The sequence below is a fragment of the Podarcis raffonei genome, chromosome 8 (genome assembly GCF_027172205.1).
Source record: "Podarcis raffonei isolate rPodRaf1 chromosome 8, rPodRaf1.pri, whole genome shotgun sequence".
Classification (NCBI taxonomy): domain Eukaryota; kingdom Metazoa; phylum Chordata; class Lepidosauria; order Squamata; family Lacertidae; genus Podarcis; species Podarcis raffonei.
This window is the reverse complement of record NC_070609.1, coordinates 81,681,996-81,814,383: the sequence shown is the minus strand read 5'-3', so window position 1 is coordinate 81,814,383 and position 132,388 is coordinate 81,681,996. Positions and strand designations below refer to the sequence as shown.

At 48.6% G+C, this 132,388-nt stretch overlaps 6 protein-coding genes across 13 annotated transcripts; all 6 read left to right on the top strand.

Annotated features, from left to right (window-relative positions):
- Positions 1–2,048: 2,048 nt before the first annotated feature.
- DDOST (dolichyl-diphosphooligosaccharide--protein glycosyltransferase non-catalytic subunit) lies at positions 2,049–12,038 on the top strand. Its single transcript, XM_053401145.1, has 11 exons — positions 2,049–2,282; positions 3,902–4,012; positions 4,572–4,658; positions 5,453–5,556; positions 6,382–6,476; positions 6,964–7,057; positions 7,294–7,442; positions 8,890–9,037; positions 9,145–9,265; positions 10,649–10,755; positions 11,527–12,038. The coding sequence occupies exons 1-11, from the start codon at positions 2,090–2,092 to the stop codon at positions 11,674–11,676; spliced, it is 1,359 nt and encodes a 452-aa protein (XP_053257120.1). The 5' UTR covers positions 2,049–2,089; the 3' UTR covers positions 11,677–12,038.
- A 2,386-nt stretch (positions 12,039–14,424) lies between these two features.
- On the top strand, positions 14,425–33,278 carry DDI2 (DNA damage inducible 1 homolog 2). 5 transcript variants are annotated; one of them, XM_053401143.1, is made up of 10 exons: positions 14,425–14,651; positions 19,019–19,148; positions 20,858–21,115; positions 21,875–22,001; positions 22,700–22,827; positions 23,201–23,329; positions 24,048–24,151; positions 25,506–25,695; positions 29,612–29,675; positions 31,282–31,384. In XM_053401143.1, exons 1-9 carry the CDS (start codon positions 14,514–14,516, stop codon positions 29,626–29,628), a joined length of 1,221 nt encoding a protein of 406 aa, XP_053257118.1. In that variant the 5' UTR covers positions 14,425–14,513; the 3' UTR covers positions 29,629–29,675; positions 31,282–31,384. The 5 variants fall into 5 exon arrangements, with proteins under 5 accessions (XP_053257118.1, XP_053257114.1, XP_053257117.1 ...); XM_053401139.1 differs by lacking the exon at positions 29,612–29,675 and having other exon boundaries at positions 31,282–33,278; XM_053401142.1 differs by lacking the exons at positions 29,612–29,675; positions 31,282–31,384 and adding an exon at positions 27,040–27,257.
- Positions 33,279–41,058: 7,780 nt separating this feature from the next.
- PLEKHM2 (pleckstrin homology and RUN domain containing M2) lies at positions 41,059–73,382 on the top strand. Of its 2 annotated transcripts, XM_053401137.1 has the most exons (20): positions 41,059–41,436; positions 49,188–49,294; positions 50,529–50,638; positions 51,892–51,991; positions 52,743–52,830; positions 53,789–53,975; positions 55,127–55,186; positions 56,932–57,169; positions 59,515–60,276; positions 61,653–61,722; positions 62,112–62,202; positions 62,560–62,624; positions 64,071–64,159; positions 65,398–65,530; positions 66,889–67,079; positions 67,372–67,437; positions 67,536–67,695; positions 68,469–68,648; positions 70,281–70,397; positions 72,185–73,382. In XM_053401137.1, exons 1-20 carry the CDS (start codon positions 41,374–41,376, stop codon positions 72,320–72,322), a joined length of 3,015 nt encoding a protein of 1,004 aa, XP_053257112.1. In that variant the 5' UTR covers positions 41,059–41,373; the 3' UTR covers positions 72,323–73,382. The 2 variants fall into 2 exon arrangements, with proteins under 2 accessions (XP_053257112.1, XP_053257113.1); XM_053401138.1 differs by lacking the exon at positions 55,127–55,186.
- A 3,579-nt stretch (positions 73,383–76,961) lies between these two features.
- On the top strand, positions 76,962–86,672 carry SLC25A34 (solute carrier family 25 member 34). Its single transcript, XM_053401136.1, has 5 exons — positions 76,962–77,448; positions 79,499–79,564; positions 83,995–84,147; positions 84,738–84,872; positions 85,149–86,672. Exons 1-5 carry the CDS (start codon positions 76,990–76,992, stop codon positions 85,323–85,325), a joined length of 990 nt encoding a protein of 329 aa, XP_053257111.1. The 5' UTR covers positions 76,962–76,989; the 3' UTR covers positions 85,326–86,672.
- An 8,170-nt stretch (positions 86,673–94,842) lies between these two features.
- On the top strand, positions 94,843–104,866 carry TMEM82 (transmembrane protein 82). The gene is given in 7 exon segments (XM_053401135.1): positions 94,843–95,038; positions 95,041–95,145; positions 95,223–95,295; positions 96,613–96,787; positions 98,419–98,827; positions 101,838–102,025; positions 103,482–104,866. Coding segments are annotated over 7 exon segments (1,233 nt in total). The 5' UTR covers positions 94,843–94,857; the 3' UTR covers positions 103,584–104,866.
- A 3,132-nt stretch (positions 104,867–107,998) lies between these two features.
- Positions 107,999–118,319, top strand: FBLIM1 (filamin binding LIM protein 1). 3 transcript variants are annotated; one of them, XM_053401134.1, is made up of 8 exons: positions 107,999–108,087; positions 112,319–112,565; positions 113,391–113,551; positions 114,176–114,287; positions 114,790–114,959; positions 115,645–115,823; positions 116,274–116,391; positions 117,511–118,319. In XM_053401134.1, the coding sequence occupies exons 2-8, from the start codon at positions 112,325–112,327 to the stop codon at positions 117,622–117,624; spliced, it is 1,095 nt and encodes a 364-aa protein (XP_053257109.1). In that variant the 5' UTR covers positions 107,999–108,087; positions 112,319–112,324; the 3' UTR covers positions 117,625–118,319. The 3 variants fall into 3 exon arrangements, with proteins under 3 accessions (XP_053257109.1, XP_053257108.1, XP_053257107.1); XM_053401133.1 differs by lacking the exon at positions 107,999–108,087 and adding an exon at positions 108,153–108,383; XM_053401132.1 differs by lacking the exon at positions 107,999–108,087 and adding an exon at positions 111,232–111,681.
- The last annotated feature ends 14,069 nt before the right edge of the window (positions 118,320–132,388 follow it).

Here is a 132,388-nt window from a genome sequence, read left to right as displayed (position 1 = left end):
AATTTCATCCCGGTGGTCCACAACTTTTCCCAATCAGCAAACAAAATGTTATGACCAATGTCCTGAGCCCATTTAATCATACTTGATTTAACCGTTTCATCTTGTGTATTCCATTTCAGCAGCAAGTTATACATTTTTGACAAATTCTTAGTGCTGGAATCTAGCAGTTCAGTCTCTAATTTTGATTTTTCCACCTGGAAGCCAATTTTACTGTCCAGTTTAAACACTTCATTTATTTGATGATAGTGTAACCAATCTCTCACCTTCCCTTTTAATTTTTCAAAACTCTGCAATCTCAATTTGTCCCCTTCCTTTTCCAGAATTTCCCAATATCTTGGCCATTTCGACTCCATATTTAACTTTTTAACTGCCTTAGCTTCCATTGGCGACAGCCACCTTGGAGTTTTATTTTCCAGCAAATCTTTATATCTAACCCAGACATTTAATAGTGCTTTTCTGACAATGTGGTTTTTAAAACTTTTGTGCGCTTTAACCTTGTCATACCACAGATATGCATGCCACCCAAAAATATTGTTAAATCCTTCCAAATCCAAAATGTCTGTGTTTTCAAGAAGCAGCCATTCTTTTAGCCAGCAGAAAGCTGCCGCTTCATAGTACAATTTAAAGTCTGGCAGGGCAAACCCCCCTCTTTCCTTGACACCTGCAAAGTTGTTGAGCTTTTTAAGGAAACCACCACCAATTTGGGAACAAACCCAAATTGTTTAGCTTTTTTGGGAAAACCAATAGTTATTTTAAACTTTTTGAGCTTTTTCTATCACGTTGCCATACATCCATGTTCTCCCAGACATTTTGGCTGTTTGGCAGAATTCCCCCCGACTACATTTTTACACCAAAAACCAGGACATGGCAGGAATTTTCCTGACATGTGGCAAGTCTACTTTCCAAGCACAAAAGCCCCATTGGTCTTGGAGTTACTACTGACTAGAAGTACCCTAGAGTTGCACTTTTTGTCTCAATACTGCATCACAGAATCGTAGAGTTGGAAGGGACCCCAAGGCTCATCTAGTCTAACCCAATGCAATGCTGGAATATCAACTGTGAATTCATTTAAAGTAGCTAGGTGTTCCCTCACCACCTATTTTCCTATCTTGGGCTGCAGCTCAGACAATAAATGCTCCTTCAATTAGAACATTGGTTTTCCAGATTCTTGCCACTTATCTTAAAAACAAAACAAATTAACTGAGCATTTGAGAGGTCAGAGATAACACCAGGTTTAATCTAAACAAAATTCTGCAAGTGGTTTTTAGCTCTTGCAGGTCAGTTAAGTCAACACCCTCTTTCCCACTTAATGCTGCTTGTTTATGTTCCTTGGGTTGTGTCCAATGTTGGTCCTACTCAAAGTTAATGTACATAATTTAAATGGGTCTACTCTCAGTAGAATTTAGTTGGTTACAATCCCTTGTTTTCCTTATGGGGGTTTATGTACCTGCTCCTGCCAGAATATTTTGAAAGAAATATTTTTTTTGGGGGGAAATATTTGTGAGCATGCCAATATATGAATACATAACCTATATTTTAAATATGTTTATATATAAATGTTATGAAAAATATATTTGCAATCCAAAATGATTAAATTTTAGCTGTCGTTTGTGTGTGTGAGTGTGTTGGGAAATGGCAATAAAACGTGACTGGGAGGAGAAGACCTTTAAAACGTTAGTTTTCAAAATCAATGGCGGCCATTAAGGCCTAGATGCCTCAGTTGCCTAGCAACAATCACTCAGCTCCGCGCTGTATTAGCCATGGCTGCGCTCATGCTTGATTGGATACCAGCAGCAAAAGAGAAGATGTGATTGGCTTCCGCCAAGGGCCGAACTCAGACTGGCAGATCCGACCGCGGGGAGCAACGGCAGAAAGGCTCGGCCGTGTCGAGAGTTGTCTGTCTCCGATTGGCTCAAGGGGGAAGGCAGGGCGGGCACTCGCCCCCGCGCGCACCACGTTGCCCCGTCGCCTGCTGCTGGTTGGCTGGGAGACGCTTGGGCGCCCGCCTTCCCTGAGAGGGCGGCGTCCGCTGATTGGCGGCTGCGGCGGAGTTCGCTTCCGCGTCGCTCGGAGAGTTGGAGAAGGCAAGATGGCGGCTACAGTGCGTGGAGCTCCCGGGCTGCACCGGCGGAGGTCGATGGCAGCTTCTCTAGCGGCGGCGCTGGTGCTCCTATGCCTGGCGCGGGAGGCGGCGGCCGGGGGAGGCGGGACCCGCACGCTGGTGCTGCTGGAGAACATGAACCTGAAGGACACGCACTCGCTCTTCATGCGCAGCCTGGCAGGTCTGGCCCGGGAGCGGGGAGCGCTTTAGAGCAGACGGGGTCGGGGGTTGGGGTGGGAGCCTTTTCCAGCGCCAGGGCAGCATTCCCTTCAAGGCAGCCTCCCAGAAGGGACATGCCAGCGAGGTGTGTGTGTGTCGACACGTGGAATTCCTAGCTTTGGACGGTGACTAATTACTATTATTATTTATACCCCGCCCATCTTGCTGGGTTCCAACAGAAACACTAAAATACAATAACCTATTAAACATTAAAAGCTTCCCTAAACAGGGCTGCCTTCAGGTGTCTTCTAAAAGTTTGGTAGTTATTTTTCTTTTTGACATCTGGTGGGAGGGCCTTCCACAGGGCGGGTGCCACTACCGAGAAGGCCTTCTGCCTAGTTCCCTGTAACTTCACTTCTTGTAGTGAGGGAACTGCCAGGAGGTCCTTAGTGTCAGTTCCCTGTAACTTACATTAAATATTTATTACATTTATCAAGGATGGCGCACATGGTTCTCTTATTCCTCATTTCATCCCCACAACAACCCTGTGAGACTGTGACTGCCCACCTGCAAGTGAGTTTCATGGCTGAGCCAGGGATTCGGAGTGTCGCCTTTCCGAAGGTCCTGCACTCTGAATCATTACACCACTAGGCTGTATGTATATGCACAGATTCTCACACACGCACCTCTCTATCCTCCATTCAGGGGAGTGGGAGCTGTTATCAGAGTCCCACCACACGTTCCAGTGTGGCACAGTGGTTAGAGTGTTAGACCGGGACAAGCACTCAAATCCCCACCGCCACTCAGCCATGAAACTCACTGGCTGATGTCGGGCCAGTTGGTCATCCTTAGCCGAACCTACCTTGCAGGGGAGTTGAGGGGATGAAAGGATGAGACGTAGAGCCGCGTATCCCAGTCTGAGCTCCTTGGTGAGTTATAAAAGCAAAAAAGAAATTAATAGAAAACATTCAAAGGAGGGTGCAGAGCTAATGTGGGATGTGGCCTTGAGGGAAGCCTGGTGGGCTACATCTGACTCTTCGCCTCAGTTTTAGAGCAGGCATAGGCAAACTCCAGCCCTCGAGGTGTTTGGGACTACAATTCCCATCATCCCTGACCACTGGTCTTGTTAGCTAGGGATGATGGGAATTGTAGTCCCAAACATCTGGAGGGCTGGAGTTTGCCTAAGCCTGCTTTAGAGGGTTAGGAGTGGAAGGCAGTGTTGGTTGGTTGAAGCGTGAGTAGGACATGATTTGTTCTTATTCCCAGGCTTTTCCAAGTAATAACTTGGTTATTTAATAACATAACCCTCAAGCTCATTTTAGGCAGCTCAAGAGATTTTATGTTTTATGGTTTATAAATGCTTTTAGGATAAATGAACAATTGGCGTGAATAATTCTGTGGGGCAGGTATTGGGCTTCTATTCCGCTTGCAAACAAGGGGAATAGAAGAGGCACCGTGAGGGTTGTTTCAGGCCAGCTAATATTACCCAGCAGAGGCAAAATGGGAATTTGGAACTCCCTGATTTGCCCATCAGTCTTTTAGCAATGTCTAGTGGACCTAGAACTTTACTGGTTCCTGAATTTCTCTTTGTGCTTGGGAATATTACAAGTCCCTTATTTTCTCCCGCACTTCTAAATCTAGATAGGGGCTTTGATCTCACCTTCAGGACTGCAGATGACCCTGGGTTGTCTCTCATTAAATATGGAGAGTTCCTGTATGACAACCTGATTATCTTCTCCCCATCTGTAGAAGGTAAGACAGAAATGAAGCAATGTAGAGAAGTTTGCAGTGCAACCCTATGCTGTGTTTATTCAGAAGTGAAGACCACAAAGTTTGTTCGAGCTTTATTTCCTTGAACTGTTCAGTGCTTATTGTATAAATAATACTTGTGTGTCATTATTCTGTTTTGCTTTCTGCACCTGTTTTGCTTTTTTCTTATATTTCACCTGTTGAGTAGGTAATGGTCTTCATTTGAGGGTTTTTTGGTTGGAGGTGGAAGGCATTTCTTTCTGTCACCCTTTCAATAGGCATGACACTTTGCATATTGTAAGCAGGTGAGGATGAGTTGTTACTGGTTGAATACATGGATAAATACAACTGCATGTTGCTTTTTGCTAGAAAAACATTTATGTTTTTAAAAATGAGTTTTGGGGGTGGATGTTGGCAGCTGGAAGTCAGTCATTTGTGGTGTGCAGCCCTGAAGTCCAGCTGCTTCACCTACCTCTGCAGATATTATCCCTCCTGCAAACTGCTCCTTGCAAATATAGCTTTTGCTTTGACATGTTTAAACATCATTGGCCCTTCGTTTCAGATTTTGGAGGCAACATCAATGTGGAGACGATTGCTGCTTTCATCGATGGAGGGGGGAGCGTCCTTGTGGCCGCCAGTTCAGATATTGGTCAGTAAAATGAACTTTATCCAAGCCTTTGACTTGAAAGAGAGCTTCTCCCTACCCCCACCATGAACGAGGAACTTCTCGTTGATCAGCCATTTTTTGTAGTTCGGTTGAGCCGCCTGTGCCTAGAATTCCTTTGGCTACAGCAGTCCTGGAATTCTGGGTACCACTGTAAATTAAATAGGAAATACAGGACAAAAGTACTCTTTCTAACCACCTTAAAGTGTGAATGCTAACTGTAAATGTGTTGAACCTTTTGCTATTTAGCTGGATAATTGACCTCCTAAGCCAAACTTTGCCAACCCAATACCCTCTAGGTGTTTTGGACTGGTATTGTCAGCTGTGCTGACTGGAGCTGATGGGAGTTGCAAAGGGAGGGCACCAGGTTGGCAGAAGCTGACTTACTACTTTTACCTGAGTGATGAATGGGTATAGATTTAAGAAACAACAAACCCAGGGTGCCTCAACTTCTTTATGGCTCTTCCATTAGCACCTTTTCTCTCTATATAGCCATTTTCTCAAAGGAAAGCAAAAGGGTCTGTTTCTGTCTGCTGTCATCTTTGAAGGTGGCATGATTTTCCCCCCTTCCTTTGCATCTGTTTGGAAGCTGGTATCTTGAACAGAGTTAAGTAAACATTTGTGAGCACTTCCACCCTCTTTTTCTATGCATAGAATATTTTTTCGTACTTGGAGAGTGATTTGTGTGTGTATCACCTAAGTAGATGCCAGGCTACTTGTGGCTTTAATTATAAACAGCTCCCCTTTTTCTAAACAAGTACAATGTTGACAATTCTTAGGCGATCCCCTTCGAGAGCTGGGAAGTGAATGTGGCATAGAATTTGATGAGGAGAAGACAGCTGTCATTGACCATCACAACTACGATGTCTCTGATCTGGGTCAGGTAAACAGCAGGATGCAAAGTGCTGGGTAGACCGGCTTTCTTCTAGGCAGTAAATATTTAGTTGTTTTGAAACAATTGCTTGTGTTAACCATTAAGCTCTTACAAAGGCTGCAGGTGGCCGCCAGCATCTTAGAAAAGGCAACAGCCTCTTCACTTCCACAGAGGAGGGAAAGCTGCTTCCAAGATGGTGCTTGCTACAACATCTACATGTATATTTGAAAAACAAATAACATATGCCAATTTACCAGTTAATTGATCAGACGAATCTACTTTCGGCCCCAACATGGAAATGGAATGCCAGCAGCCACTGGCTACGTTCTCAACTTTTGCAGCCTCTTCTCTTTCCTCCATTTGCAGTGAAATGAATGAAATGAGGAGAACTGTGGTTAACCATTTTTTCCTGTTTTATGGGGAACCTGGAAACTCCGGCTACCAGCATCAGAACAAGCCAGTATCCAAAATATGGTTCAAACTATGGTTAAATATTCTGGCTAGTAACTGTAAATGTCCGACTCATGAAATGCAGCTATATGGAGACTACTTAGTTGAATTGTGCTGTGTGTGAAGGGGCTGCCCTTGTAATGCAGATGCTTTTGCATATCTTGGTTGATGGTGCTGAGCTATAGCCATCCAAATGCAGCTTTCTGTGTGTTGCAGAGAAAGTTGGAGAGGGCAGAAAGGCAGAGTTGGGGCTAGCGGGCAAAGGATTGTGGCTTCTTCTTCTAAGGCAAAATGTTAGCCACATTGTCATTTGATGAAGCATTGGCTGAACCTGCCTGTAGAGTTGGCAGTCCCCAAAAGGTTTTAACTGCGGTCTCTTTGCAGCACACCCTCATCGTGGCAGATTCTGAGAACCTCCTGAAGGCTCCGACTATTGTGGGGAAGAAGCCTCTGAACCCCATCCTCTTTCGGGGAGTTGGGTGAGTCTTCTGCAACACGAGGGTTGTGTTTGGCCACAGCTATAGGAGCTGGTGCTCTTGGCCAGTTTACTGAGTGAAGAGACTATGTCTTCATCTAGACAACAAGAAAATTTGGCAACTACTTTGCTACACTCCCAGCTCATGGGGCTTTCTGCAGCCAAGTCATTCTCAGTAGACCCACTCAAATGAATTGGCCCAAGTTAGTCCTGTTGTCCATAAATTTCAATGGGGTTGCTCCAAGTAGGACTAGCAGTGGATACCTCCCATGGTTTTTCTTTATCTTCACTGCATTTTAAATCCTAAGCATAGAGAGAAGAGCCTTCTTTCAAGACAGCGTTGGGTCTTGCACCAAGTGCTTTCCATAAATACATTATTAATATTTGGGGGCTCTCACCTGGAGGGGCGCATGGGCATTTTGAACTGAGTCTTGGAAGGAAACTTCTCCCCCGCTGTCGGCAATCTTCACAACTTTTTTTTCCCCCTCCAGGATGGTGGCTGATCCTGACAACCCTTTGGTTCTAGATATCCTGACTGGCTCCTCAACCTCTTACTCCTTCTTTCCTGACAAACCCATCACACAGGTATGACATGAAGGGGGGGCTTGCCTTTTTTAAAAACCTGCTGACAAAAAGTACCTTGGTGCCAGGCTCCAATTGCTTTCCTTTTGGTTGGGGACTGCAGGGGGCGCCAAAACAATGCTGTAGGACGGAGCACAGGACACCTGAAATTTGAGAGCCCAAAGTCTGCCACTGTTGGCAATTGGCATCATCTCAGAAAAATGGTTCACCTGCACTGACCAGACATTTTGCTCCCTTAGTACCCTCATGCTGTTGGGAAGAACACGCTCCTGATTGCGGGTCTCCAGGCCCGGAATAATGCCCGTGTTGTCTTCAGTGGTTCCCTGGATTTCTTCAGCGATGCCTTCTTCAACTCTGCTGTGCAGAAAGCTACCCCTGGCTCCCAAAGGTACAGTCGGGTTTCCACTCCATTCTTGTGTTCCAAACGATGCCCACCTTCTGTATGCCTGAGCAGGGACAGAGCCCATGTCCTTTGACAGAGACAATTCTATTTTATTTATTACTTCACTCCCCCCCCCCCAGTTGCTTAAAGTGGTATACATAGTTCTCCCCCTCCTCATTTAATCCTCACAACATCCCTGGGAGGTAGGTTAGGCTGAGAGGCAATGTCTGGCCCCAGGTCACCCGGTGAGCTTCGTGGTCAAGTGGGGGGATTTGAACCCTGGTCTCCCGTGTTAGGAAATTTACATCCTCAAAAGAGACATTGAGGGCGGTTTACATCGGTACATGAGAACGAGCCCTCAAGTAACCATTGGAACGCTATTGGAAATAGCTAACATTTTCCTGCCAGTTAATCCAGAGTAGAGGATAAAGTCCGTACAGCATGAAAGCATAAAAGCACCGGCAACCAAAAGATTAAACAGCTGCTGGAATAAGAAAGGTATTTTGTGAGGTGGCTAAAAGCCATCAGGTGTGGGGGGTGGGGGTGGGATGTGACGTAATCGGCATGCTACCACTGAAAATGTCTCTCCCGTGCCCCAGGCAGATGGGTCTATTACTGGGACGCAGAGCATAGTCTCTATAGCTCATGCAGGAAGCTTCTCCACTGCATAACTGATGCAGATCAGCCTTCTCCAACCTAGAGACCCCAGGTGTTTAGGTCTGCAGTTTTTTTGTCGCTGAAATTCTACTCAGTATTGTTCCAGAGTAGATTCCAATGTATAGTTAGCAGAGTAAAAACTTAAATACACTGCAGGATTCCCAAAAAATAGACCAGAGGCATTTCATCCAGCAGAGCTTTACTGCTACTGAAGGCAAATGAGCATAATGGTCACAAATCCAATACATTCAGGATTGGGACTGTCCATAAGAAATCCAGTTGCAGCAGACTTAACTTAAACCTTACAATAGCTTATAGTAAGACCTAAACCGTAACACTATGTACGGAACACCACACCAGATCAAAAAAAGAGAGGGTGAAACTCATATAGGCAGCATGACCTTGACAGAAAGAGATAACAGAAGCAGTTTAAACCAGCTGTACTCGGCTTCCCGGAAGGAATAACCCAAACATCAGTAACCTCCTGCTTGCTTCTTTCACACAGGGAAGCTTCCAGAACCCTCTTGAATTAATTAGAATAGGAAAGATCTCTACACATCAGATCAATATTTTCTGTACTGTACTAAGAAATGCCAACTGGCACCCACCACCCCAGCTAGGTTTGTAGTCCGAAACACCTGGAAGTCTCTAGGTTGGCAAAAGTCGATGCAGACCGTGCTTGATCTGCCATGCAAATAACGCTGATTAATCTTCCTGTACTGGAGTTGAATTTCTGTGGATATGCAACATCCCTTGAGCAAATGTTAACTCTCGTTCCTTGGCTTCCTCTTCTCAGGTACTCCCAGACGGGGAACTACGAGCTGGCCATGGCTTTGTCGCGCTGGGTGTTCAAGGAGGAAGGCGTCCTTCGCGTGGGAGAGGTGTCCCACCACCGGGTGGGGGAGATTGCGCCCCCTAGTGCCTACACCGTCACAGACCTGGTGGTGAGATTTTTAAACCATCCTTTGCAGCCACAGCTTAAGAGTTCCCTTCACAGTCTGCACATGCCTTTTTAGCCGGCCGATGACACTCGCTCCCGCCTCTCTCTCAGGAATACAGTATCGTAATTGAGAAGCTCTCTGATGGGAAGTGGGTCCCCTTTGATGGCGATGATATCCAGCTCGAATTTGTCCGCATCGACCCGTTTGTGAGAACTTTCCTCAAGAGGAATGGTAAGCTGGTTCTGTTTTCTCAGTCGTGCATTATCAGCCCCTTGAAAATTTCAGAATTTCTGCTGTCCCCATTTGCCTGTATTCCTTCACGCCCCCTCCACTGTGACCTAGGAGTGGGGGAGAGGTGAAACCACCTCTGTTACTTTCTAGAAAAGATTCATTTCTGGCCTGAGGTGAGTAGTTTGTATGCAGGTTTGCAGTCTGTTATGACCCAGGCTTGCAGTATCCCAACACCTCCACGTTAACAAAAAGAAATTGTCATAGTGATGTTGGATGGTGATGAGAAATTCCGATACGCATTGAGAGACCTGCCACCTATACTGTCTGAACCTACCCAGCTGCTAAGATCCTCAGGTTGAGCACCTTAACTCAGTCCCAAAAACATGTGAGGCACACCTGGTGGTGACACAAGAGAGAGAAAGAAAAAGAGGGAGAGCCTTTTCAGTGGCTGCTCCCTGATTGTGGAATTCCACCCCCCTCCAAGAGAGGTTAGACTGGCTCCCTCCTATTCTTCTGTCAGCATGCTGACACCTTATTGTTCAGACAGGCCTTTGAAAGCTAAAGTGCAGATGGTGTTGATTGATGGGCTGCTGTCAGGGCGAACTGGATCTTAATTGCTGGTTCTAAATGTGGTTTGTTTATACAGCGGACACTCGGGTTACAAACGTGATCCGTGCAGGATGCACATTCGCAACCCGCAGCGGTGCATCTGCGCATGCGCAGGTTGCGATTTGGCGCATATGCACAAAGCGCAATTTAGTGCTTCTGTGCATGCACGGCCGCCGAAACCCGGAAGTAACCTGTTCCAGTACTTCTGGGTTTCGGCGGTCCACAACCCGAAAAAACGCAAACTGAAGCGTCTGTAAGTCGAGGTATGACTGTATTTGAATTACTGTCTTACAACTAGTTTGCTTTTCTTACTTTGCATTTCATAACATTGTAAGCTGCCTTGAATCCCAACTTAGGAGAAAGGTGGGATATAAAGAAATAGAATAAAAATAACAGCAACTAGTTGCAACAGCCAGTGAGAGGGATATGTGCAGAGAATTTTCGCTGGGGCTGAGAGTTGCAGCCAGTGCTAGTCCTACTCGAGGCATGACCCACTTAGGTCCATGAATTTCAGCAGGTGTGCTCTGAGCAGAGCTTGAATTTCCTATTTGGGAGGCAACCTCCAGTTCCCAACTGTATAAAGGACACAAATTCTACTGGATTAAAGGTAGTGTGACCACCGGAGCCACAGAAACTATTACGCTTCCAGGTCAGAATGACAGGAGTTAGGATAGGTTGTTGAAATGCACAGGGGAAGGAGGGGGACTCCTTCACTTTCTTTGCATGTTGACCACAAGTTGGCCTGAGCCCCCCTGAAATGTGTTTGGCTCCTAGGAGGCAAGTACAGTGTCCAGTTCAAGCTGCCCGACGTCTATGGAGTCTTCCAGTTCAAAGTGGACTACAACCGGCTGGGCTACACCCACCTATACTCCTCCACCCAGGTAAGAAGAGCCTTGGCCTGGGCAAGGAAGGAGCTTCTGGCCCAAGAGCCGGGTAGAAAGATACCATGGATGGTGTCTCCTGTAAATTTTGGGGTCCCTGATCTCTCAAGCTAGCTAACAGTAAAAAGACAAGCCCATTAGAAGATAATGGCTGGAAACCACAGAAGGGGAGAGTTGTTCTTGTGCTCAAATTGTGCTTGCTGGTTTCCCACCGGCATCTGGTCGGCCACTTGTAAGAACAGAATGCTGGACTAGATGGGCCACTGGCCTGATCCAGCAGGTGGTGGTTCTTATGTTAAATAGGCAACCCCAGCTGGCATGGCCAGTGCTTGCAGATTCCCCATCTCTGGCCCACAGTGCCTGGGCCACCAAAGAGCTATCCTGACCCCTTTCCCTTCGGTAATGTTAGATGAGGGGCTCCCAGACAGGGCTCTCGTTGGAGGAACTCAGTGAGCTGAGAATGATTCAGGGCAGTTTTGGCTTTTCATTGCAATTGCCCTTTAAGAGGGGCAGAATCACTCCCCAGTCCTCCTAACACCACAGGCCTTTAATGATTATTGTGCAGTCCGCTCTGTTTGCTTTTAATAGAGGAGCTGGATACATTTATTAATGATAGTGATTAAATATTTGACTCGATAGTTGTTTTTCTCTGCTTTGTAAGAAGGCTGCTTGTTGCCCACAAGGTGGGAGGCAGAACTCCCCACCCGTGCGTCTGGGTGGCTCCTGAGAAGCCGCCTCACACCTTGCCCTGCTATCTCCCGCCTTTGCCAGGTATCGGTGCGTCCCCTCCAGCACACGCAGTACGAGCGATTCATCCCCTCTGCGTACCCCTACTACGCCAGCGCCTTCTCCATGATGGTGGGCCTCTTCCTGTTCAGCATCGTGTTCCTCCACATGAAGGAGAAGGAGAAATCGGATTGAGGGTCTCCCAGCGGAAGGACTAGGGAGCCCACCCCTCTTCCAAGGCGGTGGCCCCAAGCAGTGCAGGCGCTGAGTACACACAACATTTGGAGACCTGAAGTCCTCAGGATCGAGGGACCAGGGCCTGGTGGGTGGGGATCAGGATTTTGGGGGTGGGCAAGGGGAAGCAGATGCCTCTTGGAGGAAGAGAAGGAAGAGTGAGCAGCCCCTGAATGAACTCTTACAGAATCCACGTGTCAGTTCCTTTCTGGACGTCTCTCAAACATGCTTACTGCCACTGTGACTTGTTTCTGGTCTCCCAACGAAAGATTGCTGTACTTGAATTTTGTTTTCTGAAATAAAGCAGCCTCACCTTCCAGTGATAGTTGTTTTCTTGAAAATAATTTGGGAGCGGCCTTGAATCCCAACTTGGGGGGAAAGGTGGGAAATAAATAAGAACAACGACAATTAGCTGCAACAGGCAATGAGAGGGATGTGTACAGAGAATGTGAAGACACATATGAGCAAAGAGGGGCAAGTTGCATCTTCTGGAATGTCTTTGTCATGGAGTACCTGAATAACCTAAAGAAACTTGCTCAGTGATGAGATAGGGCACACATTTTTTTTGAAGGGGGGAGAACCAGAAGTAGCTTCTGAATCCTGAAAATGCATGACTCTGCAATTTACTTTTGTTTTCAGTCTGGGTGTTTTATAGAATCATAGAGTTGGAAGAGACCACAAGGGCCATCGAGTCCAACCCCCTGCCAAGCAGGAAACACCATCAGAGCACTCCTGACATATGGTTGTCAAGCCTCTGCTTAAAGACCTCCAAAGAAGGAGACTCCACCACACTCCTTGGCAGCAAATTCCACTGTCGAACAGCTCTTACGGTCAGGAAGTTCTTCCTAATGTTTAGGTGGAATCTTCTTTCTTGTAGTTTGGATCCATTGCTCCGTGTCCGCTTCTCTGGAGCAGCAGAAAACAACCTTTCTCCCTCCTCTATGTGACATCCTTTTATATATTTGAACATGGCTATCATATCACCCGTTAGCCTCCTCTTCTCCAATTTTTTGATTTAAATATAAAGCAGAGTTTTGAACAAATGCAATCTAACTGCATTTGGAGCAACTGTGCTTCCCAACAGTAAGAAAAGGCCACCCTCGCTAACAGCCAGCCAGCCTGGGACAAACTGACCAGCACCGGTTCTCTGCTGCCCAGTTTGCAGCAGAGACTGAAGGCTCCAGGGAGGAGGGTGGCGGCAGCAGCACCTGCAGCAGGAAGAAGCCTTGAGCTACACCTGGATAGTACTGGGAGAGGGAGCGGGTGGCGCTGTGGTCTAAACGACAGAGCCTCTTGGGCTTGTTGATCACAAGGTCAGCGGTTCAAATCTGCGTGATGGGGTGAGTTCCCGTTGCTCTATCCCAGCTTCTGTCAGCCTAGCAGTTCGAAAGCACATCAGTGCAAGTAGATAAATAGGTACTGCAGCGGTGGGAAGGTAAACGGTGTTTCTGTGTGCTCTGGCTTCCGTCACGGTGTCCCGTGTTGCACCAGAAGCGGTTTAGTCCTGTTGGCCACATGACCCAGAAAGCTGTCTGCGGACAAACACCGGCTCCCTCAGCCTGAAAGCGAGATGAGCGCTGCAACCCCGTAGTTGCTTTCGACGGGACTTAACCTGGCTCCCAGTACGTTTCCGAGCACAATGTGTTGGTGCTGACCATTAAAGCCCTAAACGGCCTCGGTCCAGTATACCTGAAGGAGCGTCTCCACCTCCACTGTTCTGCCTGGACACTGGTCCAGCACCGAGGGCCTTCTCGCAGTTCCCTCACTGCGAGAAGCCAAGTTACAGGGAACCAGGCAGAGGGCCTTCTCGGTAGTGGCCCCCGCCCTGTGGAACGCCCTCCCATCAGATGTCAAAGAGAAAAACAACTACCAAACTTTTAGAAGACATCTGAAGGCAGCCCTGTTTAGGGAAGCTTTTAATGTTTAATAGGTTATTGTATTTTAATATTCTGTTGGAAGCCACCCAGAGTGGCTGGGGAAACCCAGCCAGATGGGTGGGGTAGAAATAATAAATTATTATTATTAACTGTCCAGCGATCCTTTACCTTCCTGCCACTCAGCCTCTATTAAAATTGTGTGTCCCCCCCCCAATTTTTTTTTGGTTTTCACAACATCATCAACAAACAAACACATAAGACAAAACAAACATAAATCATAGCCTTATTGAAAATTACACTTGTTTACATTGTTAAGTGACTTCCTCGCTTCCCCTTGGTTGAATTTTGTTGCATGTCCTTTTAACGGTTTTCCAAATCGCAGTTCTTATAAATTTTAACTTCAACATCCTTAGAACTTCACATTATGAAATTAAACATATTAATCCGACACTTAAAATCCTGAGCCAATTAAGTATCTGCAAGCTGTTTTCAGTTAATTTAACTTAACATATTTAACTAAGTAATCATTAAATTTAATCCACAGCCTCCATTAAAATTTTAATCGCGACCTGGAAAAATAAAATAACAGCAGAGACGCTGCAACTCTACAAACGACACCACCTTCGCCCCCCTCTGGTCCTGCCCCGCACCCGGCGACGGAGCCGGACGTCGTGGCCGCCTCCTCCCGCCCCTTACCCCTAAGGTTTCCGCCCCGGGGGCGGGGCGACGCCGCGCTGGCGCAGCGCTGTCCCCGCCCACCTGCCCGTCCTTTTGCGACGTTCAAGAGGCGCTGCCGTAAACGCGGCGTCGCTTTGCGGCGTCTCTGAGGCGAGCGAGCTGGGGCTCAGCCAGGCGGGTTCCGGATCCGCGCTGCCGTCCTTCGCGCGTTCGCTTCCCACCCGGCAACCCCTCGGCCGAGCGATGCTCCTGACGGTCTTCTGCCTGCGGCGCGACCGCTCCGAGCTCACCTTCTCGCTCCAGGTGGACGCCGACTTCGAGCTCCAGAACTTCCGCGCCCTCTGCGAGCTCGAGTCCGGCATCCCCGCCGCCGAGAGCCAGGTCAGCGCGCGCCCGGGAGGGGGAGGGGTGCGCGTGCCCGGGGCTGGGACATGAAGAGGGGGGAGGGGGGAATAAGGCCAGGCCAAAGGGGCACGTGTGTCTCTCTCTGTGTGCTCTCCCCCTCTTACTCCGAGTAGACCCTCTTTTAAAACGAGGGCGGCTTAATCCGGCCTTCCTTGCTTTTTAATCAACTTCGGGTTTAGCTGTGGTTCCTGCATTGCAAGGGCGGGGCGGGGATGCGACCAGATGACCCAGCTGGGTGAATGGGGTCTTGACCCAGCAGTGTGTGTATTTCTCCCTCCCCCCCCCAATATATCTGCTTTCTTAAGGTTTTTAGTCATGTATTATTTATTTTTAAATAATTATCCTGTGTGTAAGTCACATGCAAATCGCCTCTTTACATGTTGCGCCATTTGCCTTTTAAACTGTAATTTGCTTTGGGTACCTTTGGCAAAAAAGTGGTATGTGACTGTGGTAAAGATAGTGTGATTAGTAAAGCAGTGGTGGGGATAGTTGTCCCCCTCCGAAAAGCTTCAGGGTGCCCAACCCCGTGGGTCATATCCATGTAAGTTCTACCAAGAGTAGACCCATTGAAGGGAATGGAGCAAAGTTACCCATGCCCATTTATTAAAATTATGTCCACTCTGTGTAGGGTTAGCGTTGCCAAAGAAATCAACAAATTTCAGTGCCAAGCACAGTCCAAATAAGACACTAGCTCTTCTCAGACTTCTTTAAATGAATAAAGACCAACTCAGTCCAATTATTGTTAGTGGGCCTCTGCTGAGTAGGACCCACATTGCCTATACAACCAAATGGACAGTATCTGTCCAGTGTTAGCCACCTGTGCTCAAGAGTAGACCCATTTGCATCTAATGGGGTGGGGTTGCTTCATAAGTCCATTATTGGCTTCAGTGTGGGCTATTCTCGAGTATGCCTAGCTAACATTGGATGGGTGTCTTCCAGGTGGATCAAAGCACCCTTTCCCAACCTGGAACTTTCTAGAGCAGTGGTGGCCAAACTTGGCCCTCCAGCTGTTTTGGGACTACAATTCCCACCATCCCTGGACACTGGTCCTATTAGTTAGGGAGGATGGGAGTTGTAATCCAAAAACAGCTGGAGGGCCAAGTTTGGCCACCACTGCTCTAGACAATGCTGGACTCCCATCAGTGATCCTGCATGACCAGGGAGCTGAAGGCCAGCAGCATCCAGGGGGGCTGCGGTTTCTCGGTCCCTGCGTTAAAAGAAGGAAAAATAGCATTGGAGGTAGCTAGGGCCAGTAAGTGGGACGCGGGTGGCGCTGTGGGTAAAAGCCTCAGCGCCTAGGGCTTGCCGATCGAAAGGTCGGCGGTTCGAATCCCCGCGGCGGGGTGCGCTCCCGTCGTTCGGTCCCAGCGCCTGCCAACCTAGCAGTTCGAAAGCCCCCCCAGGTGCAAGTAGATAAATAGGGACCGCTTACTGGCGGGAAGGTAAACGGCGTTTTCGTGTGCTGCGCTGGCTCGCCAGATGCAGCTTTGTCACGCTGGCCAGGTGACCCGGAAGTGTCTCCGGACAGCGCTGGCCCCAGGCCTTTTAAGTGAGATGGGCGCACAACCCCAGAGTCTGTCAAGACTGGCCCGTACGGGCAGGGGTACCTTTACCTTTAGGGCCAGTAAAAGCAAGTGGCACTGGTGGCTCTCCAGGTATTGTCAGACTCCCAATTCCCAGTGTGGCCAGTGATGGGGTGGTAGCCCAGCAACAACTTGTGCTCTGGTTGTGTAGGAGGCATCCTTGGTGGGGTGTTTGTTGGGTGCTGTGCTGCAGTTTGTATCGCAGCTGGCTCTCTTGGTGGCTCCTCATGATAAGTGATAAAACTCTGCCTGGCTTTTCGAGAGAGGCTGATAAAGGAGGCGGTGTTGGCGGTCTCTGCGTGCCACAGTGTGCAGCTTGTTAAAAGCAGAGTAGAGAGGAAAGCCCCTGCCGAGCTCTCCTAGGAGCATCTTGCATCAGGGATTGGGGTGGGGCCCACTTCCTCCAGCTGTGGGTCTGTAAAAATGAAAGCAGCTTAAGCTGCTTGGGGCCAAGTCAACCGGTTTGCCCCAGTGTGGCTGACACAGACTAGCAGCTGCTCTCATGCCTTGGTCTTTCGTAGCCCTACCTGGAGATCCTGGTGGAAAGTGAACATGGGACCTTCTGCATGCCAAGCAGGGGCTTTGCCACTAAGGTAGAGAGGCTAGGTTTTTAGGATTGTCTGTGTTTACCCTGGCACCTCTTTACCCTGGGCTTTGACCCTGTTCTTGTGATTGTAAGTTGTTTAAAACAGTTTTTAATGTTGTGTTTTAAATAGTTGCAAATTGCCCTGGGTTCTTAGGGTGAAAGGCGAGTAGTAAATTTAAATAAATAATAATTCAGCTTAGAAGATAGTTATGCTGATGTGGCCCCTGTAACCACCCAGAGGAGTCTCCGTGGTGTGGTTCATGTTTCTCAGGAGTGCATCAGGAGTGCAACACACCTGAAAAGAATGAAGACCAACCAATGCCAGTGGGTCTTATCTGGAGTAGAGCTTAGTTGGAATCAACCTTGTCCCATGGGAAGGTAGGGAGTCAAAAGGAGGACCTCATAGCTTGGAAGTCTCTTGCAGTCAACAGGACTTTGCAGGATGAGGCAACCGCCTGGCACAGAGGAGTGAGTGTCCGGCTCATCTTGGGTTGGCAACGTGAGGTCCTTCCCCGGACTCTTGCGCCAGAGTATCATGACCGTCTATTTTAAGATTGTGGGAAGCTGTGAATTCTCTCTCGCCTCCATAGCTGAACTGCTCCCTTCATGCAGGCAGTAAACATCATGGAGCAGTAAACACCGTGGACCTCCCAGATGGGCCCCCGGATCCTTGTCTCAGAGCAGGGAGCCCCCCTTGACTCACTGGGCTTCCTTTTACGCCCCTTCTGTCCTGCCTCCTCAATCTCTCTCCCTGCCTCCTTCTCATATTGCACATTATGGACTGGTGATAGAAGGAAGCTGGAGGGGAACGGGGCTGGTGGGTTGCGGGAGGGGGGGAGATGTTCCCCGAGTGAAACATTGAGGGATCCAGCCCAGTCCATGCCCACCTCTCAGAGAGCTGGCCAGGTGTCTCCTGGTACTGGAACCCCTTGCACTTGCCCTTGCTGCGTTTCCTGGCGCCCCTCCCTTGACGGAGGTGGCTCCTGCCTCTGATAGAACTGGCTCACCCACAATCCTTTGTGCCAGTTGGGCAAGATTGCTCAGGCTTGTGGGCGGCTCTGGAGGAGCTGCTTTTGAATTCCCATCTTGCACTGTGAATGACGCATCCCACAGTAGAGGTGTGCACGACTTTTGCCAATTCCTAATGGTGTCTTGGGACTGGGAGGAGAAGCGACTTCCTGGAGGCCAAAGAGCTCCCTTCTCCGTGCCAGGCTGGGTGGTGTAAGTTGTGTGTGTTTCATAACCTGGATCAGTTCAGAGAAGAGCCCCTGACTTGGCTGCTTTTGTGAACTGTTTGAGTCAAGTGTGGCTCTTTTGCTCCTGGGCTGTCTTTGTCTAGGGCTGTGCCATGGGATGTCAAAACTATAAGTTGGAAAGCGAAAGTGATACTTACCTGCCTGAGGCTTTGTGTGGGGAATTCAGCAAGGCCCTCTCTCCCTCCTCCATCAAGCCTGCTCTTTCGCTGACATGGCGTTTTCTTGCCACCTCTTGTCTGCCTTGAAAGTGTTTAGATGCAAAGCTGTCATAAGGCACTCACCTGATAGCCAGCAGTCCTGTGTTTGAGTGTTATTTCTCAGGCCATTGACTTCCAGGGCAGGTTTCATGAAGCAAAGCAAGATAACGATAGCATTATCTGTGGCTTTGAGTGTGGTTGCGCAGGGAAATGTGGAAGGAGCTCCCCCCGCAAATGCCAGGTTTCTTATAATAATTAATTTTTTAAAATATTTATACCCCGTCTATCCAGCTGGGTTGCAGATTCCAACACATATAAAAACATAATAAAACGTCAAACATTAAAAACTTCCTGATACAGGACTGCCTTCGGATGTCTTCTAAAAGTTGTGTGGTTCTTTATCTCCTTGACATCTGATTGGAGGGTATTCCACAGGGGCAAACATTGCGTTACATGTCCTGAATCAGTCCAAAGCACAGCACAAGCCCCCAGTCCTCATTCTTCTGGCACCCTGTTGGCTAGCAAAAGTGAGGCAAGCTGAGTCTGTCCTGCTTAAGGCCTGGTCCTCACAGATCCCTCTGGGGATCTTCCATCCTGTGTGTGTCCGGGCAGCAGTGGAGTGCGGACATTTATTCTCTCGTGTCTGAGCTTTCTTGGCAGTCCTTTCCTCCTAGTCAGATGTGGTGAGTTGTTTATTAACCAGCCTTCCCTTGTCTCCCAGATTGTTTATGCAGAGCAGCCCCTGACTGACAACCACCGGTCGCTGGCTTCTTACGGCTTGAAAGACGGCGACGTGGTGATCCTGCAGCAAGTGGAGAATGCGGGGGTGCGGCCCCCAGCCCCATTTCCCGGTGAGGAAGGCTCCCGCGTCACCCTACCCTGTCCCTGTCAGACTTCTCCGTGGTCTGGGCTGTCCACAGGACTCAGGTCACATTGAGCCTAGGAGTCTGTTGATTCTCTAACCATTTAATTTTGCTGTTGTTGTAAACAAAATCTTCCCCTTTCCCCTTATGGGGTATCCAAGAGCCCCGTATAGACTCCTTACGTGGGTTCCCTATTGGTAGGAGAAAATAACAGAAGCCAACCAGAGAATATTGAGAAGCAAAGCAGCTAGTAAGCCTGATGTTTATTAAAGCTGTTGTAACAGGGTGTTCCTGTTCCTGCAGGAGGATGGAGGAGGATCCAGAACAAAGGTGTGCCTGCCCTTATATAGACATTTTAAATTCCCTGCCCTAGAGCTCAAGACCACCCCTCCATACATCATACCTACATCACAGAAAAGGTGGTCTACAACAGAAATTTGAATGTTGTTGTTTTTCCTGTCTGCCAGTTTATCTGATAATGCCTTATCTGATTGCCTTTCCTGGTAGTCTGGCCATTCCTTTGAAATGGTGATTACCCAATTCCTGCCCTCTCTCCCTTGCAGAGAAAACATTTGGTCAGTTTGGGAGTCAAAATGGTTTCAGGGCGGTCTTCCTGTGCTGCTCCAGACATGTGGTCCACATATCTATGTTTGTGCTTGGTTGATACATTTATGAACATTCATTATATATATATATATAAGATCTTAATTTTTTTATTGCACTGTCTTAAATAACGGTTTCATTAAAAGGTTTCTGAGCCAGTGTGTCTTACTGTTAACCAGAAGTTTGGTGGTTTGAGCCCACCCAGGGGCAGCTGTGGGTGGGATTCCTGCATTCTATAACTCTATGAAACTGTGGGCTGAGCCGGCCTCTTCCTCTTGTCCTGCTTTGGGAAACTGCCTTCTGCTCACCGCTGTTCCTACTGCTCCACTCTTGAGCATTGCTTTCTTGTCATGCTCTGCACATGCTGAGACCGTAAGGACACTTGTGAGCTTCCTCTTCCCTGGAGCCGGCCATTGCTTGCCCAGGAGGAAAAAGCAGGAAATTCCTCGTGGCAGAGGCTGCTGTGATCCCGGAGCTACCATTGCTGCGTCTCTTGACTGGATCTTCATATATCTAAAGGGCTGTCACATGGAAGATGGAGCAAGCTTGTTTTCTGCTGTTCCAGGGGGCAGGACCTGAACCGATGGGTTCAAGTTACGAGAAAGGAGAGTCTGGCTAAACGTCAGGAAAACATTCTGGCAGGGAGAGCTGTTTGACAGTGGACCAAACACTCTCAGAAGGGTGTGGACTCTCCTACTTGGCAGGACTTTAGGCACAGGTTGGATGGCCATCCTGTCCAGGACTATGTCACTGTGGTTCCTGCATTTCCGGGGGTTGGACTAGATGACCATTGGGGGTCCCTTCTAGCTTTACAATTCTGTGATTCTATTATTTTGTCGACCTGCTGAACTACATTGTGGAGGCTGGATACTTGGCATGGCTGAGTGTGCGTGTATATGTGCATAGGTGTCAAAGTTTTCCTTTTTTAAAAAGGGAATTTCCCTTATTCCGAATAGGATTCCTCGCAAGAAAAGGGAAAAGTTGACAGCTATGGTATATGTGTGTATCAGAGGGGATTGGGCCTTGGGGTCCCCCCCTACGGTAAAAATCACCAGGGCTAGTATTAATTGTTCTGTTAATTCCCCTCTGCCTAGGTTTGCCCAGGATAGACTTCAGCAGCATCACAGTTCCTGGGACTTCAGGCCAACCTACCCAGCTGCCCTCACTGGCACCCCCTGTGCAGCAGCCCTCCTCGCAGCCCGGCCCGTCTCCTCCCGAGTTCCCCTCCCCACCGCAGGGCTTGGACAACCCGGCGCTGTTGAGAGACATGTTGCTGGCCAATCCCCACGAGCTTTCCCTGCTGAAGGAGCGCAACCCACCCCTAGCAGAGGCTCTGCTCAGCGGGGACCTAGGTGAGTATCTCCCCCGGCGTGGGGCGTTTGTGCCGGAGGAGAAGAAACCCCCTGGATTCTTTGGGGTAACTTGCTGGAAGGCTGCAGGACGGGCAGAAGAATGGGTGCTTTAGCCTCATGGCTGTGCTCAGATGGGTGGGTGGGTGCATGGTTTGACTTCCTGGCTCTTGCACTATCCCAGACTGACGAGGATTTGGGGAGAGGAGGGAAGTGAGGAGTGTTTGGAAAGAAACTGGAGCTGGGTGGTGCATGTGGAGCGCTTCGTGAGCTGTTGAGGCGTGCCACAGAAACGCTAGCTGTGGCTGCCAGTCGCTATTGTATCCCCCCCCCCCAATTTTTTTTTATTAGTTTTCCAAGTTTATAATAAACAGGGGGGGAAAACAAGAAACAAACAAACATTTATCATGGCTATAATAATTCCACTTTTGTTAACATTGTTAAGTGTCTTCCTCGAATCCCTCTAGCTGAGTTTCCATATAAATCATTGTAGCAGTTTTCCAAAACTATTTTCACATAAAATTTACTTAGTCAATTAACATCTTTTTTTCTGAGATCCAGCGCCGAGGGCCTTCTGGCGGTTCCCTCATTGTGAACATCTGAAGGCAGCACTGTTTAGGGAAGTTTTTAATATTTAATGCTGTACTGTTTTTAACATTTGATTGGGAGCCGCCCAGAGTGGCTGGGGAAATTCAGACAGATGGGCGGGGTATAAATAATACATAATTTAGTCACTATTGTAAATGTCTTTCCTTACTCTAGAGAAGTTCACCCGGGTGCTTGTGGAGCAGCAGCAAGATCGAGCCCGCCGGGAGCAGGAGAGGATCCGCCTGTTCTCCGCTGACCCTTTTGATCTTGAGGCTCAGGCCAAGATCGAAGAGGACATTAGGTAGGCAAAGGTCTGGGAGCCACCCCTGGAGGTGCAAGTGGCTTGTTGGTTTCAAGCCTGGAGCAAACGTAGTGCAGATTTGTCGCCTCCTGGCTGAGCCTTCTCTGAACTCCTGCGCCTCCCTGACCTCTAAGGGGGTGGGGGACAACAGGTATCCTCAAACCCACATCTGTTGGGTTTATGAGGAAGAGCTGTAGCTCAATGGCAGAGTGTCTGCCTTGACAACCGAAGGTCCCAGGTTCAGCTCCTAATGGCATTTCCAGGTAGGTTTGGGAAGAGACTCCCTGCCTGCAACCCTGGACAGCTGCTGCCTGTCAGTGCAGACAGTAGTGAGCTAGATGGACCCAAGGGTCTGACTCTGTACAGAGCAGGTGGGAAAGAATCTCAGGCAGCATCTCTACACATGCATGCACACAGAGAGCTAACCTGTGAAGTACCTCGGGGGCCCTGCACGAGGCCAGGCCTGCTGTGTTGCTGTGGGTCAGCCCTGTTGTCAGCTTCACCCTCTGACCCAGGGGGGTCGCTCTGCCTCTAGCATGGAGCACGTGGCAGGCAGCCCAGTCAGGGAAGGCCAATCCATGGTGAATCATAGAATCATAGAGTTGGAAGAGACCACAAGGGCCATCGAGTCCAACCCCCTGGTAGTGGTGCTGGCGGTTAATGCTTGCCCTTCACCCGTGTTTTGATGTTGGATCCAGGCAGCAGAACATCGAGGAGAACATGACGATCGCCATGGAGGAGGCCCCAGAGAGCTTTGGCCAGGTGGTGATGCTCTACATCAACTGCAAAGTCAACGGCCACCCTGTGAAAGCCTTTGTGGACTCAGGTGAATTAGGCTAAGAGGCAGCAACTGGCCCAAGGTCACCCACTGAGTGAGGATTGAACCTTGGCTTCCCGGATCCAAGTCCCACATGCTAACCGCTATGCCAAACTTGCTCTTGTCACCCAACAAGACATTGGGCTGCTTCCAGTGCTGGGTCTACTCTTGAGTAAACCTCTGTTGGTTACAACCCCTTGCCTTGGTCCTGTGCACTTAATGCTAAATTTCTGCTGTGCTTCTGAGAGAGCCTTGCCCCCAGAGGCAAATGTTTTCCCAAGCATTGCCCCCATAATGGGGAGGGTATGGGGCAGCTGCCCCTTTTGCTCCCTGGGAAGAGGCTGGGTGTGCCTTTTAACACCGGCTGCTGTATTTCTGGCAGGGGCACAGATGACCATCATGAGCCAAGCGTGCGCAGAGAGGTGCAACATCATGCGGCTGGTGGACCGGAGGTGGGCAGGCATTGCCAAAGGCGTGGGGACCCAGAAGATCATTGGCAGGGTCCACCTGGGTAAGGGCGGCAGATTGCTTGCAGGGCAGGGAGGGTGGGGAGCTCCCTGCTTCCAGAGCCAGAGTCGAGGCTGCTGCAGGCAGCACAAAGTGGAACTCTTATCCCACAGGGGGCAGTGATGACCGCCAACTTGCAGAGATCATTAGCTAGATTCACAGAGGAGGGTAGGGGCTCTGTTTTCCCTCTGCTGTCAGAGGCAGGAAATTTATTTTATTACTATTATTTATTGAATTTATATACCACCCTATACCCGGAGGTCTCAGGGCGGTTCACAGAACTGCCAAATGCATAATCAAAATAAAAACAACAACCCAATAACCTCCCATCCCCCCCAAAAAGCACATTTTAAAATGGCATAGGATCCTCACAACATTTAACAAACCCGGACAGGAGCCACTTGTTGGAAATACCATGATCTCAGACATGACTGCAGTGATATTTATGAAATATTGCTCTGAATGTTTATGAGTGCCAGTGGCTGGAAATCACAATTAGGGAAGAGTTGCTCTTGTGCTGGAATCCTGCTTGTGGGTGGCCACTGGGAGAACAGGGTGCTGGACTTGGGTGGGAATTCTAGCCTGATCCTGCTTCAGGCAGCTGCTTACGTTAATACGACTTGTCATGGCCAATGGCTAGAACAATGAAGTTATTTGAATTGGATTGGTTTGGTTAATATGCCAGTCTCTCTTCTCTCCTCCCCACCCCAAATCTGCTTTAGCTCAGGTCCAGATTGAAGGAGATTTCCTGCCTTGTTCGTTCTCCATCCTGGAGGAGCAGCCCATGGATATGCTCCTGGGACTAGACATGCTGAAGAGGCACCAGGTGAGGCTGGCAAAGGCGGCAGCAGCATCCTCTGAAATGTGTATGTGTGGGTGTCTCTGTGTGTGGTGTTCGCCCAGCAGCTTCTATCCTTTTTAAAAAAACCAAATACAGTGGTACCTCGGGTTAAGTACTTAATTCATTCCGGAGGTCCGTATTTAACCTGAAACTGTTCTTAACCTGAAGCACTACTTTAGCTAATGGGGCTTCCTGCTGCTGCTGCGCCACTGGATCACGATTTCTGTTCTCATCCTGAAGCAAAGTTCTTAACCTGAAGCACGATTTCTGGGTTAGCGGAGTCTGTAACCTGAAGCGTATGTAACCTGAAGCATATGTAACCCGAGGTACCACTGTACAGTGATACCTCAGGTTACAGGCTCTTTGGGTTACAAACTCCGCTAAGCAGGAAGTGGTTGCTCCAGGTTAAGAACTTTGCGCCAGGATAAGAATGGAAATTGTGCGGCAGCAGGAGGCCCCATTAGCAAAAGCACACCTCAGGTTAAGAACTATTTCAGGTTAAGAACGGACCTCTGAAACGAATTAAGTTCTTAACCCGAGGTACCACTGTATATTCAATAGGTTTTTTTTAAGCGTCATACAGAAATCCTGCAAATTAACTGCTATCAGGATTTGATAGCAGTATACATAGTCCATAAACAATTGAGGACCGCTTGGAAGGAAGAAGTTCCCACCAAAGAAGAACGGATAAGTAAGGTGATGGACTATGCAGAATTGGCAAAGTTAACAGCCAGAATAAGAGAATCTAACAATGATTGTTTTGTGGAAGTATGGAAGCCCTTTTAGGACTACTTAAGGAGATATTATACTTCAGTGACCTCGCATGCAGGATTTGAATTATGAGCCACAGAAAGAATTGGAGAATACAGTTTTGATGTCTTGGCATAAGAAAAAGAATGCAGTGAGCAGCAGAGGGGGGAGAAATTAAAACACCATGGAAAATGGGGTGGGAAGTAGAGAAAAGACAAAATAATTATATTAATATTTTTTTGAAAATTCAATAGGAATTTATTATAAGAAAAATAAAATTATTTTTATTGAACAAAAACAAATGTAAAATAAAACCAAAGCAAATAAGCCACAGGTATGTGACTGCGAGGAAGGTAGCAGCTGGAACCACTTGTGGCATAGACATAATGGTTAAACAAGATGGTTAAAAACCATGGTCTCTATATTATACTGAGGGAAGGTAACTGAATGGATTCAGGGCATTTGAATGCTTTACCTGTCACATTCATTTGAAGCTGTCTGGCATTAGGGCATTGCCTGCAGTTGAGAGCAATGAAGCTCCCCTGGTGTCCCCTAACCAGGATCTCTGCTCCTTCCCACCCACCACCAGTGTTCCATAGACCTCAAGAAGAACGTGCTGGTGATTGGCACTACCGGCTCCCAGACGACCTTCCTGCCGGAGGGGGAGCTCCCCGAGTGTGCGAGGTTGGCCTACGGGGCGGGGCGAGAGGACGTGCGGCCCGAGGAGATCGCAGACCAGGAGCTGGCAGAAGCCATACAGAAGTCTGTTGACGAAGCAGGTACGGCAAGGATACGCAAGGTGGAGTGGCAAGACACCTGCTTGGCATGCCAAAGGGCCCCAGGCCCAGTCCCTGGAATCTCTAGCTGTAGGGCTGGGAGAGCCCCTCCCTGCTTGCTGTCCTGGAGAGCTGCTGCCAGCCAGTGTAGGTCAGTGCTGAGCTAGATGGGCCCAAGGTTCTGGCTCTGTGTTTCTGTCGACAGAAGGCTCCCTCGTTTCCCCTTTGCCAACCTGGCTGGCCGTTTTTGTGCAAGCCACTGCAAAGGCCGAGATCAAGAGGAGTTGTAGTCTGAAGCTCTTGGAGAGCGCCAAGCTGGTTTAAGAGCATGCCAAGCGTAGAGGCTTCTTCCTTACGCCTCCTTAGAGATGGTGCCTGTGACTTTTTAATTTGTTAATCTATTAAACCCTTATTAACCTAACCAGTTAATCAGCTGAAAGTTGCAGAACCCCGTTTGCTTAGAAATTTTATAAAAGGAATCGCAGTTACCTTTGTAACACACTTGCCAAGGAGCGTGGTGGTGGCTTAGCCTTACAGCAACCCAGTGAGGTAGGCTCGGCTGCAAGACACTGGCTTTCCCAAGGCTCCCCAGTCAATGATGAACCCAGGCCCAAGGCTGCCTTCCTGGCCACTGAGCTTTGTTGGCTGCTCAACCAATAAGACTCGGAAGGCACCAGAGGCCCCTTCCTGCTCTCTGCGGGCCCTGCTTCCACCTTGGTCCCAAAGCAGGATTGTCCCCTCCTCACAAGCCAGGCTAGGTGTCCTCCATTGCAGCAGAACAGCACACACAGAATCATAGGATAGAACTGGAGAGTTGGAAAGGACCCAAGGGGTCTTTGTGGCCCAGCCTCTCTTGCAAAGCTAAGTATATTGAAGTAAGGTAAAAGTAAAGGGACCCCTGACCATTAGGTCCAGTCATGGCCGACTCTGGGGTTGCGGCGCTCATCTCGCTTTACTGGCTGAGGGAGCCGGCGTACAGCTTCTGGGTCATGTGGCCAGCATGACTAAGCTGCTTCTGGCAAACCAGAGCAGCGCATGGAAGCACCATTTACTTTCTCGCTGGAGTGGTACCTATTTATCTACTTGCACTTTGACGTGCTTTCGAACTGCTAGGTTGGCAGGAGCAGGGACCGAGCAACGGGAGCTCACCCCATCGCGGGGATTTGAACCGCCGACCTTCTGATCGGCAAGTCCTAGGCTCTGTGGTTTAACCCACAGCGCCACCCGCGTCCCATATTGAAGTAAAGCTAGGACCAAATATCTTGGCCCGGTAAAATGCGAGGACCTTGACTGACGCTTTCACCCACCTCCCCACACCACCTCTGGATGCGTTAGTTGCAGTTGCAGTTGCCCAAGACATCCGAGTCAGAAGAGAGGAGGAGAGGAGACTGCGGAGGGAGCGTCGCCTGTCTTCGGGAGCCTCTGCCCGCCACAGGACCTCCCAGTGCGTCATCTTCTAACGCCTGGCACTCCCCTCACCCAGGCCTTACATCTTGGATAAAACAGCGTGCCAGGGGAAGTGCTTTGTACTCCAGTCCTGACATTAAAAGCCTCCCGTTCCAACACGTCTAGCTCAGTCTCGAGTTTTGTTCGGAGACCCCTGGCCCACCTCGAGGAGAGACAGGAGTGCTTAGGAGGGCGGGGGGTGGGGCAGGCGGCCTTCATGCCTGTCTCGATGAAGCAACAGCTTTGCCGTTCCTCAACCTTCTCTCCCTTTTCTCTGCCAGGCTATTTCTCCCCATCCCCCAGTGCTTCTGCCTGGGCATTTGAGTGGGCAGACCCCTCTGCTCCTTACTAGTGGCTGCTGTGATTTTGTGGCATTATAATTCTTTACCTGAAACGCACCAGAATTTTTGGTGTTTCAGGAAAAGGAGGGTGCCCCTTCGTTTAGGAGCTAGGGGCTTGGAGTAGTGGTGGGTTCTAACATTCACCACTACTCCACAGCACATTCAGTCTTGTAAAGCTGAACCAGGCCTGTCTGGTTGCCATGTGGGGTGATGTGGAAAGCCTTTGACCACGTTCTCGCCCACAGCAGTGAAACACAGCTTAGATGCTCTTTCCAGAAGCTAATGTTTGTTTACCTACAAGATCACCTGATAGGCTTTTGCTCATGTGCCACATAAACCCTGGAACGTGCCCAGGAGCCTGGGCTGAGGCTTCTGTGGGGCCCAAGGGCTTGTGGCAAAGGGGCAGAGAAAGAAGGCTTCAGCAGCTGGTAGGCTGATGCAGATCATCCTCAGCCACTGGCCCTGCAAGCAGGGACTAGGCATCCCAAGAACATCTGGAGGGAATTTAGGGCAGGGCAAGCAGTTGCGCTGCACAGAGCACCCAGCTGAGGGGGCGCAAAGTAGTAGTAATAATAATAATAATAATAATAATAATAATACCCATATTTATATGGTAACCTACTGAGAGGGGGCAGGTGGGGCTTGTCTACCTGGGAAGGTAGCCCAATTAGGAGAAGGAAACCTTGGATCCAAAACCTCCACTGGATATTTTTGGGAGAAGGAAAGGCTAAGGAGCAAACAGAAATCCGGAGTGGAGTCCCTAAGGCAGTTGGATGGCGCCTTGTCAGCCTCCTTCCAGCAACTCCTGCAAGCCAAGCAGGTGCCAGACGTATTGCTCTGCTTTCCTTTGGACCACCATCAGCGAGGCCAAGAGCAGCGGGGTCTTGTCACCTGGGGAGCCCAGGAACCCCAGACACACAGTCTAGGCTTGCGTCCCGAGGAGGTCTCTTTGGTGCTGCTAACACCGCGGCCTGACTTCACTCCCAGAGGCGCACTGTATTGTCTCTCGACAGACAGGTGCCAACAAGATTGTCTTACCCCATATATGCCCACAACAACTTTGATTGGCTGAACTGGCATTACTACAGATGCCATTTCTACATTTGTAAGAAATCGATCTGTTAGTGTGTTATCTTAGCTCTCTCAAACTCTTTATTTTTGTTAATTTTTCTTAGTGTGATACCGTTACTGTTTTATTTTTTGTAAACCACTTTGAGGTTTTTGTTTTACAATCAAGCTGTATAGAAATTATGAAATAAAAAATAAAAACAGCACTTGACAACCCTGGGAAGACGTGGAGTCACTCCTTGTGATGCCCACTGTCACTTTTCTGCCTTGAAAATCTTTAGCAAAGGAAAGCTTGCATTCCATTCTTGAGCTACACATTTGAAAACTGTTCCTCCATGTTCCCTATCCAGTGTTGCTGCTGTCCTGCACCACCTCCCTGACCCCTGCAAGTCTGGCCATCCTGAATTACTTTTAAAATCTCCCCCCACCCCACAGAGGCAACACTGGAGGCCTCCTCCCTGTCTAGTTCTTGAGCCCTCCTTGGTTTTGTTGGTTTGCGGCAGAGGATGGAAATGTGGCCCCCCTCCCTAGCGACCAGCTGGGGCAGTGCCTGCACAGGGTTAGCAAGCCCATTGAGTCAACTAGAGCCAGGAAAAGATTCTGAAGAGGTAGCGCAGTGGAGATCTTCAGGCAGCTGGAGAGTCCCTTCCTCGCAGAGCATCGAGATCTAGATGGCAGGGAGGCAGAGAGGAACCCAGAGCTCAGGCTCAGAAAGTGGCCCAGAAGCATGCAGTGCCAAAAATCCATGCTAGTTGAGAATAGAAGACAGGAGCCCTGCCAGCGCCCATCCACACTGGACGTCGACTGGAGAGCAAGCGGACGGTTCTTGACCCATTCTAAAAAGCAATTCAGTGTGCATTGTGAGGCTAAGATAGCTGAGGATCGTTCCTGGAAGAAGTCCCAGCCGCGAGGAGCTGCTAAGTTGCATGCAGGAATGGGAGGGGACAGGAAAGCAGACCATGACATGAGGACCTACGCGAGGGCTGCAAGCCACCTCCCGAGTCGTGGTGCATGTGCGTGTGTGCTAACCCGAGTTTGGTGTGTTTGTCTCCTAATCCAAACAGAACGCCAGAAGCCTTGATGCATGTTGTGTGGGGTTTGCTGCCGCTGGAGTGGGCCACAGACCAGGTATTCCACCAAGCTCTTCCATCTCCTTGACGGGGGTTGCAGGGGTGGGGACTTTAAAGGAGCTCCTGCCTACTCTGGCATCCTCCCTGGTCGGCGTGGAGCAGGCTCTTGGATCTTCCCAGCGTCTGCTGCAGAGAGAAGAGAACTGCAGAGGGGGCATATTTGTGTGGATGTGCTCGATTCAGACAACTTGAGTGCAGTAGTTTTTGGTGGTGCCTGGAGCTGAACACTCAACACCACTCCCTGAGGGATTAACTCACCACTGGCCAGACTTGGCCTCTTTTTTGGATGTTCACCCCAGAACCGATAAGTGGGGGGAAGTGCTGGAGTTTTGTTTCGTTCGGTCTCCGGGGAGTTTCTCAGGTGAGTAGATGCAAAGCGGACCTCAGAACCGTCTGCTTGTTTAAGACTGTTTGCCAAATAACTCAAGTCGAAAATGCAGTGTCATTTCTTTTTATTTTAGCTAGCAAAACTTTTAACGCCTTTTGCTGTGCGATTATCTCACAAGACTGACTAACCAGCGAGCAGGAGGCTCATATCCAGATCTGTACTTTCAGGAGCTTAGATGACCCCGAGCTCAAACCTAACAGGTTGCCTAGTGCTGAGCTAATCAGTCTGGAGGGAGGACTGCTTCGAATACACCTTTCTTTCAAGATGATTTCAAGCTGCTTGAAATAAAATATATTTTAAAACATGGCCAGGCTACTTTACCACTGAACCCCCTCTCCTTTTTTCACCCTGGGAAAGAGGGAAAATACCCAGTTTTGGATATTTATAGCCTACTCTTAAAACGTGAGCAAGAATGTTGGTTTCACTAATTGCATCTTGTTGAAGCATGGGGGGAAACAGTGAAACCTGTAGCTTTGTGGCCACTCTTGATTCTCAGCCTTATTTATATGCTGTATCTCTGCCAAAGCAGTATGGGCAGCTTCCTGCCAAAAGGGCAAGAAGGGGGCGGAGGACGAAGATATCTGGTGCCTGTTTGGGTGCCAGCTGTTGGTTTCATGCTGCATAATAATAATATAATGACAAGTGAGGTGACTGCTTGATGGAGGCAGCTCTGACAGAAGCCAAGTGGCCCTTTGTCCCAAACCAACCCAGTGGAATCTCAGACCCATAGAATTGTAGTGTGGGAAAGGGCCAGAATGGTCATCTAGTCCAACCCCCTGCGAGGCAAGGGCAAAGGCCCTCTCTTCCCCCAGTGTTACTATACTTGGGGTGCGGGTGGAAAAACAAGAGCCTTGCCTAGTGGTCACTAACCTTGGTGGTTCTTTTCTACTTTCACAGTCGGAGGCAGTTCGGATATGAATATTAGTGGCTGGAAATCACACGTAAAAAGAGAGTGTTCTTGCACTCAGGTCCTTCTTTTGGGCTTCCCATTGGGGCATCTGGTTGAGCACTGTGAGGATTAGATGGGCCTGATCCAGCCCCCAGACATTTCTTAACAGCACCCTGAGTGCATATCCCAAAGCAAGTCCCGGTGACGCAAGCAAATAGGCTGTACCCCCTGAAGGTTTTATATGCACTCCTAGAATGTATCAAAGGGAGAATCTCATTCCATTTCTCTCTCACTCCCACCCCCCTTTCTCCTCTCCCCTTTGTACAGAGAATAGTGACAAAGAAACTACCTCACTAGAAATGCCATCGCTACCAACTTCTGATGGGACAAAACGTCCAGTCCGTTTTCCAGAGATGGGACCGAAGGCCGGTTACCTGGCAAGCCAATTGCTTGACCGTTCAGTCTCTGCGCCTTCTGGTTTCTCCCACGAGGGCAGCCAGGATGAGACTCTTAGCCCCAAGGCGGCCAAGTCCATGGACTCTCTTCTTGAATGCCCAACCAATTTGGAAGGCAAAGAGCCGCTTCTGTCTCCACCAAGCCATACTGCTTCTGCCAATTCTGATGATTCCCCGGCTGAAAAAACTGGAACGGGGTCCCGTCCTCATTCACAGGACCGAGAGCCAGTTGCTCATGGCAGCCTGCAGAAGCCCAGTGCTGAAGACGATCCCCTTGGTCTGGCGCCTGCTGTTGAAGGAGAGGGAGGAAGCCACTTGCTGGGCATTTGTGGGTGGCCAAAGGATCTGGACAGACCCTTCCCTTCAGAGCAGCAGGAAGGGAAACAAACATATAAGCTTCAATTAGACCTCCAGGCACGTGAAACCCTTGGAAATGAGCAGCCTCTGGGTGTGCAGAAGGTACCAGATTACCAGGAGCCTCTCTGCGAGATGGCTGTTTCCCCATCCCCTGCTGATGGAAAGCAGAACCCTGACAACGTCCCCATGGAAAGGGAGGTGGGGTTTTCTGCAGGGGAGGGAAGGAGCTCAGAGAGTCTGCCACCAGAGCACCCTGCAGTGGGAGCCACCCAGGACCCTTCAGATCCAAAGAGCTCCCTTGGACTGGCTGCTGTGAGCTCAGAATGTGCCATGATGGAGGTGGAATGGGCCAAGCGAGTTGACTCCACTCCGGCCACTGATTTGATGCAGCCAGGAAATGCATTTTTTGAATCGGATACACCCGCCACCCCTCCCAGTGGCCAACTGACCGATCAGGCGGAAGACCAGCACGTCTCCCTCTCCTCTGCCTTAAAGGAGCTTCACCAACTTCTTGCTGTCAGTTGCAAAGGGGAGTTAAGCGTTCCTTGGCATGAAGACACCAGCCTGTCCGCGTCTGCCCCTGAAGAGCAAACGGCAGGTGGGGAGATCTTTAAAGAGGAACACGGATGTGCACGCCATGAGAGCCAGGATGTGGAACTCCCCATCCCTGAAAGTGCAGGGATACAAGTGTCCATTGACCTCCAGGAGGCCCACAGGTTGGCTGTGACGTCCGAACGGGAGGCTCTGGTCATCCAAGGATCTTCTACTTTGAGCACCTCCCTCTCCCTGAGCCCATCGGCAGCTTCTGCTCAGCTTCCGCACTGTGAATGTTCTGAAAGCCAGCCTCCTCGTTTAGTTCTGGGTGGTGAAACTTTGGAGCAGGGCCAGCGTGTCTGCATGGGTCAAGATGCATCTCTGAGCTCTCAGAGTTCTTTCCCGGAAGAAACTGGACCACCAGACACCTTAAATGCAGGTGCTTTGGGGCCACTCGATGAGCCAATTGGCCCCTTGCTGCCTCTGGGCTTCCCAGATCTTGTGCCCCCCTGGCCCTCTGTTTTCCCTGCTGCAGACATTGATCAGATTGTGGGGGCCGGCTTTACACCCCAGGAAGCTGGTGAGGCTTTGGAGCATGCTGGCGGAAATGCAGACCTTGCCCTCCTCATTTTGCTAGCCAAGAATATAGTCGTTCCTACGTAACCGTGGCAGGAAGGCAGCCTGGCTTGCTGGCCTGTACTCCCCACTCCCCCCCCCCAAAAAAAAAGAGTCTGTATCTTGACTACATAGAATATTCTGCTTCGATGATTGAGCCACACTTTTTTTTCTTAAAAGGAGAAAAGAGAGAGAATACCATTTATTTTCAGCCAAAGTATCTTCTGTCTTGTTTTCCCTTGTTGAATTTAGGCATTTTAAAAGGAGCAACGCATTGGTAATGTATCAGCACAGTAGCTTTTTATGATGATTATGGTGATGATTAAGGCAATGTATAATGGAATAAAGTCTTTATTTAAATAACCTGTTTTTAAAAGGCCAAATTTAAGAGATGAGAAAGCTGTAGAACGTAGTCCCTCTTCTTCAGCAAATCCTTCAGAAACAGGTGTGGCAGGAGAATCTCTGCTCTCTGGGCTGTCCTTTGCCTCCATGGGGTTGATGCTCACAGGGGCTGCAGAACCTTGGGTGCTTAGCAAGCAGCCGAGTGTCACAATGGGGTGCTTTATGCAGCTTTGCAAGGTGGGGTGGGCAAGCCAGGGCCAGCTCCAGAAGCTGAGGAGGTGAGCTCATGAGTTTGCCAAGACCCTGGCAGAAGCGTCTCCATTTCCCCCAAGAATGCCACCATCCACGCTCTGCATGGAGCGGGTGTGGTGATCAGAAAGGTCCCTGAGAGAATACTCCATTTGCATGCTCTTAGGCTGGTTAAGGAGAGCCCCCCTAAATCTGTCACAGCCAGTAGAATGGTAGGGGCCACCCCTGCAAGCTTGACGGTTGGGTTGGATTCCTGCTGCCGTATCTTGCCTTGCTGATGAGCAGTCAGGCTGGCAACGTAGAAGCAGGAACAGTGCTTTATTCCCCCTAAAAAAAATGTTTAGGGGTACTCTCATTTTGACTCAAGAAAATCACCATTTTATAGTTCAGATCTGGGGAAAATAAATGCAGTAAATGGACAAAAGTACAAAGATTCACAAAATGTTTAGGGGGGTGTACCCCTGTGGCCCCCCCAGAAAAAAAACACTGAGCAGGAATAACCACTGAGGCCCAGGGGCTGAACCCAAATCTTGGCAGTAGAGTTGTCCATTTTGAAACACTCTTTCCCTGTTTTTAAATTTATTTATTTTTTGTTTGGGCCTCTCCTGGTGTGTGTTTGGCTTCAAGGGGGAGGGCTAGAATGTGGTGCTGTTGGGTTGTCAACCAGTTCTGAAGGTGTCCCGAAGTTAATACAGTGGGAGATGATGATATTTGGGCCCCAATGGGTGTGTATGTATAAACCTCTCACATTCCGAGGTGGAGGAACCCAGAAGCCTTTTTCTCCAGCAGGCATCCCTTCTTGAAATGGCTTTTAGGTACATCAGGTATCATGTTTGCCATGGGAATGCCATACATGGAGACCTTGGTCCCCTGGACCCAAGCCAGGGGCTCAGCTTTATATTTGCAGGCCCTGCAAAATCCTGAAACTGTCTTTGTTGTGTATAAAAAGAGACTCAGGTTTAAACTAGTGAATTCTCTGTCGTTCTGGCTACTCTGCAGCTTGAGTGTTTCCTTGCGTAACTATCTTGCTGCACTGTCCAGTACTCTGTTTACATTGTAATGGCGATTATCTAGTTCCCAGTGGACCAAAATGGTGCACGGCTACATTGGGGTTTGAAAAGCAATGAGCAATTGGGAGTGTTTTTTTTTTTGCACTGAGCGAACCAAGCTCTCATTGGAACCACACAGCTAAGAGAATATTTTGCAAAGAAAATAAATGGTGGAGACAGGGAAGAAAACGTTCCTGGAGGATCATGAAAATGTCCGAGTCCACCGCTGAAAAGATGGGTGAGATGTGTCAGACTTAATCAGGCTGGACTGTCCTGGGTGCAAAGCAATATTGAGACGGCACTAGGAGAGAGAAGGAAAAGAACGGACACCCTCTTTTCAACAATACCCCAATCTAACTACCCCATTATTCTGTTCCTTCTATCATTCAGACATTACAGATCCGCTTTATGGCAGAGAGCAGACCCAAAGCAAAACATGCCCCCACCACAAATCCATCTAGCTTTGCTAGTTAATACAAGAGCTGTCTTGCTTTCCTTTTGTTCTGCTCCCTGCCTCACCAGGAACCTGTGTGTGTGGAGTGTCACTAGAACTGATAGGACTGACAATTGGCTTTTATATTTCTCAAAGGGGGCAGGGCAGCTGTGTTGCTTTGTCCTGTGGTTCTTGACACAACCCGAGATCTCTTCATTAGGGCTTAAACCTAATTAAAGCTCCAATTGTAGGTGTGAGCTGGGACCTGAAAGCAAGAATTGGGCTGCAAGTCTGCATAATATTTCTGTTCCATCTTCGTAATGGCATAGGGGGATTCTTTTGTCATACCCAGGGACATCTTTGCCTCCTCTTCATCTCTCCCTCCTCTAAAGAGGGAAATCCTTACAAAGAAGGCTCTTAGAGTGGAAACCTAGTCCAGGGTGGTCGAAAAGAGAATTCCACTCTAGGGATTATTTGGAAAGAGGTTGAAAATAAAACTGCCAAAGTTGTGATTCTGTGGAAATGCTGGGCACAGTTCTGTTTTCCTCGGCTCCGATGGGATATTGTGAAGCTGCAAAAAGGGCAACCTAAAATGTGTGGTGTTGGTAGTTCTATCTCAGAACAGTAGAACCCCACAGGGTCGTCTGTTGAATGGTGAGAGGGCAGACAAAAGCAGGTATTTATTCACACAGCACATGGTGGAACTGTGGAATTCACTGCTGCAGGGTGTAGTGATGGCTACCAGCCTGGGCTGCCTTAAAAGGGGGAGTGGGCAAATTCAGGGAGGATGCTAGCCATGAAGGCTATGTTGTGCCCGTGCTGTCAGGAGGCACCAATGCTTCCGAGATACCAGTTGCTGGGGTGGTGGGACAATTGGGAGAGTGAGGTTGTCTTCACTTCCTGTTGGGATGCCTGGTTGGCCACTGAGAGAACAGGTGCTGGACTATGCTGGGCTCCCTCTGGGGTGATCCAGCTTCAGGGCTGCTCTTAGGGGCTTCAGTTGCAACTACCATTTTTTCCTCCTGCAAGAACCTGCTGTGCGATGTTTTGGACTACAACTTGCTTCAGCCCTAAAGCCTGACTTAAATGATGTCTTCTACCAGCTTTGATTACTTCCCCTTTGCCATTAAGGGCTGCCTGCTTTAATACAAGAGATGGTCCCGGGGTAGGCATTTGGAGGCCTGGCCCTACACTGACCGGCAGCAGCTGTCCAGGGTTTCAGACACAGGAAATTCCCAGCTGCAGATGCCTTTAGGAATTAAAGCTGCAGCCTTCAATGTGTAAACCAGGTGTTCTGCCACTGAGCACATTTCTGATGGTGACTCTCAGGCCTGAGCGGTTTTGCCCATCTCTGAGCTGGCACAAAACCAAAGGTCTCCCAGGTGGCTATTTGGGGCTCCAAACTCTGCCCTTTGGCTCATGTCAGTGTTGGGGCAGAGCTGGTAGGAATCTTGAGCTGATTATATTTTACTTTTTTAATAATAATAATAATAATAATAATAATAATAAGCTCATATTTTGGGGAAACTTGAGCCCCTCAGGGCTGGGTTGGCTTTAACCGTGAGAAATTGGGGAAGCTTACCCCACAAATGGATTTGCCTGTTTTTCATAGGAAATCTGCTTCAGCCATAGGTAAGAATTCTGAGGCAGATGAATGTTGTTGCAGTTCAAAACATCTGGAGGGCACCCAGGTAGAATAGGCTGCTTTAGTCTATATAGGGTACCTCTTTTAGAAATACAGTTGCCCCCATTAACAAGCAACGGTGTCTGTAAATTTGTAAGAGAAGTTTTGGATGAGTTTGGGTAGCTTCCCTACAAAAGAGTGTTGGCAAACATCTTTATTTAAATAATGATCTGAGAGGTTGCCAGAACCGCTGCCACCATTCATGATAATAATTTGCAGAAGATGGTGAACAGCTTACCAAGGTGGGGCCTTTTTCACAAGAGGATGCATGACCTCATCTGAAACTTGGCATGCCACAGGGATACTTCTGGAGCACAGCTTTCCAAATTGTGCGTCGTGACACGTTAGTGTGTTGGCTGCATTGTGTAGGTGTGTTGTGCAAATGCTCCTCCTGGGGCTGGAAAGGGGCACGTTTAACCTCCGGTTTGCTAGTAAAACTGAATTACTGTGTCGTGAAATGATGCGTGTCTAAAAAGTCTGGCCCCAACATGAAAAGTTTGGAAAGCTCTGCTCTAGTGTATGGGCCAAGATGGAGAAAATGTCCAATGCCTGTCTGGATACAAAATCATAGAAATGTAGAGCTGGAAAGCTGAACCTTCCCTGACAGATGTCCATCCGACCTCTGTTTAAAAACCTCCAATGAAGGAATTTCTGTCACCTTCCAAAGGAGTTGCTGTTGGAACAGCTACTACTGTGAGAAAGTTCTCCCTAATGTTTAGTTCTTGCATAAGAACATAAACCCTGTGTGATAGATGCTGAACAGAGGACAGGTGCTGGATCCAACGTTAGCCCTACTCGAAGTAGGCCCATTGAGATGAATGAACGCACCTAACCTGGGCCCAGTAATTTCAGTGTGTCCATTCTTGAGTAGAACTTGTCTGTCCTTGAGCGCAGGCTTTTTCCAGTGGTCTGGGCCTCTCAGGAATCCTCAATCTGTTTTGCTTCAATGCACCCTTCTGGGCTATAAACTTATTTGTTTGGGCTGGGTTGTTCTTGCCACCGACAGCTTCAGCATTGTGGGAGCATTTGGAGTTTTGTTGCTGTTTTTCTGATCAAGCTATGTTTTCTGTTACTGCCACTGGCAGCCAACTTCTGGTTTATTTGGGGTTTTTTTAATACTTGGGGATAAACAATCAGAAGAAAAACATGTAAAAACATTTTTAAAAATAAAAACAAAGTTTTATCATAATGGTTGTTGGGATTTTTTCCTCCCTTTCTCACTAAAAAACACCTGGAACATAGCTGGGAGAGCTGGGGGGCGGGGGCTCATCCAATGAAGCTGAATGTTGGAGAAAAATTGGGACAAACAAGAAAGCACATAATTAAGCTGTGGAATGCACTGGTGCAGGATTTAGTGAGTGCTGAATTGGATGTCTTTAATAATAATAAATTTTATTTACACCCTAGCCGGAGCCGGGGTCAGGGCAGCTAACACCAGTAAAATTACAGTAAAAACATAATAGGGGGAAAAACCAATTTAAAATACAGGCTAAAATGCAATTTAAAATGCAGCCTCATTTTAAAAGTGGCCCATATATCAAAACCGAAAGGGGAGGGAAACATAAGGGTCAGACTGAGTCCAAACCAAAGGCCAGGCAAAACAGCTCTGTCTTGCAGGCCCTGCAGAAAGATGTCAAATTCCGGAAGGCCCTAGTCTCTTGTGACAGAGCATTCCACCAAGTCGGGGCCAGTACCGAAAAGGCCCTGGCCCTAGTTCAGACCAATCTAACCACCTTGCAACCTGGGACCTCCAAAATGATGTCATTTGTGGACCTTAAGCTCCTCCGCGGGGCATACCAGGAGAGGCGGTCCCGTAGGTACGTGGGTCCTAGGCCGCATAGGGCTTTAAAGGTCAAAACCAGCACCTTAAACCTGACCCTGTACTCCACCAGGAGCCAGCGCAGTTGGTAAAGCACTGGATGAATGTGATCCCGCGGCAAGGACCCCGTAAGGAGCCTCGCTGTGGCATTCTGCACCTGCTGGAGTTTCTGGGTCAGCTTCAAGGGCAGCTCCACATAGAGCAAGTTACAATAGTCAAGCCTGGAGGTGACCATCGAATGGATCACTGTGGCCAGATCAGGGCAAGAAAGCAGCTTGGACAAAACCATAGAGGAGGGTGTGGCTATCTTACCTCTGGTATCGGAGGCAGGGTGAATATCTGTTGCTGGCAGAGCATAAGCCAGATAGGGGTTGGCGAGAGAGCACCAATACAGCTCCTTGCCAAGGGCGCAAGGGAGCCTAGACACACCTTGGCAAGTGCTGCTGCACCATGTCTAGGATATTGGTCCACACAGGCCTTTGATCCAGTAGCGCACTGCTGATGCTGGAGCACTTTTGTATTGCTTGCATCCCCTCAAGCACTTCTGCACACCTTTCCCACTGCACCCTATAAAGCGGTTAGACAGGTTCAGCTTAGCATCTGTGGGTGTGTGACACCTCCAAGGTGCTTAGTCCACCAAGCTAGCAAGCTTACCCCAAGAAATAGGCCACAGAGTTACCTGTTTGGGCTTGCTCTCCTCTTCCACGCCAAGCAGGGTGGCCAACTCTAGTCGCCGTCTTGTGGTATGACTCATCTCTGTCTTTAATAAATAGGCACGGATTTCACCGGTGAAGCCTTGACAAGCTGACAGAAGGGCCAAACTCCAGCTTGCATTTTGCCTCTGGAATGGAATAGAAACTGGCATTATGGCAAGGACACACAGAGCTACCTTAACACATAAGAAAATCCACATGGGGGCAATACCTTCATTAGGCCAACTGCCACGTCGTACACGCTGTTTTGTAAAACGTTTTGGTTGGCCTAATGCAAGTATTTTTTCCCCAGGGTGAACGCTGGAATTCTTGTAAGGCTGGTAAGATGTGTGCTTGCAGATTTTAAATTAAGGACATCACTTTTAAAAAAGGACAGCCTTGCAACCCCAAAATACATAGCACAAAAGGAAAACGAATTGGGAGGGAGGAGGAATTGAATAGGTAGAAGTTCTTGGAAGGGTGTTCACACAATAAAATGTGTAAACAGGCTCCCATCCAGTGTCAGAAGGGGGTGAATTAGCACAAGCCAAATTTTAGATTGTAAACTTGCTGGGGGCTGGGACCTTACTCTCCCTTGAAATTTGGAAAACGCCATGTGTGTTGAGGGCAGGAGGTCACGTATTTGCACATGCATATTTACACACACATAATTTTGTTAGCGGAAGGAGAAAAGAAGTGTTTGCATCACTGAGCTGAAGGTTGAAGAAAGTTTTTACCAAAGATGGGGGTGCTGGCATGAGGGTATTGGGTTCTTTATTTATTTTGGTATTTAGAACCTACCTTTCTCTGGTCAGTTCCTACCCCGTGCAGCTTGCAAAAATATCTCTCTCAAGAGCTTTAAAAACTATCTTAACAATAACACAAGGCTGCGTGGTGGAGGAGATCTGGGTTCAAAGCTGCGTTCAACTGCAAAGCTGCGCTGGTGGACCTTGTTGTTGGCCTCCTCCCTGGGTGGTCGCGGGACTAAAAAGGAGCCGGGTGCCTCACACAAAGCCTGGCCCACCTGATAGGTTTGTTGTGAGGAAAATTAGCGGACAGTGCCCTTCTGCCTCTTGGCTTAGCCTACTTCGCAGGGTTTTGTGAGAAAAACAAGGGGGCAAACAAAAAATAGGAAGGGGGAAAATAGGAGGGGAAGGGAACAATCACTAAAAAAAAACCCAATTAAACATTGATACAGTTAAAGCAATGGAACCCAAAGTCCTTCACCTATGGGAGGAAGGAAAACTAGATAGATAGATAGATAGATAGATAGATAGATAGATAGATAGATAGATGATAGATAGATAGATGATAGATGATAGATAGATATGCACACCAAAAAAAAACCCCACAAAGATTTTATTTATAATATTACTGTATAATCATATGGACTCAGCTATACATCTGCAAATACAGCATTCCAAGTGCATTATACAAATGTGACCACTAGATGGCGGTGGTGAGCTCATGGCAGATTCAACATAGTTTTCAAAACGTGTCTTTCTTTTTTTAAAGCATTTTCACAGCGGTGTTTTTTTTTTTAATATATGTGTGTGTGTGTGTGTCTAGATTCCACCACGGGCTGTTAGAGTGGGAAGGGGCCCCCTGAAGAGCCCTCTTGCTTCTTCCTCTCCTCCTAGGCACACTATATACGCTTTCCCTGCTCCCCCTCAGACCTGGCGAACTACATTTCCCGGTGGCCTTTGCGCGGGCCGAGAGCGGCCTGGCGGGGGGACGGACTACTGCAGCAGCAGTCGAGAGGCAGAGGCGGCGGCGGCAGCGGCGGTCTCGGTGGCTGCCACTTCTTCTCCCGCCTTGCCGGGCCGAGCCTCTCCTCCTCGCTTCCCTTTCCTCACAGGCCGCAGGAGGCCCGAGGCGCCTCCCCGCTTGTCACGAGGCGGCTCCACCCCGCGGCGGCGGCGGCCCTCCTCCTCCTCCTCCCCGGCCGGTCCCGCTCCTCGGTTCCGCGCAGGATCCTTCCCGAGGGCCCTCTTCGTCCTCCTCTTCCCCGCCCCCGAAGTGCCCCCGGTGGGGGGCGGGCCTTGAGGGTTGGGGGAGGACCTTCCTCTCCGTGGCCCCCGGGGGACCCTCAGGACGGAGGGAGCGAGGGGTCCGCAGCGCCGTGGGGGCGGACGTCCTCGCCGTCGGGGCGGCCGGGGTCTCCGCCAGAGGAGCGCGTCGGCGCCGGCCATGGAGCCCCCCGGGCAGGTCAAGGACCGCATCCTGGAGAACATCTCCCTCTCCGTCAAGAAGGTCAGCGGGGTGGGGAGGGGTTTTTTTATTGGGGTGTTGTTGGGGGGGACGACCCACAGACGCCCCCCATCCCGCCACAAGGGTGCCCTTCCCAGCCCCACTTAACCGCCGTCAACAGGCACACACAGCCGGCCACCCCCATCCCAGCATATTTCTCTTCCTTTCACCCCCCTACTCCCAATTCTTATTCGTTGTTATTACTATTACCATGTCAGTCGTTATTCTTGTTCGCTGTTGTTGCTGTTATTCACAATCATTATGATTTGTTATTAAGATCTGTCAGTTTTCTTGTCCTTTTGCTACCATCATCGGTGTTCTTAAATTTATGACCTTTTCTGTGAACTGCCCTGAGACCTCCAGGTATAGGGCGGTATATAAATTTTATTATTATTATTATTATTATTATTATTATTATTATTCCCCGCCCCCCGCCCCCTTTAACAGGCAGGCTCCAGGGTTACAGCCGTCGCTTCACTTTCAAAATTAAAAGCAGTTAAACCAAGAGCAGGCTAGGTCACAGGAATCTGAGTCACTTAAGAACTGCTTCATGGGCTCCTTTCGGGGAAGAAGGGCAGGTTATGGATTTAATGCAATATAAATAAAATTGAGAGGTGCTATCCAGTACGACTTATACTCAGAGCGGGATCTGCTGAAGTTGATAGGCGTGGTGGATTTTTGGCCCATTGGTTTCAGTGGGTCTTCTCAGAAGAGGACGCAGCCCATTGTTGACGTACCGCAACAATAGTGTTGTTAGTAACGTCTCATTGTCACATGTTGTTGATGTGATTAGCCACAGTAGCATAGTATTACTTACACTTTTTAAATTCATTGCAGATTTCTCAATCCTTTCCCTGCTCTCTCTTGATAAGCCTTCTATGCTGGGGGATTGTTGTGGGCGTGGGGGAAGAAAGTCAGGGGCAGGGAAGCTGCCATAGAATACAATACGGGATTCTCCTGCTGGTGTGGCTTCTTCTGAACATTACCCACCCAGGAGACCCTATCAGGGCCCACCCTATGGTAATGATAACTGCTCAAGCTGTGCTTTCTGACCATTTCATCAAAGCTGTCACCTCTGTTTTAGCACCATATGACATCACTTAACCAGCATCCCTGGTTGCGAGTGTACATCTCTTTTCCCACATAGCCCAGCTACTGTGCTCTCTTGCTTCCTTATTCTAGCTGGACTGTAATAAGCCTGGGTATGCAGTCTCAACAACAAGCAAGTTGCAGCGCGTGTTGAATTTTCAGTGGGCCAAAGGGTTGCTTTCTTCAGCAATTGATGTTTTTAGAGAAGCCTCTGTTCCCATTTTACTGACAACAAACCGAGGCTGAAGGGAAGGGCTTCAGCTCAGTGGTGGAGCACCTGCTTTCTGTGTAGGTGGGAACATCCCCTGCTCAAAACCCTAGGCAGTCAGTGTGGGTCATCCTGAGCCAGGTGACCAAGGGTCTACTATCCTAAGAACGTAAGGCCAATTGTCCTTGCTGTGGCCAACCAGATTCCTTTGGAAAGTCTGCAAGATGATGGACCTGAGTTCTACAGCATCCTCCCCCTGCTGTGCTTCTCAGCAGCTGCTATTCTGAGTGTTTGGCATGCAGCTGTGGATGATGGGTATTTGAGTCCAGCAACATCTGCAGGGTACCCTGATGGCTCCCCACCGTGACAGGCCTTTCCCCAGCAGTGTTTTGTGAAGCTTATCTCTCCCAACCTCTTAAACAAGCAGATGCCTTCGATGGGAGGCACTTTGCTCTCTGCTGGCCCTTTGCTGCTTGAAGAAACAGCCCATTGATTGGCAGGAAGGAGAGCCAGCAGTGTGTAGTTCTCATAATTCCATTAATTATGTTTCCCAGCACTGCATCATCCAATTTACCAGTCATTCTTTCTTCTCCTTTGCCTTTTGTAACCTTTTCCCTGCCCCTGACTTTCATCTCCCAAGCCCATAATAACCCACTTATCCAAATGCACAGGCCATTCTGTGCAATATCTGCAGCCAGACATAATATGAAGGGGAAGTGCCTTTGGATAATATGTTCAGTTTGCAGAACTAGGGTTTTATACTATCTAGATCTGGCTATCCTTTGCCATGACTTTGCTTGGCTGTAGGGAACGAGAGGCAAGACTGTCCTCTTTGTTACCAACTGTGCCTTTTATATTCACTACTGAAATCCATTTTTTTTAAAGGCTTCATCCTTTTACTAGATCTGGCCTTTGGGTTTTTTATACCCTATAATGCTCAGCCTTAGCCTTAATCCTAACTAGAGCTGGCAATATATCATCCAAAACCGGATTGAAGCCAATATTGTGATAATCATATCATAATTTTTTACTTGGCAATATGTCGTGAATCATGATGTGTGTATGTGCTATGCATAAATCACGGTGCAGGAAAAACTTTGAAGCAGGCAATGCCTCTACATAGCTCCATCCTTATTTCAGACACTGTGATGTATCGGTATATTGCAACGTTTAGCTGGTGACATATCACAATGTTGAAAACCAGATATCGCCCAGCCGTAATCCTAAACTGAAGACTCTTACAGTGGTTTACAAAACAGTAACAAAAAGTAACTCACCCTTTGTGGTATACGGATATATGTGTAGTCAAACAGCAATATTCAAAGCAGAGATACACCTGTACAATGCAAATTTTTAAAATGTTCAGATAACTGTGTGTGTGCATTCATAAGGCTACTATTGCCCTGACATCTGTCATTCCAGGATGTTGCAGATATTATGCACCGCTTCTTTGCTCAACTTTAGTCCTTTCCACATCCAGGAACAATATGTTCATTTTGGCGTCATCGGGATGTCTCAGATTCTACTAAGAACCGGTCCAATGCAGGCAGGACAGTGGGGTTTCTTCTGAAAGTACATAATGAACACCTTAGCCATTGTTGGTACATTAGTCACTGTTTCTACACGGTCCTCTTTGATAGCTCCAGTTAGATAGCGTAACACGCAACATAAAGTAATCACAACTTAAAACCGTTTAAAGCAATCAGTTAGCAGTGCACCCTAGATACCAGCAAGGAGATGTCTTCAGACTTGCTTTCATCTTCTCTTCCCCTCTCACTCGCTCAACTCCTCCACCCTCCATCAGCCCCTTGCTCCACATAACCGCTCCTGTCTTCCCCAGGCAAATCCATTTCCACTTGTCCCACAGCAGTTGCACAAATTGCCAGTATTTCATGGCTGGTTCTTCCCACTCAACACGAAATATTGCATAAACGCTAGTGCTGGGTTGGGGAATCTCCAGCCTGTGGCCTACCAGACCTCCCCATTTGGCCCATGTGGTTGTTTTGGCCATGCCCACCTGCTTTCTCCCTGTGGCTGCAAAGCGGAGAAAATGCAAAACCCCTGTAAACTCCTTTCCAAAATTCTGAAGGAAGCAGGTAGAGACCCCATAACTTTCATAAATTGCTGTCTGGTAGTTTTTTCCTCATAAAATTGGGTCTCCATGAGTTCGTACTGTAAGGTCACATCACCTGGGGCTCATGTGTGAGGGAAGGGTGGAATATACATTTGATGAACTAGTTAATCAGATGATGGGCCTAGGTTTAATTTTATAAGATGCCCAAATGTTCCCTAACTCCACCCTGGGAGGAGAGCATTGCTGCAACTCCTTCATCCCTCTTGTTTGAAAGTGGGTGGCATAATGCAGTGGGTGCGTGAAGGAGTATTGCAAAATTCTTTGGCAAGAGTTGTGGTCTTTGCCATTGCATATGTGCTAACTTTTTGTGGGCTTTCCTAAAGCACCCTGGGGTGGTATTCAGGTAAGTCCTACTTGGCGTCAGCCCATTGAAATCAATTAAAATCAATGACACCCACTAATTTCAGTGGGTCTACTCTGAGGAGGACTAACGTGGAATACAACCCCTGGAAACTTGTTTCAGCAAGAAAGACAGTCCAATGAAGAGTGGTATTAAAGGCTTGATTTCTTTCTTTGAGGTGAATGGGGAACAGCTGCATATCAGGTAAATCCATTAATGAAGTTCAGCCAAAGGGTCCTGAGCTTCAGTGGCAGGAACATGGTCTTCTATGTTTAACAACTACTGGGCTGCTTTATAAAACAAGAGTTTCCCACCGGTGCCAGACTGTGTAGCCTGTGCGTTGGGTGCTGTGTCAGGGCAGCCACCAGCAGGTGCATGGAAGATCTGTGATGCAGAGGAGTAGGAGAAAGGTGCTGAGAGTGGCCCCTGGTAGCAGCAGAGCAGCTGTTGGCTGTGTTGGTTGCTGGGCACAGGAGGAGGGACGCCAAGGCTGGGAGTTGGAAGAGGGAGCTGTTGTCATTCCTTCCTTGTCTCCTGCAGCCTGCGGCCAGCCTGGCATGGCATGTGGCCAGGGAAGGGGCAAACGCTGGCATCCAGGCAGCGAAAGTGAGGAGGGCTGCTGTGTGATCAGCTCTGAGCTCTGACAGGGCCCCCAGGTACTGGCTGTAGAGCAGGACCCAAATGGCCACCGAAAGAACGAAATGGAGAAGAGCAACTTTCCAGCTCCCGCGTTACCATCAGCAGAGTTTCCTCCAGCTGTTGCCGTGAGCAGAGAATGCTGTCAAAAGCACATTCCCTCCTTCCTCTCTCGAGAAGTTTCACATCAGTACAAGGGCCAGTTTGCAGAAGTTGGCTGCAGCCAGCCAGCCGCTTAAGTGGGGAGCCCCTTTCCTCTAGGGGGGTTTCAGTGAGCAAGCCACAGTCCTCCTCCTCTCTGCAGGGCCCTCTCTTAGTGTGCTTTCCAGGATTTTGCCGCATGGCAGGGGATCTATGGCCTCCCTGCAACCCCCCACTCCGTCCTTTGTGAAGTGGTTGTTCCGTCCTCGAAGGAGCAGTCATATGCTTTGCATCAGTCTCAGCCTGCTCAGCTCATGAGCTGCACCAGCCGCTGCCTTTCTGGACTTGTTCCAGTCTTTGGAATCTGCCCAGCGCTGGCAGCCGAGCGCTGAAGAAACTGGCTCAGATTTGCCATGAAAGGGTCTCTGGTGGGCATCACCCCCATCCCATGTGGCCCCCTTTGCCCACAGAGCAGGAGGATGGCAAGCTGAGTTATCTGGTGTTGATTCATTGATCCATCTAGTTCAGTGTCGCCTGCTCTGACTGGCAGCAGCTCTCCAGGGTATCCGGCAGAGAGAGGCATTTTGCTCCTACCTGGGGCCTTCTGCATGCAAAGCATGAGATACCAGCCCTCTGCCCAGGTGACGTATGGACGTTGCAGAGACACTGCTTCCCTCCTGGTCTGAGCAGTTGTGGGCCCCACCCCACCCCCAGTTAGGACTAGGTGTTCATGAAAAGTATTCCACAGAGCAGTAGGCCCCTCAGCACTCCATACGGCAGGGGAGGCTGGGACTGACCCTCTTGTCATGGGGGTATTTTCCATCAGCTCTGAATGGTCAGCTGGGTTCAAGCCGAACATCTCAGCCAGGCGTCTGTTTACGGTGCTCTCTCTGTTTGTGTGTCCTGCCTGTGAATGCGCTTGGGCAATCACATGGGTGTTTCTTAAACATGGACACCGTTTGTTTTGCTTGTCAAAGGGTTTATAAATAGCTCTGTGACTCACCAGACCAGCATTCCCACAGGAGGAAATTTTGCCCTGTCACCTTATGGGTCAGCTTTGCTTCGTGGCATCAGCTGGGGCAGAACCTGATCAGTCAAGTACTGCTTGGCAGGATATCCAGTTGACACGTGAATCAACACCCTGATCAGGGAGGGAGGTCCAGCTTCCTGCCTTTCCTGCTGGTCGGGATTTTTCAGCCCCCCGGAGCAGGTGTTTTTACCAGAACATGCAGTTTTTACCCCATTGGGTGCAGTGTGAGAAAGTCATATATATAAACTAGGTGCCGAATGGCTCCTTAAACCAAAGTTAGTCACCAACACAGGATGTTTAGTTGCCATTTTTGGGCCAGGAGGCTCTGAAGTCTTATTTTTCAAATGATGGACTGACTGATTAATTCTGGCTAGTTCAGATGGCAACCATGAACTAGGTATAGAACGCTGAGAACTTAAAGAAGAAAAGTCAATTGATCCAGGGACAGTCCACATATATTGGCCTGTTCCAACCTCTCTTTTTTAATGGTTACACAGACCATTCGTAACATAAGAATATTCTTCACAACTGTGAGCAGGGCAGTGGGGTGGAGGAAGTGAAGACAAGCAACAACAATTAACTATATCATTGTTCACTGCTCCTTTTCCAGAAAAAGCATTTTGGCTCCTAAAATTCATTCTTATTGTGCAGATAGAATGTAACTGATTGAATTCTACAGGTTGGGGTATTAGTGTGTGGAAACCGTCCAGATCCAATGATTCCCAGGCGTGTACCTCCAGATGGTGGAGATGTCAGGCAGCATACTGGTGCCCAGGCATCTTCACTTGGTCGCAAGTGACCGATAGCCAGGTGCAAAATGACTAGTTTTGAGCACCAAGGGTGTGATAGTGTGGTACAGTGGGTATTGCTGTACTGGGGCCAGGCCTAGAGCCAGTAGTGGGGTTGGACTCTGAGATTTCCTTTATGGTTGGGAAAGAAAGGGTTGTATCCAATTAACATTTATTCAGAGTAGATCCATTGGAATTAATGACCATGATTAACTTCAGTCCTTTAGTTTCAGTGGCTCCCCAGGGTTTCAAGCAGGGGAGATGCTGCCAGGGCCTGGGACCTTTGGCATGCTTAGCAGATGCTCTGCCGCTGAGCCCCCTTCCCTGTGTGTCCTCCGTGTTGCTTCCCTTGCACTTGATGCCATTAGCCCATAGGGGGCGGAGCTCCAAGAGGCAGCCAGGCCCCACCCCCTCCAGGCCAGAAGCAGCTCTTCCTTGCGTCCCCCTCCCCTCCTTGCAGTCTCTGCTGGAGAGCTGCTGTGCAGGTACACTTTGGGACACACCCCTTGGGTGAGCAATTGCAAAATGGGCGACAGGAGCTATGGGGTGTTGCCTCTCCTGCCCCAGGCTCTCCCTGCGATCCGATCAGCTCGTCGCAGGAGCCTCATTCAGCTGAGGCAGCGCATTGCTTGGGTGTCCCTCCCAAAACTGGTGAGGCTGGGAACCCTGGCTTAGGGAGAAAATGTCCCTCCCACCTTGCTCTGTGCATCTGATTGGCCGGGAGAACTGTCTGTGTACACAACTGTATCCTAGCAGGCATACAGAGGTGGTCTGATGGAAGGTACCCACAATAAATATCTCCCCCCCCCCCCCGCTTGCTGCACTGTTGGACCCCTCTTGTCACCTGCAGGAAATAGCTCACGGCCAGAGTGCCTGCCTTGCAAACAGAAGGCCCCAGGTTCAGTCCCCGTCAGCAGAGCCAGTATGGTGTAGTGGTTAAGAGCAGTGGACTCGTAATCTAGTGAACCGGGTTCGCATCTCCGCTCCTGCACATGCAGCTGCTGGGTGACCTTGGGCCAGTCACACTTCTCTGAAGTCTCTCAGCCCCACTCACCTCACAGAGTGTTCGTTGTTGGGGAGGAAGGGAAAGGAGAATGTTAGCCGCTTTGAGACTCCTTTGGGTAGTGATAAAGTGGGATATCAAATCCAAACTACTACTACTACTCCTCTTCTTCTTCTTCTTCTTCATCTTCAGGCAGGGCTGGGAAAAGCCTTTTGAGCCCTTGAGAGGCATCTGAGCTCCTAGGTGCTTGCTCCCTGGACCCCTCTGGGGTGTCGCGATTCCTGCATTGCTACCTTCCGGCTCTACCATTCTGTAATTCTACAAGGCAGAATGCTCTCCCCCAAAACTCATTCACTGACGTGTTTTTTCTTTCTCTCACCCTTAGCTACAAAGCTACTTTGCTGCCTGCGAGGATGAAACCCCGGCCATCAGGAACCACGACAAGGTCCTGCAGAGGCTCTGCGAGCACCTTGACCATGCGCTGCTGTATGGGTAAGGCAGCCAGGCCTTCCTAACCACTTTCCAGTTCGGTGCTGAAAATATTCCCAACCCCCAGTGCCACTCCTCTCTTTGAAAATGTTGTAAAGGCGAAGGAACACTTGGTGAATTAAGAACCCGGCTTGTTTGAGTGGCACTTGCGAAGGGCTCTTACCGTCCCCCCCTTCCTTGTTCAGCCCACTTTACGAGAGAGCTGGTGAGCGTTTTCTCTTAAAGCAACAGGCTAGGCGTAAAAGCCCTGCCAGCTTCAGGCAGGAAAAACTGCCAGGCAGATGTTAAAGTCGCCAATATCTCAGTGCGCTTCTACAGATCTAAGGTGCAACTTCACTCGCAGTACGACGTACGGTTCTCATCACCACCCCTCAGACAGGATCTGAAAACCAAAAGCCAAATGACCGATGGAGCAGCTCCCCTGTGAAGAGAGGTCACTATGTTTGGGACTTGCTAGTGTAAGGAGGGAGAAAGGTGGAGAGATGGGATAGAGGCGTGGAGAAAGTGGGCAAGGGGAAGGGGAAGCTTTTCAGATCCCGCAGAAGGTGAGAGATTCAGGGCAAGCAGAAAGCAGCAGCAGCTTATGAGTTCTCACAGAGCTGAGCTGTGGAACTTGCTGCCCCAGAGGTGGTGATGGACCCCACCTTGGGCAGAAATTCATCGAGGGGAAGGGGGGGCTATCAGTGGAATTGCTAGCTACTGCAGCCACAGTCTTCCTCCAACATCAGAGAGGGCAGGCCATCTGAATGCCAGCTGGTGGGGAACAGCCATGGGGCCGTTGTGCTCACGCGCTGCCTGTGAGCCTCCTGGAGACGCCAGATTGGCTGCTGCGGGACAGAACGCTTGTCTTGATAGGCTTTTGGCCTGATCCACCAGCTAAGCTCCTCTGGTGTTCTTATAAGGTGAGAGGTGGTACCTGGAGTCCATTCATGAGCAAGTTGAGTTAGATATTTTGGGTCTGGGCTGGATCTCTCCTGAACATTTTTTTCTGGGGCTGCGGAGGCAATGAAAGGAATTCCATGTGTCTTGTCTGACAGAATGCCTGGTTTCAATAATTATTGTAACTGTGTAATGTATTTTATTCTGCTTTGTGTATTATTATTTTTTTGTAATGGCTCCTGCTACACAGATAAATAATATTCATATTGCAGGCTGGGCTGTTAAACAGCTCTGAGGCCGAGGCCTTGACACAGTGGCTGTCCTCCATCACCCTGTTTTTACTCCTCCGTTTCCACAGGCTGCAAGATCTCCCTTCGGGCTACTGGGTCCTGGTGGTCCATTTCACTCGCCGAGAAGCCATTGAGCAGATCGAGGTCCTGGAGCATGTGGCCACCAACTTGGGGCGCAGTAAGTGCGGGCCAGAGCCTGGCTGGCAACCGCCTTCCCGGGATGTAATGTGGCATAGTGTTTGTGTTACCTGTTTTCTGGTTCGACTTAAACCCAACCTGTGCCCTAGAATCTGAAGACAAACCTCTCCTTTGCATCCTGGCTCCTGCCAGGACTAGAGCACTCAGGATGCAGTAGAGAAACTAAGGAACTCTGTCCTTCAGGGGGTCCCTTTGGCCCCTCTCTGCCTGCCTTCCACCACTCAGATAAGACACTTTTATTTAAGCTAACTTTTAATTTGCCCAGTTAGGAATTGTCCTAGTCCTACTCAGAGGAGACGCATTTAAATTAAAAAACCTAAAGTAGTTATGTTCCTTAACTTTGACAGGTCTACCCCGAGTAGGGCTAGCACTGGCTACAATTCTGGATTTTAAATGGCTCTACTCCAGTTATTTTAGCTGTTAACTCTTTTCCTGTGGTCTTTTATATTATTTTTAATGCTGTATTGCTGTTGTTTCGGGGGTTTTTTAAATCTGCCCTGAGCACTGCCGTTGTTGCTTTCTTTACTGTAGAACGAGAGAATATAAACACTTTGAAATGAATGAAACACATATCCTGTTCTAAGCTGTTGCTCCCTTTGGGCTCCTAGCCAAAGGACTGATCCGGTCTTCCAGCTGCCAGGCCATTGGCTGGTTCCACAGTCCTCCTCCTCACAGGGGTCCCCCATCCAGGCACTCCCCAGGCCTACTGTAACCATGTTGTGTTGACTCTGAAATACGTTGGGACAGGGAGGGGAATTTGTGTTCCCTAGACCCCTCTCTGCTGACACAAGGACATGCAAGCTTCTGAGCTGCACTGAGATCTTCGCCAGGCTGCCAGCTTTGGACAGAACCAGGTTCCTTAACAGGGGCAAGGATGCTCTGATCCGGTAGTGTTTTGCTGGTTAAAGGAGGGGCTGATTTAAGGCTGGCACCTTTTTCAAAAGGGCTTAATCCTGGGACATTTGATGGGCTTGGCCTTGTGTAATACAGAAAAAACTGTCTTGTCCTGCAACCTGAGGTTAAGGAGCAGGGCATGGGTAGGCTCAGAGCGCATGGCTTCCCAGCACCTCTTGGCAGCAGCTGAGCATTGTCTCATGATCACATCTCGGAAGCATTACCCAAAGCCTATGCATTGAGCCTGTTGCTCTTGACATTTAGCCATGGCGGGTGGGAGGTTGCCTACTCCTCAAGCAGTGCCCGTAAAACCCTCTCCTTTTCCGCCCCCCCCCACAGGCCGAGCATGGCTGTACCTGGCCCTCAATGAGAACTCCCTGGAGAGCTACCTGCGCCTCTTCCAGGAGAACCTGAGTCTGCTGCACAAGTACTACGTCAAGTGAGTCTGGCACTGGCATGGAGAAGGCACAGCTGCGCTTCCCCCCACCCTTAATGTTCAAACAGTGTATGGGAAGTGCAAACTGTTGAGTCGGCATGTTTTAAAATACATACAACTATTCCAGTTCACTGGTTTCTTAAGTAAATCGTCTTCTTGAATGCACCATAGAAAACACACAAAGTTTACATTATTGGGTGTCCCCACTTAATTGAATATTGCAGTTCAACAGACTTTGGGTTATTGGGAAAAGGTTTAAACAGTACATATCGTTAGCATGGGTGACTTACTTTCATTTTCTAAATGAAATTCAAATAAACACACTAATTCAGATTCCATTTGGCTGAGAGTGCCAGAAGACTTCTCTTCTCTTTTCTTTTTTTAAATAAAAACTTAATGATTTTATTTAAACAAGACCCGCAAACGGAAAATGTTTACAACAGTGTAACACAGTTCAGTTCAGAATACCAGACAAAGAAAACTTTCTGATTCAAAATTTTCTGGAAAACCAACATATTTTTCTTCAATGATGTTGCAAGGAGTCCGAACAGACAGATCTGCTTATGTGACTTGGAATATTAAATGGAAGCCTTTTCAATCTTTCCTTCCTTGCTGAACTTGCAGAATTTGTCTTTTCGGATTGCAGAAGGAAGGGAAAGTTCAGATGGGAAGAGGTTGGGCTTTGTTTTTACCTGGGTGGGCCATGAAACCTCTGGGTTCTTGGATGACCTGCTTCAACTTCTCTCTCCCACAGGAACGCTCTTGTCTGCAGCCACCATCATTTGACCCTCTTCCTCACACTGGTCTCTGGTTTGGAGTTCATCCGCTTTGATTTAGACCTGGTGAGCAAATATTCTCCTCTTGCTGGAGAGTAGCAGAGAGACAAACACACACAGAAGCAGCAAAGAACAAACTCTTGATGCAAACCTGCCCTGTATTTTTCAATCCCCCTGGCCCCCATTTGGCTACCCCAGTCTTTGGCAGCACAACTTTCATCAGGCTTAGAATACACGCACGGAAATTTCCATTCCTCCTTTTGAGTTGCAGCATCTTGTTGGTGCCACGAGGAAAGCTTAATCCACCTCCTGCCCTACCCTTCAATTTCCTGCATCTACGGCCAAATAAAGATCCTGCATTGATTTCCCCCCCCATTTTGAAAGGCCCTTGCTTCTTCTGTATTACATTAGCAGCATTTAAGAAGTACTTTGCTAGACACTAGGACTAAGAGCCCTGTGTGGAAAGTGATTTACTGGGCTGGCAGGGGGGAGAGAGAGAGGCTCAAGAGGGACCCCTTCATTACATTGGCTGTTCAAACCCCTTTCGCTACAGCCTTCTGATTTAGTCTGGACCAAAGAGGAGCAGCATTTCGCCTTCCTTTTATTCCTTAGGTGCCTTGAGGTGTGTCCTGAGTTTCAGTGGCGAGACCTTTTCAATTAATTTGCCAACCAGGCGCATCAGTGTCAAGGAGCCTGCAAGCAGACCCTTTCCCCGCAAATATGCCTCTCCCAGGGCTGTGGGTACTGAGACTTCTCCCTAGTCAAGTTACCCCCTCTTGTTCTTCCTTAATAAGCAGCCCTCTGAGCGCTGGCATGACTGTGGCTCCAGTTCTCTGCAGTGCTTGGAGGCAGCTGGCCACATGCAGGTGCCCTAAGAGAGGTGGTGCCTGGAAGGAGGATGGTGGCAGCAGTGAGCAGCCAGCTGTGCTGTCAGCAGGGGCTCCTTAGGGGAGGCAGGTCAGGAGGTGGGTTTCTCCATTCCCTAGATGAACAGTAACCCCAGGTTTTTCCCTGGCCCTTCCAGGATGCCCCTTACCTGGACCTGGCCCCCTACATGCCAGATTACTACAAGCCTCAGTACCTGCTGGACTTCGAGGACCGCCTGCCCAGCTCAGTCCATGGCTCAGACAGCCTCTCCCTCAACTCCTTCAATTCCGTCACCTCCACCAACCTGGAATGGGACGACAGTGCCATTGCCCCATCCAGCGAGGGTAAGTGGGGTGCAAGTGTTTGAACAGGGCTGGAAGAGGCCAGGCGATTGGTGCACAGTGCCTGAAGTCTGCAGGCAGAAATCCCTCCTCGCTCACGAATCATCAGTTTGGGGCGAAGGCACAGAGAGTTAATCCAGTTTGGGTATCTAGTAGTGGTGCTGTTTCTCTGCAGAGAGAAGGGGAGGGAGCGTGAGTGATTTTGCTAGTAGGGTATTCCAGCCCTCTGTGCTGGAGACCCAGAGCGTGGGTGACATCTCCCTGTCTTCGTGGGCAAAAGCCAGGGTCGGGGAGTTACCTGCAGCCAGGTCTCTCCATGGCCTAAAACGCTTCCTCTTGGAGACACATGAATGGAGTACTTCTCTAAGAGTGGTATGTTTAATAAGGTATTTGAAAATGTCATGCTGGGGGTGTGCACGGTTTTCTCCCCACCTGATGCTGGTTAAGCCTCATCTGCCTGTGCTGTAGAATGAACTGGGTAGTCTCAAGGTGCTAGACTGGACTGTACCACATCTGAGAGCCAGTCAGGGGAACCACTTTTTTAATGCCCTCTTGCATTCAAAAAACGAACAAGCAAGCAGGAACAGACCCAGAGGTATAGAAGGCAGGCACAACTAAGGAGTAGACCGAACTTGAATATTCCTCCCTGGTAAACTGCCGTGTTTGTTGCTGGCAATGATGGCGTTTCCTTTCTGGAAGTTTTGTATTTGGGGGAGCATTTGGAAACTGGCACCTCCCCCCCCCCGCAGCCTGGAGTGGTATAATCCAGCCACAGTTCCCCACCTCTCTGCCCCATACGTACACCTGTGCTGCTGGGAAGAACCAGCATGATGTAGTGGACGGATTGTCAGACTAGGGTCTGGGAGAGCAGGGTTCGAATCTCTGCCTGGCCATGAAGCTCAGGGTCACTTCCTCTCAGCCCAACCTACCTCGCAGGGTGGTTGTTGCCATTAAATGAGGAGGAGGCAAACCATGTATACCATTCTAGAGCTCTTTGGAGAAAAAAGGTGGGATATAAATAATAAGAGCAATGAATTAGCACCCCGCCTCTGTCCCCCTTGATGCCTCCCTTGCACACACTACTGGCCATTTATTCCCCACCCCTTCCTTCAGCCTCCATTTCTAACCCTCCTTTTTTATCCCTCGTTTTGTAGATTATGATTTTGGAGATGTGTTCCCTGCAGTGCCGTCCATGCCCACCACAGCCTGGGAAGGTGCGACGAGCTCGCCCGCTTCTCCGTAGCCGTGCTCTCTCTGTGCCGCTTTTGTTTCCTTCGTCAGAGCTTGCTTGCATGCCCCGCCATGGGTCCCTAAAGCCGCTTGGCACCCCTAGGGGGAACCAACAGCTCAGAAGAGTGTGAGGTCCCTCCCTCCGCCGTTCCTTGTGGGGTAAACAAGGGCTTGGCACTGGGTGCTGCGGCACTCTGGGAAGCAAGGCTCTCCACCTGGCTGGCCCTTCCCCACAGCCTTTGACCTCCCTCTCCCTCCCGGCGGTGGGGCCAGTCCTGAGTGTCTTTAACATCCTTCCTCGTTTTGTGGCTTTGTCTCTGGCAGCATGAGATCCTGGGTGTCCTCCTCGTCTCCAGATTAACAAGCCTTCCAAACCCTCTTTTTCTGCACAGGCGTCGGTGATCACCTTCTCCCTTCTCCTGGGCCACTAACCGCTTTCTCTGTTCCAACAGTGCATGGGAAAGACCTGAAAGAAGCCATCACTTACTTGATTGCCACCAACCCCCCTTTCCCCACTGGCAGCCTCATTTTTTAAGCGGGCCCATCTCTTTGCTCTGCTCTCCCTCTTTATGGGCTGCCTCGGACTCTGTGCTGCCGCCGCCTCCTCCTCCTCACAGGGCTTTGCAGCAGAAGGAAACCAAGGACTCTCTACTACAAGCTGCTCTCTGTCTTGTTTGTAGGCGAGCTTCTAGTCCTTATGATTGGAAAGGGAGACAGGGAGGACAGGACAGCAGAAATTGCCAGTGGGAAGGTGCTCAGAACGTTGAGTTGAGGCTCCTGCTGCCCGTTTTCCGTTCTCTTCCAAGAGCAACCTGCCTACCAACCCTGCGGTGTTCAGGGTTTGGGGCACCTGTTCATGGCTGATGTTGGGTTGCTTACAGAGCAGCTGAATGGGACTGCTCCTCTCGCCTTGCTTGGAGCCAAGTCCAATCCCAAGGCAGCTCAGCACTCAGGGGCATTTCTGCACTACAATGCTGTAGTTCTTTCAATAACTGAACAAGCTTGAAAACCTGTGAGTTCTGTCCAAACAGGCGTTAACGCATCAGGGGGTGCTGAATAAGACTTTTCACTGCCTTTGCCAGATTGTAATGCCATGAAATAATAATAATAATAATAATAATAATAATAATAATAATAATAATAATAATTTATTTATACCCCGCCCATCTGGCTGAATTTCCTCAGCCACTCTGAACGGCTCCCAATCGAGTGTTAAAAACAGTACAGCATTAAATATTAAAAACTTCCCTAAACAGGGCTGCCGTCAGATGTCTTTTAAAGATAGGATAGCTGCTTATTTCCTTCACATCTGAAGGGAGGGCGTTCCACAGGGCGGGTGCCACCACCGAGAAGGCCCTCTGTCTGGTTCCCTGTAACCTCACTTCTCGCAGTGAGGGAACCGCCAGAAGGGCCTCGGTGCTGGATCTCAGTGTCCGGGCTGAATGATGATAAGTATCGCAGTCTGTGATAAGTTTCCAAAACTAGTTTTAAACCAAAACCAATGAGCACTTGTGATGTAGACGAGTCCTCCTCTGATTCCTGGCTGCTTCCTTTGAATGACCCTGAGTTGTCTCAGGAGGTCTGCAGGGGGCACCAAAAACCATCCCTTTGCCGGAGGGTCCTTCATGGGCCACTCTTTCCCCAGGCTTTGCTTCTGGCTTCAGGACCTTCTCGTAGGGAGGGGGGAGCTGAATCACACTTTGTTGCTTTTTCTCCTCCTCTTGCTCAGACGGAGACCTAACAGACACCCTCAGCTGCTCGCGCTCCACAGCCTCCGAGGTGAACAACTGCCGAGCGTCGGCCAAGAGCCCAACTCAGCAGCGCTACAACCCTTTCAACGAGAAGGCGGAGGCGTTGTCCTCCATCGAGACCACCCCAGTCCACTCTGCCTCCCAAGAGAAGGCAGACCTCACAACCACGGAGGGCACAGACCAGTCGGAGAACTGCATGGAGCTGGAGGTCATAAGGTCAGCGGGGGCTCCCCCAGAAAGTCCAGGGTTCCCTGGCCAGTTGGAATCCTATGAAACTGCTTATTATCATAATTATCATTATCCTTATCTTTTTAAAAAAAATACTTTTATTGGTTTTTACAAAAACAAATTCAAAATAATAAAGAGAAAAAACTTGAGCCATATCCAGATATGAGATTCTCTGAATCTCGTGACTTCCCCACCTCCCCTGCATGGGTGCTTAAAATGGTTTTTCTCAAACTACATATCATTAGGTTCTCCAGTTTTCATTTCTCTAAATTGTCCATATTTTTCGTTTCTTTGCAAGTTATTTTTAAAGTCCAGCTAACATTTTTATTTGTTTACAATGGTCTCCTAAGTAAATAATAAATTTTCCCCATTCTTTTTTAAAGTCATTATCTTCTTGATTCCTGAGTCTCCCAGTCAGTTTTGCCATTTCAGCATTTCAGTTTGGCTCGCCATTCTTCCTTGGTCGGAACTGTTGGTGCTTTCCATCTTTGGGCTAGCATTATCATCATCATCATCCCAGGGCAGGCTACAGCAATTTAAAATTCAGTGGGTGGCGCTGTGGGTTAAACCACAGAGCCTAGGACTTGCCGATCAGAAGGTCGGCAGTTCGAATCCCCGCGACGGGGTGAGCTCCCGTTGCTCGGTCCCTGCTCCTGACAACCTAGCAGTTCGAAAGCACGTCAAAGTGCAAGTAGATAAATAGGTACCACTCCGGCAGAAGGTAAACGGCGTTTTGTGCGCTGCTCTGGTTCGCCAGAAGTGGCTGAGTCATGCTGGCCACATGACCCGGAAGCTGGACGCCGGCTCCCTCGGCCAATAAAGCGAGATGAGCGCCGCAACCCCAGAGTCAGCCACGACTAGACCTAATGGTCAGGGGTCCTTTTACCTTTACCATATTAACAGTTGAAGCAAGTCAGAGGAAGAGAGTATATCCTAAAAAACCTCGCTTCTTGAGGGGGTCAAAGGTCGGAGTAAGGGAGTACCTCTTCAGCATTCCTGTTGAATTGGGCCATTCTTCCATCTAGTTGAGTGTCCTCTACTCCTGACAGTCAGCAGGTTTGCAGTCAGAGATAGCAGCGAGGTGGATAGGCTTCACTGCTGAGCTATTGTCCCCTCCTTAAAACATACAGTATTATAAATTACCTGGATGAAAGAGGCAGCACCTTGCTCTATTTTACTCATGGCTGGGCTAACTGTGGCCCTCCAGATGTTGCTTGACTCCAACTTCCTCCAGGCCCAGCCTCGCCTGTGGTCAGGGAAGATGGAAGGAGCTGGAGTCCCACACCCAGAGTGCCACAGGTTCCACACCCCTGCCTTCAAGAGGAGGCAGAGTTGTGATGGAGGTAAGCAGGGGCAGGAGAGGCAAGTGACAGTCTAGTTTAGGTTTGGGGGAGCCGTGGCCTTCCAGATGTTGCTGGACTTCAATTCCCATCAGCCCCAGCCAGCTGCTTCTATTCCTAATAAGCCTAGGGGGGTGTCCTTCGGTATGGGACCAAATATTCACGCTGGCTGCATTCTCTGGAGGGCTGTCGCTGCCCCCCAACACCCCCGTGGCCTGACACTGCCCTTATGCCTCACGGTGCTTCTACTTCTCCATCTCTTATTTTATTTTATTTTATTTATGATTTTCAGGTTCATGCATTTCAATTTTACAGTCATTTTAACATTTCAAAACTTGACATCCTTCCCCCCTTTCTGCGGTTCCTTAAATTTATTTTTAATATCTTCTGCATTTCCAAATTATCTTTACTCATTTATTCATCTACTTTAAATATATACTCTTTTAAAACTGCAGATTACAAAAATCTTGCCAGTGTTCTTATCTGTTTACAATTTGTCTGTAAATATTCAATAAACCATTTCCGTTCTTTTATAAAAAGCTTGCTATCTTGCTTTCTTATTTTTCCCCCAGTAAGTTTCGCCATTTCTGCATATTCCATAAGTTTTTGTATCCATTCTTCTTTTGCTGGGACTTCTGCTTCTTTCCAATTTTGGGCAAGTAACATTCTTGCCGCTATGGTAGCATACATGAATAAGTTTTTGTATAGTTTGGGTAGTTCTGTCCCTATAATTCCCAAAAGGAAAGTTTCTGGGTTTGTTTTTTAACAAACGTTATTTTAATAATCTTTTTCAATTCATTATATATCATTTCCCAGGAAGCTTCAAGACCACCACATGATAAAAAGAACCTTCTTTCTCCTTACATTTCCAACACTTATTTGATTTAGAGTTATACATTTTTGCCAATTTACTCGGTGTTAGATATCTATATCTATCTATCTATCTATCTATCTATCTATCTATCTATCTAATACTTCTCCATCTCTTTGTAGATTAGCTAAAAAGAAGAAGACAGGCAAGAAGAAAAAGGTCAAGACCGAAGAGGTCAGACAGGAGGACTCCAGCACCACTCCCAACTCTTCTGCGGCCCAGGCTGGAACTCAAGGGGCAGGCGAGGGGGACAAGTTGGGCACCGGAGCCAGGCGGCAGGAATCTGTCCTGGAGGCCAACCCAGATGTCAGCAGCGAGAGGAGCCCCGCCCTTCCCCAGCTGGGTCTGTGCATCCCCGAGATGACGGACACCTCCATGGAGAGGATGGGGCAATCTCTGAGCAGGGTGATTGACTCCCTGGACGAGGCCGGTGGGTGGAGCCGCTCCCTCGAGCCCCCGGACCAGTCCTTTCGGACCGTCTTGCCAGAGGAGGCCCCCTCGGAGGGGCCACCCTCTGGCAGCGTTAGTGAGGGGGTTTCGGCCCCCATGGATTTCTACCGCTTTACCGTCGAGAGTCCAAACGCTGCTTCGGCAGGTGGTGGCCGCCATGACGCTGCAGGGGATGGTCAACCGCCACATGTTCCTGGTGGCCCTCAAGCTGCTAGAGAAGAGGAGGAAGGAGGAGGAGGAGAAGAGACGGCTGGGCCACGCATAGCAACGGACTTGCAGGAGCAGGAGGAGGAGGTGGTTGAGACAGGCAGTGTGGAGGCCCTCGGTAAGCTAAAGGGAGACAGGGCCAGCCCCTCTCCGAGCAGCGCTGAGGACTCTGGCGTGGAAGAAGGCCAGGGGAGCCCTTCTGAGGCAGCGCACCCCTCTGAGTTCAGGTAAGCGGCTGCGCAGAAGGAACCAAATAAAGCTGTCAGGAAATCCAGTCCCGCGACAGAGGGTGAAAGAAGGTGGGAGCCTTTCTGACCCAGGGCAGGGTAGGATGGGAAGGGGAAACGGTTATTCCCCTTATAAACGAGATGTATGAGTTTCTCTACCTGAGGACAAAATGGTGGCTGGCTCCTTCTGCTGGGTCTCCTGAGACAAGGAGAAAAGACCGGGGGGGGGCGATTCTCAGTCATCTTTTATCTGTCTGGCAAATTGTCACTCTGGCCTGCTCACCTCACGGTGGAGCCGTTCAGCCTGGAATCTCTTGTTGGCTGCATTCACTTGCTGATGACAAAGAATCCAGATGGCGTAGCTGACAAAACATTGCGTTGTGTAGTCTTTGTGTTTTTAAAAACCCAGGCAGCTTCTCTGACTTGCCACAGCCGAGGTGCTGCATTGCCCGAGGTGGGCTGGCAGAATTCATTTGAGGCTTCCAGCTACAGCGGTACCTCGGGATACATACGCTTCAGGTTACAGACTCCGCTAACCCAGAAATAGTACTTTGCTTCAGGATGAGAACAGAAATCGTGCAGCAGCGGCGCAGTAGCAGTAGGAGGCCCCATTAGCTAAAGTGGTGCTTCAGGTTAAGAACAGTTTCAGGTTAAGAACAGACCTCCAGAACGAATTAAGTACTTAACCCGAGGTACCACTGTACTGTGCCTTTGATTAGGGGCTTCCCCTGTGCGACTTCCTCCTCTCATTCCTTCCTGTTCAGTGACGAGGAACTGCCATTGAACTGCTCCTCGGTTAATCATCCCCTTTTCCCCACCCAGGCAAAGCGTCTTTAATTTTACTGGCTTCCTCTCATTATTTACTTAGGGGTTTTTTGTTTATCATGAAATTGTATTATATAATTACTAGGAGGGGGGAAGGAATGAGAAGAAAACAGTCTCCCCTCCTCCTCTGTGGGAACAAGAACTAAGCCAGGGGCAGTTGCATTAGTATTGAGAGGGAGAAGCCACAAGAAGGAAGCTTCTAACTCAATTTGCAGGAGACCTGTCCTGAATGGGGCTTTCTTCTGAGCAAACATTGTGGAGACTTCTGTCCTTAGTGGCATGCAGGCACTTACATTTTTGACTTGGGGTGACGGTGAGGTGTTGCTCCTTCCAGCCCAAATGCAAGAGGGTCAACTTTGAAGAAGAATATTGACCATTGGGTGAGGGAAGCATTGCTGGATAATATAGTCCTATATTAAATTGCCGCGTGGGAATGACCTCATAAGGCCCAAATCTCCCCCTCTCCCACTGGCCCTGAGATATTAGGGGGAGGTCTAAATCTTCCATGCTTTTCGAGATTCATCTCTCTCTCTCTCTCTCTCTCTGCACAGGGTAGACAACAACCACTTGTTGCTTCTGATGATCCATGTCTTCCGGGAAAATGAGGAGCAGCTGTTCCGGGTAGGTCTGTGAGGTGTTGCCGCCTTCTCTTCCCTTTCCCCCACTCCTTTTGGGATGTCCCCCCTCCACTTACTCAGTTTCTCCTGTCCTTAAGAGGGAAAGTGAAGGGGGGGGTGTTTGTGTGTGCGGGGCTTGATGCTAGCCAACTCAAAGCCTGCTTTGGAGGGGAAGAACTCTTTTCTGTCCTAGAGTCACCAGCAGTTAAAGGGGCAAAGGAGATCAGGGGCAAGATCAGGGACAGGGAGGATCTCCGGCGCACCTTGCAGCAAAAGAGCAGTGTTCCATGGGCAGTGTTGCCCCAGTGGCAAAGTTGTGGCCAGTGGGTGCGTTTCACGGAACCCCTTCGGCAAAGCCTTAACAGGACGCCTCTCTCTTTTCCCCCCACGCAGATGATCCGCATGAGCTCTGGGCACATGGAGGGCAACCTCCAGCTCGTCTACGTGCTGCTGACCGACTGCTACGTCTACCTCCTCCGCAAAGGTATCCTGCCAAGATCCTTCCTCATCTTGGTGGGGAACGGCAGGTTGCCTCGCTCAGTTCAAAGCCTGCCTCCCTGTTTGCTGTGACTGCCCCGGTGCCTGTCCAGCGAGAGAGGCTTCCAGACCAGCTCCCTGCCTTCTGTTGTAGTTGTTTTGCTTTATCGCAGTACCACCTGGGGCCTGATCCCTGAGCTGCAAGAGGCCATGCCAGAGACCCTTGTGGATGGGCTGCAACTTTCCCAAATCATGTGACTGACTTGGCTCTCTCTCTCTCTCTCTCTCTCTCTCTCTCTCTCTCTCCCTCTCCCTCCCTCTCCCTCCCTCCCTCCTCCCTGCTCCCTCACCCTTTTTGGCTCAGGAGCCGCTGAGAAGCCCTACATGGTGGAGGAAGCCGTTTCCTACAACGAGCTGGACTACATCTCAGTGAGTTGGGAAAGGGGGACTGAGGCAGGGGGACAGTGCTGGCGCCTCTTGGGACAGAAGCTGGATCCAGCCATGGTACACCTGGGAGGAGAGGGCCTTCTTGTTTTCATTGCTCTGAATTCCAGGGCAAGGGTGCTGTTCCCAAAGGGTTGTGGGGCTTTTACCAGTGCGGTTTCAAAGGCACAGAAGCTGCCAGGTTGAGCTGCTGGCTTCTGCCTGGGGGGGGGGGGACACACACCATTGTGTAAACGCAGCAGGGGCAGGTGGACCGGTTGAAGCTGCTTGGCAGCCAAGGAGATTGCAGAGTTGTGGCCACAGAGGGCATCATGCCAGGCTCTGCAGCACCAAGCCCTCCCTCCAGTGCCCACCTTTGAGCAGCCCACTTTTTGATTTTTTATGATTTTCAATTTTATACATTTCAGTAATTTTACAATCATTTTAACATTTTGAAACTCATCTTCCTTCCCGCTCTTCCTGTGGTTCTTCAAATTTATTTTATATATTTTCTGCATATTCCAAATTAACTTTTTTTAATAATATTTTTTATTAGTTTTCAATTACAACCCATTAATAGCCTCATTATAACAATGCCAAATTATAATACAGTTACTAATACCAATCATTCAAATACCAAATTGAAATACACAGTGGTACCTCGGGTTACAGATGCTTTAGGTTACATACACTTCAGGTTACAGGCTCCGCTAACCCAGAAATAGTGCTTCAGGTTAAGAACTTTGCTTCAGGATGAGAACAGAAATCGGGCTCTGGCGGCACGGCGGCAGCAGGAGGCCCCATTAGCTAAAGTGGTTCTTCAGGTTAAGAACAGTTTCAGGTTAAGTACGGACCTCCAGAACGAATTAAGTACTTAACCCGAGGTACCACTGTAATTTAGGTGTTCCCCCGCATGCTAGAATTGATTGAATTATTTTCTTTACATCTGCATTCCAGATCCTAATTTCAACTACATTCCTGTCACGATAATAATCCCATATACAACAACTGCAATATTAATTTCTATTCGTATTGACACATTAAATGGTTTATGAAACTACAAGCGAGGCACTCAAACTATGTCCTTGTTCTTCCTGTGTGTGACAATTATTCTGTCCATAATGTTTCTTCCTGTCCTTGTAAAATGTTATGTCTATCTTTCCCAGTCGTTGCTGCTCTCCATCATGCCTTGGGCGGAGCTAATATCCCATTGTTTCAGAAATGCATATTCCATATTAACTTAATCATTTATTCATCTACTTTAAATGCATACTCTTATAAAACTGCAGGTTATTACAATAGTCCTGCCAGTGTTCTTACCTGTTTACAGTTTGCTTGTAAATATTCAGTTGGGCAGCCCGCCTTTGAGCAGCTTCTCAGCTCAAAGGCTGAGGGGCTCTCCTTGGTCCTGGGGCTCCTTCCCTGACCTGGGGTGCCTTCCTTCTGCTGCAGGTGGGCCTGGACCAGCAGACGGTGACCTTGGTCTGCACCAACCGCAGGAAGCAGTTCCTTCTGGACACGGCCGATGTCACCCTGACCGAGTGAGTAAAGCGCCAGCCAGGCATGCCTGCTCCCTTCCTGGCACCTTTATGAGGCAGCTGCCCGCTTTGTGGCCTTGGGTGCTCTTGCCCTGCACAAGGCAGAACAGTGTGCCAGCTGGGGGTGCAGAAAGGGACTGGCCCCACATTTTAAGGGCTCCTCCCTTATCAGTTTGTTTCTGGGATGGCCTCAGGAGAGTCTGCTGGCTGCAGTAAGACTGTATTTTAACAGCATCTTGTTACGAAAAAGGAGCAATGCAGAAGCGAGCTCCAGGTGGCTGGAAAGCCAAACAGGATGTTGATGTTTTGGGACTGTACCGTGGGAACAAGGGACAGTCTATTCAGTGCACTGAGCACCGGATGTTAGCTCAGAGTGTCACATGATCTGTACTGGAAGTACATGGGAGGAGTTATTCTTTCTCTGCTGTTGGTGATGAGAGAGAGCAGTCACGATTTCTCTGTACTGCTGGAAGGACAGAAATAAAGGCATGTAAATACATTTCTGTCTGTCTCTCTCCCCTCCCTGGGAATGGGAGGGGTGAAGTGGTGTGTTCTTCTTCACGTTGAGAAGAATCGCCGATTGAGACCTCGCATTGTCTTGCCGGGAGTCGCTGACAGGGAGGTCAACAAGGTTTCAAGCCGGGCACCTGGAGGGTGGCCAATTCCTCTGACTTTTGGCTTGAAAAACCAACACATCTAAATGCTATTAAGGGGGATGGGGAGGATTTCAGTACATTCCCAGTACATTTCTGAGCACAATTCAAAGTGGTGGTGCTGACCTTGAAAGCCCTAAAGGGCCTCGGCCCTCTGTACCTGAAGGAGCGCCTCCACCCCCATCGTTCAGCCCTGACACTGAGGACCTCCTGGCAGTTCCCTCACTGCAAGAAGTGAAGTTACAGGGAACTAGGCAAAGGGCCTTCTCGGTAGCGGCGCCCGCCCTGTGGAACACCCTCCTTTCAGATGTCAAGGAAATAAACAACTATCTGACATCTGAAGGCAGCCCTATATAGGGGAGTTTTTAATGTTCGTTGTTTTCCTGTGTTTAATGTTTTAATTGTTGGAAGCTGCCCAGAGTGGCTGTGGCAAACCCACTCAGATGGGCAGCATGTAAATTATTATCATTATTATTATTATTGGATCAGCTTTGGTTTTCTGGCCTGATCCCCTATTTCTGGGAATGAATCCTCACCCCCTGACTCACGCTTTTGCCCTCTGTATTCCCCCCTCCCTCCCTCCCCCAGGTTTTTCCTGGTGTGCCTCAAGTCAGCCATGATCAAAGGATGCCGAGAGCCGCCCTATCCCAGCATTCTGACGGACGCCACCATGGAGAAGCTGGCGCTGGCCAAGTTTGTGGCTCAGGAATCCAAGCGGGAGGTGAGAAGGGCACTCTGGGCAGGCAGTTTAAGTGCAAGCCTCGCTGACCTGTTTTCAGCAAGGGGAGAACATGACTAGTGTCTGCATGTTGCACAATGATCAGATGGTCCTCGGGATCAGAATGAGAACGGCAGGCCTGCTCCACTTTTGCACTGCGTCTAAGAGAATTCAATATGCAATAAGGCAGCGGCGGGCGGGCTGTTTTCCCCAAGCCACACCCACCTGTCAGTCAGCTGACATCTCCAGGTGACATCAGCTGGTTGGCAGGTCAGTCCTGCTGGGTTCTGCTTCACCAGGGAGTTCCCCATGAGGAGTGTTCCCCCTACAGAGAACAGGAGCCAATCTTCCACTCATCAGCTGGTGATCAGAGAGTGCAGTCCTGCTGTCTGCTGCTTTGCCAGCCTGTTTCCTGCAAGGAACACCCTGGTGGGCAGGGGTCACATGACATCATAATGACATTGACGGGTGGGTTGGGGGTGTTGAATGTGCCAAAAAGGTTCCCTGCCTCAGCTTGAGGGAAGAAGAGGGAGGCTGTCTTGGTCTCTGCCAGTTTTCCCACCTGGATACTTAGCTGCTGCTGTCCTTCTTCCCCACAAATAGGATTGGTTCAGGGGTCCCCCTAGCATTTCAGACCCTCTTCCCCCCCACCAAGGGGCCATTCAGGCACCTGCCCTGGAGGGACTTCATAGAATAGAATCATAGAATCATAGTTGGAAGAGACCACAAGGGCCATCGAGTCCAACCCCCTGCCAAGCAGGAAACACCATCAGAGCACTCCTGACATATGGTTGTCAAGCCTCTGCTTAAAGACCTCCAAAGAAGGAGACTCCACCACACTCCTTGGCAGCAAATTCCTCTGTCGAACAGCTCTTACTGTCAGGAAGTTCTTCCTAATGTTTAGGTGGAATCTTCTTTCTTGTAGTTTGGATCCATTGCTCCGTGTCCGCTTCTCTGGAGCAGCAGAAAACAACCTTTCTCCCTCCTCTATGTGACATCCTTTTATATATTTGAACATGGCTATCATATCACCCCTTAACCTCCTCTTCTCCAGGCTAAACATGCCCAGCTCCCTTAGCTGTTCCTCATAAGGCATCGTTTCCAGGCCTTTGACCATTTTGGTTGCCCTCCTCTGGACACGTTCCAGTTTGTCAGTGTCCTTCTTGAACTGTGGTGCCCAGAACTGGACACAGTACTCCAGGTGAGGTCTGACCAGAGCAGAATACAGTGGCACTATTACTTCCCTTGATCTAGATGCTATACTAGATGCTATACTTCATCACAAGCTCCTTCCTCCTCCCCACCCCCAGTGCTATGAAGCTATTAACCCCACTTGTGGGTTGGGGCGGGGTCTCCTTCAGATCTCGGATGTGGTGGTCCGCTTCTACGGCCTGATCCACTGGGAAGACCCCATGGACGAGACTCTGGGGCCAGCCCCCTCGGACTACATGCTAGCCGAAGATCCCATCACAAAGGAAGGTGTCCTGAGCTACAAGACAGGCACCAACTACCTGGGCAAGGAGAACTGGAAGACCTGCTACGTGGTGCTCAGGTGAGAGAGAGACAGGATTGCCGAGCGAGCAAGGACGGGAGCGCAAAAGGCTCAGAGCAAGCGCCATGGGCTTGCCTCCAATGTGCAGCCCCCTTTGCCTTCCTAATGACACCCCCCCCGCCCCCGTCGGACATTGTGCCCTGCAACTCACATCAGCACCAAGCTGCACAGCTGATGCAGCAGCTGCCGTGAGTGGCCACCCTTTGCCAGAGTGATGGAGCCCCCCAGCTTGAGTCCTGAACACAGGACAGGAGAGCATGACAAAATCGGCTCTTGCATTTCCCCCCCACAGCAACGGCATCTTGTACCAGTACCCGGACCGTGCGGACCTCACCCTTCTTCTCTCCGTGACCATGGGGTGAGTTTGCCCCACGAGGCAGGAGTCTTCCAGATCTTCCCTCTTCCCCACCCATACCCACCCCACTCATTCGCAACCCTCTCTGGCCCTCCTTGCAGTGGGGAGCAGTGTGGAGGGTGCCGGAGGTCCAACGGGACGGACCGCCCCCACTCCTTCCAGGTGATCCTGACCGACCGGCCCTCCCTAGAGCTGAGCGCTGAGAGCGAGGAGGAGATGGCTGACTGGATGCAGTACCTGTGCCAGGCGGTCTCCAAAGGGGTGAGAAAGAGCTCTGCTTCCAGATGAGACCAGTATGACTCACAGGGGTTGCCGCTTATGAGGGGTCCAAGGCAGCCTGGGCTTCTGTGGCCCCACAAAACCGCTTTTGGCCCTCAGTAAAGGGGGTAAAGGTAAAGGGACCCCTGACCATTAGGTCCAGTCGTGTCCGACTCTGGGGTTGCAGCGCTCATCTTGCTTTATTGGCCGAGGGAGCCGGCGTACAGCTTCCGGGTCATGTGGCCAGCATGACGAAGCCGCTTCTGGTGAACCAGAGCAGTGCACGGAAACGCCATTTACCTTACCACCAGAGTGGTACCTATTTATCTACTTGCACTTTGACGTGCTTTAGAACTGCTAGGTTGGCAGGAGCAGGGACCGAGCAACGGGAGCTCACCCCGTCACAGGGATTCGAACCGCCGACCTTCTGATCGGCAAGTCCTAGGCTCTGTGGTTTAACCCACAGCGCCACCCGCGTCCCTAGTAAAGGGGGAGACCTGCTGAAATGAATGACTGCAAGTTAGCCATGTCCATTAACTTCAGTGGGTCAACTCCTGAGTAAAACTGGAGAACCAACACACTCCATATGCCAGAGCTTTCTAAACACTGCTAGTGTGTCAACTGCAGCGTGTAGGTGTGTTGCGCAAACTCTTGCCGGGCTAGAAAGGGGTTAGTTTAATTTGCTAATAAAACTGATTTACTATTTTGTGAAGGGATGCATGTCTAAAAAGTGTGTCACCAACATGAAATGTTTGGAAATCTCTGCCTTCCTCCAGGTGGTCCCCCAGGGTGTGGTTCCTGCCCCCTGCGTCCCTTGCTGCCTGGTGCTGACAGATCAGAAACTCTTCACCTGCCACGAGGACTGCCAGACCAGCTTCTTTCGCTCGCTGGCCACGGCTGAGTTGGCGGATGTGGTCTCTGTCTCCACAGAGGCTGGCCGGGAATACTGTATCTTGGTGAGTATTTGGGCGACCTGGGGGCATGTGCCACATGGGTGTGTCCAGCCAGCAATGGCTACAGACACCTTATACCAGATCCTCCTAGCTCAGTATTGCCAACACTGACTGGCAGCAGTAGCTATCCAGGGTCTTGGGCATGGGACATTCCCAGGCCTACCTGGAGGTGCTGCCAAGGACTGAAGGTGCAACCTTCTGCATCCAAATCTGAGCTATGACCCTTCTCCTAAAGCGTAAATAAAGTCAGTTCTGAATAATGATTGGCATCCGTCTGTCTCAGAAGACACCTTTGGGAGTGAAGTCAAACCATTGGAGAGTTACAGTGCCTGCTGTGGCTGGAGAGACCAATGTGGGGAGACCTGTTTTATTGCAGGTGGGGCAAATTTTGCTGCTGCAGGTGCACCATGGCATGTCTTCTCTTTGTGCTTCTCCCAGCGGTCATTCCTTCTCCGGCCACTGATGAAGCCAACCTTCGTGACTCGTTTGCAAACACCTTCCTAACGCAGAGTTGGTCTGCCGATGGTCCTGAAGGCAGCTCCACATAGCATACTAGGGGATCCTGCCATATTTCATTTTATGTACCACAACCAAGCCAGCATAGTTCTGAATAAAGGGCCGATTTAAATAAGAAAATAGGAAGCTGCCTTATACAAAGTCCGGCCCTGAGGCATTCTCAAAGTAAAGGAAGGATTATACTCTGATTAATAAGAATACACACAGAGGCTTGAACCAGCAAGACTCTGGGAAGGGTGCATATAATAATCTCACCCTCCGGCCCAGGTCATTTTATTCACAAAAGTACTTTTTACAGAGTGTTCGTAAGAACCAAGCAGATTTCTTCTGAGCATTTCAACAAACCACGTGGGGACAAAGTTAAACTACCAAAACTAATTAAGCATGGTGTAAATAAAACAGACTACAAAACTACAAGGGAGTGCATTTGGCAGCCCCGGGAGGTGATAAACAAGCAATATACATGATAAGAAGGATGGTCAGGAGGACAGCGATCATTATCACCTTTATGTGAAACCTGTTTCCTGGCCCTAAGATTAACATATCAGAAAAGCTACATCAAAGAAACTGCCCACTGTCTTTGATGACCCAGGATGCCTGCCTGGCAAAGACTGGCCATGTACGTGACTGGTCAAGAAAGAGAAATGGAAGAGGGATGCAGAGGTGTGGATTGACCAAGAATCATATCAAAAGAGTTTAAACCCAGTCAATGCAATGCTTTCATTGCTGACACAGATGACTTACTCTATATTTGTTATAATTCCTCATAGCAATCCCACCTGATCACTACACGGCCCGTAGTCTGTCTTGCTCATTATTGTCAATTACTGATCAACCTATCCAAAGGCTTAGAGTTGGGAGGGACCCTGAGGATCATCTAATCCAGCCTCCTGCGATGCAGGAATATGCAGCTGTCCATTATGGGCAGCCTTGCCATTACCAGCACCATGCTCTAGCCAACTAAGCTATCCAGCTCTTCAGTGTTTTCAGACAGGAGGAGCCCATTCCCAGCCCTGCTTGGAGATGCTGACATTGGAGATTGAATCCGGGTCCTTCTGCATACCAAGCAGGTGCCCTTCCCCTCAACTGATGTGTGTCTTAACCTCTCTCCCTTCCTAGGAGTTTGCCCAGGACCGCAAGCAGTACCTGCCCTCCTGGGTGCTCTATTTTAGCTGCATAGCAGAACTGGAGAGGTTCCTCCTGGCGTTGGACACGGTGTGGAAAAGCACCTACCAGGTAAGCTGGCCTGGCTGTTGGCCTGGCTCTCCTCCCAGTCCTCTGAAAGGCAGCTAGGCTTTGCCTGCTCTCCTCCCTTTCCTACACACTGAAGCCCATGCTGTGTCTTGGCTCCTACTGTGGCATTGCCATCAAACCATAGGGGTGGCTGTGCTGCTGCTATGAAACGTAAAAAGGGCTTTTTGTTGATGTCCTTCTGTTTCAAGAGACAATGGAGTGCACCTCCAGGGGTGAAGTTAAACTGCTGCATTAGCAGCACCAAAGTGACCTCCCTGGGGCGCAAGCCTAGACAGTGTGCATGGATGTTCTGGGATGCCCAGACGACAAGACCCCCCTCTCGGCCTCGCTGATGTGGAGCACAGGAAAGCAGAGCAATACATTTGGCACCAGGGGCTGCAGGAGTTGCTAGAAGGAGGTGCACAAGGCACCATCCAACCAATCTTAGAGATTCCTCTCTCCAGATTTGAGTAGGGTTTATTCCTTAACCTTGTCTTCTCTTAAAGATATCCTACAAGGCACAGTTTTCCTTCTCCTAGTTGCAAATAAAGAGATCCAAATAATACCTGTACTGATGATATAAGGCTGTCATCACATTCTGATTCAACGTATAGCAAGGGACTATGAGACTCTGGGCACATTCATCACTCCTTCCTCTTTTATATAATATGGCTTATTCAGACATAATGCAGTGCAATAAAAAACCAAACAAATCTAAACAAAAACAGAGAAAGAAAAAGTCCTCTTTCACAGGTACATCTTAATTTGTCGCACACAAAGGGGGGGGGGAACTGTTCCAGCTCTCACTTGGGAGTTTGCCTTTCTTTTTCCATCCTCCCACCCCGGGAGATCTTCCTTTCCCTTCATTCATCCATCCATCCATGATAACCCCTCCTTACTCCTGAGTTGAGGACCACAAAAATTGCAAAAGACCAGAGCAGAACAACAAGACAAAGAAAGCAGAGAAAAGGGAAAAGAAAAGAGAGAAGAGTATTGAAGGAAATAATAAAGGAATAAAATGGAAAGATAAAAAGAAGTAAAAATGACTAGCATAGAAAGAAATACCTTTTAGTAAAGTGACAGGCATGAAATATCTATCCCACATCCAATGCGGGGCCCAGAGAGTCCAGAGTACAGTGGATCAGATGAAATAAAGCATTGGGATGAAATCCAGCCCCTAGGATTTCCCCTTGGGCCTGCAGTCATTGGCTCCTATCAGCCTCCTCCAGAGCCCGCTCTGTGCTTCAGGATGTTGCCGTTGCAGAGTGGGATTTTGAAGGGTCTTTGTAGTGTCTCAAGGGCTTTCGGGAGGCAGAAGCTGAGGGCGAGAACCTTTGAGAATAATCCTGAAGTGCCACAACAAACAAAAGAAAAAACAGAAATACTATGTTCTAGGAAGCAAATCAATGACATCTTCAAATATCTCAAGGGCTGTCACAAGGAATAGGGAACAAGCTCGTTTTCTCCTGCTCTGGAGGTGAGGACCCAAACCAATGGCTTCAAGTTACAAGAAAGGAAATTCTATGGAAAAGGAAAAACTATGTATGCCAGCTTGATTTCTGAGAAAAAAGTGGGATAGAAATACAATACATCAATACCATTTGAGTCTCTTATCTGTGATGAAGAAACAGCTACTGTCGCATTCTGTGGACCAGGTGGCCACAGGCTCTGTGGTTTGGCTGCTGGGGCTTTAATCAGGCAGGGTTCACCCTTCATCCTTGCCCAACTGCCTGTTTTTGGTCTTAGCAAGCCACAAACCTTCCTCTCCCGCCCCTGTTTTGTCCTGACAGGTGGACCTCCTGCACAAGCCAATTGAGGACGCCTCCATCCGGAAGAAGTGCGAGGACGCCGTGAGCTTGATCCACAGCGCCTGGCAGCGGAGCGACAGCCTTTGCCGCGGGAGGGCTTCCCGGGACCCCTGGTGTTAGCCTCCCGGCTGGCAGGGAAAAACACGACTCTGCGGCAGTGTGGGCATTGGCCTTCTTCACGAGCCAGAGGCTGCTTGAAGTGGAGCTGGGCCTCCCTGCGGCCGCCTGGCTGCCAGCAGAATCCAGCTGGAGACGAAAGGGGGCCGTGTGGGTGACTGAGTGAGTGAGTGTGCACGTGTAATAATAGGCCGATGAAGCACTGCGATCCTCGAGCAACTTCCACCGGGCCCACCTTCTGCATCTGGCCTTCTCCTGCTACATCTCAGCTGGAGGTTATGGTACAAGGGCTGCCGGCAGCGGTGAAGAGGACTGGCTTGCTGGCGCTCCACTGGCAGCCCTCCCGGGGGCCTGGTGGCAAGGCCTCATCTTCGAAGAATACTAATCTCTTATTAACGGGGATGGGGTAGAGGGGCACGGGCCGGGAGGTCTGGAGCTGTTAGGATGAGGCAAGGTTGGGACGTGGCGGACACCCTGCATGCATTTCTCTTGTCAAAACGAAGGAGAAACTCGCCGGTCTTATTCCACTTTCGCCCCACCCTGAGGTACAGACAAATCTCCACCTGCTGCTCTCCCCTCTCTCCTTCGTCCCCCAGATGTTCTTGTTCTGTGAAGGGATCTCTGCCTGTCTCCAGCCCCTCTGCCCTGGTCTCGGCAGGCTACTGGGCAAAGCTGGCGCAGCAGATCGGGCCTTTGCCATCTCTTCAAGGAAGCTGAGAAGGAGCAGTCAGGGTGGGAGTGGCGGCGCCGGCAGCTTCCTCTGCTAGGCCAGCAGGTGGCGCTCTGTCCCCAGGTTTCCCTGGGTGGAGTGGAGTTTCCCAGGAAAGGACCTGTTGTCAGGAGTGGGCTTTGACCTGGTGCAGTGAGATCCTCTTCTCCTCCTTGCCCCTTGCAACCAGAGAAGCTTCTTTTGGGGAGGGGGCAGTCTGCCCTGGCAGCTGCTGGTCTGTGCAGATCCTGCCTCTTCACATTCCTGTTGTTTTGCAGGAGGGGAGTCCCTCTGTGCCTGCCCACCTCCTGGCTGGCTTTAGGGCAGTGGTAATGCTGCTGGGGGGTGCTGGGTGGGGGGTGCTGATCTCTTTATGCCAAGAGCAAATCTATAGGAAGCAGGGGCCGCATTGGTTACCCCAGCCATGATAAGCAGGGTTCGGGTTTTATTTGCCTGAGGAGGGTGGTGGTGTGTTTTTTTTTAAGCTGTTGGTATTTTAAATTTTCTTTAACAGAGAAAAGACTTGCTAATGTATTATATGTGTTCATGCGGGGGTCTCCCCTCCCCCCAAGAGGTGGCCTGTGTGGCAGAATGTATCTGCACATACATCTCCCCTCCTACCCTGTAATAAACACTCATTGGTTAATGCTGAGTCTGCCTGCTTGCCTGGGACATCAGGGGGTGACCCGAAAGCTCCCTGTAGCTCAGTGGTTCCCAGTCTTGGGTCTCCAGCTGTTTTCAGACTACAATTCCCATAATCCCTTACCAACGGTCTTGCTAGCTAAGGATGGTGGGAGTTGTAAAGGTAAAGGGACCCCTGACCGTTAGGTCCAGTCGCGGACGACTCTGGGGTTGCGGCGCTCATCTCGCTTTATTGGCCAAGGGAGCCGGCGTACAGCTTCCGGGTCATGTGGCCAGCAGGACTAAGCCGCTTCTGGCCGGAAACGCAGTTTACCTTCCCTCCAGAGTGGTACCTATTTATCTACTTGCACTTTGACGTGCTTTCGAACTGCTAGGTTGGCAGGAGCAGGGACCGAGTAACGGGAGCTCACCCCGTCACGGGGATTCAAACCGCCGGCCTTCTGATCGGCAAGTCCTAGGCTCTGTGGTTTAACCCACAGCGCCACCCTTGTGCCGATGAGAGTTGTAGGGTGGTTTTATTTGCCAAGGCGGTGGGAGGACCAGCTTGCTCTTCTCTGGCGGTTTGTTCTCCAAAGGGATTTGACAAATTGTTATCTCAGTTTAATCTTGGCTTCTGTTCTCTCGTCTCCTTCCTCTGTTGGTTACCTGTTTGTGCTTTAAGGTGAGGAACGGAGCCTCGGGTGTCATTTGGTAAAAAGGCCTCAGCCTGGGAAAGGACTCTGCCTGGGGGAGAGACTTTGAATAGTTGCTGCCACTCAGTGCAGACAATACAGAACTTGATGGACCCAGTGGTCTGAATGAGTGTAAGGCAGATTCCTATGCCAGGGAGGAGGCTGAGGTCAAGGCAATCCAGTCCGTTGCCATGGGGGGGGAGGCTTTTCTAACCTTTGCAGTCCTGGCAGGAAGTGCCAACTTGTAGAGACCCCAAAATGGAAACAGACCTCATGTGCCTTTTGCACCCAAGAGCAGGAGAAGCTGGTGCCCCCAGATGGGTGCAGGAGGCTCCACGACCAGGGCAAAGGACAGCCAGGAGTCCCTTTGCCCCCTCCTGTGCCCTAGTTCCCAACCTGCCTCTCCTCGGCACCCTTCCATGTTTCTGTCCTCTCAGTGCATCTTACGCAAGCATCAGCAATGCCACACTCTCCCAAGACGTGCTATTTCGAGCTGTTGACAAGAAGACGCCTCCAGACCGAGCCAGCTGCTCTTTTTCGGGCACAGGGGTTGCTGCCTCCCCTCTTTGGACACGTGCTCAAGACGTGCTCCTGCTCTGCCTCTGTGGAAGGGCCACGCATGCCCAGCAGCAGAGGCACTGTGTGCCCGGGGCAGGATTCTTGGTGCGTCGTTTGCCGAGATTCACACCCAATGTCGGGACCTGCCACTGCACTGCCATCCTTAGCCATCCTCTGCAGCTGGAGGCCATAAACGCCTCTCAATCCCAGTGGCCGAGAGTCGCAAGAGTGTGGTGGTTGCCCTCAGTCTTCCTTTGGAGCAAACTCCCTGGCGGTGCATGCGCAACGCTGCTACATGCAGCGCATGTGCGGCTGCGCATGCACCATACAGATGGCAGAGGGATCCTCCGCTCGCGGCAGCGGCAGAAACCACACGCAGTGGCGGTGGCGCAATGGTGATGGCGCGCACTGCTGCACCCAGGGGCGGTGGGCTGAGCCCCGTGTGGGGTGTTCTCTTGTCACCCCCCTCAGAGATGACTGCCGCCCTTGCTCCCTTCCTCCGCCACTGCTTCCAGGCTTTCTTCAGATTCTTATCTATGTTGGTCTTAACTGGGCCTGTTCCTCTGCCTTTCCAGACTTGATAGGTGAGTTGGTTAGAGCGTGGTGCTGAAAATGCCATGGTTGCAGGTTCGATCCCCTTCAGGGACAGCAGGGGATTGGATTAGATGATTCTCAGGGTCCCTGCCAACTCTATGAATCTTCCCAAATTCAGCTTCATTGTATTATTATTATTGTATTATTATTGTAGAAAAAATAGGGGGTTTGGTTTTTGCTGCCCAGCTCCCCAAGTGACTGAGTCCCCTAAGTCCATGATCAGTCAGAGATGAATGGATGGAGGCAAAATCCATAGAAAGCAAGGGGGATCTTTATTTTTCTGTTGCAACAGAGTTCCCTCCCCTCTGTGCAAGGAGGTAGGAGAGACCCAGAACAATGGTGCGCAAGCCCCTATAAAGACTTTTGAAATTGCCCAAGACCACCCCCCAAAACATCACAGAAGGTGGTGATCTCCGCAGAAATTTGAGAATGTTGCTTCTCCTCTGTCTGCCAGGATACCTGATAATGACTTACTTGATTGCATTTTCTGAGTTGCCTGGCCATTCCTTGGAGATGGCAAATACTTCAGTTCCTGAATTTCTTACACATTTTGATAGTTTGCTCAGCTTAACTAATACTTGCCAGACTGTATTTACAGAGGGGTGTAAGCCCCTGCAGTCCAAAGACAATTGGAAAGCTTTTCCCATTTCCTTCCTCCTTGCAGAAAAATATTTGAGGTCAAATTGGGAGAGTCAAAATGGCTTCAGGATTGCTCTCCTGTACTATTTCAAACACGTGTACATTTATGAACATTCATTCTATATTTGAGACCTTAGAATTCTGATAAAAATTGGATGACACGGATTCCTCTTGGATGACTCTGGGTATGTGGACATGATGAAAAAAAGCCCACATGGGTGTGTGTTGCCTGCCTAGCGGACTGGACTGCTCTCCCCGCAAGGAATGGATCCCACTAATCACACTTTTTCAGGAATTCAAGGCTGGCCGCTGGGGTTGGGGTTTTTGTTTTGTTCTGGTCTGGAAAGAGCTGAATCTCTCTCTCTCCCCCCCCCCCCGCCTCCCACTTGCAGAGCAGTGTGTTCCTGCAAGCTCAGGAGCAAAATGATCTCCAGTAAACAAAAGAGGGAGGCAGGCAGAAGGCTGTGTGTGTGTGTGTGTGTGTGAACTTTCCCCTACATTTTGCCTGCTTCCCTCCCTTGCCCAACCCCTTCCCTGGCACCCAGGCAAATACTGTAGAGAGGAAGGCACCACCCAAACATCCCTCCCAGAGGCGGAGAGTCAGCTGAGGGAGGGGGCTGGCCAGCGATATAAGCCCAAAGGTGTCACTCAAGTGGCACAAACAACCTTGCATGGCACAAAGCAAGCTGGAGAGCAGGGCAGGAAGAGAGGAGCTGGTTGCCGGAGGAGAGGGGCTGATCTCCCTAGGAAAGGAGGAGTTGGTGGCGGCACTGGTACTGGCCGAGCAGCCTCCTGCCGGGCCCACCTGTGGTCCCACCAAGTTTCTGCTAGCTCAGTTTCAGAGGAGACCCCCCTGCATGTCCTGCCAGGTCGTCCCCATCAACAGCTGGGCCAGCGGGGGCCACGCCATGGAGCCCACACGCAGCCACACGGCAGCCATGCTCTCCATCTCTCCTCCGGTGGATTTTGTGCTGGGGGCCACGGCCTGCTGCATGGCCTGCGTCTTCACCAACCCTCTGGAGGTGGTGAAGACCCGCCTGCAGCTGCAAGGGGAGCTCCGCTCGCGGGGCACCTACCCTCGCCATTACCGGGGGGTCCTGCACGCCATGGTGGCTGTCAGCCGGGCTGATGGACTCCGGGGGCTCCAGAAAGGCCTGACAGCTGGGCTGCTCTATCAGGGACTGATGAACGGCGTGCGCTTCTTTTTCTACTCCCACGCCGAAGACATCGGCTTGACGCAGCAGCCGGGCGGGACCATTGTGGCGGGGGCCGTGGCCGGGGCGCTGGGGGCCTTCGTGGGCAGCCCAGCCTATCTGGTGAGTCTCCTGGCGACGCTCTGCCTGGCAAGCTGAGCTGGCTTCAGGGCAGTGGGCAGCCTTGTGTTTCCATGACCCTGCTTTGTAGCAAGTAGAAATATGTTATTTTGTCATCTGAACCTTGCACACAGGCCAGTTCTCATTATCCCCATCTTGCAGAGCTAGAACTGAGGCAGGCAGAAAGCTGGCCAAGCCCCACAATTCTGCAGTAATTCTGTTGTGAACCCGTGTCCTGTTTTGCCCGTGTATCAGGCGGCTCCCTTTCACATGACTTGCTCCCATTTTACAGAGCAGGAAGCTGAGGCAGTTGGCCTCTGGCCATGAACTGTGCTTGTGTCAGAAATGGGATTTTTCAGCACAGGTCTGCCACATCCGAAGCATTCCTGTTGCGCCTCTCTTGCTGTGTCTCTCAGATACCCGCTGGTGGTCTGTAGAACAGCTGTGACGTCCCCCACCCCTTGCCCATTGAGAGCCAGAGTGCTGTAGTGGTTAGTGCTGGGCTAGGACCAGGGGGGAGCTGAGTTCAAATCCCCAAACAGACATGAAGCTCACTGGATGATCCCTGAAAGTATAGTCTTGAGCCAGTCTCAGTCTCATCCACCTCACTGGGTAAATGTGGGAGTAAAAGGAGGAGGGAACCACATATACCACTGCTGTGAGCTCCTTGGAGGAATGGCAGGACAGAAACGGAAAAACCCTGGAGGGCTGAGCATTTTTTTCCGCAAACAGCTACCAACCACCCCGGAAAATGGCTGCTGGTTGCTTGGGTCTGTCTGTCTGTCCAACCGTCCGTCCTAGAGCTTTAGGACAGACCAGCCCTGTGTGGGGTTGCAAGAGTTGCTCTGCAGCATTCCGAGAAGCTGTTCCTGTTTCGTAAAGCTGCCAAGAGTCTTGTCCCAGCGAAGGCAGGCTGTGAAATGTGTTTGGGCAACGTAGGAGCAAGATTCCCAGGGGATGGCTGACCTTCTCACAGCCTCCTCCTTGCCCAGAAGAGAGATCAAGTGCACCAATTTGGGGCAATCTTGCTCATTTGTGCCTGGGATACAGAACCCCTCTTTGCTAGAGGGTTTTTTTTAAGTGCATGTGAAATGCACGGCCTATCAGTCGTGATCAAGCTTGTCTCTAGCGTGTTTTGGGCTGCGATTCCCATTGGCCCTATCCTGATGCCGGGGGAGCCCAGGTGAGAGCCTTTCTCCACCCACCAACCTGTGGTCTGAACAAGGATCCCAAGTAGCTCAGAGGATGCTGAGGTCCGGCACAGAACGAAGGGAAAGTTGTGCGCTTTAAAAGATACGGCACAGAGTGAGCACCAATGAGGAAAAGGTGGGGGGTGGTACCTATTTTTCTGAAGACCTGGTGATTAAGTCATTCTTAGAGAGCTGGGGGCATAGAGGAAGGGTGGCTATTTTGCTGTCTGTGTTACAGCCTAACACACCCTTCAGAGGAGCACAGGACTTCTGAAGACAAGGCCAAGACCTGGCAATCATAGGAGCCGACCCAATAAAATATTTGAAGGGGCTCCTCCCCCCCCCCAAAAAAAATCTGATTGGCGTTGCCATTCAAACGTGTGTGCTGCATCTTGTGATTATGTGGGATGGGACCTACCTGGGCCCCCTCCCCAATATCTTATGCAAGTCAGCACACCTGCTGGCAGGGCCCTGCTAAACTCTAGCAAAATCCCACATGCACACCCTCTGGGCTCCAGCCTGCCTGAAATGAGGATCCACTTCCCTGAGGGTGAGACGGACCGTAAGTCCTCTGTAACTTGGCCTAGAGGCTGGCCGTTGGAAAGAGGAGCTGCGCCGCACCTTCCCGGGTGCTCGAAAGTCTGATCACCAGCCAGGTAGAGTTATGTAACTGTCCCCAAGGTACCTCTCCAGGGTGTTGACAGAGCAGAGAAGGTGGAGGCGTTATGTTGCCTGCAAGGTCGGGCAGAGTCCTCCTCTTTCTGCAAAGGAGCCAGTGGTTCAAACAATCTGCGGTGGGGGGGGGCGACTCCTGCCACCCGCCTCTGCTCTCGCTGACCTTTCTCCTCTGCTTGCGACTCCAGGTCAAGACGCATCTCCAGGCCCAGACTTTGGCCGCCATCGCCGTGGGGCACCAGCACAACCACCAGGTGAGCTGGGGGTCAGGGGGATGGCGGAGATGAGGCTTTGGAGGGTGAATTTGCAGGGGGTGGCCTCTGAGTGTGTGTGTGTGTGTGTGTGTGTGTGTGTGTGTGTGTGTGTGTGTGATGTCTAGTCTGTTGTGTATGCAGGAGGAACACAGAAAACCGTCTTCTATCAGGCCAGGCCACCTAACCATCAGCTGTCAATGGGTCTTTTTAAAACTGGGAATGACCTTCTGCATGCAGAGCAGATGCTCTAGCAGAACCTCCCCCCCCCCCCAGCTGGGACCATTTAAAGGGGAAGGGGTTTGTTGCTGCAGAGAAGAGGAGCAAGGATTGGTGGAGAGAGCCAGCCTGGAAGAAAGCACTGGATGAGCACACCCAAGGCCTTTGGGCTGAGGGCTACAATGCTCTGGCAGCATCGTCTGGACACTTTCTGTATAAATGACAGCCAGCCAATCAGCAGCCACCGTAACTGCCAGGGCCGGCTCTTCCATTAGGCAGGGTGAGGCAGCTGCCTCAGGCGGTGCTTGTGGGGTGGTCAGCAGCAGCAGCAGCAGTGACGTGTTACGCCTGTGTGTGTGTGTGCCACTTCTTTCTGAGGTTGCAAAATGGCTTGAGCAGCTCTCCTTGTTGCCCGCTGTCCCCGGTCCTAGCAGTCGCCGCAGAGGAGGGCTGATTCATTGACAAAGAGGCCAGAGGCGCCTCTAGAGCAGGGATGGGCAACGCAGTGCCCCTATAGGTGATGGCGTTGGACTCCAACTCCCAGCTGCCAACACGGCCAAGAAAGGGCCGTAGCTCAGTGACAGAGCTTCTGCTTTGCATGCACAATGTCACAGGTTTGAGACCCGGCAACGTCTCCAAGTAGGGCTGGGGGCGACCCCTGTCTTGAAGCTCTGGAGAGCCACTGCTGCCAGTCAGTGTATAAAAGAGACAGACCTAGATGGACCCATGGACTGCCTCGGTATAAGGGATGGCCGGAGTTGAAGTCCAGCGATATTGTCTGGCTTTGCTCAGCCCTGCTCCAGCCAACAGGGGCTATTCTTATTCTTCCAGGGGGTTCTGATATGCCCACCACACCAATATTTAGCATGCCATCTTAGACAGCTTAATGCAGGGGGCAGCAAACTTTTTCAGCCAGTCTACTGTCCTTCAGACCTTGTGGAGGGCCGGACTATATATTTTTTTTTGGGGGGGGGAGAATGAATTCCTATGCCCCACAAATAAACCTGAGATGCATTTTAAATAAAAGGACACATTCTACTCATGTAAAAACACGCTGATTCCCAGACCGTCCACAGGCCAGATTGAGAAGGCGATTGGGCCGGATCTGGCCCCCGGGCCTTAGTTTGCCTACCCATGGCTTATGGCATGTTAGAGGCAGGCTCTGCTTCCTCTTCTTTTCTCTGCCCCGTTAGGTTTAAATTTGGATTATGCCTGGCCTCTGCCGCTGAATTTCCCCAACCCCGTTCCCGGGGCAGAACGGAACAGGGGTGGGTGGCTCTCTTGCTTTTAAGGAGAATCTCAGCCCTCTCACTTTGCCAGCCTGAGAACCAAGCGAGTGTTTTGCAGCATCCAGAGGTGCCGAATGGGAGGAGTTGGGGAAGGAGGAGAGAGGGCAGAGGGTGACGTTGGCTTGTTCCTGAGCTCAGGTGACGTCAGCTGTTTGTGCCGCTCCGCACGGATTGCTTTCCAACCACCTCAGCATGTTTGTTTTGCAAAACACGGACGTCCTCCCTGCACCCTCCCCCTTGGCCTGAGCTCCCTCAGCTGGCTTCTCTCCCAGCAGGGAGGCGGAAGCAAAGGGCCCGGGGGAAGAGACCTCCAGCTGTGCCACCAGTGTGTGCTGGTCCCAGGCCCAGGCCCAGTGTCCAGAGGGCTTCTGCTGATGTGGCTCCCTTTGCCCTCCCTCTCTCCCAGAGCCCGCCCACCCTCAGATCAGGAGATTCAGAGCTCTGGCCTGGATAGTATCTACCACACTCCATCCCTCACCTGGTTCAACTTGTGTTCAGGTGTTTTATGCAGAGTAAACCCACAGCGTTCAATAACACTGTAAATCAGAGGTATGAGATTCATACCCTCCAATATTTCTCCAATGAAAATAGCAGCTTCTAGAGCCTAGGACTTGCCGATCAGAAGATCGGCGGTTCGAATCCCTGCGACGGGGTGAGCTCCCGTTGCTTGGTCCCTGCTCCTGCCAACCTAGCAATTTGAAAGCACAAAAGTGCAAGTAGATAAATAGGTACCACTCCTTCGGGAAGGTAAACGGAGTTTCCGTGCGCTGCTCTGGTTCGCCAGAAGCGGCTTAGTCATGCTGGCCACATGACCCAGAAGCTGTACGCTGGCTCCCTTGGCCAGTAAAGCGAGATGAGCGCAGCAACCCCAGAGTCGGCCACGACTGGACCTAATGGTCAGGAGTCCCTTTACCCTTTATTCAACAACAACAACAACTGGGTTGCCCCAAACTCGGGGGGGGGGGGCTTCCAACATATACAAAAACATAATAAAACATCATTAAAACAAACTCCCTATACAGGGCTGCCTTCAGATGTCTTCTAAAGGTGGTCTGGTTACTTATCTCCTTGGCTCGGGGTGGCATAACTCCATAGCCTCCAACATTTCTCTGATGCAAATAGGCACATCCTAAGGAAAAATGGGACATTCTGGGATCAAATCAGAAACCAGGATGGCTTCTGTAAATCTGAGACTGTCCCTGGAAAATAGGGACGTTTGGAGGGTCTGTGTGCTGCATCTGCTTTCCCTGGCCAAGGGCATCCTTCCGTCGTGTGCCCATGAGGTCGTCCGTGGCCATGGAGCTGAAGTCAAGTTGTTCACATCAGAAATGAAACTGGACCACTTGGCTCTTGTGTCCTCTGGCATTCCTCAGTCTTGCTGTGGCTTATGTGAAATCCAGAACCCACATTAGAGAGGAGGACCACTTCTGGGGTGAGGGGGCAGAGCCAGAGCATGCCATTTCACCGCTTGGGGTGAAAGAGGACCATGCCGCTTGCCCTGGGCATGCAGGGGCCCACAGGGGCACCACCCCAGGGTTTTCTGCCGCCCAAGGCAGCTGCCTCATGGGTGGACCAGGTCTGGGTGGGGGGGGTTACCAGCTGGGGATGACTTCAGACCTTAAGTGGGCCTCAATTTCAGGCCCATGGAACCAAGAGAACAGTCTTCATTTCATTTCAGAGGTACTCCCCCTGCAAGATCTCTTTCTGCATTGGCTCTCAGTGCGTTTCTGAGCACAATTCAAAGTGTTGGTGCTGACCTTTAAAGCCCTAAACGGCCTCAGTCCTGTATACCTGAAGGAGCGTCTCCACCCCCATCGTTCTGCCCGGACGCTGAGATCCAGCGCTGAGGGCCTTCTGGCGGTTCCCTCATTGTGAGAAGTGAGATTACAGGGTACCAGACAGAGGGCCTTCTCGGTAGTGGCGCCCACCCTGTGGAATGCCCTCCCTTCAGATGTGAAGGAAATAAGCAGCTATCTTCTCTTTAAGAGACATCTGAAGGCAGCCCTGTTTAGGGAAGTTTTTAATATTTAATGCTGTATTGTTTTTAACACTCGATTGGGAGCCGCCCAGAGTGGCTGGGGAAACTCAGCCAGATGGGCAGGGTATAAATTTTTTATTATTATTATTATTATTATTATTATTATTATTATTATTATTATTTATTTCTCCCGTCTGCTTCATGCAACAACAGCCTTGGTGGGTGAGGTAGGGGGGTTGTTGTTGTTTTGTCCAAAGCAAAATGGGTCAGGATAGGTGCATCATGTGCTCTTTGGTGTCCCTGGTAATTTGGACTCCATTGAAACCCTTCCTGAGCCCTTCAGGAGTCTGGAGTGCAACTCTTCATCACTAAGAGAGGCGGAAGTGCAGTTTGACCTCGTAGGCTTGGCCCTTTTGCCTTCAGATTAAGTCTGGGTTGAGGCAACAGAAGCAGATGGTCCCTCACTGGCATGATGGTGTATCTCTTTGACAGAGAGAGAACGAAGCTACAAAATTAGTCATCCTAGTGGTGCAAGCAATAAAGCTGCTAGCACATTTGCAAAGCTAAGCAGGGTCCAGTATGGTTTCAAATTGGATAGGGGATAAGGGACAGTAAATTGGATAGGGGACAGTATTTTAAGGGGGGTGGACTAAATGGCCCTTGGGACGCCTTCCATTTCTACATTTCTATAATTTAATGCACATCACCTCCAAATCCTGGGAACTGTAGCTCTGTAAGGGGTAAACTATCGCTCCCACGTTTATGGGGAGGATCTGCTTGAAGCCTGAGAAGGGTGTGGCTTTCCTTCCTGCCCCCCCTTACCAGACCGAGAAGAGGGGGGCAAAGCCACAGATGAGTGTCCCACCACAGTGGGGCAATGCAGGCAGCTGCCCCTGCTCTCTGCTACCCCCTGCTGACTAACCCCTGCAGCTTTTCTCCCCCCGCAGAGTGTCTCCAGCGCCTTTGAGACCATCTACAAGAAGCAAGGCCTCCTGGGACTGTGGCGAGGGGTGAACGGGGCTGTGCCTCGCGTCATGGTGGGCTCGGCCGTCCAGCTGGCCACTTTTGCCTCCGCCAAAGAGTGGGTCAGGAAGCAAAAGGTGAGGAGGGGGCCGGAGGAGGGGGGAGATGGTCCGTGGCAGTTGCATGACTCTGGTTTTGTCATTGCCTCTGGAACAAAAGTCTAGTTTATCAGCAGCACCTCAGACCCACCCAGTCCTAAACCCCTTTCCAAGATGAGCCCTGCCAGCTTGTTTGATTCCTCTAGCAGATCCTCTCACCCCTTATATACCCCACTTGATCCCTGCACTCTGCAGAGGGCGGCGAGCTCATCAAGAAATCCATTCCACACAGGGTAGGAACGGGGCCTTTTGGGTGGTAGCACCAACCCCTTGGAATTCTCTCCAATTAAATGTGTGACAGGAGCTGTCTCTGTTGCCTTTTGACACCTGCTGAACACCTTCCTTTTAATTCAAGACCTTTATCCTGCTTTATCTTTACATGGTTTAACTGTCTCATTGCTTGTGTGTCGGCCGCCGTGGGTTGCTTTGGGAAGGTGGTATATACCTTAAATAAATAAATACAATATTCAGCCTTTGTGGCTTTTCCTGTTGCTCGATCCTGATGCTGTCGAGAGCGGGTAGGGTGGGGCCGACTCTCCCCCCTTACTGTTGCCCTCTTCTGCCCACAGTGGTTCAAGGAAGACAGCTGGATGGTGGCGCTTGCTGGTGGCATGATCAGCAGCGTGGCTGTTGCTGTGGCTATGACGCCCTTCGACGTGGTGAGCACCAGACTCTACAACCAGCCAGTGGACGAGCTGGGCATGGTAAGTCTCTCGTGTCAGGGGTGGTCACTGGCAGCCTTAGGAACCCCAAGAAGCTTGTGGAGGGAGGTGAGGATGGCTCTGAGCCTAAATAGAAGCAGCCTGGGGCTAGTTCAGGGTTGGGGAGCAGCTGCAGCCCCCCAAGGTGTTGCTGAATTCCCAGCTCCCACCGGTCAGCACAGTCAGCTGTCAAGGATGGTGAGAGGAATTGCAGCACCCTTGTTCTGCAGGCCGTGTGTCCAGATTTTAACCAGTCTCTCTCCCCTCTGCCACCCGCAGGGCAAGCACTACCGTGGCTTCTTCGACTGCGTGGTGCAAGTCACCGGCAAGGAGGGTGTTCTGGCCCTCTACAAGGGCCTGGGACCTGCCTACCTCCGCCTGGGACCACACACCATTCTCAGCCTCCTCTTCTGGGACGAACTGAGGAAATTCACCTACCAGCTCCAGGGGGCTTGAAAACCCTGCAAGAAAAGATGACATTTCCAAAGAGAGGGGCGCCTGCTCTCTTCCTCCCTCTCCCCGCCTCACTGATGGGACCAGAACATGGGGTGGGAGGCTGGTCTTTTCCCAGGCAGCTTTGGAATGAAGAGAGGGGCTTTTGGCGCTGCCTGTCCTCTTTTCCCTGGACCAGAGGTCTTGGGTGGGGGGCGGTCGTACAGCCCCTTCTTCCAGGAGACAGTTGGGAGCACCTGGTCCTTCCCCATCTCGTTTTCTCACTCATCGTGTGACACCAGAGAAGTGGCCTCCAAGAACCAACTTTGTGGTTTTCTGAAAAGCAAGAATTGCAAACACACACTCGGTGCACGAGAAGGACGGTTGCCCCTGAGCCAAACAGCAGCTTCACATCAACGTTTCCTTTTTTGGGAGGGGTGAGGCTGCTCAGGGAGGGGCATATCCAGACTTGCTGCAGCTCCACCTGCGCAGATTTGGGTGTTTGGTGGCCTGCAAACAGTATCCTGTCCATCCCCTGCCTTGGGACACACACTCCCTGCAACCAAATGGGTAGAGAATGGGCACCAGGCATTAACAGACCAAAATAAAAGGGTAAATGGCATGAGAAGGCTGGCCCGGTGAGCCTCTCCCAGTCATGAGGCCTGATGGGCCAGTGCAGAAGGCTCCAAAGCTTGGGTCTAAGGTAGACCGCAGCACATCCCCCTGCTTGTGCCAGGGGAAGAGGAGAAAACCAAAGAAGCGACAGGGAAAGGTGAGCAGAAAGACAAAACATATGTGCGGAGAGTGAGAGGCAAAAGTGAGTCGCCCTTAGCAGAAGAGGCTCCTGCTTTTTGAAGAGGCGGAGGCTTCTGTCCTAGAGGCAGTGGCACCCTCACAAAGCCCATTCAGTCCTCAGGAGTTGGGGAAGGCGCTGTAGCTCTGCGGCCTCCTTGCCATTTGCAGGCAGTCTCAGGTTCAGTCTCCTAGCCTGAAACCCTGGAGAGCTGACAATAGGTCTGTTTTGAACCTCTGAACCCATCAGATGGGAGTTTGAGGAGTGCAAGCAGGAGAGGAGCTGTGGCCACTTTCAGGAACAGCAGAGCTGTGTTTTGGGTTGAGGTCGAAATCCTCCGGAGACATCTGCGACGCAGGCAACGCCTTAGCCTCTGACATTTGGACCCTGCCAAGTTCCCGTCTGTCCTCCTTGCACCTTGCCAAGAGCAGAGCACCCCCCTCCCTCCGGGACTGGGGAAGGGGGGGTGGCAGGTTTGCTCAGCAAGGTGATCTTGTTTCCTCCAACAGCTGCTGTAACTGGAGCCCAGTGGCTGGGCAGAGCTCAAGTCCAATAAAGATTGTTTCTACTTTGTTGTATTTATAGCCCTCTCTCAGGAGGTGTCATTTGGAGGGGGGGTTTCCATGGATGAGTAGGCAATGTTCAGTTCAGCAAATAGGTCTGGGGGTGGGTTCTAAGCCACATTAGGCCTCCTTGTCCCCCACTTTCTTTCCAGGGGAGTTGGCAGGGAGCTCCTGTCCCCCACCAGCACAAATCTAGAAAGTCAACCATGAGTTGCTAAAGCACCTTTAGAAAGTCAGGGGTGGGAAGAAGGGCACTGCCCTGCGCCACAAGGTTGTTGTGAGGGTCACTCAGATGATGGTGTGTGTGGTGTAGTAATATTGGGGAGCACTAAATAAATCCCTTTGTGCAAACACTGTCTCTCTCTCTCACACACACACACACACACACACAGAGAGAGAGAGAGAGAGAGAGAGATGGAATCGCAATGTACTCTCTTGCCTACACAGAACCCACCTGTACAGCCCCACAGGTAAGAGCCTCCTCATTCTATGTTCTCACTTCTTATCTCTAGTTCACCTTTCCTCCAAATAAGCTCAGGGAAGCAGCAAAAAAGGACCGTTCTCCTCCACATTTTATCCTCACAACAACCCTGTTAGGCAGGATCGGCTGAGAGGGAGCAATTGGCAGTGCGCTTCATGGCCAGGTAGGGGATTGGAACTTGGGTCTCCACTGCAATAGCCCGACACCCTCAAAACCACTCCAGCCCATAGCTGTCAACTTACAGATTTGAAAATAAGGGGCCAGCAGCCTCGAAAATAAGGGATCAGCAGCCAAAATAAGGGATTTTCCGGGCACAGGTATGTTCAACTTCTGAGCCCCTCCGAGCTAAAGGCAGAAAGCCCAGCCAGCAGCCAAACGAAGCCTCATCAATAAGGGACAGCAGCGGGACATGGCGCTGGGATAAGGGACTGTCCCGCCAAATAAGGGACGCTTGGCAGCTATGCTCCAGCTCACTGGTGCACCAAGTTCAGTTTTTTCCTCAAGCAAAGGTGGGAGAGTGCTGCTGCTGTCTTCATATCCCACTTATGGGCTTCCTCTGGGCATCTTGTTGCCCAAGAAGCAGCGTGTTTGGGGAAGGGAAGAGGGAGTTGTGCACAGGCTGGGCACTTCTGAACAGCAGCTGTGGGACAAACAGCCGCACCCACCTGTGGACTTTCAGCTTTGCACATAAACAGGCACCTTCGTCAACGTCACACCACAACCTGGAATCCACCGGAAGGTGCCACCTCACCAGGTATACACTGTTGACTCTCTATAGCTGCCCTTGGCTGAAAGCTCACAGGGATGGGCTGGTCCCACCTGGTGGCACTTCTGTAGGATGGGAACAGGTAGCAAGGCACACAGAAGGACGGAAGGGAGCTCAGCACGACTGGTGTCATCAGCAAGGCCAGCCTTTGTCAATCTGGTGCCCTCTGAGCTAGTTGGACTACAGCTCCCATCAGCCTTAGCACCATGCAGCTGTGCTGGCTGGGGGCTGGGGGGCGCTGTAGTTCAAAACATTGGCTTGAGGAAGGCCAAGGTGCACAAATAGCAAAAGAGAAGCAGCAGAGGATAGTCATCAGCCAACAATGCTGCCCTGCTAACCAGTTTAATATGCTTCGCACAAAGTCCACAAACCTCTCTCCTGCCATCTAGTAGAAGGTTGTAAAATAAATTTCTCTATACGCATGATGGCTATTTTATTTATAAACAGATGACTCATTTTTTAAAAAGAGCTTGACACCATGTGGAACAAAATCATCAAAACATCACAAATTCAGAAAATCATGACCTAGACAAAGTTTCTAACATGTTGCCTCTTACTCACCTTTTCTGTAAACTAAAAAGCTCCAAATGCTACAAATTTTCCTCACAGGAAAGTGCACAGTGGCCAGTGACTCTGCACATTAATTGCTCAGCTGTACATTTCACTAAACAATTAAACTATTAAAATTTTGGGAGATTAGCAGCCAAACCCAACAAGTGCATATTATTGCTAGCTAGCTTGAGAAGGGGCTAAGTCCACAGAGCTATATTGCTGAAAGGCAGATACTCAGACCATAGGAATACAATTGGTAGAGTGAGCTTGGTGTGATGTCACTTCCCCTCTCCCGGATAATCTTATTTTTAAACATACTTTACAAGTTGTTGCCTGATTCTTTGTTAAGTGTGGTAAGAGGGGGGAAGCCAGCTTGCTTTGTTAGCTGGACCTGCTCAAAACAAGGCTTTCCATTCTTAATTCCTTTGCTTTTTAGATTTTAAAACCCACACATCTGGGAGCCTGGAGGGATATATTTCAATTAATATATCATCTCCTACCAATAAAAACCCATCCATCCCACAAAAATACATTATGCTCACAATTGCATATGTCTGCCTAGAGGAGAGCTGTGAAAGCACATCGAGCCAAAATTATGTTCATACTAAATAGCGGGACATGGGTGGTGCTGTGGTCTAAACCCCTCTTGGGCTTGCCGATCAGAAGGTTGGCGGTTCGAATCCCCACGACGGGGTGAGCTCCCATTGCTCTGTCCCATCTGCTGCCAACCTAGCAGTTCGAAAGCACACCAATGCAAGTAGATAAATAGCTACTGCTGCGATGGGAAGGTAAACGGCGTTTGCGTGCGCTCTGGTTTCTGTCACAGTGTCCCGTTGCGCCAGAAGTGGTTTAGTCCTGCTGGCCACATGACCCAGAAAGCTGTCTGTGGACAAACGTGGCTCCCTTGGCCTGAAGCGAGATGAGCGCAGCACCCCATAGTCACCTTTGTCCAGGGATCCTTTTTTTATATACTAAATGCTGCCATAAAGACTGTCAACTTTCAGCAGTAGAAAAGGTAAAGGACCCCTGACAGTTAAGTCCAGTCGCAGATGACTCAGGGGTTGCGGCGCTCATCTCGCTTTATTGGCCGAGGGAGCCGGCGTACAGCTTCCGGGTCATGTGGCCAGGATGACTAAGCTGCTTCTGGCGCAACGGAACACCAAAACCAGAGTGCAGGAAAACGCTGTTTACCTTCCTGCTGGAGCGGTACCTATTTATCTACTTGCACTTTTGGTCGTGTTTTCGAACTGCTATGTTGGCAGGAGCTGGGACTGAGCAATGGGAGCTCACCCCGTCACGGGGATTCGAACCTCCGACCATCTGATTGGCAAGCCCAAGAGGCTCAGTGGTTTAGACCACAGCGCCACCCTGTGCAGTAGAGGGAAAGCCCAAAACAATTTTATCTTTACTTTTATGTTATGTAATTAAAACTATCAGTGCATAATATAGGACTGTGATACTCTGCAAATATTAAAAAGTAAGGAAGACTACGTAACAAAAGCAGAAGGCAAAATGTACCAAGGATGGAGCTGGATTTCCCTCAACTCAACTGGGTCTTGCACTCTACCCTAGAGCCACTGTCAAAGCCACTCTCATTCTGATTCTCCTCTCTTCCCCATCAGCCCCCAGGGCCAACTTACTGAAGCCCATAAGTTTCCGCAACATTCTTAAGAGAAAATGTGATGAGGAAGGAAGCAAAAATCTCAGATGCAGCACCACATTTGGACTCCCCTGGCACAAACACACTGCCTTTTTAGCAGACACACACACAGCTTTTCCCTCCCTGGTGCCTTCGCTGACTATTACACAATAGTATATTTTATCACTTGGTATTGATTGGCTCTAATTGCTCTGTGCGATTTTCATTTTGTGGTCCGGCTTACGAGCAGAAGCTCTTCCGAAAGCTTTTTAGCCGAGGCTTGCACCAAGGGTTATGATGCCTGGCACATAATAATGAGTGTTGCAGGCAAAGTACCTCTAATTGCTTTTAAAGAAGCACTCTAGGTTCCATTTTCATTCAGGCAGGAGGGTCAAAGCATATTCTAGCTGAGAATAGGTTGCCGGACTCAATGGATCTAGCAGATGCTTCCATTTTTTAACATGGCAGAAGGAGCTGCTTTGTCACCTGCAGAGGGCCTTGACTTCATCACTGCAGCCCTAAGTGATTAACAAGATATCCCCAAACCTCAATTATTATTTATTACATTTATATATCACCTTCCCACCTGCCCAGTGAGCTCTAGCTGGTGTACATGATTAGCACCCTTTGCACCAACTGTAGGTGGTTTGTGGGAGCAGAAGGGAGAACCTGAGTCCCTAGGACCAGAAATTAGCATGAGGGCTCAGAATGCAAAGGCCAAACAGAAGTTAGCTCAAAGGTCTGCCCGGCAGACTTGCATGCTTCCATGGGGGTCTTCTGGCACCAGAACTGACCCTGCTGCCTTTGTACTTGTGTGGGACTCCCATTTTCCTTGGTCCTTGCAAAATATTTTGACAGAAAGCTTGTCACGGAGGGCTTGCATGGCAGTACGTACAGTAGTACCTCGGGTTACATACGCTTCAGGTTACAGACTCCGCTAACCCAGAAATAGTACCTCGGGTTAAGAACTTTGCTTCAGGATGAGAACAGAAATCATGCTCCGCCGGCGCAGCGGCAGTGAGAGGCCCCATTAGCTAAAGTGGTGCTTCAGGTTAAGAACAGTTTCAGTTTAAGAACGGACCTCTGGAACAAATTAAATACTTAACCCAAGGTAACACTGTCCTGGCAGTGTCCCTTGATTTCAGTGGAGATAAACTCAAACTCAGGACCAACTGTGCACTTGGGGAAGACCCTCTTAGCAGGAACCACCTCAGGATCAGAAAAAAGGAGCCTCACCCCTCCACAGCTCACCTGAGATGGGACTTTCGAGACAGTATAAAAATTCAAGATACAAACTTCCCCTGACTTCCTTGGTTACGGTCTTTACATATACTGAGTACTATAGGAGTCAACTCGTAGTGGCTGAGGTCCCGTTACACAAACCCCCCAAAATATTTGAGGGCTCCTCCCAAGCTGATGGGCATTGCCATTCAAATGTGCGTGTGCCACATCATGTGATCAGTTATGTGGAGCAGGGCTTACCTGAAAACCCTCAATATTTTATTCAACTTGGCACCCCTGCTGAGTACAAAAATAAATATTTGTTACACAAAGGGGAGTGGTTTCTCTTTATCTGACAGCCTTAATAAGAAGCTTAATAAGAGAAAAACTACCAGACTTTTAGAAGACATCTGTTTAGGGAAGCTTTTAATGTTTAACAGGCTATTGTATCTTAATATTTTGTTGGAAGCTGCCCAGAGTGGCTGGGGAAACCCAGCCAGATGGGCGGAGTATAAATAAATTATTATTATTATTATTATTATTATTATTATTATTATTGTCAGAGGCTCAGGAGCAGAAGAGCAGGGGAGAGAGCAAATAGAGAGCGGAGGAGAGGAATCCGAGGGGAGCGTAGGGGAATATGACAGTGGCCCGAGAGATTCCATGAGCTTCTCCAGCGAATCAGAAGATTCCCAGAAGGGGGCGCCTATGGTAAGGGCGAGGGGGGTCCCAGGGGGGACGCTCCATAAACAAGGGACCAGAGGGGACTCCCAAGGGAGCAGCGGAGGATCAGGACCAGTTCCCCCACCAGAGCACAGTGGGGGGGAAGAGTCACATGAGTCAGGACCAGCTTCTCCTCCAGCGGGGAGAGAAGATGAGTCAGGGGTAACCACGCCCCCATCGGGAAGTGGGGAAACGGAGGGAAGGCCAGGTCCAGCTAGCCTCCCCGAAAGAGGGAGCAGTGACACAAGTGTAACGGTCAGAAGGAAAGTGGGAGGCTGCGCGCGCGCGCCAAGTTCAAATGTGGAGGAGCGAGGGACAGCAGAAAACCCGGATTGGGAGCCAGGTCCTAAAGCCCGAAGGAGGGAGGGGGAAGAGTCAGGGGACTCAGCGTCAGAGGAGTCTAGGAGGGCTGAGACTCCGACTAGCAGGAGGACCCAGAGAAAGAAGGAACAGAGGAAGAGGTGGAGTGAGGCTAGAATCTTAAACTGGTGTCAGGGGGGAGGAGATTCAGATGGGACTTCGACGGTCTAAGGTATAGACGTAGCGTTGCGCGCTGCGCGTCTGGAAATGAAACTGAACTTCAATAAAGACTTTTTTACTTGAGGAAGAAGCAGCGTTGGTCTTGTGTGAGCTGGGACCTTGGGCAGCGCTGACAATTATTATTATTATTATTATTACCACTATTATTACCAGTTGGAACCCTGCTGATTTACAAGGCATCCTGCTGTTTTGATTGACAGGTCTTTGTTACATTTTGCTTCACCATTGTGCAAAGGGAGCTGGGCTAGACCGAGTGAACTTTGGCACCTGGGGTTTGTTTCTGGTATGCGGTGTGTCCAAGCAAGGGCTCGTGTTCGCCCAGATGCATTTATTTGCATGCATTTGTAATGTGTGCTATGCCGTCTGTCGGAGTATGCATAAAAACCCACGTATCACAAGTAAAACAAATGCAGCTCTGAAGTGCTGTGGCCTAAAAGTTGTCTGTTGAGAAGAAAAATGGCTTCTGGGGCTCAGGCCCGCATGAGAGTCCTCCTCCTTCACTTTGTTACAGTAAAATCTGGGTGCGAGGCTGCTCTGCCACCCAGCTCGTCGGACTAAGTCCGCAGGTCCCTGCGGAGGAAAATGAGCTCAGCCGGAGACAGGAGCAAGCTGCAGAAGATTCAAGTTTATTGCGCAACAGGTTCAAGGCGAGATTGAACAGCGAGAAAGGGGTGACATGAACTTTTGAAACTTCCCTCCATGCCCCAGAATACAGTGCAAAACACAGCCCAGTTACATCATGAATACATTAAGAAGAGGTTGGGTTACACAGGATTAACATATGGAGGAGGGAGGGGGGAATATGCAGAGCTGGAGATATGCGCAGATAAGCACATCCTGAGTACCGGTGATGAGAAGACAATGGTCCATGTACTGGCATTGCCTGGAGGAAAGGCTTGGCAGAGTGATTTGACAGGATTAGGGTCTTGACACCTTGCTTGAGGGATTATGGAGGACAGGGGAGGTGTCATGGAGTCCTAGAGAAATTGAGCAAATTGGCACGTTGATTTTCTATGAATTTTATAGATTTTAGTCCCTTTTGACATTGACAATTGGAAATAAATTGATATATTGTAGCGAAGGAGGTGAAGAAGACATGCCCCCCCTTCCGTATCAATTTAAAGTTACTCACCAGTGATGCGAGGGAAAAGCACTCTGCATATGCTCAGCAGCACTTCCCTACATGATCTCCTTTTTGGCACCTGCTTTTGTAAAGAAGGGGCTTCTCAGAAGAGGCTTAAGGGAGGCAGCAACAGGCAGAGATGACAACACCTGCAAGAACATTTTGCAGCTGGTGTGATGTTGAACATGTTCAATCTTGAATGGAAAAGATATAAGGATGTTAACAGACTAAGTGAAGTTTATAAGACTCCTTACGGGGTCCTCGCTGCGAGATCACATTCACCCGGTGCTATACCAGCTGCACTGGCTCCCGGTGGAGTACAGGATCAGGTTTAAGGTGCTGGTTTTAACCTTTAAAGCCCTATACGGCCTAGGACCCTCGTACCTATGGGACCGCCTCTCCTGGTATGCCCCACAGAGAAACTTACGGTCTTCAAATAAAAACATCTTGAAGGTCCCAGGCCACAGAGAAGTTAGGCTGGCCAGGGCTTTTTTGGCTGTGGCTCCGACCTGGTGGAACACTGTCACAAGAGACCAGGGCCCTGCGGGACTTGACATCTTTCCGCAGGGCCTGCAAGACAGAGCTGTTCCGCCAGGCCTTTGGCCAGGGCACAGCCTGACTCCCTCCCTCGGCAATCTTCGCGGAGCTCTGGCCCAATGGTTGCCAGTGGCTTGAATTAATTAATTTTATAATGAATGATTTTAGAGTGTTGTTTATGCTGTATTTTTGTACTGTTTTATTGTTGTTAGCCGCCCTGAGCCCGGCTTCGGCTGGGGAGGGCGGGATATAAATAAAATTTATTATTATTATTATTATTATTATTATTATTATTATTATTCTTTGGAAAGCCGTTAAAAGGATATGCATGGAAATTCAACCAAGGGGAAGCGAGGAAGTCACTTAACAATGTTAATAAGTGTCATTTTAATAAGGTTATGATTTATGTTTCTATGTTTGTTTATTTGTTTTCGTTTATAATTTTGTGAAAAGTAATAAAAAATTTGAAGGGAAAAAAGAACAACATTTTGCAGTTGGGCTGGAGTTCAAAAACCTCATTGCCTTAAGTGTTTCCCTTTGCTTTCATTCTGGGGAGCTGCAGCTGCTGCTACTAGTACTGGCCCAGGAAATGATTTTCCTGCTTCTCCCCAAGCAGAAATGGTTGTGCAAGGGCTCTGGCTGAGCGGCCTCCTCCCCAGGAGGGGCCAAGAGGCAGCAATGATTTACCAGAGCAGCAGCAACACAAGCACAAGGTCCCTGGGCTCTCGCCAGCCTTCCAACAGCAGACCTTTGAGCCTGCAGCCGGGAAGAGGAAGGCCAGACCCACCCTCCCCCTGCCCCACCGCACCAACATGCTTTCCAGTCTCTACTCCTACCTGCTCTCCTGGCTGCCCGCCTTCCCCAGCCTGGCCTGGGGCTCCGATCTGGTGGACTCCGTCTTGCAGGGTGAGCTTCTCCTCCTCCCGGGGGGGCTTCCCCACCCACTGAGCCCTACCCCTGTTCTGACCTTTGCTTCCTTGCAGGGCTGGTGGGTGCCTGTGCCGTCTCCATCCTGGGCAGCCTGATGAAGATTTACATCTACATCAACTGTTTGAAGTGAGTGCTTGTTAGGCAGAGCAGAGATTTCTAAACAGAGAGCCGCTTCCTCAATCTGTCCTTGCAGGCGGCCCTGGGGTGGCTATTTACCCCTGCAGGGCTCTGATAAGGTGCTGGCTAGGTGGTGGAAGGAAGGAGCCATAAAGACCAGCAAGCCGATCTGCCTAGTGTCACGTTTGCCTCCTGAATCCAGATGCTTTGATGGCTGTCTGTCTGCAGAAAGAATCTCAGACACTCCTATTAATTCAATAGAGACAAGCCCAGATTTTCTGCTCCTGCGAAGTTGATTGTCTCTGGTCTTGCCTTTGAGGAACCCCCCTTTAAGATCTGGTTCATGTGAGCTTCCACCAATGCCATGCTTTGGAGCCCCAGGGATCCCTGGGAGTTAAATATTGGAGTGGCAGCATCTTATCTCCAGGGCAGGGCGCAAGCATGGCCCCACCTGGGCAGTGCCCAGCTGACTTCTTTGTACGCTGGCTGGCGAGATGCCTTTTGTGTTGGTGAGAATAAGATTGCCGGGCAAAGATGCCTTCCTTGGCATTTCCTTAATCTTTTCAGCTTTGGAAAACAAAGCGGATGAGCACAGGCAATGGAAAACGATATTCAGCAGTGTACCAACTATTTTTCAGAGGATGAGGTTGTCCTTTAGCCGTGATTCTTTGTATGAGGACAAGGGCATCGCAAACACATCCCTATGGATTTGGGGACGGTTTCGGTCAGGGCTGAACCGGGAGCTTAAATAGGAGCAGGTTTCATTTGATCTCGGTGACCAAACTCAACTTGGGAAATGTGAAATGATCACAGAGGACCTGAACACGCCCCAAGATTGATACAGGAAGAGGCAGCCAGGGAGTTTGCGTTTGCCAGCGAACAAACCTTTGTGCGTTTCCAAGGGTCTTTTTGGAGCCAAGCCCCAAGAAGACCCCTTTCAGGCTCCAGAAACAGTACAGAAGAGGAGCACCCCCTCTGAGTATGTATAGAGTCCCATGCGCAATTTACCCAAAGCCTGTGAAGGTGGATTGTTGCAAGGCCAAAGGGTATTGCCAGACATGCGTGAGCCCCCAAACCTCTCTGCCCCTGGGAGAGGCAGAAGATGGTTCTCCTGGAGTAAATGCAGGGGATATCAGGTTCCTGCCAACCTTGGAGACCCTGGTGGTGGAAGAAGCCCTCTGGGCTCTCCTGGAAGTACTCAGATGGGACTCGGCAAAGGGAAGGTGTGTTTACTCCATCTAGTCCCTGTAGCTTCCTGAGTTTGAGCTCTCAGTCCTGAGCGGAGAAATTGCCTTTCCCTTCTTGAGACCCTCATTTCTGCCCCAGCGACCCCGACCGGCAGAAGGAGAAGGAGATCATCCGCAACCAGTGGCCACTGCTGGACCAGCTGCATCTCCTGGTGCTGACCGGGACCTTCACGGTGGTCGGCTATCGTGTGGCTGCCTTGGTGGTGCTGGAGTTCTCCCTTCGGGCCATCTCCACCGTCCTCTCCCTTGACAAGGTGAGCGACTCTTTCTTTCCCTTTTCCCAGTATATCTGAAGGAGCGTCTCCACCCCCATTGTTCTACCCAGACACTGAGGTCCAGCACCAAGAGCCTTCTGGCAGTTCCCTCACTGCGAGAAGCCATGTTACAGGGAACCAGGCAGAGGGCCTTCTCGGTAGTGGCACCCGCCCGGTGGAACACCCTCCCACCAGATGTCAAAGAGAACAACAACTACCAGACTTTTAGAAGACATCTGAAGGCAGCCCTGTTTAGGGAAGCTTTTAATGTTTGATGTATTACAGTGTTTTAATATTTTTTTGGAAGCTGCCCAGAGTGGCTGGGGAAGCCCAGCCAGATGGGCAGGGTATAAATAATAAATTATTATTATATTATTATCATTATTATTATTATTATATTTCTTCATGTGCGGGCTGAGGTGGGACCACATGCCTGCTGTGGAGGGGAGCCGGGGAACCCCCAAACAAGCACCTGAGTGGAGTCAAAGTAACCAGGAGCCCTGCGATAGAAGGAAGCGAATTCCTGCGACAGTCGAGATTTATCCTGCCATTTGGTTGGAGGGATTTTTATTTATTTATTCACTGCATTTACATCCCAGCTTTTCTTCCAAAGAGTTCAAAGTGCTGTACGTGGTGGTTCTCCTCCCATTTTGTCCCCACAACATCCCTGTGAGGTAGGTTAGGCTGAGGCAGTGACTGGTCCCCAACGTCCCCCAGTGAGTTCCATGGCCGGGTGGGGATTTGAACTCTGATCTCCCTGGTCCTAGTCCAACACACTAACCACTATTATTTATTTCTTGAATTTATATGCCGCCCTATACATGGAAGTCTCAGGGTGGTTGACAGAACAAAATCTAAATCTAAAATCAAAATATATATAATCAAAATAAACACCCCCCCATACACTGCCACCGTCCATATCAATTAATATATGAATGTATGGGAGTACAGTCGTACCTTGGAAGTCGAACGGAATCTGTTCTGGAAGACTGTTCGACTTCCAAAACATTCGGAAACCAAATACAGTGGTACCTCAGGTCACATACGCTTCAGGTTACAGACGCTTCAGGCTACAGACTCCGCTAACCCAGAAATAGTACCTCGGGTTAAGAACTTTGCTTCAGGATGAGAACAGAAATCATGCTCCAGCGGCGCGCTGGCAGCAGGAGGCCCCATTAGCTAAAGTGGTGCTTCAGGTTAAGAACAGTTTCAGGTGAAGAATGGACCTCTGGAATGAATTAAGTACTTAACCTGAGGTACCACTGTAGCGATTTCTGATTGGTTGCAGGAATCTCCTGCAGCCAATCAGAAGCTGTGGAAGCCCCATCGGACATTCGGGTTCCAAAAGAACGTCCGCAAACCGGAACAATCACTTCCAGGTCTGCGGCATTCAGGAGCCAAAAAGTCCAAGTTCCAGGGCGTTCAGGATCCAAGGTACGACTGTATATTACATTGCAGTTTTGTGAATTGTTTCTTTCTCTCTCTTTCTTACACACACATTTGTTCTCCCCCCCTTACTTTCTCCCTTCCCCCCTTTGTATCACTCTATTTCTTTATAATTGAAATTATTTCTATAAAAAAAAATTAATATACACTGCTACCATCTCTCAATTTCCACTGGGATCCTGCAGGGGGTGCACAGCAGCCAGCTCTACCTCCTCTGCCAGTACTCCCTGGGCTGCGGCATCTCCTGCAGCCTCAGTTACCTCCAGGAGGGGGCGCCCCACCGCACCTGGAACCTGCTCCTCAGCGTCGGCCTGGCAGGACTCTTAACTTACTATGTCTGGCGCCTGACGCGCCACATCTTCACCATGTACGAGCTCCACTGCAAGGAGCGCTACTGCGGGGCCTGCCTCTTCCTCCTGACCACCTGGCACGGCATCCCTCGCCTCCTCTGCAACGCCCTCAAGGTCACCTTCGTGGTGGCCGACCTGGCGGCGGTGGCCCTGATCAACCGGGACTTCCTCACCACCTCAGAGGCCATCCGCTTCTGGACCCCGCTCACCATCTGCTACACGCTGCTTGTCATCTACATGCAAGGTGAGCTCCTCCTCTCCTCGTGGGCCTCTGGCTCAGTGGGCAAGATCTTTGGGAGGTTGTTAGGTGTGGGCGGCCATTGGCCTTTGGCTTCCTTCCCCAGCAGCAAGCAAGCAGCACCCTCCTGCAGAATGGTCCGCTTCTGGCACCTTCCCTTCCTGGAGCGGTTGGAATGTTTGCGAACGTTCCGTGGCATCACAGGCCATCAGAATAATGTCTGGTAAGGGGGAAAGTCCCCAGGTGCAACTCCTGGCATTTCTAGCTAGGGGGATCTTAAATACAAAGATCCATTAAATACAAAGATCCCTTGTAGATCCGTTCCATCAACGGTGTCTCTGAAAATTTTTACACATCACTTGGGAAGACAGGCAAACTAATGTTAGTGTATTGGAAGAAGCAAAGATCACCAAAGCAATGATTCTTCAACATCAACTTCGTTGGACTGGTCATGTTGTGCGGATGTCTGATTATCATCTTCCAAAGCAACTACTCTATTCCCAACTTAAAAATGGAAAGTGTAATGCTGTTGGTCAACAAAAGAGGTTTAAAGACTGTCTCAAGGCAAATCTTTAAAAAGTAGGATAAACACCGACAACTGGGAAACACCGGCCTTTTTATATTTTATATTTTATATTTAGTTCATTTTGAAAAACCAATTTTGCCTTATAGACATCAATGATTATACATCAGTGCTTATTCTTAAAGCCTTTTTCTAAAGTCGACCTAAATTCCCTTCCACGATTTCCTCAATTCTCATACAAATAACAAAACAAAATAAAAGCAAAACAGATTATAATTATACACCCTTTGGATTCCCAAACTCCACCCCCCCTTCCCGGTTCCAATCCCCAATAATCGTCTTTTTTCGAAGAGAGAATTGGACTGGTTCTGCTGAAGATACAATCGTGGAATTGTAGAGTTGGGTCCTCTAGTCCCAACACTATTCAGCAATTCAGGAAACGTTTGCTCCATGTGGAGCTTGAACCGGAAGAGACTGTTCTCACTGAGCTATCCCTACAGCAGGGATGGTGGCCTGTGGCCTTCCGGATGATGTTGTTGTGACTCCAGCTCCCAGCTCCGGCCCTGACTCTTGCCCATGCTGGCTGCTGGGACCCGGAGTCCTGCAAGGTCTAGATGGCAGCACAGGTTCTCTGTCCCTTAACTAGACCATCACTTGCTTTTACTGCTCCAGATGCCTCCATCACTACTCTGTATCCATTTATTGCAGGGATGGGAGAGCCTGTGGGCCTCCAGATGTTACTGGACTCCTCCAGCTCCCATTATCATCCCAGACTACTGGCTATGCTGGAGTTGGGAGACCAGCATCACTTGGTGTCCAGAAGCTGCCAAGTGAGCCCAGGTCGGCCACAGGGCAGGGACACACAGGAGGTACGGAATGCAATTAGCTTTTATTAACACAGCAGCAATGACAAACCTAGACAGCATCTTAAAAAGCAGAGACATCACCTTGCCAACAAAGGTCCATATAGTTAAAGCTATGGTTTTCCCAGTAGTGATGTATAGAAGTGAGAGCTGGACCATAAAGAAGGCTGATCGCCGAAGAATGGATGCTTTTGAATTATGGTGCTGGAGGAGACTCTTGAGAGTCCCATGGACTGCAAGAAGATCAAACCTCTCCATTCTGAAGGAAATCAGCCCTGAGTGCCCACTGGAAGGACAGATCCTGAAGCTGAGGCTCCAGTACTTTGGCCACCTCATGAGAAGAGAAGACTCCCTGGAAAAGACCCTGATGTTGGGAAAGATGGAGGGCGCAAGGAGAAGGGGACGACAGAGGACGAGATGGTTGGACAGTGTTCTCGAAGCTACCAGCATGAGTTTGACCAAACTGCGGGAGGCAGTGGAAGACAGGAGTGCCTGGCGTGCTCTGGTCCATGGGGTCACGAAGAGTCGGACACGACTAAATGACTAAACAACAACAACACAGCAGAGTCCTCTGGTTCACCTTAATCCAGCTGAGAAGTTGCTGAAACTGACCACTAGCCCTTCACTTCCCCCTCTAGCCTCTCACTCTGGATCCCTCCTGTTATGTACTGAGTTGAATAGGATCCAAACTGCAGCAGTCTGATTGGTCCTAGAACAATAGGATCCAAAAGGCAGCAGTCTGATTGGTCCTAGAACAATAGGATTCAGAATGCAGCAGTCTGATTGGTCCTAGAACAATGCAGCAGTATGATTGGTTGGCAGGAACTACCCAATCATGCTCCAGATAGAAGTGAATCCACAACCTGATTGGCTTACAGTAGAATTCCGGAATTAGCCAATCATGTGCAGCCCATTGTGTAAATAATGTATATAAAGCAGATACTTTGAGGGGACATTCATTCATTCCTCCTCACCACTATGAGCTGAATAAAGAGCATGAAATCACTTTGCGACTCTGAGTATATTTCACCTCCCAAGCAGATGAAGGCTGCGTCAAAGGGGAGTGCTCATCCTCTGCGCCTGCCTGGCCCAACGCTCAGCAACGTGCAGGATTCTAATCGATTGGGGTATCAGAGGAGGAAGCGAGCCAGCAGGACCGAGACTGCCCTGCTGCTGGGAGCAAGGGCAACCTCTGACTGCTCTCTTTCTGAGTCTGTGCTCACACCGTGACGCTCGGCCTCAGATCGTGTCCTGGAAGGTGCCTCCTCCTCCTGACTCCCCTGGATCACTCAAACTCCCTGCTTCCAGCACCTCCCAGCTCGTCCCTTCCCCAGACTGCTCTTCTGCGTCCCACCACCAGGACCCAGGATCTAAGTCGTCATCTTCTGCTTCTTCCCTGGGGGTCTCTTGGGCAGGGGGCTCCCACTGCTCTTCCTCATCCAGCCAGTCCTTGACACTTGGAGGACCACAGTTGTTCCCCATCCCTGCCTTCTCATTTGCAGAGTGTATCCAGTGTGAGTCTTTCTTAGGTTCATTAATTTAAACAAGTCTCCTCCGAATAGTACTGGCATTGTATATAAGTTGACCAGCAGAAACCTAACCATTTTATCTTTCCTTTGTCCAATGGCAGAAGAGCAACGGCAGAACCCCACAGAGCAGATGGCCTACCAGACGGTCTTTGTCAGGATGGGGGGCCTCCTGATCTTGCTGATGACCGTTGGCCGGTGGATGGACATTGTGAACGTCCTTGTTTCACTGGTGGGGGAGATCTGGTGCCTGATGCGGGCGGGAATTATACTGGATATCTGCAGGAAGCAGGTGAGGAGGAGCAAGAGAGTGTTAATAATAATAATAATAATAATAATAATAATAATAATAATAATAAATTTTATTTATATCCCGCCCTCCCCAGCCGAAGCCGGGCTCAGGGCGGCTAACAACAATAAAACAGTACAAAAGTACAGCACAGACAACACTCTAAAATCATTCATTATAAAATTAATTAATTCGAGCCACTGGCCACCATTGGGCCAGAGCTCCGCGAAGATTGCCGAGGGAGGGAGTCAGGCTGTGCCCTGGCCAAAGGCCTGGCGGAACAGCTCTGTCTTGCAGGCCCTGCGGAAAGATGTCAAGTCCCGCAGGGCCCTGGTCTCTTGTGACAGAGTGTTCCACCAGATTGGAGCCACGGCCGAAAAAGCCCTGGCTCTAGTTGAGGCCAGCCTAACTTCTCTGTGGCCTGGGACCTTCAAGATGTTTTTATTTGAAGACCGTAAGTTTCTCTGTGGGGCATACCAGGAGAGGCGGTCCCGTAGGTACGAGGCGCCATCTGGAAGGTATTCCAAGATGGCAGTGGGAAGGGAGAAGAACAGTGGGCTTTGTTGGGGTGGGAAGTCTGAGGGACCTCAGTGGAGGCTGCCACCACCTTGGGGGGAGACAATATTTAAAAACCTATTAAAAAAAACATATTTGGAAACAGTCACACTGAATCATACCAGAGGTCCACCATTTTGTCACATGGAGGTCTGGAAAGCTCTGAGTTTGAGGAAGATGGTGAAAGCTGATCCATGGGGTTTCTCTCCAACATCTGCTCCTGTCTCTAAACTCGGAGGACACATTTCCCGCTCTCCTGGCAAATAGCCTGTCCCTTCCTTCCCCAACCTTGTGCCCCTCCAGATGTTTCAGACGCAGGCAGAGATGGGAGCCACAGTCCAAAGTGTCTCATGGCCACCAGAGCTTTAGGAGAGACGGGATTATATATACACAATGAATGTGTCTAATCTCCTTCAAAATGCCACATCCTGTGATCATGAGCTCCACAAGTTTAACAGCTATTTCATGAAAGAAACGCTCCCCTATGCCTGTCACAAATCTCCTCCTAATCATAGAATCATAGAATTGTAGAGTTGGGAGGGACCCTGAGAGTCATCTTGTCCAACTGCCTGAAATGCAGGAATCTCAACTAAAGCAGCCATGGCAGATGGCCGTCCAACCTTTGCTTAAAACCGCCAATGAAGGAGAGCCTTCCATCTTCCGAGGGAAATCCGTTCTACTGTTCAACAGCTATAACTGCCAGAAAACTATTCCCATGTTTACTCAGAATTTCCTTTCTTGTAACTTGAAGCCATTGGTTTGGGTCCTCACCTCCAGAGCAGGAGAAAACAAGCTTGTTCCCTATTCCTTGTGACAGCCCTTGAGATATTTGAAGATGTCATTGATTTGCTTTCTAGAATCTAATATTTCTGTTTGTTTTCTTTTGTTTGTTGTGGCACTTCAGGATTATTCTCAAAGGTTCTCGCCCTCAGCTTCTGCCTCCCGAAAGCCCTCAAGACACTACAAAGACCCTTCAAAATCCCACTCTGCAACGGCAACATCCTGAAACACAGCACGGGCTCTGGAGGAGGCTGATAGGAGCCACTGACTGCAGGCCCAATGTGGGGAAATCCTAGGGGCTGGATTTCATCCCAATGCTTGATTTCATCTGATCCACTGTACTCTGGACTCTCTGGGCCCCGCATTGGATGTGGGATACATATTTCATGCCTGTCACTTTACTAAATGGTGACTTATTTATTTCTGTGCTAGTTGTTGCCTTGCCCAACTGCATTTCCCCACCCCATTAATTGCAACCCCCCTACCCCCCAATTTAAGCTATCTCCTCTCTTGAACAAACAGCCAACCCTTTTTAAAGTCAGCCTGCTATGGGAATGCCACCAAAAGAACACATACTGAACACACAGGGGCTGGTAGGTGGACAGATTGCACCAAGGGATGATGTGCTTCATGTATGTGTGTTGCAGGGGGTGCTGAAAATGTCCCCCCTTTGTCTTAAATAAACACTAAAGTACTGTGCTGATAGCTAAGGAAAGAGCTGGTGTGCCTAGGGAGCAAAGGCTTCTGATAAAAACTGGAATAAAGCGGATTTCTATTTTGAGTTTGACCAAACTGCAGGAGGCAGTGGAAGACAGAAGTGCCTGGCATGCTCTGGTCCATCGGCTCATGAAGAGTCGGACACGACTAAACAACAACAAATATTTATGTGAAACTCTGGAGTCTTTTTCATGCTCTCTGCACGCCCCACATTCCTAAATAAAGTTGTCCCCCCCCCAGCCCTTTTTCTCATCCGTCATTCCTCCTGCATCTTCCTATGTGTGTCGTTTCAATTGTTTGCTGAAGACGCACCTTTTTCCCTGGCCTTTGACACCTCAGCTCAATAGATCAATAGATGTGTGTGTTCAGGATCCACCCTATTCGCATGACAGTAGTAATTTGTTTTAAACTGTTTTTAAATTCCTGTAACCTGACCTGGATCCTGACAGTGAGCAGCAGGTAGGAAATTGAGATGATGAGAATAATAAACCATTAACAATAACATTCATGCATCAAAAATGAGTCTTGGAGCAGCTGAAAAACTATGGGATTATATTATGGAAATAAGATTTTTTGTAGATCAGAGTCCAATGTGCGAAATGTTGCCTGTGGTTGGAGTCGCTTTGCTGTTGAGTGGTTTTGGGGTTTTTTTGGCATTTAATTTCCCTCTCCTCAGAGTTTACTGTCTCCTTCTCCACACTCAGACGCTACTGAATAGACCCAGGTACTATGCTTGCTAAGGTTCTCACTTTCTGTATCTGCTTATTCCATAATACATTTGGTAGCCGACAAGACTCTTTGTTACTTATGAAGGGGCTAACTTGCAAGAATGGTTATCAAACCAGAAGTTGGCATGGAGTGTCACCCGTCTCCCTACCAGCAGAGATTCAGCCGAGGCCACCTCGCTTCTGGAATACATTTTTGCACCAGCGGGGCCTGTTACTGTTTAATCATGGATTCATCAGCCACCTGGGTGATTATCTGTATTATTGTGGGTTTTTTAAAAGCTGAATTGTCTGGGAAAATCCAGACATATGGCAGCCCATGTCGGAAGTGTAGATTTTGGTGAATTTCAGCTCAACAACTTCTGTGTCCGGATTTTCACTTATACCACGGTGGTAACACAAAAGTAATTTTATCAATAATAAAGCAGAACATAGTCATTGTGGCTAGCGGCTACTGACAGCCCTTATCCCCAGTGCATTTGTCTAACTCTTATTGACTAGCCACCCAAGGACCTCCTTAACCAGGGGTCAGCAAACTTTTTCAGCAGGGGGCCAGTCCACCGTCCCTCAGACCTTGTGGGGGGCTGGACTATATTTTTTGGGGGGGGGGAATGAACGAATTCCTATGCCCCACAAATAGCCCAGAGATGCATTTTAAATAAAAGCACACATTCTACTCATGTAAAAACACGCTGATTCCCGGACCGTCCGTGGGCCGGATTGAGAAGGCGATTGGGCCAGATCCAGCCCCCGGGCCTTAGTTTGCCTACCCATGTCCTTAACTCTTACCCATTGAAATTTGGGGGTGGGGGTCTTTAGTGTGCTTAACTAACTTGTAGCTGCACTTTGTGCTACAAATGCCTTGCTGTTCAGGAAGCTATGGGGGGAATTGTACGTTATCAGGAGTGTGGGAAAAGCTGGCCGGGCAGAGCCAGATCCATGGCTGTGTTGTTGTAGACGGATTAAACCACAAAGTGATTTAATCCTCATGTGTGCAAACACCCTCTACCTACCCAGAAGCCTCTTTGCAAACTGGGGTTTGATCAATCCTTCCTTCCTTCTCTGCCTCGAGCCTAATCTTGCATGCCCTTCCTTTATATTCTTAGTGCTGTGCTCCACACCCTTCCCTTTGCCTCCAGCCCTTGTAATCATGGGGATACACGATTATGTGGGGAGGGGGGAGGTCTCCCACACTTGCACTTCCTGTCTGCCTGTCTGGTTGGCGAAAAGCAAGGCTTATATGGGAATCCTCAATGGCTCTCCCACCTCCTCCCTCCTCCCCACGCCAGCTCAAGCTGACTCAAGGCTTCACCACTGCAACTCGAATGAGCTGTCAAATGCTGACACAGCTCAGCTGCTTCCGCAAGAGTGCTGGACAAAAGAAAGATACCACTGCAGACCAGGAAATAAAAACATTCAGCCCCACTCCAGAAAATGATTGAAGGAGGCACAGAGGAGGAGAGGGCGGTGGTCCTGCTTATCCTTGCAGCCTAAATCTCACTGAATTTGTCTCCGAAATGTGCCAAATGGAGACCTCCAAAAGGTTGCCAGGCACGGTGGCTGAATGTCCACTCCAGGATTGGAAGCAGGTAGCCCTCCTGGGCGATTCCCCTTGCTGGGGATCACAAGTGGGGAGGGGCTGTTATGCTCATGTCTTGCTTGCAGGGTGGGGGGCTTCTCTGGGGCACCAGGCTAGTGGCAAAACTGAGCTAGGCGGACAAAAGGTCTGGCTCAGTGTAAGGCCACTTTCCTACATTCCTGTGTGAAATATCACAAGGAGTCGAAGGCCTTTGTTCTATCCTGTAGTTTGTGGTGGCGCATATTTGCAAAGGTTCATTCCAGTGACTCAGAGCACGCAGCGTCTGAGCTCTGCTTGGGAGTTGGGAAACACGTCTGCACCCTTGCCCCTTGCAAGGTCAGGCTGGAGAAAACATTGCCTCCCATAGAGGGAAGTGGTCTCCATGAAGCAGCAAAGATGATTCAGAGCCAAGACATGAGAGGGGAACGCCAGAGGCAGAGAGACTGTCACTAGGCCCACAACCTTACCCAACGCTTGCTTCTTATGCCAGCTGGCTTTCGTTGCAATAGCCTGTGGCAGTGAGTTCCACAGCACCCGAAGCACTGTTTCCTTTTGTCCTTGGATAGCATGCTGCTAGTGGGGAGAGGGCCGCTGTTGGGCCCAGGTCTCACTCACAGGCTTCCCTTTGGGGCAACTGGTTGGCTACTGTGAGGACTGGGTGCTGGCCTAGATGGGACTCTTTTATCAACTTTTCCAGCAGGATTCTTCTGGGATCTGCTGCCAGCGGGCACCACAGCATTCTCAGCTCCCCCCCTTGGCACCCACTGATCCTGTACCCTGCTCCTCCTAATTTTAATTTAGAATAAATTAGGGTTCTTGGAGTGAGGTGCCTACTTTTTTGCGTTTCACCTGCCTTCTTTTGGAAGTAGGGTGTAGGACAGGCATAGGCAAACTTGGCCCTCCAGATGTTTTTTGAGACTACAATTCCCATCATCCCTGACCACTGGTCCTGTTAGCTAGGGGTGATGGGCATTGTAGTCCCAAAACATCTGGAGGGCCGAGTTTGCATATGCCTGGTGTAGGAGGTTTTGTGTGGTCTGAGGATTGCCAGTTTTCATTCTGTGAAATGCGGTGCTAGTGAGTGTTTCTTAGGATTTCAGATGTGCCCCCAGGCTAGAGAGGGTTCAGAGAATTTAAACCTATTTTCCTTGGCTTCAACAGCAGGGCCTGGATACCCATGTGTGGCCGAGGGTATCAGTGAGTGTGTCCAGGAGAAGTCTTTGGGGGCAGTGGTGCCAACTTGGAATAAAATATTGGGGGGCCCAGGTAAGCCCCAACCTGCATAATCGATCACATGACTCAGTGCACACACACACCATTTGAATGGCAATGCCTAAATATTTTAGGGGGGGTGCACGAAGGGACCTTGGCCCCTACACGTTGGCTCCTAAGTTGTTGGCCTAGATGGGCTCGCTTTTGGTCCAAGGGAGGGGCAAGTCTCTTCTGCTGGCCTTAGGGGAGAGGACTTCCAAAGGCGCAAATGCCGAGGGGGGTGGGGGCTAAGGCTCTCCGTGGCTACTACTAGTCCCGATGCGGCTGCATCTTGCCCCCCAGTCAGTAGCAGAGGCAGCCGACCTCTGGCGCCCCGTTTTTGGGTGGCCTGATCTGGCTGCCTGGCGCGGGCTGCTCCTCCACCTCGGGCCGGGCCGGCATGTGGGAGCTTGCCGGAGAAAGGGGTGGGCTTGCAGCAGGGAAGCCCCCGGACCCAGGTAGGTAGCGGGACGGAGGGAGGGGCGGGGCGCGCGGGGAGCGCGCGGGCGGGGCCACCTTTTGTTCGAGGAGGGGCGGGAAGCGGGCAGACGGCGCCCGTCGAGGACGGCGAGCAGGACGCAGCAGGCGGGGGCAGCAGACCCTTCCCTCCCGGGGACCGGGGCGAGATCAGCCGGGGGCCGCCAGCCCGGCCCGCCTCCCTCTCTCTCTCCGTTGGCACACGCCTCCCTCCCTGCCCCTCTCCGCTGCGCCGGGCAGGTACCAATTGGCCGGACCAGCGTTGCCGCGGATCCAGGTAGGGTGGCGTCCAAGGGTGTCCGGCGCCCTTGTCGGTGGCCCTCCGCAGCCTCCCCGGCCCGCCAGAAGAGAAGGGTGCTGGAGGGAGCTTCCGCACCGCTGAGCAGGGCGCGGCGGGTCTCCCCCTGCAGGAGGCGCCCGTGGGCACAGCCCAGCCTGCCTCGCCATCCAGCCGGGAGCTGCCCCATTCAATGTCCCGGAGGACTTTTGGGGAGCCAGGGCGGAGATGGGGGGCGCGCGCCCAGGGGTGGATCTACTATGATGAAACTAATTCAGGGCCCCTAATCCTGGAGGGGCCCCCATTTAGTCTACATTGCTTCTAAGATTTGGGTCTAGTAGGCCAAGTTTGATGGATTTTTTTTTTGCTGTGTGTATTTCAACGATCCCAAAGTTTGCACAGATCTTGCAAAGGTGTGGTGATCCGTCGTGGAAGAAGATAACAGCGGTTACCCAAAACTTGCTGCTGGTTGCAAAGGGACCCGCATAACAGTTCAAGCTTCAGGGACACCTCCCCCCCACAAATGTAGGTCCGCCCCTGGGGGCGCCTCTTCCTCCTCCACAGACACAGCCTCGGTGCAGGGAGTGGCCCCCACCGAAACAACCCCCTACCCAAAGAAAGCCTACAGCGGTCTTGATTCCTAGCATGCCTGTCCCCACTTCAGTTCTCCCTACAAAACGTTAGTGTTGCAAACTCTTGTGCCTCGTTTCCTCTTTTTTTTTTGGGGGGGTGGCCTTGTCAGGACCCTGCTTCCCTCTGCTTGCATGATGATCTGGGAAAGGGAAACTCTAGCTTTTGCTTGTCAGGACTGTGAACCTGGTAAGGTGATAACTTAGGTACAGTGGCGTAGCGTGGGTTGTCAGCACCCGGGGCAAGGCAAGTAATTTGCGCCCCCTAACCCGTGGATTTGTGCCCCCTAACCTGTGGATTTGCGCCCCCTAACCCGTGGATTTGCACCCCCTAACCCGTGGACTTGTGCCCCCTAACCCGTGGATTTGCGCCCCCTAACCCTAACCCCAAATGGTGCTCGGTTTGTCTCTGCTAGGGTTGATACATATCATATTATGGCTAGAGGTCATGTAGGTAGAATTAATCATATATGTTCTTGTGTAATAATAAGAGTAGATATTGTAAAGGTACTGGTTAATATAATAATAGAAAGTAAAATAATGCCTAGGGTGACTTCGTAGGAAATTGTTTGTGCAATAGCTCGAAGGGCCCCCATTAGGGCGTATTTTGAGTTGGATGCTCATGCGGATCATAAAATTGTATAAACTATTATACTTGAGAGGGCAAGGAGAAATAGGAGGCCCAGGTTTAGGTCTGCTAAGGGGTAGGGTATGGGTATGGGGGTTCATATTATAAGGGCTAGTAAGAGGGCTAGAGTTGGGGCTAAAATAAAAAGTATTGGGGATGCGTGTGTTGGGCGAATTGGTTCTTTAATAAATAGTTTAATTCCATCAACCAGTGCGACCAAGGCAGTTTCAGGTTGTCTTTAGGTGAAAAACCTCTGCACTTTGAAAACGAAAATAGGATGCCTGTGCAGCTTAGAAGTTTGTGTCTCCAATATTGTCCTAAGAGGCAAAGGCTGCAATCCAAGGCACTCTTTCCGGGGAGGAAGCCCCACAAAATACAAAGGGGAATTACTCCCAAGTAGACATGGGGTGCATGCTGTGAGGTCTGGCAAGGCAGAAAGGCCTCCTACCATTGTCAGATGAGGAAGTGGCTGGCTTTCCACCAATGTGTTGGAGGCTTCACCCTGAAAATGGGGCATCCCCCCTCCTGCAGGCTGTAGACAAGGATGCAAGGCAAAGCATCACCTCTCTAGCACCTTCAGAATCTTAATTTTCTGCATCCTCTTGCAATAATAATAATGATGATTTGTACATTGGCACATTTGTTGCATTTATTCTGCTCTTCACACCAATATAGCATTAGCATGCCGAAGTGTTACCATAGAATTAGTGGTTGGAGAGGAAGGGGACTCTTTTTTGGGCCTTCATAGCTAGACAGGGGCAGGAAATTCAATTCAGTTCACATTTAAAGGTGAACTTACCTAATTCACACTTTCTGAAACAATTTGTAAACCGAAACACAGCAATCCCTCATAATTTGCACCTCTCTAGAATTTGCAATGCAGCTCTCCAGCTAAGAATATATGCATCCAACCACCAAATATCCAGAGTAGCATTAGAAATATTGTTTTGCAGAAATATATTTATTAGGCAGTGTGGCATACAAACACATCTATTACAGAAGAAATTCACACTAACATGCTTATGAATTCCCATGAAGACTTCTTAAGAAATATTGCAAACTGGTGTGGAAATGTGGAAAACTGAATTTAATATTGGAAAAATGAGGAATTGAGATAAACCAAAATTGACTCATAGTCCCTCCCTGCTCCAGAGTAGCCTCCCCCAGAAAATGAGGGAGGCTTCTAGTCTAAAGAGATAGTCATGGTGGGTCTTTGAGCCAGACAGCTGCAAGCCTTTCAAGAGGCACAGGAGTTTGGAAAGAAGCCAGAGGAATGCCAGAAATTATGGGTGGCAGGGGACAGGGAGATAAAAGAGGTGTCCAGGTTAATCTTCCATGGTCGCCCAGAGAAGCCTGAAGACCCCAAGGCATGGGGCGTGGCCTGCTTGTTTAATTAGAAGGTCAGGCTCCCTGTTATTTGGGTGGGGACAAGTAAAGTATTTAATTAAACTGGCAGCCACCTCCCCCAATTCTGCACAGGAGAGCAGAACTATGCATAACCACAAACTTTCAAATGCCACCCCAGTATGGGGAAGCGTAGGAATGCTTTTAGCAAGTTATAGAGGGGCAGGAGTAAAAAAAAGACCCAGGGCGTTCAGCTCCAGTGCAGCAGACACAGCCTGGGCGTTGGGGACGAGCCTCAGCACCAGCACCTGCCTGAAGCAGGACTGCCCTTTGCCCACTTCCTTATCGCTTCCGCCCCATTCCTTGTGGGCTGGTGATGAGGCAGAGCTGTGGCTCAGAGCAGCTGCCTCAGGACTGGGCTGTGGCAATCCCTTGGCTGGCTCCACGTCAGGCCTCCTGTTGAAACGCTGCTCCCAGGTCTGTCAGGTCTTGTTCTGCTGCAGAGAAACAGCTTTTCCTTTCCTTCTCTGCTCCCAGGAATGAAGATTTTTTTGAAGCAAAGGAGGAAGGAAGGTTGGTGCACGGGACTGCCAAAGGGAGAAATGGCTTCTTGTTTTGCAGCGACTGCTCTGTGGTGTTGTTGATGGCTTCCCACTTTTTTCCTGCTTTAAATTTTGTGAAGTGCTTTTCATGCATGGTAGTTTTGTTTCGTTTGTGCATCTGCCATTGTTGGACCCAGCATCTTGAGACTCTCAACTTTCATGTTCCAAAAAGGCAATGCTCCTTGTCCTTTTTAAGCTGTGTTCATGAAATGGGCCGCTCCGTGGGCAATGCCTGGTGGAGCTGGGAGGATGGAAAAGGAAACAAGAAGGGAAATGTTGCCCTTTGCCTTCCTTTGCCACATGCAACAGAACACAAGTATGCAAATTAATTTTGATTCCTTTTATTGGGTCCCTTCCAGCTTTACAATTCTGTGATTGCAAAATTGCTGTAACATGCACAATTCATATAGGACATGGAACAAACTTATATTGGAGCATTGGTTGAGCAATTTTGGCCCAAAATGTTGATTCCTTTCGCCATAATGCAGCTGTTGACATTTTGCAGATGTAAAAAGTGAGGCTGGTGGCTTCACAGAGCCTGCAGCAGGAGATGGGGGTGGAAGTAGGCTTTCCCAGACCCAAATTTCCCCACCCATTCCCACCATGTCATTCTCTCACTTGCTCATTTGAGCCCCTCAAATAACCAAACCGCTGGAGGGATGGAAAGATTCTGGGAACGGGGTCTTGCAGGACCACAACCCCAAACATCTCTCCCTCTTTTCTTTGTCCCAGGAGAAAATGCTGTCCAACAAGGTGGAGAAACGGATTGCCTCATCCATCTTCATCACCCTCACTCCACCCAGGAGGGACCACATGGTGAGAAGTGAAGCAAAGTCACAGAGGACTCAACTTCCACCCAGCAACAGCCTCTCCAAGGAGGCATTGAAGTCTGCTGCTCCCTCCCTGATCCAAACATCTTCTGGTGCTGTTAAAGGGAGCAGAGGCTGCTATGGAGGGACAGTGGGCGTTTCCAATGGAGGTGAGAGGAACTGAAGTCACAGTGAAGTGATGCCGTAGTCTGTCCCAGGTGCAGGGGAAGCACAGAGAGGACAGGAGGACAGCTGGCCAAGACCCTTGTCCTGGAAGGGCTCCCTTTAGCCAAGGCTCAGCTGAGGAGCCCATATCCAGGGCCAGGAGTGTGAATCAATTAAAAATACAAGCATTCAACTAAGGGCTGTAGCTCTGTGGCAGAAGTTCAATCCCTGGCGGCAGCATCTCCAGGTAGGATAGGGAAAAGATCCCTTACCTTAAACCCTAGAGAGCTATTGCTGCCAGTCAGTGTTGGCCATACTGAGCTAGGTGGACTCGATGGTCTGACTTGGAATAAGGCAACTTTCTGTGTTCCTATAGGTGTTTGCATAGTGCTAGCAGTAGGCCTTAACTGTACCTTCATAGAGTGTAGTAGGAAGAGAGGAAGCTGCATTTGACCTTTGGCAGTAGCTGCCTTGGATTCTAGGCAAGGAGTCCTGCTGGGTGATGCCATTGGGGATTCAGCTTGGGGCCTTCTGCATGCAAGACAGGGGCTCGACCGCTGACCTGTGGGCCCTTCCTGCTTTTAGTTCTGAGCACCAGCATCTGGGAGAGTAATAATGCTCCCTCAGCTTGTTTAGAGTATGTTTAAGAGTAACCCCTCAGCCTCCCACACTATCTAGGGTTAAGCAGTAGGGGTTGGGGTTTCCTGGTATCTCCTAGCATATCTTCTGAACAAGTTTGAGTTGCTGAACCTCTTGTCTTAAAAATGTACAAAGATGATTAAACCAAGTTTTGAGTCCTTAAGGCAGCTGTCGTTCCGTGTCTGTTTCAGGTTGTTCTGTCTTGCCAACTTCTCCCATCCTGTCCTGTAATGCAGTGGACCCTAGCCTGGATAGCATCTTTCCTCCACCACCATGTTCTAAACCTTTCTCAGTGGAGACACTTGGTCCTGATCTCCAGACACAAACATCAGTTTCCCCCACATCCTTGCAGGTAACCTTATTTCTGCTGAAGGATCTATCTGGACAATCACCTTTTAATGCAATAAGTGGGTAGTTTCTTCTCTCTTGGGCTCGTTCCACATGACTTCATATCAGCTTGTTCTCTTTGTTATTATCGAGGACCCAGGCGATAGTTGCTTCCTTATTTCAGCCCTTAAACCTTGCTGAGGGATTGTTTTCCTACAATTAGCTGGAGGCTGAATTAGAACATCTACACAAATATTTAATATAAGTCTATGTTATCCTGCAATATCTCTACTTGTGGCAAAGATCCTTCTGCAATGTTTGTTCACAAATAAGTCCCATTTAGCAATGGTTCTTTAATCTTTTGAAAAGAAAGAGAGGGGTTGCTAGTAAAGCTCCCCCTGCTTGACCCCAGGGACAGAAACTGACACTGAGGTTGTTAAAAGAGGCTATTAATCTTCTACCATGATCAACAGGAAGCAATAAAGTGGTCTGAACTTGCAAAAAGTAAACTTTTCACTAAAGGCACAAGAGCCCCTAAAAGCGTCAGTTGTGGTTCATTTGCTCGTACCTTTGAAGCTAACCTCTGCCACCCAGAAATATATTGTGAAGGTGCTCAGCCTGCCTTAGTCTACTTCTTCCTGTTTTCTAGACAACTTCAACCTTTGCAGCAGAACTGAGGCAACCTAAAATTCTGACTTCAACCCTTGGTTGGGCTGGTGAGCATCAGACAGAGAGGAAGGTGGAGAATACTGTTGCAAAAGGTGAGAATAAACTGCACACTAAGAAGGAATATGTATGTGTAGAAATCTGTTCTTTTGGGGGCTTCATAGAATTATTACAGGTAACTCACAACTTATGCACATTTAATTAGTGTGTGTATGTAGCTTTACGTACTAAGCAAAAAAATTAAAAAGGGGGTGGAAATTGAGCAAGAGTCCAGGAGAAATGACTTTGGCAATCCTACCTGCAATTGAAACCAATGTGTTTTGACCATGTGCAGTTTTGGTTTTACATGTGATCCCCAGAACATAACACCCATGTTGAGAGTCACCTGTATTTCCAAGGTGATACTCTTTGAGAAAGGGATACTCTTGGGAAAGGGAAGCACTGGCTCTAAACATACAGGATTGTATCCTTTGCTGGTCCTATTCAGAGTAGACCCATTGAAGTTAATGTCCACTACTAGCTTAGCCCATTAATATCAGTGGGTCTGCTATGAGTAAAATTTTGTTGGAAGGAAGCCCATGTGATTCTTTTTTCCAGATATCTGTGCTTTTTGTCACAAAAACATCTCTCCTGGGACTCCCACGCTTGAGGCGATGAACAAACAGTACCACGCTGACTGTTTCACATGCCGAACATGTCACAGTGCCCTGGTGGGGCAGCGCTACTACCAGAAAGAGGGGCGGCCCCTGTGTGTCGCCTGCTACCAGGTACATATCTCTGCCTCTTCTCCTCTCCCCTGTTTTGTGGCTCAAGGTCCACAGGACACCCAAGGACCTTATTTGTGTGCCCTCTCCAAAAGAGGTGTGGAGGGTGGCAACATGAGAATGGGCCTTTTCAGTGGTGGCTCCCTGATTGTGGAATAGTCTCCCCAGGGAAGGAGGCCTGGTGCCATTAGTGTTTGTATGTAGATTCCAGGCTTAAACTGGGCTTACAGTTTTTAATGGGGAGGGTAGTAAATCCTCCTCAAAGTAAATCCATTTAAGTTAATGGCCATGACTTACTTAGATTCATTGATTTCATAGAATTGTTGAGTTGAAAGGTACCCCAAGAGTTATCTAGTCCAGGCATAGGCAAACTCGGCCCTCCAGATATTTTGGGACTACAACTCCCATCACCCCTAGCTAACAGGACAAGTGGTCAGGGATGATGGGAATTGTAGTCTCAAAACAACTGCAGGGCCGAGTTTGCCAATGCCTGATCTAGTCCAACCCCCTGCAGTGCAGTGTGTCTACTCTGAGTAGGTCTTGGTTGGATACAACCCGGGGTGTCTTACACACTGAGTGTTTTGAGGAAAGCATCAGAATGCATGCTATTGACCCCCTTCAATCAGGACACTGAAAATCTGCATCTAACATCTCTCTGCTTCATTCTGGATACATCCTGCCCTCCCAGAACACCCTGGAGAAGTGTAGAAAGTGCCAGGCCTTAATCGTGAACCAAATTGTGCGGGCCATGGGCCACGGATTCCACCCGGAGTGCTTCACCTGTGTCGTATGCCACCGGGCCATTGGTGACGAGGTCTTTGCTGTTGGCGACGACGATGCTGTGCATTGCCTGGATGACTTCTACAGGTATGGCGATAAGAACTAAGCACTTTTTGAAAGGTGGATTTAATCTCCTTTTCCAGTGTGGTGTAGTGGTTAAGAGCGGTAGTCACCTAATCTGGGGAACCGGGTTCATGTCTCCGCTCCTCCACATGCAGCTGCTGGGTGACCTTGGGCCAGTCACACTTCTTTGAAGTCTCTCAGCCCCACTTACCTCACAGAGTGTTTGTTGTGGGGGAGGAAGGGAAAGGAGATTGTTAGCCGCTTTGAGACTCCTGAAGGGGAGTGAAAGGCGGGATATCAAATCCAAACTCTTCTTCTTCTTCTTTTCCTCATACCAACAAAGCTGACGTCTGGGGTGCCCTGAGTGACGCACACAAAGCACGCAGAGTTTAAGAAGTATTTGGGATAAGATAAAGTTTGTGCCATGGACATGCAGAGGGAATCACAGTCACAATCTGTCTTTTCCCCCTTCAGGAAGTATGCTTCTGTGTGCAGTGCCTGTGAGAGGCCCATTATCCCCAGTGACGGAAGGGACTCATACAAGATAGAGTGCATGGGCCAAAACTTCCATGAGGACTGCTACCGCTGTGAAGTAAGCCTGGGAGAGGGTTTGGTGTCCAATGGCTGAGGTCATGCAGTGAAGTGTGTGGGAGGGAGACTAGCCAAGATCATCACCACGAGCCAAGTTTGAAGGCGAGTGACATTCTTTAAAATGTGAAATACAAATACTATTCAAAGTTTTTCAATCATACATCAAAAGTAAACGAGGAATAACAGAGAGAGATGGAGAATCAGGGGAAGGACTGTAGCTCAGCTCAGTGGTGGAGCATCTATTTTGAATGTGAAAGGTCCCGACATCTCCAGGACTCCCAAGTTGCAGCTCACCAAATGAATGTGGACAAGACAAAATATTATGGATACTTCCTTTATAACAAAAGAGGGGGCATATGAACAAATGCACTAGAGCTGTGTTTGAAGGACTAGTAAATAGGTAATAAGCAGTGTTCGAAACTTCCATTGTTCTATACACGTTTTTGTGACAGGGAATTTCATTAGGGCAGTTTCTGAGCTCTCGATGCAGTACCGTACCTAAGATTTCAGACTGAAACTGCAGAATGGAAGGAAAAGAGGTCCTTTTTCTGCCTCCCCACTTCCAGCTAGTTTCTGAAGACTAGAGAAGAGACCCTCTTAATATTAATATTAGGGGGGTAGGCAGGGGAAGGACTAGAGCACGTGAAAAATGAACATAATATTTTAGCTGCAGTTCATTCATTTTCAGCTTTGTATTCTTGTTATAAAAAAGTGTGCCTAGACATCCCGTTGTTGCGCCCATAACCTAGGTTTAAGGTGCCATTTAGCTCCTAGCTTTCATATCTAACACTGGTAATAAGGTGTGTGTTCGGGATCTGTATAGAGAAGGTCTGCACAAATAGCTTTAAACTGTTGTGACCCAGGAACACAGAAATCTGCCTTATATTTAGTCAGACCATTGATCAACCCAACTCAGTATTGTTTATGCTGACTGGCAGCAATGGCTCTCCGGGGTTTTAGGCAGGGGTCTCTCCCAGCCCAACCTGGGGATGCTGCCAGCGGGGATTGAACCTGGGACCTTCTGCATGCAAAGCAGGTGCTCTGCCACAGAGCTACAACCCTTCCCATAAAGGGACGCTAACCACAGACAAACACTCTATTTGTTCCTTTCATTCTGCAGAGATGTTGGGTCTTGCTGTCCCCAGAACCCACAGAAGAGGGCTGCTACCCTCTGGGAAGCCACCTCCTCTGCAAGTCCTGCCACATCAGACACACTGAAGAATCATCTTGCTGATCAAATGAATCCCAAGCATATTTCCAGATGCTGCAGCACAGAGCACAGGAACCGGGCAGTGGTGTGCTTCAGCATTTGGATGTCCCCATTTGTGCCTCTCCTGTTAACTTTCAACTGAGCCTTGGGGTGGGGGGGAACCTTTCAGTGTTAGGGATTAGTCCTGGGGTTGTGTGTAATGCAAAGGTTGGCAACAAGGCTGGCTAAAAGTCTAGGGTGGAGTTACAGGAATCTCCCCCTACCGTATTGTTCTTCCTTCCAGTGGCCTTGGCTGTAACAGCCTGTAGCAGTGCAATGCCTCTCCTGGGAGAGAGAATGAGCCAGGAGAAGGGTTTTTTTTTTACCACTAGAGGGCACATGTGAAAGGTGGTCAACTGTCAATCATCCACGGGTGGGATTCCCCCCCTGCAGGCTGCCAGTTGCTTTCCACTGGTGTAATATATGAGCATCTTTTTCCAAAGAGGGCCAATTGCTAGATATATAATGTGTGGAACTCTTTTTAGCCAGAACACGGTATGGATGTGTGTGCAGTTCAGCTGCAAGGTGGTTGATGGATTCCAAACTTCTTCACTTGGGATTTGTTCCCTACCTTTTGCTTCGTCAGTCAAGCAAAGCCTCAAGGTTCAAGGAGCAAGACTATTGGTATAAAACCAGCAGAACCTTACAAGCACCTTTCTTTTCCTGAGTTTATGTTTCCCTATCTGAAATCCCATGGCAGGGCTGAGAGTATAGCTTCTTGTCATTGAGCATGGGGGATATAAGTCTTAGGCTCACCTCTATATGGGAGATCTCTGGGGGGAACTGAACAGTAAGCTGTTAGGAAGCTTTATTACAGGGTCTTTTAACAATGTAAGTCCGCATTCCCAGCTGTCATCCACCTTGCTTGAAGGGGTGATAAGGAAGGAGGTGAGGCCTGGAACAAATTCAGGTGTGTCGTGACCTCACAAATGCATCTGTGGGCGAAAGGCTAAGCTCCAGGACCAGATCTCAGTGGCAAGGCTCAAAACATGTGATGTGGTCATGAAGGCAAGCCTGCTTTTGAGCAAATACAGAACACACCACAAACAAAGGACTATAAACTGGGCCTTGCCATCTGTAGATTTGCTGTGTTGTTAATGTATAAATTAAGACTATCACACCTTATTGTGTGATACTTTTGGTTTTGCTTGGAGCACCAATCTCTGAGAAACACCTAATTGTGACTCAAATGCTTGCACCAGTATCAACCTGGGCAAATGTTTCATTTTGCCTGATAAAAATTTAAGGCTGTATGTGTCTATATGCACACTCTCTTGTGCACACTGAAGGCACCTTGCCCAGCCCATTAATAGACGTCTTATCCGCCAGGGGGCAGTACAAGGCAACACTACCTTAATAGCAGGTTCTGGCAAAGGTGATTTATTAGGTATGGGGAAGAGGGTCTTTCCACCTTCATTTTAGCCTGAAACTGTCACGGTATCAAAAATTGTTTTGCAGTCTTAATCATATATATATATTTGTACCAATCAGTTGTTTAAATGCACGGAAACAATGTACGGGGTGTGGGATTGTTATGGCTATTATGATTTTTGTATGCTTTTGATATCTTTCCTGTCTGTCTGCTGGACTGCGCTGATGTTCACTTGAGTTTTTCCCCTCTGGAAACAATATCAGGAAGCCGTAGCTGGCGTCAAAATTACCACACATATACGCGAACTTGATTAAACCTGACTTCAAATGCAATGGCTTTCTTCTGTTTTGATGTTACAAGCAAATATATACAGTGGTACCTCGGGTTACATACGCTTCAGGTTACAGACTCCGCTAACCCAGAAATAGTACCTTGGGTTAAGAACTTTGCTTCAGGATGAGAACAGAAATCGTGCGGTGGTGGCGCGGCAGCAGCAGGAGGCCCTATTAGCTAAAGTGGTGTTTCAGGTTAAGAACAATTTCAGGTTAAGAACGGACCTCTGGAATGAATTAAGTACATAACCAGAGGTACCACTGTAAATGGATCCTATAATGCCATTATGTGATTTTCTGGTTAAATCAATTAAAAATACACACAAGGTGAGAAAGCTACAGGGATCCAAACTGTATGCTGTAACATTCCCAGCCTGGAGCCCTCAAGGTATTTTGGACTACTCGCAACTGTCCAGTCATGCTGTCTGGGGCTGTTGGGAGTTTTAGTCCAAAATGACCATGCTGACCTGCTGGGAATTGCAGTTCGAAACAGATGTGCTGGATACTGGGGGAGAGAAAGAGAGGACCCCAGACTGGAGCAAATGAATGAGGGGGAAAGGGAACGCTCTCGGAGGCCATTCAAGGACTGTTGTTACATTGCCAGTGATTGCAATTCCCAATTTAAATGGATACAAATATAAGAAACCACCAACCTTGTATCCAGCGTTGCTCAGTAATACTAAGAAACAAAAATAAATAAATAAATCAGGGCAGTTTTGAAATCATTGGTTAAAATAGGCAGTTTTGAAAGGTTGTTGTATCCAAACATAGGTGAAAACCTCCTACTTGATCTCCAGATATGATGTGAGATATCTTAAGAGATGTATACTGAACAGATAAATGGATTTCCAAAATATTAAAAACATGAGATCACAAAAACATGAAAACAGAAGAACCATGGCTCTAATATCCCAGACTGATCAGGTATTGTCTCCTTATTGCTTTTTCATGGCATAAAAAAACACATTCGCCGAGGCACCATTTCTAAAGGCTGAAAGCTTACCGTGCGCATTATCTCAAGAGTTCTTTATATCTAATTAGTAAAGTAGGTCATTTTTTCTGTCATCCTATCCCATTATTACAGATGCAGACTAAGAGAGACAAAAATAAATACACGGATGACAGAAAGGTGGGACAATAATCAGGCCTTGAATGAAGAGAAACATGTGCAATTATTTCTCAGTGTCGCCCTAAGTTTTCAGTGCACACAGTTGTTGCTGTGAAAAAGCTGGTGGGGCTTGATGCTGCAAGTTACACAAGGAGTTATTAAATAATGTTTCTGAAAATAGATATGCAGGTCTGTGCTTATCACCCCAGCTTTGACACTCTAGCTTTTTATTCCTCAATATCATACCACTGTTACATGTTAATACAACTAATCACTTCATGAAATGTTCTTTTGAAAAGTTCCCTTGATGCAATACTTGGAAGAAGATGCAATTGTAACCCTAGTGTGGAATTGGATCGAGGTATTTTGCCAGCGCAATTGGAGAGGGGTCCTTTCCCACCAGCAATTGAAAATCCCTAAAATAGGGCTGTTCCTAGCATGCCCTTTTGGGTGTTTGCGTAAATGCCCCAGATTGGGAAAAGTAGATTAAAAAACCATTCCTGGCAACCATCCTTTGGGTGTCTTAAGGCAAGAGGTGCAGTCTGGGTCTCTTCAAATCTGTCTTCTGCATGTGCCTTGACATGTTTGGTACGTGTGGAACAAGAGTATTCATCTCCTTAGCATTGTGTAAGATCAGGAGTGGCAGGTGCCTATGTATGTTTACTTGTGAGTAGTTATGCTAGGCTCAATGGGGTTAGTGTGTGTAGGACTGCAGACTTAAGAGGGTGAGCATAGCTGGGGTTCAGCAGACAGTGGCTGCCACTTTTTCATCATGTTAAAAAATGTTACCGCTTTAGCATTTTTCTTCGGTGAAGGCAGAATTGTGCGTCTAAACGAACTCCAGACAGACTTGGCCCCAGGGTGTGTTTTTTTGAGCAAGAGCTCAGGGGAACTGAGTTGCCTTAACTTAAAAAACTCAAAATAAATTTTTTTTTTGGTCTTTTTGTGGGATGGGCGGGCTGGAATGGATATACACCCAATGCCTGAGCTAAAAATCCACCTATATATGTAATCAATAAAGTCGTGGCCATTTCTAATCCAGATCATTGTCCGCTTGAGTTTATTAATTATATCTTACATTTATCCACTGCCCAGGGGATTAGCACTGTGACTGGGCCCACAGTAAACAAACAAACAAACTTTCATGGTGAGTTCCTCCACCTTTTTTCCAGAAAAAGCACCGCTTGACCCCTTCAAAACATTCAGCTTGAAGTAGTGGTGAGAGAAAAATTTTATGGTTAGCTTACATTCTCTTAATTACAATTGTCTTTGATCTGTGTATATAAAACTCAACAGATACAATATAGATAAAATCAGTTAAAAACTCATAATAAATACCTGAAATAAAAAATGTTTAACTGACCGTGGGGGTGGGGGTGAACTTAGGAAGCGGCAGTTTTTAAAAAATGCAGAGTGTAATTATGCCAGCATCACTCAGAAAATAGAAATTGCCACTGAAACCTCTGTATGCCCTGGATATTACGGTATGTGGGGTCCAGTTCATTTTACCTCACTGAGATGGCCAAAGACCAGACATGCGCAAATTTTGTCAGGTTTTAAAGAGCTAAACTCTACAAGAACTGCCTGGCCTCATCCAATGGTAGCCCTAATGGACATGACCATCCAGTTCAGTGCGTTTACTCTGAAATGTAACTTAGCTGGATAAAACCCAAAATTTTCTTTTTTTAAAAAAATATTTTTATTAAACAATTTCAACATAACTATTTATCAATCGAAGTATTCAGTTACATTATTTTTCCCCTCCCCCCATCCCTTCTTCTCCCCCCCACCCAAGACTTCCCTCAGCTCTGCTCTCTGGTTTCTTTGCACATATTGTTCTCTGCATATTATAAAATTGTACATATTCTTGCCTTGTCTATCATATATTCAACTAATAAAATTGTGGATGTTTATTCAAAACCTGCCAAGGAGTCCAAGTCATTTTGTTGTCTTTTTAAGTAGTTCCCATTCTTCCTTGAAGTCACGATTGTCCTTGTCACGCAGTTTATATGTCAGCTTGGCCAATTCCGCATAGCTCATCGATTTGTCTTGCGACTGTTCTTTCGTTGGGATTTCCTCGTTCTTCCATCCTTGTGCTAACAAGACTCTTGCCACTGTTGTAGCATATATAAATATATTTATTTATTTTTCTTCCTACAATCCCTGACAAAAATGCTTCTGGTTTTTTGTTTTGTTTTTTGCACATGTCATTTTAAACTTTTTTTTTCAATTCGTTATATATCATTTCCCTTTTTTTTTTTAATTCTCTACATTCCCACCACATATGATAAAAAGTATCTTCTTTTTCTTTACATTTGACCTGGTTTTGTACATTTTTGCTATTTGTACTGGTATGATATACCACCTGTACATCATTTTCATATAATTTTCTTTCAAAAGAGAACAATCTGTAAATTTCAGATTTACTTTCCACAATTTTCCCCAGTCCTCAAATTGTATATTATGCCCTATATCTTGTGCCCATTTAATCATGACTGATTTGACCTCCTCATCTTTTGTTTCCCATTCTAGCAGAATACTATATGCTTTCTTCAGCAGCTTCCCTTCTTCTTCTATAACTTCCTTTTGAAATCTGAAAGTTGTATAACTAAACCCTTTCTTATTATCTCCCTTATACATCTCATGTAATTGTCTATAGTGTAGCCAACTCTGAAAATGGTCTTCGATTTCCTCATACTCTTTTAATTTCCATTTCCCTTCTTGATCCATCAGTAGATCTCTATATGTAGGCCACTTCCCCGTTTTGCCAAGCGGTTTGAGTAAGAAAGCTTCAATTCGTGATAGCCACCAAGGTGTTTTTTGTTCTATTACATCTTTGTACCTCTCCCACACCCTCATTAGTGAAAACCCAAAGTTTTCAACTGGGGTCTGAAGCGTAGTAATCCTCAGTCAAACTTTGTCTGCAGCAGAGGCAGGGACTCATCTGGAAGAAAGTTCCCTCAGGAAAGGAGGGAAAATAAATTCCCTGAATAAAGAGTATGTCAGGGAGAAAATTGGGACAGACTCCATCCCCCTCACAACTTAAAATACCTTGCTTCAGCCTCAGTTCCCTTTCTGGGTTGTTGTTTTTTGTGTGTGTGTATATGTATGTGTATGTATGTATGTATATATATATATATATATATATATATATATATATATATATATATATATGGAATAAGAGTTTCAATTTACCTCACAGAAAAATCTGTGAGAGAAATACACATTTTTTTAAATCTTTATTTATACAACAAGAAAAAAACACACACAAAAACACAAATACCAAATTACATACAAATTACAAAAATAACCATAGACACATAGTTTTCTTGGCAAACAATAAAACATCTATTGGTCTTAACACTAAAGACCCAACTTCCCGTCTATTCCATATTTCAAATTCATATTACTTATTGCCAATACACATTTTTTCCATAATTAAACTTATTCTCAATAAATCTAATTTCTTCTATCTACCTAGCAACTATTACTGAAGTTCCTCGAATGCTGCAACAGAATTTAAACTACTATATTTATTTTTCAGATATTCTTTGAAAACCTCCCATTTAGAAACAAATTTCTGTTTTGATTTATTCTTTATTTTTTCTGATAAACCATCTAATTCGGCATATTCTGTCAGCTTTTGGATCCAATCTTGTATAGAGGGGATTTCATTACTCTTCCATTTTGCTGCCATCAAAACTCTTGCTGCTGCCGTCGCATATAAAAAGATACCCTTCCTCTTTTGTGGAATATCCAAATCTGTTATTCCCAAGAGGTAGGCCTCTGGTTTTTTATTGAAAGAGATCTTTAGCATTTTTTGCAGTTCTGCATGCATACTCTCCCAGAATACCTGTATTTTCCTACATGTCCACCACATATGGTAGAATGTTCCTGAGTCTCCGCATCTCCAACAATTACTTGACACATTTTTATACATTTTTGAAAGTTTCCATGGTGTTAGGTACCATCGATGTTGCATTTTTTGAAAGTTCTCTGTAATCGTGTAACAGTTTGTGAATTTCCAATTGATCTTCCATAAATTTTCCCATTGGGCCATGGTTATTGAATGGCCAAAATCCTGGGACCACCTCACCACATTAATGTTCATTTGAAGTGAGGGTTTTGCAACCTGGTTACACGCCACAGGTTCTGTCACAAGACAGGCCTATAAATGATTTAAACAAATAAATATTGGAGGTGTGTGGTGAAACTGGTTGTTGAAGGCAGGTGAACAGCCTTGTGAAGCGTATGTTTCCAAGGCAGGTAGTATGCAACCCAAACGCATATCTACCACACAAAGTTTGAAAACTCAGTGACCACTTGTATCTTGATGATATAGTTATATTTTAAAATGCTTTTTTTAAAGCTGTATCAGATTGTTCACTGCCCTGTCACTTTGTAAAAAGGTGGAATATAAACCTATACTATAATAATATATAATGGGCTGTCTGGCAAGGACTGAGGTTGAGGTTGTTGAGGTTTTATTTTTGCTACACACACACACACACACACACACACACAGAGTGGTATCCAAATTATTAGGATTTATTTAAAATGTACCTGCATTTTTTGTTTTTGTTTTTTGCCGCTTTCCCTCAAAACGCAGCACATTTAATTTGCCTCATAACAGAAGCCAGCACCTCACACAGAAAAGCCCCAGCACAGATGGGAAACAAAATGGCGAGGTTCATTATTTTTACCATTGCAACTGCTTTATAATATCCTTAGAACTAAGGGAAAGAGGTCAAAGCTGGAGGATAAGTAAGACCCTCCAGATGTTGTTGGGCTCCAACTCCATACCCTCCAACTTCTTCCAACCTAAATCTAACCTAAAACCTAACCTGAATAAACCAGGGAAATACCGCAAAGAGAGGCAAAGGAAAGTGATGCTAAAGTTGCAGGGAAATGCTATAATAATGGATAACACAAATGATGAATAAACCATTTCATCAATTTTACTTAAGTTGTACTATACAAATCTTTATTATGGTCATAGACTATAAGAAAATAAATGTACCAGGGCCAGATGGTTTATCAGCTGTTTACTATCATTTTTTTAAAGATTAACTCTTAAAACCCTTACAATGAACAATATTTTACAGAATGGTAAGATACCAGATAACTGGAAAGAGGCCAGCACTATTCTTATTGCTAAAGAGGGACAAGATTTGACCTTCTTAAGAATTATTGTCCGATTCCATTCTTGAATAATACTATGTTATTTACAATGATTTCCCCCCCAGAAAGATTTACAATCAAAGTGGATTCAAAGGCAATTAAGATACAATGTCAGAAAAGCTTTAGACATCTTGGAGTATTTGAACTGTAATAATGAGAAGCAAAGCTGTGTTGATTTCTTTGGATGCAGAAAAAGCTTTTGACAACATGAATTGGATATTTTTGTTTAGAGTTTTGCAAGAAATGAACTCTGAGATAATTGCATTAAATGGGTAAAATTGCTTTATACATCACAGGCAGCTCATAGAATTGTTAATGGAGAAATGAGAAAACCCTGAGATACAAAAAGGGACAAGGCAAGGATGTCCATTGTCCCTCTTACTTTTCATTTTGGTTATGGAAGTTTTGCTTAGAGACATTAGACAAGATGAGAGAATTATTGGGACAACGATTTTGTAATAAAATTATAAATTATGGACCTTTGCTGATTATCTGATTATGGTTCTGGAAAACCCATTACAGGGAGTGGAGACTCTTACGAATAAACTGAATGAATTTGGCATGCTAGCAGGTTTTAAGATTAACCATAAGAAAATGAACATGACAACAGAAGATTAAAAGACCTTGATGGAGAAAACTGAATTTTTTGGATATCACTATCCAAATGAATTGTATGTTGTTTCAAGACATGTTAAGACATGGACAGAAATTTAAAAAGATTTGTTAAGATGGGAGAAATTAAAATTGCCACTGTTGAAGAAAATTTATGTGATAAAGATGAATATATTGCCCAGAATGATGTTTTTGTTCCAAACACTGCCTATTATAGCTAATGACTTACCATTTAAACATTGGCGAAAAGACTTATCCAAGTTTTTATGGCAAGGGGAAAAAAACCATGTGTTAAATTTAAAATATTACAAGATGCAAAGGAAAGGTGAGGATTGGGCACACCCACTTTAAAATTGTATTTTGCAGCCTGTTCTTTGGCGTGAATGAAGGAGTGGATGACATTGAGAAATAAGAGACTTTTGGAAATAGAAGGACATGACCTAAGGTTGGGATGGCATGGACATTTGTGGTATAACAAAGTTAATGTGGACTTTAAAAATCACTTTATTAGACGTGCCATATTAAGAATCTGGAATAAATATAAACCTGGGTTATGCCAAAACGCATCTTTCTGGATTTCATCGCAAGAAGCTGAGGCATCTGATCATAGCCTGCATTTTAATCAAGGCTTATATTTTGATCAGATTCCTGTATTCTAAAAATGACCTTAAAGAAATATATATTTGTAAATGTTTGTATCTCTCATGCCAGGCAGAAACCATACTCTGGCAGCTGTTTATCTTCTTGATCAAGGGCCCCCCTGATCTATAGCAGTGTCTCAGGGTTGTAAAAGGAAATTACAGGCTAGGAGCAAAAGGTCACACTGACCATACAAATTATAGAATACAATCAAGGTTGCAAAAACACAATTAAATAGTAATAATTATTGTGCCTCCCATTAAACTTGAGCCACATCTTCCTAAGGTTAAAAGGGCAAGAGCTAATACAAACAGCAGCTGGCTAGGGAAGAGGCTTCTCTCTGAAACTGCTTTGAATCTTTAGAATTTAGAATTTAGCTTAGCTTTTACTAAGTTCCCTTTCTTCTAAAAAAAACTATATATGTTATGAAATATTGGCTTAAATGTAATTATGCAAAGGATTTAGAAAGTAAGAAATCATAGAATCATAGAAGAGTTGGAATAGACCACGAGGGCCATTGAGTCCAGACCCCTGCCAAGCAAGAAAAACACCATCAGAGCACTCCTGACATATGGTTGTCAAGCCTTTGCTTAATGACCTCCAAAGAAGGAGATCTTTCATTGATAATGTGTGGGAAGGTGAACAAAAAGATCTGTTCAGATAAAATTAGCCACCATCTGTTTTGGAGTGAATAGGGCAATAGGGCAAAAGATGAAATGTTAGTTAAGGCGCCTAGTCTAGGGCAAAAGGTTATTTGGTAATTAAGGTGCCTGGTCGAGGTAAATGTAAGATATATGACTACTTATTTGCCAATTATAAATAGAAGGAAATAGAGCTCTTTGTCTCCCATAAAAGGTAATAGGAAATGGGTGTATCTTTTATGATTGGTTCTAGCAAACAGCCAATAGGAATTTTAACCAGGCTGATTGGACAGAGGCAGCCAAAGGAGGAGCAAGGGGGCTGAGCTGAGGGAATATAAGTGCTGGCCATAAGGGCAGGAGGCCAGGCCAGAGCTTGGTAACCATATACCACTGTGCCTCTTATTTATTTGTCTGACAAATAAATTATTATTTTAATTTCTCTATTGCTGCGTTGAATATTTCATTCCAGCTAAGCGTTAACCACAAGCAGGGTGCTACAAAGCTTTCTACAGAGAATAGATGACAGGCAAAGAGAAATAGACAACATACCAAGAATTACTGTATTAGAATTGCATGAAGGAAACTATAAAACTAAAACAAGGGAACAACTAAAAGTGAAAGGTTATAGTTTGCAGTGGTTTCCTTATATGCAATTAGAAGTAGGTTTAAACCGGATAAAAATACTTTTGGTATAGAGCAAGGAAAGGCGGACTTTGAAATTCAACTGTGCACAGATTATGAACATGTTATTGCAAAAATGTATGAACTTTTGTTGAAATTTGAAACAGAAGAACAAGTTTAAGAATGAATAAATGGGGAAAATGTTATTATTATAATATATAGATGGAACAGTGGGAGTATATGTGGACCAAACGGTTAAAATTTACACTGTGTTATGATATTAAAGATAAGTTTTATAAAATGATGTATCATTGGTACTTAACTCCTGAGAAACTATTTGGAATGTATAAAGGTGTTTCAAATGTTTGCTGGAAGTATCAAGAACATGAAGGGGCATTTTATCATGCTTGGTGTACAGGTATAAAGGCTAAAAAATATTGGATACCAATACAGTGGTACTTCGGTTGTCGAACGTAATCCGTTCTGGAAGACCGTTCGACTTCTGAAACGTTTGACAACTGAGGCGCAATGGGTGGTTGGCAAGTTCCATTGAGAAAAATGGAGAAACGCGCCTTGGAAGCTGTTTGACTTCCGAGGCGCATTCAAAAATGGAAGCATTCACTTCCGGGTTTTCGGCATTTGGGTTCTGAATCGTTCGGCTTCCGAGACGCTCAAAAACTGAGATTCCACTGTACACTGATGCAGCAGATTTTAAATATTAAATTGAAGCCATAACTTTTCTTTTAGGCTTAATGGGTACATAATTTGAAAAGGATTATGGAAGATTATTTCAATATATGATCCCAGTGGCAAGCTGTTATATGCACAAATTAACGTGTTTAATTGGAGAAAAATCATTATTGACATTTATTAAGTATTGGAAACTTATTACGGACTTTTTGCGTGAAAGAGAAAATGTAATATTTGAACACTGAAAAAGTAATGGCTTAAAGAAAATTTGAATAGTTGGATGTCAGTCATGGGTGTGGGCTGGGAGGAGCAGATCTCCCCTCAATCAAATAAATACTTAAAAATACTTAACTGACCAATCATGTTGCAGATAGCTTGGATCTGCCCCCACCCCCTAAATTCTGGCTACCTCAATGATGCTAATTTGAGTGAATTGTTGGGGAAAGTTACTATATTTAGCTGACACACAGAGAGAATTGAAGTCTTTTCATTTCTTGTTCTTCTGTTTTTTTCCTTTATTTGCTCCTGTTTTAGATTAGATTTTAAAAATATTTATTTTATTCGGGTATATTATAAAAAAGATGTTTAGCATTGGGTATAAACGTTTGTAAATATTTCAATGTGTGCCAGTAAAACTATTTGGGGGGGAGGGGAATTAATAACAGAGCAATTAATAACACTTTGTAACCAATGCTACTCCAAATTCAAGAGTAGATTCATATAAATTAATGCGCCTGACTATGGGTTGTATCCAACGCTGGTTCTGCTTGCAGCAGACCCATTGGTCTTAATGGCGCTGCCCCGAGAACTCAGCTGGAAACCACCCACGGAGTGGGGAAGGGCTCGGTTCAAGAGATCTCGCGCGTTTTCACGAAAGGAGCGCGGCAGCGCCCCCATTTCCCACTCGGTGGCCTCTCGCGGGTACTGCAGCCGCATAAGCGCAGAAAGCCTTTGGCGGGCTTCTCTCGGCCTCTCTCTGCCCACAAAATGGCCGCCCAGGGAGGCTACAAAATGGCGCCCACAGAAGGACGAAGAAGGAAGAGAAGGTGGAGGCGGGGGGGGGGCGGTGTAAGGAAGGAAGGCAGGAAAAGCTGCACTGCGGGTTTGTTTGTAAAAAAACAACAACCAAAAAAGCCCAAAACACGGGAAGGGAAAACGCTTCTTCTGTTTCAAGCTATTTCGAATAAAAGGGCCGCTGCCTCCGTCTGAAATTGCAGCAGTGCTACCGAGATTTTAATTCGCACAGCTACTCCCCCCCCCTTAATGTATACTTATATGTGTTTTAATGGAGGCCCCATATTACCCACTGCGATCCAGCATGGGTTGTAAGGGAAGCGTTGTACTTTGTTCTGTTCATTATTGAAAATAGCCACCGTGCTTTTACTCAACGTTGTTAACAGGTCGTCGTCCCCACAAGCCTTTTACCACACATTCAATTTCACCACCTCGTTTTCAACCCCGCTTTTCGGCTGCGTTTCTGCCACACCATGTCCGAATACACCCCTTTGTAACTTCTTGATTCGGTTTAAAAGCACACACCCTCGCTGTAACATTAACATCTAAATCTTTCCGGCTGGAATTTGTCCCTTACCCCCCCCCCCAAATGGCTCCTTTTTTCTGCTGAAATAAGAAGTCTTGTTCATTCTAACCTCCCCCATTTCATTACTAGTTTACATCTCTGAACACAACCCGAGTCTTTGCACAAACAATGCCTTTGTTTTTAGCTAAGACGAGATCTTCCCGGGATTTAAGTCACCGCGAAAGTGATCAGATTCAGCCCCATGTTTTTGCTCAAAACAAACATGCTGTTTCCTACCCCCCGCAACCCCTTTCCCTGACACAATTTTGCTATTAAAAAAAGCACTTGGATAAACTTGAAATCTTAATTGTTTTTTTTAATTATTATTCAATGCAGACCCACTACAGTACTTCCCTACGAATAAAAACCGTTTAAAAATGGACACACACGCACAAACACACACCCTTGAAACAAACAAACAAAAAAACCCCTCTTCCTTAAAATACTGTCTATTTCAGCTCACATACGTTACACTTGCTGGATTATTACCTTTGTTATCGCTCCGTTCGCATTTAAACTACAATGTATCCTAAAAGAAAGGCAAAGCCGGGGAGGCAAAACCCCCATCCAAAAAATAAAAATACCGAAAAGACAAGACACAACCCTTTTAATTAAAAAAAAATTATCCTCATCATAATCCAGGAATGATTTGGCTTTTATTTTTCAGGTTTAATCCACTGAGATGCAGGCTTGTCCTAAGGAAAGAGGCAGGTTTTATTTAAAAATAAAAATAAAAAGAGAGAAAAGAATAAATCACTCCCTGGCGTTGCAAAGGAATGAGTTATATATTCCATAGCAGACAAACCCTCAAAAGGATTGAAACGTGCAGCCTTTGTGGTTTTGTTTGTTTGTTTTAATGGCAGGCTATTGTTTTCCAAGAGGCTCCTCTGAAATCCACCATTGCTAGTGTGCCAGGCATTCCTCCAAACTGGCGTGGTGTGCTTTGTTTTTGCTTTTGTTTTGAAATAATCATGAAATGTGGAGGAGGAGGAGGAAGACGAGGCATCGTGGTGGTTGTGGGCACTGCTGAGCCCGGAGAGAGCGCGCCAGTATCTTATGCATTTGCCTGGTACTCTTGGCTTGCCTCCTCTAGGAGCATCAAGGCTCCTGCCTTCCTCCTCTCCCTAGATTGGCTGCCTGCTTCCAGAAGTTTCTAAAGTGGGAAGTGCTGCTCAGGAAAGCACGGGGGGGGGGAGCAGCCGTCCTACCCCCACCGCCAGCAACACCCTTTTCTCTCTTTTGCATGCAAGGCTGCCCTGCCCTTTGTGGCCTCTCAAGGGGAGGGAACAGGGGAAACAGAACAGTGGGGAGGGAATGTATGGGGCGGGAGGCTCACCCACTGCAGAGGCGGCCCTTTTGCCGCATTGTGGTGTAGGCGTGGTTGGCTGCAGTGCAGGGGAGAGGAAGGACGGGGAGAAGGAAACAGAGAAAAAGAAAGGGTAGTTGTTAGGCTGCTAAAAAAAACAAACCACAGGCTCAGTAGCATTTCAGCAGCCCAAGAGTAATGAGACATGGGAGAGGAGCGCGGCGGCGGAGAAAACCCTCCTGTTTCTTCCAGCCCACCATTGTAGCAAGCTGCTGTTTCCAAGGACTGTATATATTCTTGAGGACCTCCCCCTCTTCCTTTACACCTTTGCCAAGCTGCACAAAATTCAAAATTAAATTTTTAATTTAATTAAAAAAATAATTTTTAATTATAGGATGGACTGTTGGTGATATAAGGCTTTTCTTTTATTAATGTTGCACATATGGGAATTGGGGATTACTTTGCAACAGACTTGTCAGAAAAAACAACAACAATGGAGGTGTTAGATTTCTCTTTCAGTGCATTTCCCGTTGCTTCCTCCCTAATCCTAAACACAATGTTAACTGTCAAGTAAGCATACTTAGGATTGCAGCTGTGCTTTAAATTCCAGTTTACATTTTCAGTTATAATTGATATGTGAAACACGTCTTCAGATAAACAACAATATC

Coding starts and splice junctions, on each gene's coding strand:
- DDOST (XM_053401145.1), top strand. CDS start 2,090: ATGGCGGCTACAGTGCGTGGAGCTCCCGGGCTGCACCGGCGGAGGTCG. Junction 7,058..7,293: donor CTGACAAACCCATCACACAG/GTATGACATGAA, acceptor TTGCTCCCTTAG/TACCCTCATGCTGTTGGGAA. Junction 9,266..10,648: donor AACTTTCCTCAAGAGGAATG/GTAAGCTGGTTC, acceptor TTTGGCTCCTAG/GAGGCAAGTACAGTGTCCAG.
- DDI2 (XM_053401139.1), top strand. CDS start 14,514: ATGCTCCTGACGGTCTTCTGCCTGCGGCGCGACCGCTCCGAGCTCACC. Junction 22,828..23,200: donor GAAAGCCTTTGTGGACTCAG/GTGAATTAGGCT, acceptor TATTTCTGGCAG/GGGCACAGATGACCATCATG. Junction 24,152..25,505: donor ACATGCTGAAGAGGCACCAG/GTGAGGCTGGCA, acceptor ACCCACCACCAG/TGTTCCATAGACCTCAAGAA.
- PLEKHM2 (XM_053401137.1), top strand. CDS start 41,374: ATGGAGCCCCCCGGGCAGGTCAAGGACCGCATCCTGGAGAACATCTCC. Junction 60,277..61,652: donor GCGCACCCCTCTGAGTTCAG/GTAAGCGGCTGC, acceptor CTCTCTGCACAG/GGTAGACAACAACCACTTGT. Junction 70,398..72,184: donor TGTGGAAAAGCACCTACCAG/GTAAGCTGGCCT, acceptor TTGTCCTGACAG/GTGGACCTCCTGCACAAGCC.
- SLC25A34 (XM_053401136.1), top strand. CDS start 76,990: ATGTCCTGCCAGGTCGTCCCCATCAACAGCTGGGCCAGCGGGGGCCAC. Junction 84,148..84,737: donor AGTGGGTCAGGAAGCAAAAG/GTGAGGAGGGGG, acceptor TTCTGCCCACAG/TGGTTCAAGGAAGACAGCTG. Junction 84,873..85,148: donor CAGTGGACGAGCTGGGCATG/GTAAGTCTCTCG, acceptor TGCCACCCGCAG/GGCAAGCACTACCGTGGCTT.
- FBLIM1 (XM_053401132.1), top strand. CDS start 111,628: ATGGCTTCCCACTTTTTTCCTGCTTTAAATTTTGTGAAGTGCTTTTCA. Junction 112,566..113,390: donor AGTGGGCGTTTCCAATGGAG/GTGAGAGGAACT, acceptor TGTCTGTTTCAG/GTTGTTCTGTCTTGCCAACT. Junction 116,392..117,510: donor AGGACTGCTACCGCTGTGAA/GTAAGCCTGGGA, acceptor TTCATTCTGCAG/AGATGTTGGGTCTTGCTGTC.